At 38.4% G+C, this 144,179-nt stretch overlaps 1 pseudogene; it reads left to right on the forward strand.

The window, feature by feature from the left end:
- Window positions 1–127,054: 127,054 nt before the first annotated feature.
- Window positions 127,055–128,279, forward strand: LOC112320803 (E3 ubiquitin-protein ligase makorin-1 pseudogene; annotated as a pseudogene).
- Window positions 128,280–144,179: the final 15,900 nt, after the last annotated feature.

A 144,179-nucleotide genomic window follows, 5' to 3' on the forward strand; every position in this document is an offset into this window, starting at 1 on the left:
TTTTATAGAATGTCCTTAATGAATACATTCATATCAGACCGTGGGGAAAAAGCCCATCCTGAGAAGGATCCAATGAACCATACCAAACTGAAATAACTACATAGGCATTTTGCAAATGGACCATTAATTGGAAAAAGAACCAAAGTGAGAATATAATCCTATAGGATGGAACTTAAAATGGTGATCTATTTTAAGGCTTTAAAAGTTTGATTCACTTGATGGAGGAAAAAATGAATGTGAAAGGAGTCCTTTATCCCTCTGTCTAATGGAAAGCATTTCCACTGCATCATTTTTGTAACCTGATTTGGAGAAAGAAAGGAGTTTTGAGAATTTTGTTAACTTAATAAGAACTCTTGTCTTGATCCTAGACTTTTTCTTCATTTAGTTGTATAAGCAGATGGATGTTCCATCACATGAGTGGCTCTTCTCGCAGGCTGCTGGTGTTGCAGGGACTAGTGAAGCTGTGAGGCAGTGGTCTCAGGAGAAACAAGTGCATCAGAACAGATCTACAAGAATCAGGGCCTTGTCTGGATGAACAGATAACTTATCCTCACAGGCACAAGGGACAGGACAGGGCTGGAGGAGGAGTTAAATTGGCTATGGTGTCACCATTTGCCACCAGCCTCCTCTAGCCCTGGGAGAAGTAACCTGGGCCACAGAACAGCCACCTCTTTGCCACCAACCCTATGTGTGTCCACACTGCCCCCCTGGTGTTTCCACTCAGCCATGCAGCTTTTGTCTTCCATCCCCAGCGGGCTTGCTGGTTGCCTTGCTCAGGGCAGTTCTCAACAAACAGATTACCCAAGCTGGGGCCACTGTAGGTCTCCCCTTGTGATGCATTCCAAATTACCATGACCTCTTCCTGCTTTGTAAAAGCAAAAACACTGGATGCATATGTGAATGAAAAAGAATACCATTAATACCTACAGCTGGACCATAGGCACAAACCTGGTCTGTCCTGGACACTCAGATCCATTGTTCTATTGGTCAGTGTTCTTTATAGGATAAATATGTGTGTGTGTAAACCTCTCTCTCTATATAAAGAGATTTATTATAATGCCTTGGCTCATGTGATTATGGAGACTGGCAAATCCAATATCTGTAGAACCCATGTTCCCATTCCAGTCCCAAGTCTGGAGCTGCTGTAGAACCTGCAAGAGCTGATGTCCTGGTTTGGTCATCAAGCATGAGAATTCTCTCCCATTACAGGAGGGTCAGCCTTTGGTTCCATTTTGACCTTCAACTGATTAGATGAGGCCCACCCACATTTTGGAGGGCAACCTACTTTACTAGGTCTACCAATTTAAATGTTAATCTTATCTAAGATACCCTCCCCAAAACACCCAGAATAATATATGACCAAATATCCAAGCACCCTGTGGCCCAATACATTTGGAACATAAAGTTAATAATTGCAATGGCCATCCAACTTATTTCACAGTGGCAAACTTGCTGTCTCATGATGAGCCTCTGTCCACAGTGATTCACACAGTGTCTTTTTTTTAAAAAAAGATTGTATTTATTTATTTTTAGAGAGAGGGAACAGCAGGGAGAAAGACAAAGAGGGGATGAGGAATATCAGTGTGAGAGAGAATGTCAATTGGTTACCTCTCATATGCACCCCAGCCAGTGACCAAACCCAAAACACAGGTATGTGCCCTGACTGAGAACAAACCCATGACCTTTTGCTTTGTAGGACAACACCCAACCAACTGAGCCACATTGGTCAGTGCACACAGTGTCTTCTTTACCTTTACTCGAATGAATCTAGTCTCTGCTTGTCTATACTTGGTCTCAGCTTGGGTCAGACCTTCCCTGGCTCTACTCTGTCATATTTATTTACCTCTCTCTTCTGTGTCTTTTCATCCTGTCATTTTAAATAGTGCTTTACAAACTGCAGATGTTTTGTTTTTTTCTTTCCAGCAAGCTTTGATGTAAGGACAGAGTAGGCTAAAATAAATTTGAAAATCACTACATATTTTCCTTAATGATATCATGATTTTGCATCACACAATACAGAAAATGCTGAAATTGTATGTGATAATTTGTTTCTTCATATAGATGTTCTCCTGAGGAGAAGGCACACAAATTTCTCATTTATTTAAAGAGGTTCATAACTCATATCCAATTATTCACCATAAGCCAACTGTTATGCATGATGTCTTGTGTTTTCGAAAGGAGATATGATTTAGAAATGACATACAAAGACATTGAGAGTATTCATGTCTAATAAATCATCTATGTTTCTATTGGATCACTAACAGAATGATACTGAAATGAAGCAAGGATTAAACAGCAACAGAAAACAACACAGAAAAAAATGTAATTTCTATCTAGACTTAGCCACAGACATTCCTGCTTTCTTGGTAGGGTGGCATATTTGGTATATGGAGAGTTAAATATCTTCCTGCTTAACAGCCTCCACAGAAACCTGGCTAAATAGATCAAGTTTAAACAGAAAACTTTTCAGTTTTATGTTGTTGCATAGCAAACATTTCCAACATTTAGTGCCTTAAAATAAGAGTACTTCTTATTTCTCATGATTCTGTTGGTTGACTGGGAGGTTCATTACTCCATGTAGCATCAACTGCTTTAAGCTGGGTGCTTGTCCAGGCCATTTTGGTTCTCCAAGTGCTGTTTTAACCTCAAAAGTATTTCCACATGTCCTCTCCCTTCAGGAGAATAGCCTGAAATTCCTTAGAATGTGGAGAAGATTGAGTTCCAGAAGTCTAAGTCCCAGTGTTCAAGTACTTACCAAACCTGTGTTCACATCATGCATGCTGGTGAAAGGCTGCAGCGAATCTGCTGTCTAACCCAGAATTAATGTGGGAGAACTGCACAGGCCTACACACTGGAAGCATGGCACTCTGGGAGCCACCAGTGTAATGGCTGACACACAGGCACCTGAGAAACTCGTTTCCACTAAGCAGGCTGGTAGATCAGGGTCAGAAATTAAATCTGTGTTTAGAAATGAAAATAGTGTCATCTGGAACACTCAAGTTTAGGAGATCATTCATATAATAGAAAAATTCATACCTTAAAAACTTTCACTATTAAAGCAGGAAAAAGAAAACAAAATAATTGAGTTCTATTCAAAAATTTATCTAAAATTCCAGATAATAAAAATTAAGCAGGATATAATAGTGCAAAGGAAAGAATTTAATAATTTGAAATGATAGATTAATATCAGAAATTGCTTCCTTGAAAAGTCTAATGATATAGACAAAGCTTTTATAATTAATAATCAAGTAAAACAGAGAAAGCCTATACACAAAATGAAGAATGCAAATTGGCATTAGAAAAATATGATTAATTCTAGGCCAACTAATATGTACTTCTTTATAGTATTCTGGAATCCATTATGAAACTATAAAAAACACAAATTTGTAATAAAAACATACAAAAGGATGGCATAAATTATTATTTGTAGATAATGTGATTTACTATCCAGATGAATTGGAATTATTAAGATTATTAAGATAAAGAAGAAATCAGATACCTATAGAATGTAGACACAAAAATCCTCAACAAAATATTGGCAAACCAGAGCCAGCAATACATTAAAAAGATCATACACCATGATCAAGTGGGATTCATCCCAGGGATGCAAGGATAGTACAATATTTGCAAATCAATAAATGTAATACATCACAAAAGCAAAAGGAAAGACAAAAATCACATAATCATATCAATAGATGTGGATAAAGCATTTGATAAGAAATAAAACCCATTTATGATAAAAAACACTCAGCAAAGTGGGAGTAGAGGGGGCATTCCTCAACCTAATAAAGTGCATATGGGAGAAAACTACAGCCAACATCATACTCAATGGGCAAAAACTAAAAGCTTCCTCCTAAGATCAGGAACAAGACAAGGGTGTCCACTTTCACCACAGTATTCAACATAGTATTGGAAGTCCTAGTTACAGTGATCACACAAGAAGAAATAAAAGGCATCCAAATTGGAAAGAAGGAAGTAAAACTGTCACTGTTTGCAGCTGACATTATAGTGTACACAGAAAAACCTATATACTCCACCAAAAAACTACTCGACCTAATAAGTGACTTTGGCAAAACAGTGGTATAAAAACTCAATATTCAGAAATCAAAGGCATTATAATACCTGATATCAAACTATATTAGAAGACCACTATAATCAAAACAGTGTGGTACTGGCATAAGAACAAACTCATAGATCAATGGAAGAGAATAGGGAGCCCAGATATAAACCCATGTCTCTATGGGCAATTAATATTCAACAAATGGGACAGGAGCATAAAATGGAGTAAAAATAGGCTCTTCAATAAATTGTGTTGGGAGATGTGGACAGCTACATGCAAAAAAAAAAAGAAACTCGATCACCAACTTATACTATACACAAAAATAAACTCAAGGTGGATAAAAGACTGAAATATAAGTTGTGACACCATAAAAGTCCTAGAGGAGAACATAGGCAAGAAAGTCTCAGATATTCCACGCAGTAATATTTTCACCAACATGTCCCTTAGAACAAGGGACCTAAAGGAAAGAATAAACAACTGGGACTTCATCAAAATGTAAACCTTCTGTGCAGCTAAAGAAAACGCCAGCAAAATGAAATGGGAACCAATGGTATGGGAAAATACATTTGCCAATTGTACCTCAGAAAAGGGTTTGATCTCCAAAGTACACAAAGAACTTACAGGACTCTACTACAGGAAGGCAAACAGTCCAATTAAAAAATGAGCAAAGAACCCAAACAGACACTTCTCCAAGGAGGACATACGGAGGGCCCAGAAACATATGAAAGGATGCTTAGCATCACTAGACATCAGAGAGGTGAAAATTAAAACCACAGTGAGATATGAGATACCACCTCACACTGGTCAGAATGGCCATCATAAAAAAATCAACAAACACTATTCGAAAAAATCCAAACTGATGGAAGACTCCCAAACTCTTTTTATGAAGCCAGCATCATCCTAATCCCAAAACCAGATAAAGATACAACGAAGAAAGAAAACTTCAGGCCAATATCGCTGATGAACATAGATGCCAAAATTCTCAAAAAAATATTGGCAAACCGCATCCAGCAATACATTAAAAAGATCATACACCATGACCCAGTGGGATTCATCCCAGGTATTGAAGGATGGTACAATATTCGCAAATCAATAAACATAATACATCACATCAACAACAGCAAAGACAAAAATCACATGATCACATCAATAGATGAGGAAAAAGCATTTGATAAGATATAGCACCCATTTCTGATAAAAACACTCAGCAAAGTAGGAATAGAGGGAGCATTCCTTAACATAATAAAGGCCATATGTGAGAGACCTATAGCCAACATCATACTCAATGGACAAAAACTTAGAGCTTTTCCACTAAGATCAGGAACAACACAAGGATGCCCTCTCTCACCACTCCTATTCGACATAGTATTGGAAGTCCTAGCCACAGCAATCAGACAAGAAAAAGAAATAAAAGACATCCTAATTGTAAAGGAGGAAACAAAACTGTCACTGTTTGCAGATGACATGATAGTATACACAGAAAATCCTATAGACTCCACCAAAAAACTACTTGACCTAATAAATGAATTTGGCAAAACAGCTGGATACAAAGTCAATACTCAGAAATCAAAGGCATTCCTCTATACGAACAACAAAACTGCAGAAACAGAAATCAGGAAACAAATCCCATTTGATATAGCAACAAGAAAAATAAAGTACCTAGGAATCAACCTAACCAAGGAGGTAAAAGACCTGTACTCAGAAAACTACACAACATTGAAGAAAGAAATGAAGGAAGACACAACCAAATGGAAGCATGTACCATGTTCATGGATTGGGAAAATTAACATCATCAAAATGTCCATACTACCCAAAGCAATTTATAGATTCAATGCAATCCCCATTAGAGTACCTATGACATATTTCACAGATATAGAACAAACATTTCAGAAATTCATATGGAACCATAAACAACTCCGAATAGCTGCAGCAATTTTGAGAAAGAAGAACAAAGCAGGAGAGATCACAATACCTGATATCAAACTGTATTACAAGGCCACTGTAATCAAAACAGCCTGGTAATGGCATAAAAACAGGCACAAAGACCAAAAGAACAGAACAGAGAGACCAGAAATAAACTCAAGTCTTTATGGTCAATTAAGATTTGACAAAGGAGGCAGGAGCATAAAATGGAGCAAAAGCAGCCTCTTCAACAGATGGTGTTGGGATATCTGGACACCTACATGCAAAAAAATGAAACTCAATCACCAACTTACGCCATACACAAAATTAAACTCAAGATGGATAAAAGACTTACATATAAGACATAACACCATAAATGTCCTAGAGGAAAACTAGGACATTGGCAGGAAAATCTCAGACATTCCACACAGCAACATCCTCATAGACATGTCCCCTAAAGCAAGGGACATAAAGGAAAGAATAAACAAATGGGACCTCATCAAAATAAAAAGCTTCTGCATGGCTAAAGAAAGCAGCACCAAATTACAAAGTGAACTGACAATATGAGAAAAGATATTTGCCAATGATATCTCAGACAAGGATTTAATCTCCAAAATACATAAAGAACTCACACGACTCCACTCCAGGAAGACAAACAACACAATTAAAAAATGGGCAAAGGACTTCAACAGACACTTCTCCAAGGAAGACATACAGAGGGCCCAGCGACATATGAAAAGATGCTCAGCATCACTAGACATCAGAGAGATGCAAATTAAAGCTACAATAAGGTACCATCTCACACCGGTCAGAGTAGCCAACATAAACAAATGCAGAAACAAATGTTGGAGAGGATGCGGAGAAAAGGGAACCCTAGTGCACTGTTGGTGGAATGCAGACTGGTGAGGCCACTATGGAAAACATTATGGAATTTCCTCAGAAAACTAAAAATGGAACTGCCCTTTGACCCATCAATTCCACTGCTGGGATTATACCCTAAGAACCCTGAAACACCAATCCAAAAGAACCTATGCACCCCAATATTCATAGCAACACAATTTACAATAGCCAAGTACTGGAAGCAACCTAAGTGCCCATCAGCAAGTGAGTGGATCCAAAAACTATGGTATATTTACACAATGGAATTCTATGCAGCAGAGAGAAAGAAGGAGCTTATGCCCTTTGGGACAGCATGGATGGAACTGGAGAGCATTATGCTAAGTGAAATAAGCCAGGCCATGAGGGACAAATACCATATGATCTCACCTTTAACTGGAACATAATCAACAAAAGAAAAAAGGAAACAAAATATAACCAGAGACATTGAAGTTAAGAACAATCTAACAATGGGCAGGGGGAGTGGGGAGGGGACAGTGAGGAGAGGGGATTACAGGAACTACTATAAAGGATACATGGACCAAATCAAGGGGGAGGGTAGAGGTGGGGGAGGGAGGGGGTTCAGCTGGGGTGGGGTGGAGGGATGGGGAGAAAAGGCACACAACTGTAATTGAATAACAATACAAAATAAAAATAAAATAAAATAAAATATTTAAAAAAATCAACAAACAACATATGCTAGAGAAGATGTGGAGAAAAGGGAACCCTAGTACACTGTTGATAGGAATGCAGATTGGTGCAGCCACTGTGGAAAACAGTATGGAATTTTCTCACAAAATTAAAAATGGAACTGCCTTTTGACCCAGCAATTCTACTGCTGGGATTATATCCTAAGAATCCTGAAACACCAATTCCAAAGAACCTATGAACCCCAATGTTCATAGCAGTGTTATTTACAATAGCCAAGTGCTGGAAACAACCTAAGAGCCCATCAAGAAATGAGTGGATCAAAAATCTGTGGTACATTTACACAATGAAATACTATGCCACAGAGAGAAAAAACGAGCTCTCTACCCTTTGGAACAGCATGGATGGAAGTGGAGAACATTCTGTTAAGTGAAATCAGCCAGGAGGTGAAAGGCAAATACCATATGATATCACCTATAAGTGGAATCCAGCCAACAAAAGAAACATGCAAGCAAATATAACCAGAGACATTGAAGTAAAGAAAAACTCAATGGTAACCAGAAGGGAGGGGGAAGGGGGAAATGAGAGACAGAAGGGAAAGGGTTGTCAAGGAACATGTATATAGGACTTACTGGACAAAGCCAGAGGGAGGATTGAGAGTGGGAGGCAGGGTGAGTGGAGTGAGGGAGGGTTGGGTGGTGGAAATGGAGACAATTGTGCTTGAACAACAATAAAAAAAAGAAACCAGATATTTATAAACTACATATAGAGAAATAAAATAATACATCATTTATCAGCAATGATCCCAAAACATTGTGGAAAAGAGTTTTTATTCATATTACTAGTAAAACTTTAGGAATAAATTGGCACAATGTGTAGTCTTTGTAAAGATCTCAAATTATATTTTCTGAGTTATCAGAACTAATAAAAATGAACAAGAGTATAGAACCTATATAAATAGATCAAATACATTTTACTTAAAATATAATGACAGCCTTGATTCAACAGATGCATTATGATGTTCCAGGTTGGGAAGTATGACCATTGTAAAAACATTATTTTGCCCTGGCTGGTGTGGCTCAGTGGATTGAACTCTGTCCTTCGAACCGGAGTTTCACCAGTTTGATTCCTATCAGGACATGTGCCTGAGTTGTGGGCCAGGTGCCCAGTAGGGGGTGTAGGAGAGGCAACCACACATTCATGTTTCTGTCTCTATTTCTCCCTTCCTCCCTTCTGTCTAAAAATAAATAAATAAATAAATAACCCAAAACATTAATTTTATTCTACTAATTTAAATATTTAATTCATTTCCATTATGTACCTACCGAGAATATTTTGGAACTCAAAGTCAGTCATACAAAAGTTTAATGGAAGAATAGAAAAGGTAAGACTGACATACATTTCTTTTTAAAAAAAGAGTAAGTAAAAGGGCACTCCCAAATATTTCATATTAAAACAGGGCCATGATAATCAAAACAGCATGTGATTGTACCAAATCCTCACAGTCAGATATATGGGACTGATTCAAAATATCAGGAACAGGATTTTAGTATAATCTGAATTTGATTTATGATGAAGTAAAATTTCACTCTGTTATGTAGAAAAATAACAGTCTATTTAATTAGGGATGCTGAGTCCATTATTATTTATAAACAAATAAGATCTCTACCTCAGATCATAATCCATAGCAATGAAAACTATGGTAATTGGCACATTTGCCTACATCAAAACTCAAAATCTTCATATGTCAACATATTAGGGATAAATGTTAAAAAATATAAGTTTCAGTTATGAAACTAAGTCATGAAAAATAAGTTCTAGGTATCTGCCGTGCAGCATGATGCCTATAATTAACAACACTGTCTTGGACACTTAAAATTTGTTAAAAAGGTAAATCTCATGTTAAATGTTCTTACTACAATAAAAAAACATTATAACATACTGTTTCAAATAGTGAATAGTCTCATTAAATAGAGCCTTAAAAACAATAATGAAAGAATGAGTAATAAGTACCTAAGTAACAAAATCATGATTAGATCATAAACAAAGTAATACAAAATGAGAAAAATAATAGGAATTGTTTAACCTCAAAATTGATTAAATAAAAATCTATACACTTTTTCATTGTTAAATATGAAAAATTGAGTAAGAATGATAGCCAATGTTGGCAACGGTTCAAGTAAATGGCACATATTTTGGAGGGGAGTTAACATGGCACAACAGTGTGTAGAAAAATTTGATAATATGTACCAAAACACTTTAAATTATAGTATCTTTGATCTAGTAATGTTTCCTCCCGAAACTTACCCTAAGGAAATAATTATGGATGTGAATTAGAGCATTAATATTTAATAGCAAACATAAAACAAAATATAAGTAACCCACATTTACAACCACAGATTATTACTGAGGGACCTTAAATCTATATGATGGGAATACCTGTAGGCATTAATCATGTATGCAAAAGAATATATGTTCCATGGCATGCAATAGTATCTAGGATGATTAATATTATGGGAATAAGTAGTTTATAAAATATTACACATAGTATAATCTCCAGAAAAATCTTTGAGAGATATATACTAAAGTATTAACAGTGATTATTTCTTGTTTGTGGCATTATGAGTGATTTTTTTATCATTTAAAAATTATTATTCTATTACAATTGTCTCAATTTTTCCCCCTTTGCCCTTGTCCTCCCATCCCACCCCGCACTGCCACAGTCAATTCCCACACTATTGTCCATATTCATGGGTCATTCACACATGTTCTTTGACTAGTCTCTTCCCCTTGTTTCCACCATTATCCTCCTCCCCTCTTCCCTCTAGTCACTTTCAGTGTGTTCCATGTTTCCATGCCTGTGGTTCTATTTTGATCATTAGTTTATTTTGTTCATTAGATTCCTCTTATAGGTGAGATTATATGGTATTCGTGTTTCACTGATTGGCTTATTTCACTTAGCTTAATAGTTTCCAGGTCCATCCATGCTGTCAAAAAAAGGTAGGAGTTCCTTCTTTCTTTCTGCTATGTAGTATTCCATTGTGTAAATCTACCACAGGCAGCCGGGTAGATTTATCAGAAAGGTGCAAAGCAAGGGGATTTCTTGGCCCCAGCCTGGCAGGATGAAGGCTGTGAAGAGTGGAGAGTGTGGACCTCTGTCTGCTGCAAGGGCAGTGGGCTGGGAACTGGAAGTGCATGAGCTGAGCACCTGAGATTATTTAAAACCAGACAGAGTCCCCTTCCATGGCAGAGATGGAAGAGAATGTTGCATTGCACCCCCACCTCCTGCAGGAGTGGGAAAGTTCTACTAAACAGGCAGGTCAGGCTCAAGAACACTATAGGGTACATTTCCATAAAAGAAAGACTGCAAGAGGAATGCCTGAAGGGCCCATTTTGAACTTCTCTCAGGGAAACAAAATACAGTGGTTCCTAGGGCCCTATTTCACTGAGGCCAGCAAAGCAGGGAGATCAGAAATTGGTGCAGCAAGGGGGAGTGAGAGACCTGCTAGGCCTCAGCTCCCACACACAGCTGCAGTCAACACCAAGCAGGAGAGAGCTGACCCTCTTACACAAATTGTCTCCCTACCACACTGACAGCTAATCCATCAGAAACTATACATCATTGGAAATAAGCTGGGACAGACCAAGATTGGTGATGCAGGGGCAGGGGGAACACACACACAATTTTCCCAGAAGACTAAACAATGCCTCTCTGTAGAGACCTATGGCTTGCACTCTCCTGATCACAACAGAATCTCCTTCTAGAGGCAGGTGAAGATGGTACAGGCAGTGTTGCCAGAGGTTGGATGACCCATCCCCAGGACCTTGAGCTGATAAAAAACCAGAGATGGATCCAGAAAGAGAAGTCAGCAGGCAAACACCAAACTGCTGAGATGAGTGCTTTTTTAATTGTGATTTTCTGTATTTTCCAAAATTTCTTAATTATTGCTTTATTTTTGTAATCAGAAGAAGGTAGCCAAAGTTACTAAATATTGAACAGAAAGGTGATAAAATGAGACCCATCCTTCTGCTTGCATACACATATGTGAGACTATATTTACACACACATGCTTGCCTGCACACACATACCCCCTCCCAGAGTACAGAACTCATTTTTTTGTAGCATCAGCTCATAGCATCTGTGAATTAATAGGCTTCAGAGCTGTTGTATTTGTGATACATGTGGAATATTTGAACAATGCTCAACATAAATTCCCCAGTCACATGGGCGTTGCAGACCCTTGCCACTTGGTGAAGAGGTTTGGTCTGCCATGGACAAATCTGCTATCTGAGGAGTTTTCTTCAGGCCCAGACCTGACCATTCCCAAATACTCAGAATACTACAGGCCTAGAGGATATTTATTTTTTCCACTTTTCCTTCAGTTACTCCCTGAGGAGTTCTCTGTTGATAACTGATAGAAGATTTACTATTTTATGGGAGTCAAGAAGCAACATTGCTATGCCTGTTTAATATTTACTTTTTCGTCCTCCTTCCCTGCTTTTGTTCCTTCCTTCCTCTCTCTCTCCCACCCCTCTCTCTGTCTCTCCATTCTTTTGTTTTCTCCTTCCTTGCTCTCTCTTCCCTCTCAGGTACCTCCTATACAGCAGGTATAATGCTTAGCATTGACCAGTCAGGAGCAAACCTGCCTAATTGCTTTCAGTAAGCTCAGTTACTTAGGGGGATATCTAGTGCTTAAAGTGAAATTTGCCACTGAAGTGTTATGTGCTTTCAGAAAATTTATGAATTCATACTTTGCGAGGGCTAAATCTAATAATTCTCACAAGGGTTTGGTGACAAAGCTGGCAAGAAGCTTAAATGTTTTGACAGAATAGCAGAAGTCAGGCCACTTGCCTCACTCTTCAACAACTCTATTACTGTGGAATAAAATGTAATGTAATGACCAGTTTACACACCCTATCCTAGCAAATTGGATCTCTATTCCAGTATGCTGCTATGGGCTGAATGTCTGTGCCCCCTCCAATTCCAAATCTCCAATGTGATTGTAGTAGGAGGTGGGGACCTTTTGGGAGGTGATTAGGTTATGAGGGCACAGATCTCATGAATGGTTTTGTCCCCTTATGAGAGAGACTCCAGAAAGAGCCCTGGCTCCTTCCCTCATGTGAGGTCACAATGATAAAGGCAGCCCTCTGTGAGGATGCAGTCCCTCACCAGACAACAAATCTGCTAGCCCCCTGACTTTGGACTTTTCACCTCCAGAACTCTGAAGAGCAAAATGTCTGTTGTTTATAAGCCACCCAGTCTGTGGTTCTCTGTTGTAGCAGTTCAAAGGGACTAAGATATCCTGAAAATGTTTTCAAGCTTACCCTAACCAGTAATAAACTTTTCTTCTCTCCTTCACTATTAACTATATTATACACAGGAGTATCTCCCAGCCCCAGCCCCCAACACCTGCAAATTGTCATTTCAGTCTCACTGTTTTTAAATGTCATTCTTCTTCACAGAACATTGGGTTTTTCTAGGGTGGTTAGAAAAGTAGACCTGACATTTGTCCTCTTTTCCTCTGCTTTCCACCATTAATCTCTTTTACCTCCTTTTAATTTGTAAAGGCTCTGGATGTGAATACATCAACTTGGGAGTTGGGATTAAAAAGGTGAAACAAGATTTTAATTTGGGTATGGGAATTTTCTCGTAGAGATTAAAAGAAGAGTCAAGGCCATGTTACTGTTCAAAGTTCAGACAGTATATACATTCATGAATTAAAGATAACATAGTATTGCTAGACAGGATTCAGATAGAAGAATGTTCTGATTTATTAAACTTGTCTTTATAAGTAAGATAAAGCAGTTGAGCTAATAGACAATCTGGGTCTCTTTTCCCTGAATCTCAGAAGGAAATATTTCTGCTGTTAAGAGTCTTGGGAGAGGGAGAAGTATAAAAATGTGTTTTACTCCAATGGGCAGAGATTGGGAGAGGGGCTATATAATTTGTACATTGAGGCTAATTCACATAGTGTTAATTGCATCCTTCTCCTAGTCAGGTGCTGCCCTGAGACTCTACATACTCCGCTGAGTCACCCCTTGGAATTGTTAAAAGCTGAACAGTGGTTTAGAAGAAACCATGATCTTGGCTTCCACTGTGCACTGCAGCCATACGAGCATGTGGGAGGCCATCTCCATCATGGGGAGGTGGAGAAGGACAGGCACTAGGACCATTTCTGTTACTTTTTGTCAATGCTTCCTATAAATTAACTTTGCTGTTATGGCAGTTTAATTAATTTAAGTGTGTGGAGGGGCAACCAGAGAGTTGACATGGGATCTAGGACAATGTTAATAGCTTATGTTTTTCCTGTGATTCCCATTTTGACCTTGGGAGTCTTCCTTTATTCTAGTCCACCTAGGCGTCTGTGAATCCAGAAAGACATGTCAGGTTCTGAAATCCAAAGGAAGGTTTTGCATCTGTACTTGGCCTTGCTAAACAGGATTAATGGTTTAAAGTTTATTTCTTTTTTCATCATGGGAAAAAATCTTGTTTGGCAGGCTAGATCACTCAGTTTTAGAAAGGGAGTATTTTGATAGGTCGAAGAGGAAGAAGAAAGGAAGAAAGACCCTTTTTCCAGTTTCAAGGGGTTGTGGGAGGTGACAAAGATGAAAGTGACAAAGTAGTGTGTGAAATGGGTCTTAATGTCTATTCTTCAGACATCAACCTAGAGTGGTAGTTTGTCAGTAAATAAGAGTATCACCAAGTACAGAGGGGCAGGAATTCTCTATTCCTTGTTTGCGATTCTGGGAGGACGTTAGCGCTTTGCACACTGATCACAGCATATCACTTAAAACGTGCTTGGGAGAACTCTATGGAAAGACCTGGCTAAGTGACATGGCCTTTTATCCATGGTCATAGGAGAGATGGTTTTTGCCAAGAAGTATTAGAATCAAAGTTAGACCTTAGAACTATCTTTAGCACCAGCAGGAGATAGGATGAGGTATTCTGTGGCTGTGAAACCTGAGCAGATATATGAGTCCAAGCAAGGAAGAATGGGCCAAAATTTTACCAGGGCCTATTTCTTTACTGGAGACCAGACGAGCCAGACCAGAGGTTTCTGCATTCAGGAACCATAAACTGTTCCCCTCTGCCTCTTGTCTACAGAGGGGAGCAAAACACCTCTATTCTCTTCAGCAGAGGAACAGCTGAACATGTCCAAGTCCCAAAGGGCTCTTTTTTGATATTAGACTAAACTTTAGATTAGATTGGGTATTTACTTACACAAACTGTGGAGGACACTGTAGGAGGAATAAATTAGTTACAGACAAAATAACAAACTATATATTTAAAAGTTCTTATATAACAAATTTTACTTCTTTAGGTTACAATGTGAAAAAATATTGGCAACTGCTCTTCAAATGTTAGTAGTAAAAGCTAGCCCACAGATATCGTTCTGTAAAACTAATTTCCCTTTCAACTTAAACAATCTTGATTAAAGCTGAGACAGTTTGAGAAATTGAACTGTCTTCCTCTTTGTTTCTCCTATTTTCTCACACTGCAAGCACCCCAACTCCCATCTTCAGTTTCTAAGGTTTTTAGCACTGAAACATGGGAAACCAAGTTTTCTAGATCACAAAGGTTGTCTTGATGAAATTCCATTCAAAGAATATCACCTGTTGTGAACTTACGATGGTCATATCTTTTATACTTGTTAAAGCATTGGTGCAGCTGTTTGCATTGACATTTCTGCATCTGGATCTTGAATTCACTGTTTTTTCTTTTTAAAAATCTTAAGTTTTTAAAAGACAAGTGGTAAGAAATGATACTGCCTACTCCTGTCTGAACTTGTGAAGACTCGCCTTGTTTTCAAATTTGTTTGAACTCTCCTGGTTTTTAAAATTTGTTTAACAAATATAATTAAAGGACACAAGGTTTATCACATAGATACTCTGCATCTAGATTTTGCTTCCTTTTTATGTATCGAACTCTGCATGGTTCTTGGCTTTTCTTGTCTTTCTCGGTCACGTTTTCTTTTTTTGTTGTTTGTTTTTTAAATTTTATTTTTCATTTACAATTTACATTCAATATTTTCTTATTCTGAGGTATGCATGTGCTTCACGGACTTGGTGAACCCACTAAAGTTGCTTGTGTATGCTATATGAATACACATTTTTTTCTACTGAAGGTCCATCTTTTTCATAACATTTTCAATGAGGAATGAGACTGAATAAATTTGAGTATTTTCATTGTATCTTTATATGTCAGCCTTATTTTTGTCCCATTAATTCTTCATTTTCTCCTGTCTCTTTATTCCCCTCTTCCTCCTTCTGTAATATGGGTAGGAAATATGTCTTTATCAACACAGAAAAACTTTGCTTTCTGATTATAATATAAAGAGGGAAGAATGAGAAAATTTTATATATTTATTTAAAAGTTGTTAGGTGTTCTTCAGTTTATTACTTAACTATAGTTAATTAGTTATTTTAAAGCAAACAAAAAATCAAAATAAAATCCATAATAATAGCAACAAAGCACCCTTTGGGATTCTTTTGATTTTGAAAAGAAGTATAAAAAAAGGAGTATAAAAAAAGGAGTATAAAAAAATATAAAAAAAGAAGTATAAAAAAAGTCTTCCAAACATGGAAGACTTGTCAAGTGGAGAGCAGCATTTGCAAAGGGCAGGAATATATGAGCAGGTCCCAATGGGAAGTTGTCCCTAGTCTGGTACTACTGGAGTGTGGAGTTCTGAGAATGGTGAGGAAGAAAGGCATAAAAGAAGGTGGAATGGAGTGTTAGAAACAGAGTGAGTAGCCCTGGCTGGTGTGGCTCAGTAGATTGAATGCCAGCCTGTGAACCAAAGGGTCACTGGTTCGATTCCCAGTCAGGGCACATGCCTGGGTTGTGAGCCAGGCCCCCAATTGGGGGTGCACAGGAGGAAACCCACATTGATGTTTATCTCCCTTTCTTTCTCCCTCACTTTCTCTAAACATAAATAAATACAGATAGTTACCAGAGAGAAGGGGAAAGGAGGGTAATGGGGGAGAGAAGGGGAAGGGTCATCAAGGAACATGTATAAAGGATCCATGGAGAAAGCCAAAGGAGGTAGGATTGAGGGTGGGAGGTGGGGGTGTGTGGGGTAGGGGAAAGTGGTGGCGGGAAAATGGAGACAACTGTACTTGAACAACAATAAAATTAAAAAAAAAAATCATCAACCCCCCCTCCCCAGTGAATAGTATAGTAGTACTACTGGTGGCATGAGTTGAAAATTGCTTTTTATTTTTTAGTGATGCAATTAACATGATTGACGGGGAGAAGTTATAGAGGGAGAGACTAAGGATCTTGGAAAACCATTAAATTATCTTATGGATTTTGGTATGTTTGCTGCTCTTTCTGTGTCATTGCTCTTTACATTTTAAATATTTCCTTTTGAAAGTCAGTGTGATAAATGGTCATGGTCTATATTTAGGATGTGGTTTGCAAAGAGAAGATGTGGTTCTCTCCTTTCCATTGCATTCACTCTGTGTGCATGAACAGGCCCTACCAGGTGTTATGTCTTCCTGACTGACCATTCTTTGTGATCCTGTTGATTGTTCACTGCCAGAAGGTGACAATGTGAAGGCTGAGACTGGTGAAAATACTAGGTTTCTTTTCATTAAAAATAGAACATTGCTCATAACAAAGAAGTCAATTGGCATGCAACAGCAAGTTATTGATGTTATAGCTAACCCATTTGCAAGTTTTATCTAAAGGTGTCATTTTTCCTATGAAGTTCTGCATAAAATTTATTGCATTTCAGGTTAATGCTATTGACCACCAGGGAAGGCAGTAAAAATATAGTGTGTGTCACTTAATCTTCCCTTATAGTAGAATCAACACTGTCTTCATTTGACCTTGAATTTCCTGGACATTATGGGCCGTGGTATACTGGAACAGTGTGCAATACCCTGGACCTTTTGAGTCTTAGCATCTGCTGGAAACTTAATGACTCACATCACTTTGGCAACTGTGCTTTGGGCTTATAGCTGTAATGCAGGCTCATGTGGATAATGGAACCAGTTTCCTGTCTCTGTCGTAGTAAATGGTCTTAAATGAACTTTGTTCAAAAAACTTTCCGTTATAGAACCATTCACACTGTTTTTGACCTTGTCAAAACTCATTGTCTGCTGCAAAAATGGTCATTGTTGGTTAGAGGAATAAAATTACATAACTATCATGTATTACTGACATAACCTGAACCATGAAAATTGAAGAAAAGGGATTTTTTAAAAAAGACTTTCTATCCTTGCTGTGTAGTATTACTGATTTCTCTATTTTTATTCTTGAGACTGGCTTTTGGGGGATTTATATTACCCAAGTAATTGGATTTCTAATTTCCTTTGGGAATTATTAAACTGCCTAATAGACTAAATGGTTTAGTGTCATTTTTATCTGTTTGACTTTTAGTTATGTAGAATTCTAATGAAGGATTTCTGTTGTCCCAATCACCCTGAAAATTAGTAAAACTATTCTAAGTTTGAATTTTAAGAAATTCTTATCTAAACAGATATTATAAGAAGCATAAAGCTTTACTTTTATGTTTATAAAGTTAATTTATTTGTTAAATGCAAGTATGTGCATGTTTGTGTGTATTTGCATTTAACTAAGGCTATGATAGTGATATACATGAAATATTGCAGGAAAAAAACCAGAGTTTGGAGGAAACATTTGAATATAAGGTGAATTTCAGTTTGTGAAAAACCTTAGTTAAAACCAAGCAAACTATGAACTCATTGAAAATATAAAATCAGAAGAAAAGTCACTAAAAAGATCATTTTAAAGATCTAAAAGTATTGCTGGTATATTGTTTAGATATAGTTACCTTTTATTCCCCAATTTTAATGTCTCTGGTTATATTTTGCTTTCTTGTTTGTTTTGTTGAGTAAGTTCCCTTTATAGGTGAGATCACATGATATTTGTCTTTCACTGCCTGGCTTATTTCACTTAGCATAATGGTCTCAAGTTCCATCCATGCTAACGTGCAAAGGGTAGGAGCTCCTTCTTTTTTTAAAAGGTAAAGATATACCTTTCATATGAGGAAAATATTTAGATTTCTATGCACTCAGACCTTCTCTTTCAAGATCTATTAAAAATTAACATAAATGGGAGAATGCATTTCGGTTATTGCATACTTCTCATTTTGCAAAGTGCCTTGGTGGATATTCTGAGTAATATTTAATATTTTATTTCTCAAATATATATTGAGTACTTCCTGTTGTGAGTCACTGGAAGCTTTTAGTAGGATAAAAATGAAGTTTTGTGAGGGAGATCTGTGGAAATTGTGGTGATTGATGGGTAATGAAATAAAACTGAACCCAGGATTTGGAGGTAATTCAATAGCCAAAGAATGGAGTACAAAGGACCTAGACTAACCAAGGTGGTGGCAATGGGAATGAAAGTAAAGGAAGGGGTTGAGGAATATTTTTTAAAAAACTGAGTTGAGTGTGTATAGGTGAGATAGGTAAAAGAAAGAAGGAAATGAAAGAAGATTCAAGGAACAATGGAACTGCTAGAAACAAGAAATCCAGAAAGGCAGGTGGTTGGTAGAGAAAGACCAAGGATTAGGAGGTTGATGATAGACTTCCAACTGAAGTTGTTAATTGGCATCTGGGGCTCTGCAGAAAAATGAGTAGATTAATGTAGTGGCTAGGGGATTATCTAGTTGGATGCAGGAAGGTACAACTCAGGAAAATTGAAGTTCTACCAAGTTCCTGTTGTTGAGATTGATATAAATAAGTGAATTGTGAGTAAAACATCCTATAATCAGAACTACTATATTGTAACTATTGTTACATTGTGGAAAATACCTGGGAACTTAGGTGAACAAGTTTAGTACTTTCTACAGTCACAAATGTGCATGTCCAAATAATCTTGTGGGTTGGGCATCAATGAAGAACTTTTCATGTTTTCTGTGTTTTATTTGATACAATTGCAGGTATGAAGTGAAGTTTTTCCTAACTAGTAGGCAAACTTTGTGCCCATCCCAGAGTTTAGACTGAGCACTTCCCCTTTCTGAGCTCCTCAAGCTTACCTACTAAAAATGGATACATAGAAGAATTAAAAAAGGCAACTCTACAGTGCTTCTTTTACTCTTTTTGAGAGTGGAGCAAATGGAATCGTCTAAGCATAGACTAAGTAAGTTCCTAGAGAGATTGGGAGGACTTGGAAAAGAATGAGTTTTCATATTAATTTCTCCAGAGGTGGGGAGGAGAACTTAGCCAAGAGTAGAGAGGTGAGACCTCATGCTTTGAGTAATTTTTTACAGACTTGGGAGCTGCAAGTGTGAAATTACCTGGAGGCAGAAGAAGACCTGCCTCATCATGTCTCTTGATTGAATTCTCAGCATCATGTCATCTCAACTGTGTTCAGTTTGGTCACCATCTCACCCAGACTCAGCACCTGGAGCCCCATCCTCATTCTGGTAATGATCTTACTGGGTTCATCATGTCCCTGGGCCCCCCAGCCAAATCAAAGAGTATACTTCCCTAATTTTCCTTTAACAAGATGTAATGGTAATGATAAAATCTGGGTGAATAATTGAAACAGGAAATGGGAAAGGGAACAAAATGAGGAAGAGGCATAGTTCATTGGGAGGGAGGACGAGATTTGGAAATAAAACTCTGGCAAGAACAATATTCAGAAGTCCTTGTAACAAGCAGCAGACAAATCTGTCACTGTGTAAAAAGGTTTTTAAATTCTAAACTGGCACATAAGGAAAATATCCTTATCTTAGTAGGTGAGTAGTGTATGAAACAGATTATTGGATGAGGAATTTAGGAATGGCAACCAAGATACAAAGACAGAAGAAATAGGGACATGCAAGCTAAAATGATGCTTAGGAACAAGAGAGGAATACAGTTACCAGAACCTAGATGCTGTATTATGGTTATTCGAGGACACAGAAGATGCTGAATCCCAGATAATGAAGCTAGAACTAGTTTCTTGGCAGAGGTTTTGATCTCCGATATGAAAACCAGGAGGAATGTGGAAGCTGGGAACTAATCTGGATCTTTAAAACTCCCAAAGTGTTGTCACTTTTTAAACTTCAATTTCCAATTGTTATTGCTAGTATATAAAAAATAATGAAGTTTGTATATTGATCCTATAATTTGTGGCTTTATAAACTCACTGATTGTTCTAGGAAACCCCTCTTCCCTGCTTTTTAGTTTCTGTAAGGATTTTCTAAATAGATAATCATACAATTTATGCATAGTGATAGTTTTATTTTTTCCTTTCTAATTTATATGCATATCTCTTTTCCTTGCCTTATGGGTATGATGTTGAATAGGGGCAAGTGAACATCCTTACTTTTCCCCAGTTTGGGGGAAAACAGTCAATCTTTTACCATTAAATAAGATGTTTGTGGTATTTTTTTATCATTACTTGTCAGATTACTTGATGTTCCTGTTCATTTCTAGTTTGTTAAAAGGATTTTTTTTGCTTGTTTTACTATGAATGGATGTGGGGATTCATAAAATGCTTTTTATCAATCTTTTGAAAAGCTCCCTGTTTTTACTTTGTTGATATGATTAAGTATATTGGTTGATTTTTAAGTGTTGAATCAACTTTGCATTCCCAGGGTATATTCATATACCATTTAGTTGTGTTAGATTTTTTGTATCTTGTTGTATTTAATTTATTATGTTTTATTGGTAATTTTTCTTTGTTCATGAGGAATACAGGTCTGAAGTTTTCTTATGTCTTTGTCTTCTTTTGGTATTGATGTAATAATACTGGCCAAAAAAAAGTATAAAAGGAAAATATTCTATTCACTTATATTTTGAAGAAGATATTGTCTATAATTGGTATTATTTCCTTCCTAAGTGTTTGGAAGAATTCACTGTTGAAACAATCTTGGCCTGCATTTGTCTTCGTTAAAATGTCAGAATAGAGAACCAAGATGGCAGCGTAGGTAGACACACTGCGCCTTCTCGCACAACCAGAACTGACAGAAAATCGAACATCAAGAAAGTCTGACACCAAGTAGATAAAAAACAAACATACATCCAGACCGGTAGGAGGGGCGGAGACGGGCACTGGGGTGGAGAGGACTCCCATGGCCGTGGCGGGACTGAGACTGGCAGAGTATGGGACCAATAGGGCAGGCAGTCTGACCACTAGCAGACCCGGCGGCCCCACATTTGCACACAGATAAACTGGGACGAACGGTGGGGAGTGAAGCAGACCGAGTAACCCAGGGCTCCAGCGCGGGGAAATAAACCCTCAAACCTCTGATTAAAAACGCCCTTGGGGTTTGGGGCGGCAGCAGGAGAGACTCCCACCCTCACAGGAGAGGTCATTGGAGAGACCCACAGGGGCCTAGAGTGTGCACAAGCCCACCCACTCAGGAACCAGCACCAGAGGGGCCCAATTTGATTCTGGGTAGCACAGCGAGTGACTGAAACCCGGTGGAGAGTGTAGCGGGCACCATTACTCCCTCTCTGCCCCTCTCCCACGTACAGCGTCACAGCACAGCAACCAGCGTTACCCTGCCCTGGTGAACACCTAAGGCTCCACCCCTTTAAGTAACAGATGCGCCCAGACAAAAAAAAAAAACAATGGCCCAAATGATAGAACACTTCAAAGCTCCAGAAAAAATACAACTAAGCGACGAAGAGATAGCCAACCTATCAGGTGCAGAGTTCAAAGCACTGGTTATCAATATGCTCACAGACTTGGTTGAATCTGTTCGAAAGACAGATGAAAAAATGAAGCCTATGCTAAGAGAAACAAAGGAAAATGTACAGGGAACCAATAGTGATGCGAAGGAAACTGGGACTCAAATCAATGGTGTGGACCAGAAGGAAGAAAGAAACATCCAACCAGAAAAGAATGAAGAAACAAGAATTCAGAAAAATGAGGAGAGGCTTAGGAACCTCCAGGACATCTTGAAATGTTCCAACATCCGAATTATAGGGGTGCCAGAAGGAGAAGAGTAAGGACAAAAACTTGAAAACTTATTGGAACAAATAATGAAGGAGAACTTCCCCAGTCTGGCAAAGGAAATAGACTTCCAGGAAGTCTAGGAAGCTCAGAGAGTCCCAAAGAAGCTGGACCCAAAGAGGAACACACCAAGGCGCATCATAATTACATTAGCCAAGATTAAGCAGAAGGAGAGAATCTTAGAAGCAGCAAGAGAAAAGGACACAGTTACCTACAAAGGGGTTCCCATAAGACTGTCAGCTGATTTCTCCAAAGAGACCTTACAGGCAAGAAGGGACTGGCAAGAAGTATTCCAAGTCATGAAACGCAAGGGCCTACATCCAAGATTACTGTATCCAGCAAAGCTATCATTTAGAATGGAAGGGCAGATAAAGTGCTTCTCAGATAAGGTCAAGTTCAAGGAGTTCATCATCACCAAGCCCTTATTATATGAAATGTTAAAGGGAGTTACCTAAGAAAAAGAAGATCAAAAATAGGAACAGTGAAAATGACAGCAAACTCACAGTTATTAACGACCACACCTAAAACAAAAACAAAAGCAAACTAAGCAAACAACTAGAACAGGAAAGAATCACAGAAATGGAGATCACATGGAGGGTTATCAGCTGGGGAGTGGGAGGGGGAGAGCAGGGGGAAAGGTACAGAGAATAAGTAGCATAAATGATAGGTGGAAAATAGACAGGGGGAGGGTAAGAATAGTGCAGGAAATGTAGAAGCCAAAGAACTTATAAGTATGACCCATGGACATGAACTATAGGGGGGGAATGTGGGAGGGAGGGTGTGGGCAGGATGGAGTTGAGTGAAGGGGAGGAAATGGGACAACTGTAATAGCATAATCAATAAATATATCAAAAAATGTCAGAATAGTATTTGCAAAATGTGATTGAATATGTACTACGTATCTATATTTCTTGGTTATGTTCTCATATATTTTCTCAAAATCTATAACATATTTACAATCTCTACAGCAAGTGTTGACTTAGGTTAGCATAAGGTATTGATGGAAGGAAGGATCTATAAGTAGGTTTGATGCAATGTAGATACTGCTTTGTTAGTATTATTGATATTTCACTGAGAACTATGAAAATGTCTGGTAGAAAAGCTAGACTTGAAATTAAAGGTAAGGTAAACTTGGGACCTTAAGTTAAGTCATAGACTTCCTTGAGCCCAAGTTTCTTATCTAAAAAATAGTTATAACACATTATAAAATACATTTCATTAGACAAAGTCTTCTGAATTTATGCCTAATTTACAAATGATCCAATTGTTCTGATTTTCACTGAATATAAACATCCATTTTTCAAGGTAAAAAAGAACAAACATCAAAGGTTTAAGTTATGTATCTGTGAGAGAAGCACTAGTTGCTTATCAAAATAAGTATTTCCTTTGCTTTTTGGGTTTATATGGCCCTTGGAGGGATTTGTAGCTGAATTCCAGCCAGTTTACATGAGAGGTAGCGTTGCACGTCACTCCCAGTTCTGGTTCCTTAAGCTGTGTGTGGCCCTCCTTGTCTTTTTCCCCTTCAGTCTGGTGGAGGTGGAGACAATCAGTGATCTTAAACTTGGATACCTGCATTATTCCATGGATGAGACTTGCCCTGCCAGCACATTCTCCTCTCCAGTAATATGTGAAGAACACAACAACCTAAATTGTTTGGATCATTTGGGAATACATTTGTTAAAACAGCTACCATTAATTTCAATGTCTATTGTAGCAATAGCCACAGGAGAGTGGGGAGGGGATAGTGGGGAGAGGAGTCTATAGGAGCTACTATAAAGGACACAAAATCAAGGGGGAGGGTAGAGGTGGGGGAGGGAGGTGGGACTGGCTGGGGTGGGGTGGAGGGAAGGGGAGAAAATGCAGACAATTGTAACTGAATAAAAATAAATTAATTAATTTAAAAAAACAGCTACCATTACACTAATTTGTACAATTCAAGAGTTATCTTTTAATGGTGCCATAGCTTTCTATTAGGAATAATTATAAATGTTCAAATTTGAGCAATCCCAAGGTGAACAGAAGTATTCAATGTCAGATGGGACATTTTGTGATCCCCAAAATCTATGAATCAAAAGTAAGAGAAAAACAATTTTGAAGAGTTTGTCACTCAGGTGAAAGATTTTGGAGAAGGATATTTGTGTTTGGTTGTCTGTTTAAGGACAGGCATACCGTATTTTTTGGACCATAAGACACACGTAGGTTTTAGAGGAGGAAAATAGGAAAAAAATTTGAAGCAAAAAATGTGGTAAAATATTTAATAACATCCTTTAATGCAGAAATCCTTTTCTGCTTTGACATCTTTCCACAATTACGGTAGATTCAGCAGGAGACTATTGTACGCTATCGTATCTTTCTACAACAAAGTACAGTAATGACAGAACTATCAGCACTGTGTCCTTCATAGTTATGGGGACACTGTAGCTGAGAACATCAGTGGATGACGCACTGTTATGGGGAGATCTGCTCCTGGGGGGGCACGAGTTGTGTAACACTCTTGTATGGGGGCAGCAGTTGTGCACAACCTGCGTGGCTCTGCAGCTGTTGCCAAATTTCAGCTCCCATCATCCCGACCTGTCCAAGCATGATGGGAGTTGTAGTTTTGCAACAGCTGCAGGGCCACATTGACAAGTGACCCTGTAGTAGAATTTGCCTATGTTAATGTTAATGGGGGGACACACCAGTCACGTGATGGAGGCATGTTGGGGGCCCGCAGGCTTTCTACTAATGTACCTGCACTGCCCCTACCCTCCTCCCTAGCACTATAGTATGCTGCAGTGGGGACTCTGCTCCTGCCTCCCTTGCTCTGCACCTCTGGGATACCCCCTCCTCCCTGCCCAGGGCCCGCAGCATCGCCGGACTCCTGCAGCAGCTGGCTTCCTACAGCAGCGACCCTGCTCCTGCCTCCTGTGACCCAACTCCGCATCCCTCCGCACCCCCCCTTCCCCCCGCCATAGGGAGCCAGGTAAGCTACATTCGGACTATAAGACACACCCCATTTTCCTCCCAAATTTTTGGGGAAAGTGCATCTTATAGTCCAAAAAATACGGTAGTTATCCAAGTAACACTCCAGATCAGGGCATTCCACATGGTGATGTTTTGTGTTGCTAGAAACAGTACTCCCACCCATAACTGTGTGAGACACAGTGTGTAAGCAGTGTTGATTTAGGACTTGCTAAATGACTACTGGAGAAACGAAAAAATTTAGATGTGCTTAAGAGCAATAGGAGTTATCAGCTATTTACATGAACCATAATTCTACTTTAATGCTGAAAAGCATTTTCACACATTTAAACATGGTTCCACAGTACTTTAGAAATAACAAGTCAACAATTAAAATGCAGAGATAATAGATTCATGTGCCTTTTGTATGGCGGAGGTGCACTTGGTTTTCAAGGTGTATTCTGGCCTGCCAACAGTGGTGTTAATCATTGTCCCTCATTTCCTTTCACTGCTATGATTTCACAAGGATTTTCTTTTGTCTTGAAAAACTGCACATGGTGGAATGTTTCTTTGCCTTATTCCTGTAGTCATAACATACTCTACCATGTATATTGCTGTTTATTCTGTATTCTGGTATATTTTTTGAAAAATGGTTTTCATATCACAGATTTGATTCCTGTCTTGGTATTGAAAGATCATAAACAAATATATTTTTATGTTATTTTCTTTTAGTAAGCTTTATGATTTTATCCTCAACAACTGAACTAATTCAATAAGCAGCAGACCATAAGGCAGTAAATGGGTATGCTATTAATTTTTATTGCTAAAGTTTCTTTTATGTACTATTTGATCTAAAGATGTTACTCATATTTTTATGGTGAAATTGGCAGACCTGAAGAATTCTGTCTCTATAATGCTTATTGATGAAGCCAGGATGTTTTTAACTCAATAGCAGCCCCAGAAATGGCAGGCAGCATTTTGAATCTCACAAGCAGACCATTAAGTGAAAAGTCTTGAGTCAGAAAGGAATGGCCAAGTAGGTGATGGCAGTTTAGTTGTTTGATCAATAAGACACAATTTGGATGGTTTTATGACAGTATTAATATCAGTACTACAAGAACTTACTGGCTGATTTATTCTTTTCTTTGTTTACCTTCAATGTGAGAAGTATAGGCCTAAATTGCCTCAAGAATGCACTTAAAATTGCTTTGATTCTGTGGTTGCACAACATTGGAGCAGAAGCAGTTGACCGATAAAGTGGGATGGTCAAATTAAAAAAAAACACATGGAAGGAAACAAAATATTCCTTATGTCCAGATGGACAGGCATGCAGCAGTCCCATACCTCCCGGACTATCTTGCCGCTAACTTTGACATCATACTAATTGGCAAGTACACAAAATCTACCCTCCCAGGTTCACACCAGTTAAACCAGTACCCTCAATTCATATTCCTCCACCTTTGAATATAATATGCCTTAAATGGGACCTGAAGAATGCTGATACCATGTAAAACACTGGGAGATAATGATTGTACAAGCCTTTAAAGGACTCTATACCATCAATATTTAGTGAAGACTTATGTAAAAACTTCATGGAAATACAAATAAATGCAGTCCATGCCCACAAGAGCTTAATTAGTGAAAAATATTCCGACATTAAAGATTCATAAAGTGTAATTGATAATCATGCAAAAATTTAAAATCTGCTCAGGGCTACATGCTAAGTGACTAGTGTGAGTAGTTAAAGGTGAAGTAGCCCATTCTATACTGGGATGGTCTGGGGAGTTTTATGGACATTCAGTTTATCATTTGGAGATTGTTTAATTTAAGCAATATAGAACACAAAAGCTTATTATCTTTAAATCCATGAGGCAGACAATCAGTGCCAAAGGCACTCAAAATGAAAGACAATATTCAAGGCTAGTGCTCAGAAAATGCTTTATGGCAGATGAAGGATAGGAATTGTGTATCTCCCAAAATTTATGGCAAACATAAAACTTCATGAAGTGTTAGAAACTTTCCCTTAAAAGGAGGAATGAGACAAATATGACCATTATAATTATTTCTCTTTAACATTAGGCTAGTGATACTCATAAACATATTAAAATAACAAAAAGCAATAAAGGAATGAGAACTTGAAAACAATATACAAAACAGCCAGACAGGTTGCTAGACACAACTATACAGTGGCACTTGTTGAAATAACTCCAGTGAGATATAATTTACATATCATTAAATACAATGTTATTGTGGCCTTCAGAGACATGATTTATCTGCATGAAGAAGTTTCCTTCTCTTCTTAGTTTGTTGAATTTTTTTTATCATGAAAGAGTATTAGATTCTGTGAAATCCTGAGTCTATTCAGACAATCATGTGTTTTTTTTCCTTTTTTCTATTGATGTGATTTATTACACTAACAGATTTTTAGATGTTGAACCAACCTTGGATTTCTAGGATAAATCTCACTTGGTCATGATGTATAATCCTTTTCATATACAGTTTTTATAAGCTGGATTCAGTTTGTTAGTAACTTGTTTAGGATGTTTGTGTATACATGAGAAGTATTGGTTTTTACTTTTCTTATGGTATCTTTATTTTTGCTATCAGGCTAATACTACCCCATACAATAAATTAGGAACTGTTCCCTCTTATTCTATCTTTTTATTGTAAAATATTTGAAGAATTTCAATTAAGTCTTATTTCAGTATCTGGTACAATTCACTGGTAAAGCATCAGGGCATGGTTTTTAGAATTAACTATGGGACATTTACAGAATGGAATACTACTCAGCCATAAGAAAGAAGAAAATTTTACCCTTTGTGACAATATGGATGGACCTGGAGAACATTATACTAAGGTAAATAATCCAATCAGAGAAAGGCAAATACCACATGATTTCACTCATGTGGAATCCAATGACCAAACGAAGCTAAGAAGCAAAACAGAGACAGGCTCATAGATAGAGAACGGGATGAAAATTAAGGGGCGTGGCTCAGGAGTGAGGGGACTGAGCAAAAAGGAAAAAGGACTCATAGACGTGAACAACAGTGGGGTGATTGCAGGGAGAGAGGGTATAAAGGGACTAAATGGTAATTGAAAAAATATAATAATACATTAAAATTATCAGAAGTTTTTGATTATTCCAACTCTTTAGTTGTTACAGTATATTCTAATTTTCTATTTTTTCTTAAGTCAGGTTTTGTAGTATGTTTTCTAGTAATTTGTCCTTCTCATGAGACTTATCTGATTTCATCAGCCTACAGATGATGGAATTGTACAGTTTCATTGTATCTACCTACAATCTTTTTTTATTCAGGTAAGTTCATTAATGTTGCCCCCTCTAGGGGCATTTCAGTCATAATCAGTCATTTCATTACTGATTATAATTTGGGCCTTCTCTCTCTCTCTTTTTTTTGGTCAGTTTACTTGAAGTTTTCTCACTTTTGTTAAAAGAACCAATCTTTTAAAAGGACCAGTTTTTGGCTTTATGATATTCTCTATTGCTTTTTCATTCTCTATTACTTTAAATATTGTGACAAAGTATTAGCATATGTAATACATCATTTAAACAAGTTTCACTTTAATAATCCTCTCTTTGGCCTTTTAATGTAGGTACTATAGTTATCTACAAGTTAAATATGAGGAAATTGAAGAAAAGAGATGTTGAGTGACATGCTCAAGGTCACACAGCTAGTTCCTGTCCCCACCAAGGGTTTACATCCTGGGAGTTTGGACTTAGAGTTCATGGTCTCAACCATTTACTATACTGTATAAAATTATTTGTAACAGTGCTGTTTCTAGTAATGAATCACAATGATTAAATTGAGTTTAATAAAATTATGTGTACTTGACATGATATGCATAAATGAACATGCATCTGCAAAAGTGCATGTTGTATATGTCAATGTAAGTGATGAGGAAAATAAAGCAACTTAGTAGAGGATATCATTAATGTAGTCTTTGTATCAAACAAAATAAATCCCTTAATTTCTAATTGCATAGACAAAGCACTAAAATGATACTTAATGGAAATTTTAATAAAGATTTTTCTTACTCTTTGGTGATGTGATTATAGAAAATAGTCACTATTTACATTTATCTATTAGAGAATATTTTGAAAGAGATGTGTTATTCTTTATAATGAGAAGTATAAAGATATGTATCTAGATTGATTTCCTTGAAAAGTAACTGAAATAAGAAAAATGACACTTAATAATTAAAGCAATGTAGAATACTTGTTACTACATTAAGATATTTTTAAAGTTTTTGCTATCCTCATGGCAGTGGCTAGTGGAGATGACTCTGAGGTAAATATATCCAAATTGTGGTTGATAAATGATAGAAGAGAATTGTGTGAATAATTAAATCAGTCATCACATGTATCTTTTTTTAATGTTCACTTGAGAATATGCTTATTGATAATTTTTAGAAAGAGAGGAGGGTAGAAAGAAGAGAGATAGATAGAAGAGAGAGAAATAAACATCGATGGGAGAGAGAAACATTGATCAGTTGCCTCCCATACGTGCCAACTAGGGATTGAACCTGCAACCTTTTGGTATATGGGATGACACTCCAACCAACTGAGTCAGCTGGCTAGGGACACATATATCTTTCTATTTTCATAAGATTAAAAATTTTTAAGAATTGTCATTAGAAAATGTGTGGATTCATGTAAACAGAGAAAGTTATGAAAGCTGGATCAGGGGAAAAATCAGCTTCTGACAATAAGGGCTTGGAGGACAAAGTGAGGTGGTGTTACAGGCAAGAACTAAGAACCAGTGGTTGCTGCAGAAGAGACTTGTAGGCTGAAAGGGGATGGCTCAAGAGTTATGATTAGATGACTCCATAGAATGGGAAGAATTGCCTTTCGTTGGATAATTTAAGTCAAATGTATTTGACATACATTAATTATTTGTTTACTACATGCTGGGGACCCCATTAGGTACTGTGACAGTACAAAGGTTACCTGGTCATGATACACACCCTTTAGTAGTTAACAGTGCTTAGTCCACTATCTTTGTGCAGTCTCACATATGTCTATTTTAATTAATCAATTAAATAATTAATAGCCATTTAGTAAGCATCTACTCTGACAGGACAAAAAAACTACCATTAACTTAAAAAGCAAAATATTGGAGATTCAAGATGGCAGAGGAATAAGTGGAAGCTATACTATCTACCTTTCAGGGCCAATCTGAAATTATGACTAAATTATAGAGAAATCATCATGAATAACCAACTAAACCCTTGCTGGAGAGGGGTAAGCCTTATAACCATGGTCAGACAGAAGAAATCAATTCACCACAATGAGACTGGTAGGGAGTGTGGAGATGGTGGAAGAGGTCTGGCTGGGCTCCCATGGGTGTCAGCTGCAGTTCTGGAGGGCTATTTCAGTGGCTGGAAGGTTCTCCTGAGAGGTGTTGGGTCTAAACCCCAAGCTGGGCTCCCCAGCCTACAGCAGCAGAGCCAGAAAGGAACCCAAATAACATCCAGCTCTGAAAAGCAACAAGGTTTCTGTCTGTGAGGTAGAAAAGATTGGAGACTTAGAGAGCCTCCTAAAAAGCCAACCCACAAAATTTTGTTTGCAGCCACTTACCCGGGGCTCCAACAGAGAGTGGGCAGAGTGGACTAGAGATGCTTCAGAACAGTCTGGGCCTGGTGGCTCTGGGGTTAGAACTGAAGGAACAGCTGCCAGTATCCCTGTACTGTCATTCCCCATACTACAGAAGCCATCTTTCTCAGGCAGAGCCCTCCTGGCCAGGGCCACATATATATTTCTGTTTTTATAAGACTTATGAATGGAAGCAATAGCCCGTTCCACAGGAATTACTCTGCCCCATCCTGTGGAGCTTAAGCTGGGCAGCTGATTACAATTTGAGAGTATATCACAAATTAGTTTAACAACCAAGACAGATCTCTGGGAACTCTATGAGACTTCAACTGACACTGTCCCTTGACCATTGCTGGTAAAACCAAGCCTTGGTGCACAACCTGGTCCTTTCTGCACACAAACACACCCAGCAGAGGTGCAGAAACCACTAGCTGCAGATCACTGATAGCTTCAAACAGGTTGCCCAGGGCCAGTCACAAGCAATGTCTGACAAAGGTCTGGTATAGACCTTTGTAGATCTTCCTACTACATAGAAAAAATACAAAGAAGAAGCCTAAAAGGGAAGATAAACAAACAGATCCCAAATGAAAGAACAAGAGAATTCTCCAGAAGTACAGCTAAAGGAAATGTATGAAAGCATTTTATCAGATAGAGAATTTAGAACAATGATTATAACAGCATGAAAAAAGACATCGAAACCATAAAAAGTCAGAAATAAATAATACACTGGAAGGAATAGACAATAGGTTAGATGAAGCAGAAGATTGAATCAGTGATTTGGAAGACAGTAAAAAACACCAAGGCAGAGCAGCAAAAAAAAAAAAAGAAAAGAAAAAGACTTAAAAAATGAGGAGAACCTAAGAAACATTTTGGACAACATGAAACATAACAATATTTGCATCATGGGAATACCGGGAGAAGAGAATGAGCAAGGGCTCAAGTACCTAGTTGAAGAAATAATGATTGAAAACTTCCCTAATCTGTTGAAGGAGAAAGATATGCAATCCCAGGAAGCTCAGAGAGTCACAAACAAGTTGGACCCAAAGAGGCCTACACTGACACACATCATAATTAAAATGACAAGGCTTAAGACAAGGAGAAAATCCTAGAAGCTGCAGGACAAAAGCAGGTAGTTACATACAAGGGAGTACCAATTAGTCTGTCATCTGATTTCTCAACAGAAACATTTCAGGTCAGAAATGAGTGGCATGAAATATTCAAGATGATGAAAAGCAAGGATCTACACTGAAGGCTACTTTACCTAGTAAGGTTATCATTTAAAATCAAAGGAGAAATAAGGAGCTTCCCAGACAAGAAAAAGCTAAGGAGTTTGTTAAGACAGAACCAATACTATAACAAATGTTAAAGGGCTTGCTTTAAGAAGGAGAAGAAACAGAAGAGAAAGAAAAATAAAATAGAGGAAAATAGTGTAACAACAAAATGGCACTAAATATGTATCTATCAATAACCACGTTAAATGTAAATGGCTTAAATACTCCAAGCAAAAGACATAGGGTACCTGAATGCATAAGGAATATATATATATATATGGTTGGGCCTCCAAGAGACCCACCTCAGATTAAAAGATACAGATTAAAAGTAAAGGGATGGAAAAAGATATTTCATGCAAATGGAAAGAAAAAAAGCTGGAGAAGCAGTACTTATATTTGACAAAATAGACTTTAAAATCAAGGTTATAGTAAAAGACGAAGAAGGATGCTACATAATGATAAATGTAAAAATACAACAAGAGGATAGAACCCTAGTAAACATTTATGCACCCAACGTGGGAGCACCTAAATCTGTAAAACAAATATTGATGGACATAAAGGGAGAGATTGACAGAAATAGAGTCATAGTTGAGTATTTTAAAACACCATTGATTTCAGTGGATACATTTTCCAGGCAGAAAATCAACAAGGAAACAGCAGCTTAAAATGAGACTCTAGAAGGTCTAATGGGTTTTATTGATAAATTCAGAGCATTTCACTCCAAAGCAGTAGAATATACATACTTTTGAAATACACATGGAACATTTTCTAGACTAGATCACATACGAGGGCACATACCAAGTCTCAATAAATTTGAGAAGATTGAAAGGCATACAACTGTAATTGAATAACAATAAAAAAAAATCAAAAAAAAAAAGAAATTATTCCAAGCATCTTCTTTGACCATAATGCTTTGAAACTAGAAATCAATCACAAGAAAAACACTGAAAAACAGACCAAGACATAGAAGCTGAATAACATGTTATAAACAGTGAATGGCTCAACCAGAGGATCAGGGAAGAAATCAAAAGATACCTTGAAGCAAGTGAAAATGAGGACAATTAAAAATCTATGGGACACTAGGAAAGCAATCCTAAGAGGGAAGTTCATAGCATTGCAGGCCTATATCAAAAACAAGAACAAAACAAAACCAAAAAAACCCCAAAACAAAACAAGAAAGAGATCAAATAAACAATCTAACTTTACACTTAAAGAAACGTGAAAAAACAACAAAGCCCAAACTGAGTAGAAAGAAGGAAATAAAACAGACTAGAGCAGAAATGAACTAAAAAAAGTCTAAGAAAACAATACAGAGTTCCAGCCAAGATGGAAGCATAGGTAAAAACCCTTTGCTTCCTCGCACAACCAAAATGAAGATAACAACCAATCTAAAAACAATAAACAACCAGAAGTGCCAGAAAATCAAACTGCATAGAACTCCGACATCCAAGGAATTAAAGAAACAGTCAACCAGTACAACCAGATCATTAAGACAGGTCGACAGAGAAAACCCACGGCAAGGCAGCAGACCTCGAAGGTGGCACTGGCTGAATGGGAAACTGAGACTCAGAGCTGACTGTGAACTATGGCAGGGATTGCCGCAGTGGGAGAAACTCCCAGTTTCACACAAGCATTCATTGGAAAGTGGGCTAGAGCCCAGCAGGAGAGCTGCATTGTTCCCTCTCTGGCCCCTCCCACACAGACAGCACTGCAGGGCAGCAAGGAGGGTTGTCCTGCCCCGGTGAATACCTAAAGCTCCACCCCCTTACAACTTTATAGGTGTACCAAGACAAAGAAATATGGCCCAAATGAAAGAACAGAGCAAAACTCCAGAAAGAGAGCTAAGCGATGAGGAGATAGCCAACCTATCTGATGGAGAGTTCAAAGCCCCGGTAATCAAAATGCTCACAGAACTGATTGATCGAGCTTGGCTGCAAAATGAAAGAGCAAATGAAAGATAGCCAAAGAGAAATAAAGCAAAATATATTCAAGGAACCAACAGTGACAGAAAAGAACCCAGGACTCAAATCAACATTTTGGAACAAAAGGAAGAAATAATCATCCAACTGTAACAGAATGAAGAAACAATTAAAAAAATGGAGAGAAACCTAGGAACCTCTGGGACAACTTTAAATGTTCCAATATCTGAATTATAGGGGTGTCAGAAGGAGAAGAACAAGAACAAGAAATTGAAAACGTATTTGAACAAATAATGAGGGAAAACTTCCCCAATCTGGCAAAGGAAATAGACTTCCAGGAAGTCCAGGAAGTCCAGAGAGTCCCAAAGAAACTGGACCCAAGGAGGAACACCCCAAGGGACATCATAAGTAAGTTACCCAAAATTAAAGATAAGGAGAGAATCTTAAAAGCAAGAAGAGGAAAGGAGAGAGTTACCTACTAAGGAGAGACCATAAGGCTATCAGCTGATTTCTCAAAAGAAACCTTATAGGCAAGAAGGGGCTGGAAAGAAGTATTTGAAGTCATGAAAGGCAAGGACTTACATCCAAGATTACTGTATCCAGCAAAGCTATCATTTAGAATGGAAGGGCAGATAAATTGCTTCCCATATAAGGTCAAGTTAAAGGAGTTCATCATCACCAAGCCATTATATAAAATGTTAAAGGGACTTGTCTAAGAAAAAAGAAGATATAAAATATGAACAACAAAATGGAAACAAACTCACAAGTATCAACAACTGAACCTAAGAAACAAAAACAAATACTAAGCAAACAACTAGAACAGGAACAGAATCAGAGAAATGGACATCATATGGAGGGCTTTCTGTGGGGAGGGGAAGGAGAAGAATAGGGGGGAAAGGTACAGGGAATAAGCAGCATAATTGGTAGGCATAAAATAGATGGGGAGAGGTTAAGAATGATATAGGAAAGAGAAGTCGAAGAACTTATATGTACAACCCAAGAATATGAACTTAGGGGGGGGGGGAATGCTGGAGGGTTGGGAGGTGCAGGGCAGGGGGGACTAAAGGGGGAAAAATTGGGAAAATTGTAATAATATAATCAATAAAATATACTTGAAAAATGAAAACAATAAAAAGATAATGAATCCGAGAGCTGGTTTTTAAAAGAGAAACAACACTGACAAACCTTTAACCAGACTTATCAAGAAAAAAGGAAAGAGGACCCAATTAAAATCAGGAATGAAAGAGGAGAAATAACAGCTGACAATAGAAGTTTCCCTTAGTGAACCCCTGGTTTGTCCAGTGTCTCCAGAATCTTGGATTACAGTTATGTGGTTTATGTCTGCATGCATGTAAGACGAGACCTGACCTTTCACTGATATTTTTTCTTAGGCCAAGTTCTCCAATAATTTACTTTTTAAATGCAACTAAAAATAACCATATTTACATATTATATTTCAAAGTACTCTGAGATCATCAACAAAACAAACAAGCAAGCAAAATATAAAAAGAGACATTGAAATAAAGAACAGACTGATGGTAACCAGAGGGGAGGAGGAAGGGGGATAACAAGGGAAAGAAGGGGAAGTGTCATCAAGAAACATGTGTAAAGGACCCATGGATGAAGCCAAAGGCGGGGTGGGATTAAGGATGGGAGGTGGGAGTGGGTGAGTCAGGGGGGAAGGGATGGGGGAAAATGGAGACAGCTGTACTTGAAAAACAATAAAAATAAATTTTATAAAATACATGGCAATTTTGTTGAAAGGTCCAGCATTTCATAATATTAACAATATTTTATTTTTTCAGGAAGAAGCTAGCCAGCAATTTGTCTTTGAAATGCTTTCCTTCTATAACTCTTCTTTTTATATTCTTTTCAGAAAAGATGACCTTTCATGTCCCAAGTTATATGAGTACACCTACTGTTCTGTTCAAAACAGCTTACCTCATTTGTCACGACTGAAATTTTTTCATTGGTTCTTAATTTGAATTTCTGCGGACTGTGTCATGACCATGCCCTTTTTTGTCTTCCTTTATTCAGTAAGCCATTAGTTCTGACATGTTTGTTGTATTTTTTAAGTCAGTCTTCTTTTTTTATTCCAAAATTTTTGGTCTCTTGATAGTTTTCTATCAGCATGATTTTGAGTTATCTTAGGATGAGAGTTTCTCCTTCCCCGTGAGGCTACAGGACACAGGGAAAAGCAGCATGGTCTGAGAAAATCAGGAGGGTTTGGTGGCCAAACAGATCTATTTTTGAATCCATGTTTCACCTGATAAGGTGTTGAGAAGGGTACATGTACCAATATGTATATGCAAAGATTCTGGCACAGTGTGATGTCCAACAAGTGTTATTTCCTTTCCTTTTTTTTCTGGACACCATTTATTCTGTAACATTTTATTACATACATTTCTGGTGTTAATTAGCAAGTAAAATATTTGGCAGAGGTTCTATCATGTAGCATCACTCAATACATATTAGTCATTGTTAAAATTATTACCCTTGTATCTCCACCTCACCTTTTCCTTACTCAATTTCCCATGGAGTTCTTTGTGCTCTCAATGGAAAATATATTTATTGTTCTTCTCTAAATGTATGCTGAGAATGTATTGGCTTTTTGTCATCCTTCTCAGGAGGCTGAGTTCCTAAAGAAGGAAACAGAAAAGGGTAAATGGGAGAAAACTGTAGCATTAAATAACAAGAAGATGCTGGAAAAGAAAAATAATAAAGCTGTATTTGTCTAACTTGAATCATATTTAAGAAAGGCAGTTTTTGAAGAGGACTATGTACTCACTAATGAATTGTCAAGATATTAATATTTCTAGATTCACTATTTGGACTTATGAATGACCTACTGGATTAATAGTGCATACTGGTGTTCAACCAAGTTAACAAGTAATTGAATATAACATGATGCATGGAGTCCCTTGTGTGAGTTCCTGGTACCATCAAGAAACAATTTTATTTCTTGAATTATGTGAAATTATTTGAAACTGGAACTTAAGATTTCACTTTGAGATAAAGTTTGTATCATGTTTCACTACAGATGGACACATATATTGTTCAAATACATTTTGAAGAATTGGAATTAGCCATAGCCACTTGTGTGTTCATTAAATTATATGAAGTTAACCGCGTGGTATTTTCCTTGAAAATACATCTTTGTTATCAACATTCTTTAATACCTGCTCTAAGTAATACTAGTTGTAATAAATTTTTATATCTTTGTATCAGTGCTTGCTTTTCCCTTCTTTATTTAATTCTTTCTTAGATGAGCTGTTGCTGCAAATTTTTGGCATTGGGTTCTAGTGTACTATAAACTCTCTCACTACCAGTGATGTTGTGTTGAAGATGGAAAGCAGATACATAAAGTGCCTTATTGACCCTTCTACATATTTTTAAAATTCAGTCAATTTACTATGTAAGGCAGTTATGTGAGTGCTCTCACTAGAAGGAATCTCATTCTCTCCAAGGGCTACAACTGCAGTGTTCCAAATATTTTGCCTACAGACAACCAACCCAGGTCCTTCTCCTTAATTCCATGCCTGCTTTATGAACTGCCTACTGTTTATTGCTGCAGACATTTGAACTACAGTTTTGCAGAACTGAACTAATTAATTTTCCTCCACACAAATCGTAATGAGAAGACCACAACACATATAGTTGCTTATTTTCTGAGAAGACGGCGTATCACCCAAATGTTTTCATTAAAAAAATATTTTATTTATTTTATTTTTAGGCAGAGGAGAAGGGAGGGAGAAAGAGAGGGAGAGAAATATCAATGCGTGGTTGCCTCTCACTTGCCCTGTTCGGAGGACCTGGCCCACAACCCAGGCATGTGCCCTGACTGGGAATTGAGCCCACTTCCCTGTGGTTTGGAGGCTGGTGCTCAATCCACTGAGCCATATCAGCCAGGGCCCAAATGCTTTCTCTTCCATAAACAGACCTGGCCTCCAGTCAATCACTGCATCTTCTCAGTTCTGCCCCCTTACAATGGAATCAAGTTCCTTCTTTCCATCCCCACAACCCTACCATCCTTGAGGCCATCAGCGCATCATTTCCCCAGTTTATTGCAGATTACCATTTAGCCTGCTTCTTGTATAGATACAAATGCAGACACAGTTATTTCTATCATGCCACACCTAGCTTAAAACATGTGAATGGCTCCCCACTGACTTACAGTTAAAGGTAAAGCTCCTTAATGTGGGATACAGTTTCCATTATCATCTTGTTCCAGCTGCTTCTCTAGCTTCATCTCCGTTCTTCATCTTTAGCATTCCCTGGTCCAGCTCCATGGAATGTCTTCCAGAACCTGGACTCAAGATTTTACTTACTATCTTGCTTTAGAGATTTTTCCTGCCATTTTCTTAGCCTGAGACACTTCTCTTCCTATTCCATTTTATTATTTACCCTTTGTATTAAGGTTTCCCAGAGAAACAGAAATAGAATGCCAAGATCTTCAGTGGGTAAGCTGGAGATCCAGGAGAGCTGATGGTGTAAATTCCAGTATGAGTACAAAGGAAGGAGAAGACAGGTGTCCCAGGCAAAGGCCATCACTCAGAGAGAGTGAATTCTCCTTTACTCTGCCTTATTGTTCTATTCAGGCCTTCAATGGATTGGATGAGGCCCACCTACACTGGGGAGGACAATCGGCTTGGTTCAGTCTACCATTTCAACTGTTAATCTCATCCAGAAACAGCCTTATAGACATATCCAGAATAATGTTTAGCCCAATATCGTGGCCCCCATAGCCCAGTTAACTCGTCAAAATTAAACGTCACACACTTCTGGTCTCATTATGGGTGACTTTTGCTCAAGAAAAATTTTCATGGCCCAGGTCCTGATGAAATTGCATTCTAACATTTTTATCTGCTTCCACAACACCCTGTTTTCCTCCATCAGAGCACCTCTAGCACTATATTCTCATTGCCTGATTGCTGCTACCCCACAGAGATTCATCCATACCTCTTGCTCATCCTTACCTCGGTAATTCCTAATTTTGGAATTAAGAATTACACTTTGGTACTTAGGACATATTCAATGAATATTTGTTGAATACATGCACTATTACATTAACCTTTTACTTGAATCCTTACCAGCATTAAAACAATATATTATCTAGTTTGATTGCTCATATAAAACCAACATTTACTCCTGGCCAATTATGGCTGAATATATATATGTGTGTATGTGTGTGTGTGTATAAGAATATTCAACATTCTTGTTTCATTAACTTTCCTCTGGGATTTATGTTCTAAAGGCTCTCAATCTGTGGTTTAGATATTTTATACTGATTTAAACTAGTTTACCTTGTTAGAATTCTTTTTGTTGCTCACCACTAGGGAAAAGGGCATTCAATTTAGCTATTTCCAATTAGAAACTAACATAGGAAAGGTACTGAGGCTTTGGAATAAAACAAGGCCCTGTTAGAAGACTTGTGCTCATTTGCAGCCTTCATTATGTCTTAGTTATTGACTTCTGTATATTGAGCACCTGGAAGAAGGCTACTGACACAAAATTGGTTCTAAAAACTGCTATCATGGGTGTCAAACGCATTTTCACCGGGGGCCACATCAGCCTCATGGTTGGCTTCAGATGGCTGAAATAATTTTAGGGCTGTATAAATGTAACCACTCCTTAACTGTTAGGGAGTTGAAATTATATTTGTCCCTTTTAATGCAATTTGGAGGCTGATGTAGCCCCCAGTGAAAATGAGTTTGACACCTCTGTGCTAGATGATTTAATGTTGATAAGTCAAAAAATAACTTTAGTCACAAGTTTCTGAGTAAGTACAACTATCATATTTACTTCACAAAGGTTTTGGGGACTATAGATGAGTTAATATACTCAAATTGTGTAGAGAGTTGACGCTAAATGAAAGTCTCTTGTATTTTTTATTGATAGAGTATCAGAATATCAGCGAATGCATTTACCAGTGAAAATATTTGTTCCGTCCTGGAGCCCCCAATTACTCAATCCCCCACCCCTTTGTAGGCAGTTACTACATGCCAGGCACTATCCTAAGTGCTTGACATGCTTCATTTTATTTTAATAAGGCACAGCTCTTCTCTATTGACAAGGAAAATCTTGTCTAGTACAAATTCAATAACTTGCCCAAGTTCTCGCAGCTATATGGTTTCAAAGCCTACACTGGTATCTGGGTTTATGGGATATCAAGATTCAGTGGTTCTGTTTAATATTCAAATACCTGAAATAAAGTTGGTGTCCATTAAAAGTTAATTTTTTCCCTGCTGTTGTCCACGGGATCAATGTCCTACTGTTCTATGTGTTTTAGGATTTGCACAAGCACAGAGGTTATGATGTTTAGGGATACTTAGCAGAGATGATGATTACCCTTCCATTCTGTTAACTGTATCTTTTTCTTCACTTTTATTATTGCCCTTATTTTTCCTTTATGTCTTCAGGAATATTTTTTCTCAATATAATAAAAATAACAACAAACATCCTGACTTGATTCTGATTTGTCTTTCTTTTTAAAAGTATATTTTATTGATTATGTTATTACAGTTTTCCCAATTTTCTCTTCCCTTTATCCCCCCCTCCCCCCTGCACCCCCCACCCTCCAGCATTCTCCACCCCTCCTTAGTTCACATCCATGCATTATACATATAAGTTCTTTGGATTCTCTATTTCTTATACTGTTCTTAACCTCTCTCAGTCTATTTGTACCTACCAATTATACTTCTTATTCCCTGTACCTTTTCCCCCATTACCCCCTTCCCTGCTGATAACCCTCCATGTGATCCCCATTTCTGTTATTCTGTTCCTGTTCTACTTGTTTGCTTAGTTTATTTTTGTTTTTTAGGTTCAGTTGCTGATAGTTGTGAGTTTGTTGTCATTTTACTATTCATAGTTTTTGATCTTCTATTTCTTAGATAAGTCCCTTTAACATTTCGTATAATAAGGGCTTGGTGATGATGAACTCCTTTAACTTGACCTTATCTGGGAAGCAATTTATCTGCCCTTCCATCTAAACGAAAGCTTTGCTGGGTGGAGTAATCTTGGATGTAGGTCCTTCCCTTTCATGACTTCGAATACCTTCATCTAGTCCTTTCTTGCCTGTAAGATTAAGGTTTCTTTGGAGAAATCAGCTGATAGCCTTATGGGCTCTCCTTTGTACGTAACTCTCTCCTTTCCTCTTGCTGCTTTTAAGATTCTCTCTTTATCTTTAATCTTGTGTAACTTAATTATGATATCGCTTGGGGGTGATCCTCTTTGGGTCCAATTTCTTTGGGACTCTCTGGGCTTCCTAGACTTTCTAGAAGTGCATTTTCTTCACCAGATTGGGGATGTTCCCCTTCATTATTTGTTCAAATAAGTTTTCAATTTCTTGCTCTTGTTCTTCTCCTTCTGGCACCCCTATGATTCAGATGTTGGAGCACTTAAAGTTGTCCCAGAGGTTCCTAAGACTCTCCTCAATTTTTGAATTCTTGTTTCTTCATTCTGTTCTGATTGGACGTTTATTTCTTCCTTTTGTTCCAAAATTTTGATTTGAGTCCTGGTTTCCTCCCTTCACTGTTGGTTCCCTGTAGATTTTTCTTTATTTCACTTTGTGTAGCCTCATTTCTTCCTTCATTTTGTGACACAGCTCAATCAATTCTATGAGCATCCTGATTACCAGTGTTTTGAACTCTGCATCACATAGGCTGTCTACCTCCTTGTTGCTTAGCTCTTTTCCTGGAGTTTTGATCTGTTCTTTCATTCAGGCCACATTTCTTTGTCTCAGTACACCTGTTATGTTGTAAGGAGCTGGAGCCTTCGGTATTCACTACGGCAGGGCAAACCACTTTGCTGCATTGTGGCACTGTCTGTGGGGGAGGGGTCAGAGAGGGTCTGCTCTAGCTCCACTTTCTAACAGACTTTCCTATGAGACTGGGAGTTTCTCCCATCTTCAAAATCCCCCACAATATTTTACAGCTAGAGGTTATGAATCTTTAGTATCCTGGTCAGCCAGCTTCTCCTCACTCCAATGGTCCGCTGCCTTGCTGCAGGTCCTCTCCATATGGCTGCCCATCTCCACCCCTCCTGCCTGTCTGAATGAATGTTTATTTAACTCCTTGATTGTTGGAGTTCCATACAGTTTGATTTTATGGCACTACTGGTAGTTTATTGTTATTAAATTGGTTGTTACCCTTCTATTGTTTGTGCAAGGAAGCGAAGCATTTCTACCTATGCCTCCATCTTGGCCAGAACTCCCCCATTTTTCTTTTAATTACCATCCTTTTTATATTTGATACAAATCTCTTAGAACATATACAACCGTATTATATTTTTTCTCCCATTACTTTTTCAGTTCTACCATTTAAACTTTGTTAAAATATCTCTAGTAAAATATTTCATTGAGTTAGAAACCATCAATTGAATAACATTTACAATTTTATAAATTAACTGAATGACACACATTGATTTCATTGTTTTAAAACTGATACTTATATATTCAATAAGCAATATAATAAACTGTACTGTCTTTTATTCCTGGTGAATCAAAATTTTTCTCTGAAGTTATTAGGGGTCTTCTTTCTTTCTTTTTTTTGATATATTTATTGATTATGCTATTACAGTTGTCCCATTTCTGCCCCTTCGCTCAACTCCATCTTGCCCACCCCCTCCCTCCCACATTCCCCCCCTATAGTTCATGTCCATGGGTCATACTTATAAGTTCTTTGACTTCTACATTTCCTACACTATTCTTACGCTCCCCCTGTCTATTTTCCACCTATCATTTATGCTATTTATTCTCTGTACATTTCCCCCCCTCTCTTCCCCTCCCACTCCCCTACTGACAACCCTCCATGTGATCTCCATCTCTATGGTTCTGTTCCTGTTCTAGTTGTTTGCCTAGTTTGCTCTTGTTTTTGTTTTAGGTGTGGTCGTTAATAACTGTGAGTTTGCTGTCATTTTCACTGTTCCTATTTTTGATCTTCTTTTTCTTAGGTAACTCCCTTTAACATTTCATATAATAAGGGCTTGGTGATGATGAACTCCTTGAACTTGACCTTATCTGAGAAGCACTTTATCTGCCCTTCCATTCTAAATGATAGCTTTGCTGGATACAGTAATCTTGGATGTAGGCCCTTGCGTTTCATGACTTGGAATACTTCTTGCCAGTCCCTTCTTGCCTGTAAGGTCTCTTTGAAGAAATCATCTGACAGTCTTATGGTAACCCCTTTGTAGGTAACTGTGTCCTTTTCTCTTGCTGCTTCTAAGATTCTCTCCTTCTGCTTAATCTTGGCTAATGTAATTATGATGTGCCTTGGTGTGTTCCTCCTTGGGTCCAGCTTCTTTGGGACTCTCTGAGCTTCCTGGACTTCCTGGAAGTCTATTTCCTTTGCCAGACTGGGGAAGTTCTCCTTCATTATTTGTTCCAATAAGTTTTCAATTTTTTGTTCTTCCTCTTCTCCTTCTGGCACCCCTATAATTCGATGTTGGAACGTTTAAAGATGTCCTGGAGGTTCCTAAGCCTCTCCTCATTTTTCTGAATTCTTGTTTCTTCATTCTTTTCTGGTTGGATGTTTCTTTCTTCCTTCTGGTCCACACCATTGATTTGAGTCCCAGTTTCCTTCACATCACTATTGGTTCCCTGTACATTTTCCTTTGTTTCTCTTGGCATAGGCTTCATTTTTTCATCTAGTTTTCGAACAAATTCAACCCATTCTGTGAGTGTCTTAATAACCAGTGTTTTGAACTGTGCATCTGATAGGTTGGCTATCTCTTCCTCGCTTAGTTGTATTTTTTCTGGAGCTTTGAAGTGTTCTATCATTTGGGCCATTGTTTTTTTTTTTTTGTCTTGGCGCGTCTGTTACTTAAAGGGGTGGAGCCTTAGGTGTTCACCAGGGCAGGGTAACGCTGGTTGCTGTGCTGTGACGCTCTAGGTGGGAGAGGGGCTGAGAGGGAGTAATGGTGCCCGCTACACTCTCCACCGGGTTTCAGTCACTCGCTGTGCTACCCAGAATCAAATTGGGCCCCTCTGGTGCTGGTTCCCGAGTGGGTGGGCTTGTGCACACTCTAGGCCCCTGTGGGTCTCTCCAATGACCTCTCCTGTGAGGCTGGAAGTCTCTCCTGCTGCCGCCCCAAACCCCATGGGTGTTTTCAATCAGAGGTTTGAGGGTTTATTTCCCCGCACTGGAGCCCTGGGTTACTCGGTCTGCTTCACTCTCCACCGTTCATCCCAGTTTATCTGTGCGCGAGCGTCAGGTTGCGGGGTCTGCTACCTGCTGCTCTGCCTGCCCCATTTTCTGTCACTCTGAGTCTGGCCCTCTGGGTTTATCTGTGCGCGAATGTGGGGCGGCAGGGTCTGCTAGTGATCAGACTGCCTGCCCCGCTTGTCCCACACTCCGCCAGTCTTGGTCCCGCCACGGCCAAGTGAGTCCTCTCCACCCCGGTGCCCATCTCCTCCCCTCCTACCGGTCTGGATATTTGTTTCGGACTTCCTTGCCGTTCGATTTTCTGTCAGTTCTGATTGTGCGAGGAGGCACAGTGTGTCTACCTATGCCGCCCTCTTGGTTCTCCCGGGGTTTTCTTTCAATATTGCAAACATTTAGCCCATTTAGAAATGAGTCTCCTTTTTCACTCAAGGTTTAATAAATTGATTTTTGTAGTAAATTTATTCAACTGTTGTAAGAAGACATTCTTAATAATAAATGTTTACAATCAAAAGAATTAAATGTGAGCACCCAGTTAGTTTTGGTTTTGTTTTTAATTAGTATGCATATAGACACACACACACACACACACACACTTCAACCCATATAAAATTTAATAGTTGCACTAATATGATTAAAATTATTCTACTTCTAATTACTTAAGTTTGTTGCAAACAGTTGGTTTCTACAAGTGGATATTAACATTTTAAAGATACAGCATAGTCAGAGAGTTCAGCAAGGCATTTGATTCTTTTTTAGCCTCAAGAAGTGGGGAAATTATACTTATTTAAATGTCACTGTTTTGCAAATATTTTAAAAGTCTCTTTCTTCATCTTTTTTCCTTCATTTGAAAGTGCTTACAGAATATGTCCAGTAATTGCACTTATTAAAGTATAACTATTTTTAACAAAGGCAAACATTAATCTTATTGCTCCGTATTTACATTAGAGATTAATATGTTTGCTTGACTTCTTGGCAGATTAACATCTCTTTATTCAGCCTTATGGGTTTGTTTTAAGCACTGATGAAGTCTGCCATTCACACACTGAGCTCATGTCAGTGATCTTATTTTTCAGAATTTTTTTGTTACATTACAATTTTGGAAAAATGTGCATAAATATCTATTGGATGATAAAAATAGAAACTGAAGCTTCAATTACAAGAGTTACTCAGTGTACTTTTTTTTAAAGCCTACCAGATGAGAAAACACAAGTTATATTTTTAAAAAATAATTTATTGTTATTATAAAACTCTTCATTGTTTTTTCCAATTCTTTAATTCCTGTAATAATAAAATCAATTAAATTGTTAATGGTTAAAATTAAATTCCATAATATTTATTTTTTAACTAGGAACCCTAAGAGTCTGTAAATGTTTAATTAACTCAGTTGTGTAAGGGTTAACAGTGAGAAATATATCCAGGTCACCTAAGTCTAAGGATTGCCAGATGGTTGCTAGGCAACAGAAATCAGGTTTGGCTGATGCAAGTTTCCAGGCAAAGCTTATAGTGTGAAAAGAAAAACAAATTACATGACACCTGCATTTCTGTTGTTATGCTTTCTGAAAATAAAGTTGTATTTGGAGGAAAAAAATGCCTTGACATTTCTTAGGCATGTTGTCTTTCTTCTAAATGTCAGAAGTATATCATTTGATAGTTAATTGATAAAGGACAATAAATTAAAATGACAGATGACATTTTCTTTCTTAGGTAGTTTTAGAAATGTGCCTTTTGCCTAATCCTATTTTTGTATCTTGTCATCAATATAATTAATTTTCTAAATTCATTAGGATTGAAAAGAAGCTGCAGATCAGAATTAATGAAATATAATTAATTTAAAATATAAACATTTCCATGCTACTAAGGACAAGAAATGATTCTAGCACAATGCCAAAATATGTCACCAGTGGTGAAAATGATGTTGAGAGAGAGACCATATGTTAGAAATCTAGAGTTTTAGAATCTCTAAGTCTGTGCAAATTACATAAAACTATTGTCATTACATATTAGTTAATTTTTATTTTCTGTGATATATATTGGTAAAGCATTAAGTATGATAAGAAATATAAGGTGTCTAGAATAATACCCACATCCTAACATAAACTCCAATAATGTTCTGTCCCTCTTTTTACTCTTTTTAAAAGTGTACATGAGAATTTTTATTTTGGTCAAACATGGTTTAAAGTCAACAGGTCTAAGAGGAAGCAACCAAAATTATCTATTAGACAAATAGTAAAAAAAATATTTGTTTGTCTCTGGTTATGTATTTCGCTTGCTTGTTTGTTTTGTTTGATTAGGTTACACTTAAAGGTGAAATCATACGGTATTTGTCTTTCACCGCCTGGCTTATTTCACTTAACATAATGGTCTCCAGTTCCATTCATGCTGTCGTGCAAAGGGTAGGAGCTCCTTCTTTCTTTCTACTGCATAGTATTCCATTGTAAGAACAAACTGACAGTAACCAGAGGGGAGGTGGGAGGGCATAATGGGGGGAAGAGGAGGAAGGGTTTTCAGGAACAACTATAAAGGACACATGGACAAAACCAAGCCAGGGGAGGATCAGGGGAGAGAGATGGGGATGGCTGGGGTGGGGGGCACTGGTTGAGGGAAAATACAGAAAACTGTACTTGAACAAGAATAAAATAAAAAATATATATATTTGTTTGCTTTTTAGTTTTTAAACAGGACTTTTTATTATTTATTTATTTTTATTAAATTTTTAAATTGTTATTCTATTACTGTTGTCTCAATTTTTCCCCTTTTACCCTCCTTCGCCCATCCCACTCCTCAATCTCCTAGTCAATTCCTACACTGTTGTCCATGTCTGTGGGTCATTCATACATGTTCTTTGTCCAGTCCCTTCCCTTTCTTTACACAATTATCCCATCTGGTCACTTTCAGTCTCTTCTATGTTTCCTTGCCTGTGGTTCTGTTTTGTTCATTAGTTTATTTTGTTCTTTAGATTTCTCTTGTAGGTGAGATCATATGGTACATATTTTTCACCAACTGGCTTATTTCACTTAGCATAATACTCTCCAGTTCCATCTATGTTGTCTCAAATGGTAGGAGTTCCTTCTTTCTTTCTGTTGCATAGTATTCCATTGTGTGAATGCACCAAGTATTTTGATCCACTCATTTATTTATGGGCACTTAGGCTGTTTCCAGCCCTTGGCTATTGTAAATAATGCCACTATAAACATAGGGCCGCATAGGTTCTTTTGAATCGGTGTTTCAAGATTCATAGAGTATAATCTCAGCAGCAGAATTGCTGGGTCAAAAGGCAGTTCCATTTTTAATTTTGTGAGGGAAGTCCACACTGTTTTCCATGGTGGCTGCATCAGTCTGCATTCCCACCAACAGTTCACTAGGGTTCCTTATTCTTTGCATCCTTACTAGCACTTGTTGCTTGTTGATTTATTGTTAAAGCATAAATTTCAGAGATTTGATATTTACTCCTTAAATGAGTTGTGGCAAAAATTAAGTAATTTACTTTTGCTTAGGCTCACTTTTCACTGAGAAAATTTAACCCAAAATTTAGCAAAATCAGTATTTTTTGTGGGTAAATAGATGCAGTCTTTCACAAATTAAGAGATTTTCAAGTAAATTTTCAGTTTTTGGTGTTAGATAAAGACATAGGAGACATGTATTGAAATTCATCATTTTTACAAAATAGAATTTTGTCAAACTCTTATCTAGAATTATGATTCCAGTGCTTCTTTCTGATTTCTAATGTGGGATAATAGAATGTAGGAGAATTCAATTAAAATAAAGTATATCAGGTGGATGAATCAGGTTGAGGTGTACAGTGATAAAGTAATGATTTAACAAGTCAACAAAAAATACCATGTTGGTTTTCTAATTCAAACCAAACTTTTTGTTTACATACCATGTTTTTTGGACTATAAGACGCACCAGACCATAAGATGTACCTAGGTTTTAGAGGAGGAAAATAGGAAAAAACCCCTGTTCCACCGCTGCCCCCCTCCCCTCAGGGAACCTGGTAAACTGCATTCGGACTATAAGATGCACCCTCCATTTTCCTCCCAAATCTAGGGGGAAGAAAGTGCGTCTTATAGTCTGAAAAATACAGTACCTGAATCATGTATTTAGTTCACATAGCAGACACCTGCTCAGTTATTATAGGCTTAAGAAAACTGAGACCAGAATTTATTTTATCTCTTGGGAAAACCATACAAAGAATATCTCTTTATATTCTTCATGTATAAAGTGAGGATTCTAGAACCCATGTGAGTTGTTGGTGAAAACATATAACAAAAATTAAAATAAATTTAAATCATAAAGCATTAAGTTACAAGTACCTCTAACATAAAGAGAAATTATGGTTATGCTTGTTCTGTATACTTTATACAGCAGCTTTAAAATATGTGTCCATTTAAGTGCAAACTGCCTAACACTTCTAAAATAAATAATATATTCAAATAAATATTGTTACCAGGTTTTAGAAATGTTTCAGCATTTTATGAAATAACTACATTGAGAAAATCAAGGTTATTACAAATTGAGGACTAGATTGCTCAAAGGTAATGCTGTTTATAAAGTTATGTCTCTTTAAACCATTATGCTGCTTGCTTTTTCTTTAAAGATTTTATTTTATTTCATTTTTTAGAGAGAGGAGAAGGGAGGGAGAAAGAGAGGGAGAGAAATGTCTATGTGTGGTTGCCTCCTGCCCACCCTCTACTGGGGACCTGGTCTGTAATCCAGGAATATTCCCTGACTGGGAATCATACCAGTGACCCTTTGGTTCACAGGCTGGTATACAATCCACTGAGCCACACCAGCCCAGGTGCTTTTTTTTGACATCCAGAAACAGAGGCATGTATGGATAAAAAAGTTTTATTTAAAAGGCAATAAAAAATTTAAAGAATTAGTATAGTTGGTTCTTGCTTTAATATGAGCTTTCGGAGATATTTGGGAACTTGTTGTGGTTAATTCATTTATGTTCATCTCTTCTAGATGTCTTCCACATTGGGGAACATGTGAAATCAATGGAACCAGAGGCACAGAGGAGAATCATGCTGTATAAATCCCATCTTTCATAAATGCTAAGTATAGCCAGGTATGCTTAAATAATGAGACATTTGTTAGTATTGGAAATGCTTCTAGTCTTACAAATTTCATTGAGTTGTTAAATACTGAATTACTGTCTTCCCATTTCATTTCTTTGATAGATTATCTGTATAGAATTTCATGGACATTATAAGAAATGATGGTGGTAGACTTTATAGTCCTTGATTGAGGTGGAGTAAAAATAGTACATTTGTGTTAGGTCAGTCATATCATATTTACTTTAGTTACTTCATAAAGCACATTTTGGTGGAGCCATAATAGAATATTCCTTTTGAGACATATTTTATTTTCCCACAACCTATGGGCATAATCTGCTAGATGCTGATAGTGTACCCATATAGAGTAGGAAACAGTTCCATTTATAGGGAGGAGATTCCAGATTTCCAAACTTGACTTAGAATGTTTAAGTGTGAATCTTGGAATTACTTAGAGACTGGTCCAAAAAAGTGGACTGCTCAGCTATGAGTAGGAAAATAGAAGACAGTTTGAAGAAGATGGAAAAATTAAGTAAAGCTTTATGATGCCATTGGTTTGGCTTATATTGTGCTTGAGTTGAGTTTGATTACATTATAATTGCATTAAAATATAAAGTATGAGCTAGGATCATCTATTTTATGTTAGAAAAGCCTTTGTCAGGAGACCAACCCAGAAGAAGGAAGGAAATGGAGACGAGGAATGCAATCGGCATCTGTTAAATGCCCAGCACTTGATAGACACTATTCTAAGTGCATGTTCTCTATTTAATATATATAACCCAGTATGTCAGGGAGTCTCATCTCCAACTGATAGATGAGGAAGACAAAGGAAATTCTAGGAGTTATGTAACTTGCAAAAAGTTTTAAGTCAGTAGCCAACAGAGGAGTCTTTGGAACTCAGGCAGGCCTGCACCCTAGGCCCATGTTTATTTTGCTGAACCAGAATTTCATAGAGGTAGCAGTAACTGTAGCAAAAGATCCATCATTACATTCCTTATATGGCTTTCTGGTTGATGCTGAAAAAAGAAACCCTTAGTGATGTAAGCCCAACTTTAGAAAATAATCTATTATTTAATGGAGGTTATGTTTTGACAGATTGTTTAATGGAGGTAAAGTCTTAGCTTACTTTATTTCCTACATCTTATATAAGACAAATACATCTATTACAGATACACAAGATAAGAGCCTGAGTGTGTTCATTTTACTAACAGATAAATGCTGGTGTTATGAAAACACATAAATGGTGATCACTTAGAACAGTGGTTTTCAAGTTTGTGCTTTCAAACTTATTTTTGAATGTGACTCACAGTAAGAAAAATATACTTTCTTTTACAACCCTCCCTCACATACACTTGCACACAAATTTATAAAAAAAAGTACTTAGCTTTAACTGCATGTACTATATTACATGTCCCATCTTATCTCAATCCATGCCATGGCATAATGTTCTACAACTTTACAAAAATTACTGGTAAGAGACACACTATACTATGATTTATAGTTTGGAAATTACTGATTTAAAGGTATTAGGTAAAGCTTCCTGGAGAATATAAACTTTGTAAGTTTAGACTAAGAAAATGAGTATTAGGGAGTCAGGCAAAAAGCAGGAGATGGGAGGCAGTGTACGATTAATTTTTCTTAAAAAGATTTTAAAAAATTCCTCACCTGAGGATATTTTTACTGATTTTAGAGCGAGAAGAATGGAAAGAGAGAGAGAAATATCCACTGGTTGCCACCCTGTGGTGTCCCACCACCCTGTGGTGTCTCACTTACCCTGTACATGCCCTGACCAGGATCAAACCCACAAACTTTTGGTGTTCAGGATGATACTCCAACCAACTGCCTCTAATTTTGTTCTAGGCAGAGAAATAGAAGGTGTGGAGGCCCAGTATTGGAAAGGAATTTGGTGAGAGTTGCCCCTGAGAGAAGGGACAGTGTACCTGGGATATATTGGCAGAGTGGGAGAGTGATATGAGTGGAGGTATACACATATGACTCAAAGTTATGCAGATCATTTAATCATGAATACTGTGAAGGATACTGTTGGAGGAGGGAGTGGTGTTGACTTTGTCAGATTGGCTTCATGAAGCAGTCAACCTGAAAGCAAGGAGGGGAAACATCTGAAGAGGGGGAGAGTGAATATCAGAATAGTTTGGGACCTTTTATAGAGGTCTGGGTGAGAGATGTCCAGGTTTAGAATAGGTCAGTTCAGAAAGGTTGGATGAAAGTAGATGATATAAAAATATATTTAGGAAATGAAAATGACAGGATTTGATGAGGGATTTGTTATGGAAAGGCACTGAAGGATGAGTTAAAGGCAATAGTTATAATAATTGCTAACATTTTGTAATAGTTACTATGTAACAGATACTTTCTAAGTAATATATCTGTTAAATTTGGCTTTCAAACATTTTTTTTCTGAATACAACTCACATTAAGAAATCTGTTTTATGTTATTATAGACAAACATGTATTTATAAAACTCTCCCTCTTGGATTTCTGGCTTAACAATTAGGTAAAGGCTAGTGCTATGAGCTGAAGTAAAGAATAGTGGAGAATATTTTTTTTCGAGGAGAAATGAGGGGGATGATGTGTTTGATATTGTATGTCATGAAATTTAGCTGTTTCCCTGTGGATCTGAACTCAGAAATATTATTTGGGTCATAGGTAAAACATTTGGTAGTGATCAATGCATAGATAAAAATTAAAGCCAAGACACTTGAGTGAGATCATCTGAACAGGAAAAAAGAGAGTAAACAGAAAGTGAGGTTTAGTTTGGAGCTTTGTTCAAATCAACTATCAATAGTCAAATTGAGGAGGCAGTGCTGAGAAAGGAGCATCCAGAAAAGTTGCGTCAGGCAGAGGAGAAAATCAGGGGAGAGGGTGGTGCCATGGTCATGGAATTGAGGTGTTTTGTTTTGTTTGCTTATAAAATGATGAGTATATAATCATAAGCAATAAACTGTATCAAATACATCTGTAAACTCAAGTAAACTAAAAATAATAAGTTTCTTAGATACATACTTGTTAGTGGTGTCCTCAGAGATGACCTCTGAGGTAGAATGTCTAAGGGTTGGAAGTGTATGACTTAAACAAATTGTACTTAATCTATGATCTGGTAAAATTCTAACATGTTTTCAAGGAAACATTCTCAGTTAGGTTTTGTTAAAGGCCTAGCCCAAACTACAGCTTTTTCACTAAATTTGAGGTTGCAACTCTGTAAAATGTGAAGACTCGTTCTTCCATACTACCACACTGGTGAGAATATGGAAGTGAGAAGAAATTGAACACAATGAAGACAACAGTCAAGGTGGGAAACCTTTGTAGATGACAATGTCCATAGTATGCCCCGATGAGTTGTTAGATGAGGTAAAAGGGTAAACTTGGAGACAGGTGATAATAAAGACTGCTGTGTGGTTTGGGTCATCAACATTGACTTGGAGTCATCAAAGACAAGCCTAAAACTTGGATGGAGACTGAGACCACGATGCAAAATATTCAGTTAATGAGGCAAGTGTTCCACATGGCAGTGGCAAATGCATTTTATTTATTTTTATTATTTTATCTTTTTATTGTCCAATTACAGTTGTTCCCGTTCAGCCCCCATTACTTTCCTCTGCCTCACTCAAGCCCCACCTCCCACATCCAGTCCTTTCCCCTGCCCATTGTCATTGTCTGTGGGTCCTTTATTACATGTTCCTTGATTAGCCCCTTCCGATCCTTTTTCCAGGTACCCCACTACACCTCCTCTCTGGTCACTGTCAGTTTGTTCTTTATTTCAGTGTCTGGTTCTATTTTATTCACTTGTTTGTTTTGTTGATTAGGTTCCACTAAAAGGTGAGATCATATGGTTTTTGTCTTTTACTGCCTGGATTATTTCACTTAGCAAAATACTCTCCAGTTTCAATCATGCTGTCACAAAGGGTATAAGCCCCTTCTTTCTGCATAGTATTCCATTGTGTAATTGTACCACAGTTTATTGATCCACTGATTTACTGATGGGCACTTTCCAGCACTTGGCTATTGTAAATTGTGCTGCTATGAACATTGGGGTGCAGAGGTTCTTTTGAATTGATGTTTCAGAATTCTTAGGGTAAAATCCCAGCAGTGGAATTCCTGGATCAAAGGCAGTTCCATTTTTGATTATCTGAGGAAATTCCACACTGTATTCCACAGTGGTTTCATCAGTCTTCATTCCTGCCAATGGTGTACTAGGGTTCTCTTTTCTCCACAACCTCATCAGCATTTCTTGTTTGTTGATTTGTTTATGATGACTATTCTAACTGGTATGAAGTGGTATCTCATTCTGGCTTTAATTTGCATCTCTCTGATGGCTAGTGATGCTGAGCATCCTTTCATATATCTTTGGGCCCTCTGTAAGTCCTACCTGGAGAAGTGTCTGTTCAGATCCTTTGCCCGTGGTTTTAATTTTATTGTTTTTCTTCCTGGAGTGGAGTCCTGTGAGTTCTTTATATATTCAACAGATCAAACCCTTGTGTGAGGTATCATTGGCAAATACATTTTCTCATACAGTTGGTTCCCTTTCATTTTGCTGATGTTTTCCTTAGCTGTGCAGATTTTATTTTGATGCAATCCCATTTGTTTATTCTTTCCTTCATATTCCTTGCTCTAGGGGACATATCAGAGAAAATATTGCTCTGTGGGATATCTGAGATTTTCCTGCCTATGTTCTCCTCTAAGACATATGGTGTCACAACTTATGTTTAAGTCTTTTATCATCTTGAGTTTATTTTTGTGCATGGTATAAGTTGGTGATCAAGTTTCATTTTTTTGCACGTAGGTGTCCAGATCTTCCAACACCATTTATTGAAGAGGTTAGTTTTACTCCATTTTATGCTCCTCCCTCCTTTGTTGAATATTAATTGACCCAAGAGACTTGGGTTTATTTCTGGGCAATCTATTCTGTTCCACTGATTTATGTGTCTGTTCTTATGTCAGACCACACTGTTTTGATTACAGTGGCCTTATATTATAGTTTGATATCAGGCATGTGATTCCTCCTACTTCATTCTTTCTCAGAATTGCTGCAACTATTAAGGGTTGTTCATCATTCCATAAAAATTTTTGAATAGTTTGTTCTAAATCTGTGATATATGTCATTGGTATTTTAATAGTGATTGTGTTAAATGCATAGATTGCTTTGGGTAGTATGGACATTTTGATGATGTGAATTCCTACAATCCATGAACACGGTATATGCTCCCATTTATTTGTGTCTTCCTTAATTTCTTTCTTCAGTATTGTATAGATTTCTGAGTACAGGTCTTTTACCTCCTTGGTTAGGTTAATTCCTGGGTACTTTATTTTTCTTGTTACCATATCAAATGGGATTTTCCCCCTGATTTCTGTTTCTGATCTTTTATTGTTGGTGAATAAAAATGCCTTTAATTTCTGAATATTGACTTTGAATCCTGCTGTTTTGCCAAATTCACTTATTAGGTCAAGTAGTTTTTAGTGGAGTCTATAGGGTTTTCTATGTACACTATCATATCCTCTGCAAATATTGACAGTTTTACTTCCTTGTTTCCAATTTCGATGCCTCTTGTTTCTTTTCCTTGTCTGATCACAGTGTCTAGGACTTCCAATACTATGTTGAATAGAAGTGGTGAAAGCAGACACAGTTGTCTTCTTTCTGATCTTAGGGGGAAAGCTTTTAGTTTTTGCCCATTGAGTATGATGCTGTTTGTAGGTTTCTCATACATAGCCTTTATTCTGTTGAGGAATGCTTCTTCTACTCCCACTTTGCTGAGTGTTTTTATAATAAATTGGTGCTGTACCTTATCAAATGATTTTCTGCATCTGTTGATATGATCATGTGGTTTTTGTCTTTGTTTTATGTGATGTATTACATTTATTGATTTGCAAATATTGTACCATCCTTGCATTCCAGGATGAATTCCACTTGATCATGGTGTGTGATCTTTTTAATGTATTGCTGGATGCGGTTTGCCAATATTTTGTGGAGGATTTTAGCGTCTTTGTTTATCAGCAATATTGGCCCAAAGTTTTCTTTTTTTGTTGTGTCTTTATCTGTTTGTGGGATTAGGATGATACTGGCTTCATAAAAAAGAGTTTGGAGTCTTGCATCTTCTTGGATTTTTTGGAATAATCTGTGAAGGATAGGTGTTAGCTCTTCCTTAAATGCTTTGTAAAATTCTCCCGTGAAACCATCTGGTCCAGGGCTTTTGTGTGGTGGGAGTTTTTTGATTACTGCTTCAATTTTGTCAGCTGTTATTGGTGTGTTCAGGCTTTCTGATTCTTCTTCATTCATTTTGGAAGTTTTTATTTTTCTAGAAATTTGTCCGTTTTTCCCAGGTTTTCAGATTTTTGGCATATAGTTCTTTGTAGTAATTTCTTACAATTCTTTGCATTTCTGTGGTATCAGTTGTAATCTCTTCTCTTTCACTTCTTTTTGTGTTTATTTGGGTCCTCTCTCTTTTTTTCTTGATTAGTCTACTTAAAGGCTTGTCTATTTTATCTATCTTTTCAGAGAACTTGCTCCTGGATATATTGATCCTTAGAATTGTGCTTTTAGTCTCTATGTCATTTAATTCTGCTCTGATCTTGGTTATTTCTTTCCTTCTACTTGCTATGGACTGTCTTTGTTGTTGTTCCTCCACTTCTTGTAGGTGTAAGGTTAATTTGTTTATTTGAACTGTTTCTATCTTTTTTTAGGTAGGCTTGAATTTCTATGAACTTCTCTCTCAGCACTGCCTTTTGCTGTGTCCCATAAGTTTCGGGTTGTTGTGCATTCATTTTCATTTGTTTCCAGAAACTTTTTGATTTCTTCCTTAATCTCATTCTTGATCCACTCATTGTTTAATAGAATGCTATTCAATCTCCATGATTTTGAGTGTTTTAAGTTTTTTCCTTGAGGTCAGTTTCTAGATTCAGGCCCTTGTGGTCAGAGAAAATGCTTGATGTGATTTCAATTTTCTTGAATTTGTTGAGGCTTATTTTGTGTCCTATCGTGTGCTCTATCTTTGAAAATGTTACATGTGCATTTGAAAAGAATATGTATTTTGCTTTTGGGGGATGAAAGTCTGTATATATATCAGTTAAGTCCATTTGATCCAGGACATTGTTTAATGCCGCAATATCCTTGTTGATATTTTGTGTGGAAGATCTATCCATTTTTGACAGTGGGGTGTTGAAATCCCGTACTATAATTGTGTTGCTGTCAATATCTTTCTCAAAGTCCTCCAAGATTTTCCTTATGTATTTGGGTGGTCCTCTGTTGGGTGCATATATGTTTATAATGTTTATGTCTTCTTGATGGATTCTTCCCTTGAGTATTATGAAGTGAGCTTCTGGGCCTCTTTTTATGGCCCTCTTTTTGAAGTCTGTTTTGTCTGATATGGGTATTGCAACCCTGGCTTTTTTTTTCCTGTCTGTTTGCTTGGAATATTTGTTTCCAGCCCTTCACTTTCAGTCTCTGTAGGTCTTTTGTTCTGGGGTAGGTCTCTTGTAGGCAGCATATGTGTGGGTCATGACTTCTTATCCATTGAGCTTTTCTGTGTCTTTTGATTGGAGTCTTTAATCTGTTTATGTTTAAGGTTATTATTGATAGGTACTTATTCATTGACTTTTTTTTGTACCTTTGTTCCTCTCTCTCTCACTCTTTCCTTTCTCTTCTTATGGTAGTCCCTTTTGTAAATTTTGTAGGGCTGGTTTGGTGGAGATCTATTCTTTCAGCCTTCCTTTGTCTGGGAAAATCTTTATTTTGCCTTCCATTTTAGTTGAGAGCCTTGCTGGGTAGAGTAATCTTGGTTGCAGGCCTTAATTTTTCATTACTTGGTATATCTCTTGCCATTCTCTCCTGGATTGGAGTGTTTCTGTTGAGAAGGCAGCTGCTAGCCTTATTGGAGCCCCCTTGTATGTTACTTCTTGTTCCTCCCTTGCTGCTTTTAAGTTCTCTCTTTGTCTTTAATACATGGCATTTTATTTATGATATGTCTTATAATTGACCCCTTTGGTTTCTTCTTGATTGGGACTCTCTGTGCTTCCTGCAGTTGCATGTTTTTTTCCCTCTTCAGGTTTGGACAGTTTTCTGTCATTATTTTTTCAAACAGGGTTTCTATCCTCTGTTTTTTTTCTTCTTTTTCTGGTAATCCTATCATTCAAATGTTGTTGCATTTCATGTTATATTGGAGTTCCCTTAAGCTATCCTCATATTTTTTTAGTCTTTTTTTCATGTAGCTGCTCTACTTGGGTGTTTCTTTCCCCCTTGTCTTACAGCTCGCTAATTCAGTCCTGTACTTCATCCAGCTTGTAATTCCTTCTAGTGTGTTTTTTATTTCCGAGATTTTATTGTTCATTTCTTGCTGGTTTTTGTGTATAGTTTCTATTTCCTTTTTCATACTGTTGTAGTTCTCACTCAGTTCCTGGTAGCTGTCTTTGAGTTCCTTGAGCATCTTTAAAACCATTGTTTTGAATTCTATAACTGATGGTTTGCTTGCCTCCATTTCATTTATCTTTTTTATTGGGGAGTCTCCCATTCATTTTGATTGCATGTTCTTTTTTTTGGCTCACCATTTTAGGTAACTCTTTTTGTTTGTTTCTGCACTTCCTGAAGTTTTGCTTTGCTGGCTGTCTTTGTAGGGTGAACTTCTATGGTAGGAAATCTGTGGTATTCAGTGGTGTGGTGTCTTTGATCTCCTTGTCTGGACACTCTAGGTTTGCCCTTTCTTCTGTTTGTGTGGGCTCTCCCGTTGTACTTAGGTTTTTTCCTTTTGGTGGTTCTTTTGTTGGTGGTTTGTCTCCTCCAGCAAGTATACTGATGTTCGCAGCTCTCACCTATTCTTGTATGTGATCTGTGGCAGGGGGTAGGCAAAATGGATTGAGACATCAGGATAGTATTCTGTGGGATTTAAAGTACCAAGAAGTAGAGAAGAATGGGAGATTCTTTGGATAAGTATAGTGTTAACTGTGATATTTCACCAAACTAGCCACTTTTTATAAAAGGTGAAAGAGAGGTAAGACTCTTGTTAGAGGGGAGGAGGATTGTGACCTGAATCCATAAAACAGAGTACTTGTGCAAGGTTAGATAATGATATATAGTTAGAATAAAGAATAGAAAGTAGGCATAGTATACAAGAGAATAGAGTTAACCACAACAACAAGAATAATACTCAGGAATAAAGTGAAGTGGGTAAGATCATGGAGGGTTGCTATGTAGTATTTACAATTGTATGGAACAACAATTACTTACAATACTACTGGAACAAAAATATGACAAGAAATATATGATTTGGATAGCAAGAATAGAAAGTACACGATCAAGAATAGTGTGTTATTGGAACACGAGTGAAGTGAAATAAGGAAAATTAAGATACAATAAAGAGAGAATAAGGAAAACCAGTCAAACAATGCAATTAAGCAGATAAATAAAATGAAGAAAACTAAACAAAAAGAAATTTAAAAAATACTAAAAAATAAAAGAAGTAAAAATAATGAAAAATAATAATAATACAAATAAACAATAAAATGCCAGTTCTATGGGATAGCAAAGTGAAATTTGTCTCAATTTCTCAGTTTTGGGGGTTATCCTTGTGCTCTCCATTTGGATCTGTCTCTGGACCTTTCACAACTCCATGACTTATTGTCTCACTTGGGGGAAGAAACAAAAAAAGAGAGAGAGGAAGGAAACAATAAGCCTCCTGCTGACTTTAAACCCACTGCGTGAGTTCTGTTGGTCTTCCTGGATGCCACAGGAAGAGGGGATCTGGGCTTCGCCTTTCTCCCTTCCTGTGACTTTGCGAGGATGGGGCCAGGTCTGGGTGGCAATAATCACAGTTGCCCAGCTTCGTGGCCAGGTCCTCCATGAACTGCTGGGCCCCCACTCTCCATCTGCACCAGCCCTGGGCCTTTAATTCACCAGTTGTGCGACGTCTGTGCGGTGTGCATCCTCCTTTTGAGCCCACCATGGCCAGAGCACACTGCTGGAGAAGCAGCGCTAGTTAGCCTCCCGTCACACAGTGCCACTCAGCCTCTGGGTGAGTAGTGCAAGTCAAGCTCAGGTGCAGGGCTCAAATCAGCCTCAGGGCAAGTGGTGCAGTGAGCAGCCAGAATCAGCCACAGGGTGAGTGTTGCCAGTCAGCCTTCAGGTGAGTGGTGAGACTCAGCTCCCGGGCTAGTGGTCTGAGTACAGCGCAGGCAAGCAGCTTGAATCAGCCTCTGGGCCAGCAGGGTGAATCAGCTGCCTGGCAAGCTGCCCAAGTCAAGAGTGGCCATGTGGTTGGAATCCACAGCTGGGTGAGTGTCTGAGCCAAGTGCCAGCAAGCAGCTCAAATCACCCTTGGGGTAAGCCAGCCACTTCGAGAGAGTTCCTTACAAAGCAGCTGTGAGCCTGTTTTTTTTTTTTTTTTTTTTTTAAATAAAAGCCTCTTGTTTAAGCCAACAGTTCTTAACAAGTGCCCAGCTTTTCACTCAGCCCAACTTTGTAACCAGACTGGAGACTTTCTGGGTCAGGGTCCATCACGGCCCAACTCTTCTCCCTTCTCCAGGTGTCGCCCGGCTCCCCGGTTTCTCTGGTAATGACCTAGCCAGTGTCCATAGTCCCAGTGGGTGTATACTGCACTGCCTCTGTATCCCTCCCACTTTGTCTCTATTCCCCTCAGCGACTTCAAGCATTCACGTCCCTCCTGGTGCTGGGCTGCCCACCCTGCTCTTGTAGGGGAGTGAGCTGGTGATCTAACTCTCCTCCCAGTATTCTGTTGCAGGCGCTGTGCTGGGGGGAGGGGGCTGCATAGCAGCCTAGATCCCTGAGCAGATCCCAGGGATCTTACCCTCCCAACAAAATCTCCTCACCATCTGTTTTTCAATATCTTCTACAATTTTTGGCTTCCAAACTTCATATATGCCGGGATTCCATTGGCTTTTCACTCTGTTCCTCAGAAGATCAGCTAGGTTTTCCAGCTGGGTACAGGGAGAACTAGGCTCTGAGCCTACCTACCTCACCGCCATCTTCACCAGAAGTATATTCTTTTAGTTTTCTTTTGTCTGGGAAACTCCTAATTTCACTTTTCATTTTAAATGAGAACTTTGTTGGGTAGAGTCTTCTTTGTTGCAAGCCTTTGCTTTTCATTACTTGGAATATTTTTTGCCATTCCCTTCTGGTTTGTTGTATTTGTTTTGAGAAGTCTGCTGCTAGCCTTATCAGAGCTCCCTTTTATGTTATTTCCTGTTTCTCCTGTGCTGCCTTTATGATTCCCTCTTTGTCTTTGAATTTTGCCACTTAATTATGATGTGTCTTGGAGTGGGCCTCTTTGGGTTCATCTTGATTGGGACCCTCTGTTCTTCCTGGACTTATGTGATTTTTCTCTTATCAAATCAGGGAAGTTTTCTATCATTACTTTTTCAAACTGATTTTTTATCGTTTGCTCTTGTTCTTTTTCTCCTTTTGTATCCCTGATGTATGGATATTATTATGTTTCATGTTGTCCTGAAGTTCCCATAACCCCTCTTCATTCTTTTTGCATCTTTTTCCTTTTCTTGCTCTTCTGGGAATTTTTTTCTACCTTTCTCCAGCTTGCTGATTTGATCGTGTGCTTCATTTAGGCTACTTTTGATTTCTTCTACTGTGTTCTTCAATTCAGAAATTGTAGTCTTCATTTCCTTCTGGCTCTTATTGACTGTTTCTGTGTCCTTTTTCATGCTGTTGTAGTTCACAGTAAGTTCCTTGTAGCTTCTTTGTGGATTTGGTAATTCTCACTGTGCTCATTGAGCTTCCTTATAACCATTATTTTGAACTCAGTATCTGATAGTATACTTTCCTCTATTTCATTTAATACTCTTTCTTGGGATTCCTCCTTTCTCTTGTTTGGGAGTTGTCTCTTTGTCTTCCCATTTTAGGGGAGACTCTTCTTGTTTGCTTCTGCTTCTTAAATTGATGTGCTTTGACTCCACGTCTTTGTGCTGTCAACTTCTATTGTAGGAGACCTGTGTGGTTCATTGGTGTAGTCTCCTTGATCTCCTGATCTTGATGCTCCTAGGATGCCCTTTATGCTATTTATTATGGCTCTCTGGATGTAATTGGGTTTTGGTTGTTGTTGGGTCTTCTTTGGTGGCTCCTTCCCTCCAGCTGGTTGACTAAGGGTCACTCCACCCACCACATCTTGTAAGATGTTGTGTATGTGCTACCAGAAGAAAATCACAAAGCCCAGGAAGCAAATCCGCACCTGCAAAAATAACTCTCACTTGCAATCCCACTATCAACAGCAAATGAACCAGTGTTAATAAGGGTGTAAAGAGATTAAGACTACTATAGAAAGGAGAGAAATAAACTATGGTATAAATTGTAGTGACTTAATATGCCCAAACTTGCTGGACAGAAATGAATGTCTCAATTAGCTACTTAAATATCCCTCAGGCATTTCAGCTGCTGCCTGTGGGTGCCCAGCTAGGCCCTTCATATCTCCACCGCACTCCTTACCAATCAGATTGTGCTGAAGCTGATTCTTCTGTTTGTCTGTGGTTATAAGGTTTCTCTCTCATTATTGTTCAGTTGTTTGTTCCAGCTGATTTCTCCACAATTTAGTTGTAATTCCAGATTGGTCCTGGGAGGAGATTAGTGTGGCTTCCACTCACTCCACCATCATCTTGGATCCCCCTCCCAGTTTAAATATCATTTTTATTACAGACTCTCTGATCACCATAAAATTGAAGGGACAAAATATAGTATACATGCTTTTTTTAGAGGTAACTTGCAAGGGGGAATTAGAAAATGATCAAAAAGAACAATGTTAGAATTCTTATGCTAAGACTTTCTATAAAAATACAATTTCTTATGTGTTGGGAACCGCCCTGCCTGGTTTCAGAGGCTGTAACCCCCCCATGGTTAAGGCTGAGTCAGACTTGGGACCATAAGCCACAAAGGAGACAAAGCTTATCTCCCTGGGAGGTGTGCCACCTCTGCCCACTTCACCCTGCTTGGCCCTGAGCTTGACCAGTTAGCCAATGACGGGTAAGAATCCTCAAGGGAGGAACAACCTAAGACAGGCATGGTCACGGAATAAGCCCACAGGGAAGGACTCGGGGGGCTATAGAAAACGGGGGTGATGGACGCTCGCCCCTCGGCTTTGGAATAGCCTGAGTCCTCATTCTGTCTGCAAGAAGTCTCCTAATCTCTTGGCTGCCTTACTTCCCTTGCCTGACTTAAGCCTGAAGCAGTAACAGAGGGCAGTGCAGTCCTGTGCTGGGAGGGGCAGATTCCCTGGGGAATCAGGCCTAACAAAAATACATACATTCCTGTGAAACCTACTTAATTTGTACCCTCAGCTTAAAAGATAAGGGTCCAGACCTGAGATGAGTCTGGTGCCTAAAGTTTTATGGCCCTCTAACTAATTGGCTGTAACTCAGAATAAGGCCTCAAAGTTCTCTGTAAATCATGTATTGTTTAACCCTCACTGCCTAACAATGATTGATGAGCTTTATCTGTATTCCTGTGCTAATGAACCTAATAAAAGCCCATGGAGGGAAAGGCTCTGGGCCCTTCTCCTTTGAGAGATTGGCCACGTCTCCTCCCCAAGCAGATCATGTCTTGGTAGACTTATTCTTCATCTGTGGCGGACGGGCGTGCTGCGTTAAAGCTCCCTGACACTTATGCATTCTGGAAGTTTTATAATTGGCCTCTAAATGTAACTGTGACATAGAGTAAATGTTTTCTTTACTTCTAATTAGAGAAGAGGTAGAAAGAGCATAGGTGAACAGTTGGGTGGAAAGCAGCAAGATGCTCTTCCCCTTTGCCCTTTCACCTATAATTTGGTAGCAACATTTGAAGTCACCACTGTTACTGCCAATAGCTGTGTCTGTTCTTTGTTGACATTTTATAGAATTTGTGAGTTATGAATAGCAGTCACTGTTATTTTCTTGTATTTTGATCAAAAAGACAAATTGAAATATCCTTGGACAAGTGGACCTTGCCTTAAATGGTTTCTGGGTATCTCACCTTGCTGACTTGGATGTGAAAGACAGGAAATCATGAAGTGTTTGAGGGGATGAAAGAGAGAGTCCTAGCATTTTCTGAATAAATGTCAACTGGTGAGGCTTCGAAATTTACTGTTTAATTGTGATTAACTAGTTAAGCACTTGATTTAATTAGTAGTTGCTTAAATTAAAGTAGAATTTGATGGGTAATTTTTTAATTTGTAAGGCTTCATTTAGTGGGTAGATTTTATCTATTGTAAAATACATTTGCATGTAAGTGGAATTCTTCCATTGCTTTTTCATAAAGAATTCTGGAATTGACACTTTGAATAAAGTTCCATATTATGCAAAGCAATCTTTTAAAAAATATATAAACCAAACTGTTCTCATGAACTCATGGAGTTATCATGTGGTTTCTTTATTTTCAGTCATTAGAATTTATGCTGTTCTCAGAACTTCTATCTTATTACATGGTTTATTTTTTTAATGCTAGAGGTGTTATGTAATTACACTATAATTAAATGTAATTTATCAAATAGAAATAAAGACAAAACCAGTAATCAGAGACTCTTCCTCCATTTATAGATATTCAGTGGAGCTGTATCATGTAATTAATTTACCAATGTTTACACCAGAACAAGTAGAATAAAATTGTCATCATTTTTCCTTTCATCATCTGACACCACACTTGGAATTCATTTGCATAGCTATACAATAGAAGTCATTACCCTCATCAAAGATGTACTGTTATCTAACCAGCAAGGAAAAAGTGAAGTTTATGAAGAAGGTAGAGATAAGAAAATTGATTTATTGTGGAAGAAAGAGTTCAAAGTTTCTTTTCTTTTTTTAGGGGGGCAATTAATGTTAACAGAACTGTTGGATCTCGTATATGGACTCATCTCCAAGAAGACTGTCTCTGTTTACCTTCACCTGCAAGAAAGTGAGAAAGACATCAGAGACATGACTTACAAAAGAGATGGGCTGAAGATCCTGGAACTTTGTTCTCTCATCCACCCAAGTCAGTGAAGGAATGAAAGTTGGAGAAGCTTGGCAGTGGGAGATAGAATCTTTTTTCAGATTTAGTGTGCCCTTTGTTACACCCCTTCCCCAAGGTAGAGAAGTATGTATGTTTGTATGTGTGTGTGTATATAGTGGGATAGCAGATTATTTTTTTCTATTCTCAAATCTATTAGGAGTCATTGCTTGAAAACCTCATGAACATCCAGATGTATGTATCTGTTGTTTGGAGAACACAGAAGCTGAGGCAGGACCTACCTACTACCAACTAACTGAAAAGGATGCACCTCCATTCACACCAGTGACTGTCAGGGCATACTTGTTCTGTCATACTCTCCACTAAGAAGGTTCCATTCATCTGTACCATGCACATATAATGTATTAGAGGATTTGCTTCCATGTTGGCAACTATCTCACTGGTTTGAGTTCACAACAGGGAAGCATCACTCCCCTACCTCCCTGTCTCCGCACCTCGGTCCCTTCTCCCCTCCTGGCATTCTGGATTAATGGTTTCTCTTAATCTCTTTGCAGTGGCTAAAAGCATGGGCACTGTGGTCATACATACTTGGAGGAGAGTTTTGACCCCATCATTTACTGACACATGAGAAGCACAGTTTACTGAACTTGTTAGGATTTTATTTTGTCATCTGTAAAAAAGGATAACTGCAATGCCTACACTATAGATTTACTGTGAAAAGTCAATGAATGTAAGGTAATTAGCTCAGTGCCTTGCACATACAGCCAAACAGAGGTCAACTGTCATGAAATATATATTAAAATGGGTGTCCACTTAGAGTGTCTTAGTGTGACCAATACTATCCCAAAATACAGAGTCAGTAGTTTCTTCTTTGAACTCAGTTGGGAGTCTTGTGATCTAAGAGCCTGCAGTGTTGCTGGGAAATGTCTGCATTGAGTAGCTGAATGATTCAGATCAGAAGTCTCCATCATAAAGTAATAGCCAGATGACAGAAGAGGCTTTGGCATAAAGCCAAGGAAACATTTCTATTGATGAAATGAGTTGGCAGAAATATCTCTATGTGGCTACCAAGTGTCCTCACTTAAATGATTCACACATGACCAGCTGCATCACTTCTTGGGAAGCATGTGAACAGTGTCCCTTAAGAGTTTCTTCCAGAGTCTCTCACTGCAGCATTGTCTGGTTGGTCACCATGCTCCAATATCCCTTTCAGGAATGGCTTTCTAGATTCTGCATCCTGGCATCTTTTTAACTCCCTTCTTAACCCCATCTTAGTCAAAGCTCAATGTCTTCTTTTTCCTTCTTCATTCTCCTTCTTCTTTCCTTCTTCTTTTGTTTTTCTATAATGGAATGTAATGAGTCTTTGAGAAATACCAGATGTGAGCAAGAAAAAAATATATGTATCTTCCTGGAGGACAAAGTGAGCGCATTTGGTAGGCCATGGATTTTAAAACCAAAACTTGCATATAGTTCAAGGGGAAAAGGAAATACTTTCACGCAATACCTTTCTCTTTATGGATCAGATGGGTTCAGCTTCATCTGTTGCAGAAGAGAAGTGAGGGAAGAAGAGAGTAGGGTAGAGAGAATCCTATTACTGCTTATTATGTCTATAGATTACATCTATATATACACACAGACATTTATAAATGCACATATGTGTTATATACATACAGACTGGGCTGCTGTCAGTCACTGGGTGCTACATGCTATGCTAAGTCTATTTTTCCTCAGTTAATCTTTCCTGTGATCCTAAAAGAATAGGGTCATGATCTCTGGTACATACCAGGAAATTATGGTTCAGAGAAGTTAAACACCTTGCTGAACTCTGTAGAACTAAGGGGGAGAAACTGTCTCACTCCAAAGCCCATGCTCTTGGCACCATACTGCAATACCTCTGATTACCCAAGGTCAGGTACTTTTAATTCCTTAAGTATAGATAATCAAAAAATAGTAATTCTGTGGAAAAAGTAACAAAATAATTCCAGGTTCTCATGGCTTGTCCTGAAATGAATTTTCCAAAAGAAAAGAGGAAGATATATTTAAAACCTACAAAGAGCCTAGCTGGTATGGCTCGGTTGGAGCATTGTCTCATAGATGGAAAGGTTGAAAGTTTGATTTCCTGTGAGAGCAAATGCCCAGGTTGAGGTTTGATTGATGGTCCAGGTGCATAAGAGAAAGCAACCAGTAGATGTTTCTCTCTCACATTGATATTTCTCTCTTTCCCCCTCCTTCCCTTCCTCTTTTTTTGAAAGCAATGAGAATATGTCCTTGAGTGAGGATAAAAAAACAACTAGAAAGATATAAATTTGGTTCACTTCATGTTATATGAGGTTACATTGGTACATGTATTAAGTATTTAAGCATATGGAGTACAGTAGTAGTAGATACAGGAACCCCAATATTCCCACACTCAGAAATTAAACATAAATTTATCTTCTATCATTAATCTGCTAGGTTATATGATATCAGACAGATATTTTATCTAATATAAAATAAAACAGTTCACCCAATTAAGTCTTTTAAATTGTTAATGCCCAATCAGTTATTGTTTTTGTTAGTTTTTCTAACAAAATACTATGCCTCAAATTACCATGTAATAAATTTTTCAAAATTTCATTTTAGGGAAATTATTCTTGTATCATTAAATATAATTCATTTCTTTTTTTCCCCACCTCCCTCTTCTGCTTTCAGCCCCCACCTCCTTGTTATTGTCCATATGTCCTTTATAATTGTTCCTGTGAACTCTTCACCCTTTTCCCCCATTATACTCTCCCCTCTCCCTTCTGGTCACTGTCAGCCTGTTCTCAATTTCAATGTCTTTGGCTATGCTTTGTTTGCTTGTTTCTTTTGTTGATTAGGTTCCTGCTAATGGTGAAATCATATGGTATTTGTCATTCACTGCCTGATTTATTTCAGTTAGCATAATGCTCTCCAGTTCTATCTATGCTGTCACAAATTGTAGGAGTTCCTTCTTTATTTCTGCTGCGTAGTATCCTATTGTGTAAATGTACCATAGTTTTGTCATCCAATCATTTACAGATGGGCACTTACATTGCTTCCAGCACCTGGCTCTTGTACATTGTGCTGCGATGAACATTGGGGTGCATAGGTTCTTTTGGATTGGTGTATTAGGGCTCTTAGGGTATAATCCCAGCAGAAGAATTACTGGGTCAAAAGGCAGTTCCACTTTTAGCTTCCTGAGGAAATTCCATACTGTTTTCCACAGTGGCTGCACCAATCTGCATTCTCACCAACAGTGCACTAGTGTTGCCTTTTTTCTACAACCTCTCTACTTGTTGTTTGTTGCTTTGTTTATGATGGATATTCTGACTAGTGTGAAGTGGTATCTCATTGTGGTTTTTCTCTCTGATGACCAGCGATACTGAGCTTTTTTTCATATGTCTCTGAACCCTCTGTATGTCCTCCATGGAGAAGTGTCTGTTGAAGTCCTTTGCCCATTTTTAAATTGGGTTTTTTGTCTTCCTAGAATGGAGTCATGTGCATTCTTTATATGTTTTGGAGATCAAACCCTTGCTGAAATGTATGTTTCCCCATACATTTCATTCTCTTTTCGTTTTAATGCTATTTTCTTTAGCCATGCAGAAGCTATTTATATTTATCATATCCCATTTGTCTATTCTTTCCTTTATGTCCCTTGCTCTGGGGGACATATCAGAGAAAATATTGCTGCATGGAATATCTGAGAATTTCCTGCCTATGTTCTCCTCTAGGACTTTAATCGTGACATGAGTTATATTTAAGTCTTTTATCCACCTTGAATTTATTTTTGTGTATGGTGTAAGTCGGTGCTCGAGTTTCATTTTTTTGCATGTAGCTGTCCAGATCTCCCAACACCATTTTTTGAAGAGGCTATTTTTGCTCCATTTTATGCTGCTACCCCCCTTGTCAAATTTTAATTGACTATAGAGACTTGCGCTATTTCTGGGCTCTCTATTCTGTTCCATTGGTCCATGTGTTTGTACTTATGCCAGTACCAGGCTGTTTTGATTACAGTGGCTATGTAATACAGTTTGATGTCAGGTATTGTGATCCCTCTTACTTTGCTCTTCTTTCTCAAAATTGCTGCAGGTGTTGAGGGTCATTTATGGTTCCATATGAATTTTTGAAGTGTTTGTTCTATATCTGTGAAATATGCCATTGGTACTTTCATAGGTATTGCATTGAATCTATAAATTGCTTTCGGTAGTATGGACATTTTGACGATGTTAATTCTTCTGATCCATGAACACGGTATATGTTTCTATTTGTTTGTGTCTTCCTTAATTTCTTTCTTCAGTGTTGTGTAGCTTTCTGAGAGGATGGTACAATATTTGCAAATCAATAAACATAATACATCACATAAACAAAAGCAAAGACAAAAATCACACTATCATATCAATAGATGTGGAAAAAGCATTTGATAAGTCATTTCTTACTACCACATCATTCAACACTGTTGTGTAAGTTTTGAGCAGAAGTTTCAGATGCTGAGGCATATTCAAGTGACATTTAAAAATCAAGCAGGTGATAAACGTTACACTGGTTTATGCTCATGGCAGAAAAATTAACATTTTTTACCTGTCATTATCATGTTTTTTCCCCAAAAGGAACATGAATTAATGGATTCTTATCCTACTTTTCAAAACTACAACTCAGAAAATACTTATTGGAGCCTTAGGTGTTCACCTGGGTGGGGTAACGCTGGTTGCTGTGCTGTGACACTGTACGTGGGGGAGGGGCCTAGAGGGAGCAGTGGCGCCGGCTTCACTCTCCCCCCGGATTCCAATCTTTCACTCCGCTACCCACAATCAAACTGGGCCCCTCTGGTGCTGGTTGCCGAGAGGGTGGGCTTGTGCAACTCTAGACCCCTGTGGGTCTCTCCAACGACCTCTCCTGTGAGGCTGAGAGTCTCTTCTGCTGCTGCCCCAACCCCCACGGGCATTTTCAATCAGAGGTTTGAGGCTTTATTTTTCCGTGCTGGAGCCCTGGGTTGCATGGTCTGCTTCACTCCCCGCCGTTTTTCTGGTTTATCTGTGCGCGAATGTGGGGCTGTGGGGTGCTACCCACGGCTCTGCCTGCCCTATTCTCCACCACTCTGAGTCTGGCCCTCTCGGTTTATCTGTGTGCGAATGTGGGTCTGCAGGGTCTGCTAGTGGTCAGACTGCCTGCCCCATTCATCCCACACTCCGCCAGTCTCGGTCCCGCCACAGCAAAATGAGGAGAGGCTTAGGAACCACCAGGACATCTTGAAACATTCCAACATCCGAATTATAGGGGTGCCAGAAGGAGAAGAGGAAGAACAAAATATTGAAAACTTATTGGAACAAATAATGAAGGAGAACTTTCCCAATCTGGCAAAGGAAATAGACTTCCAGGAAGTCCAGGAAGCTCAGAGAGTCCCAAAGAAGCTGGACCCAAGGAGGAACACACCAAGGCACATCATAATTACATTACCCAAGATTAAACGCAAGGACCTACATCCAAGATTACTGTATCCAGCAAAGCTATCATTTAGAATGGAAGGGCAGATAAAGTGCTTCTCAGATAAGGTCAAGGTAAAGAAGTTCAGCATCACCAAGCCCTTATTATATGAAATGTTAAAGGGAGTTACCTAAGAAAAAGAAGATAAAAGATAAGAACAGTAAAAATGACAGCAAAGTCACAGTTATTAACAACCACACCTAAAACCAAAACAAGAGCAAACTAGGCAAACAACTAGAACAGGAACAGAACCATAGAGATGGAGATCACATGGAGGATTGTCAATAGGGGAGTGGGAGTGGGGGAAAGGTTCAGAGAATAAGTAGCATAGATGATAGGTAGAAGATAGACAGGGGGAGGGTAAGAATAGTGTAGGAAATGTAGAAGCCAAAGAACTTATAAGTAGGACCCATGGTCATGAACTATAGGGGGGAAATGTGAGAGGGAGGAGGTGGGCAGGATTGAGTGGAGTGAGGGGGGGGAATGGGACAATTGTAATAGCATAATCAATAAATATATTTAAAAAAAAGAAAATACTTATTGGGCTTGAGGATTGGCTTTTCTCTGTACTATTCCACTTCCTCCCAAGGGGGTTATCAATTGACTATACTTTTTTTGTGGTGAGAGAATTAAGTTTTTTTTTAGTTTATATTATACAGTATAAAAATGTAATGAAAACATGTATATATAAATTACCTTATATCAAGTGTTATTTCTAATATGTATTTTTTCTTCTACCTGAATTACGTAGACATTTAAAAGTGGTCCAATGTGAAAGACTGTAGAATAAATTCAGAGTAAAATCTAGGTAATCCACCCTTTATTTTTATAAAATTATTTTATTGTTCAATTACAGTTGTCTGCACTTATCCCCCACCATTCTCCCCATACCACCCCAGCCATCCCCACCTCCTTCCCTTGCTTCCACCCACCCTTGGGTTTTGTCCATGTGTCCTTTATAGTTGTTCCTGAAAACCCTTCCCCCATAATCCCCTCCTACCTCCTCTCTGGTTACTTTCAGATTGTTCTTAATTTCAATTTCTCTGGTTATATTTTCCTTGCTTGTTGGTTTTGTTGATTAGGTTCCACTTAAATGTGAGATCATATGGTATTTGTCCCTCACTGCTTGGCTTACTTCACTTAGCATAATTCTCTGCATGCTGTTGTGAAGGGTAGGAGCTCCTTCTTTCTTTCTGCTGCGTAGTATTCCATTGTCTAAATGTACCATAGGTTAACTTTATTTTCTCACACACTAAGCCAAGTGTCTAACTGTTATTATCACTATTTCTCCTCCATCTAACCTCACATAAATGCTGTGCTTTCTAAAGTCACCTCATATTCCTTTTCCCTTATTATTAGAGTCTTAATTCTTTCTCGCCTTTTATAAAAAGTGGCTGGTTGAGTGAAATATCACAGTTATTGCTGTGCTTCTCCAAAGGATCTCCTATTTTCATTACTTGTTAGTACTTTAAATCCCATAGTATACTCTCCCACTCTCTTACTCCATTTTACCTTTGCCCTACCCCTGATCAGTTGAGCAAGAAATTTTATCTCATTGTTTCCTCTCTACCTTTTTTTTCCTCTTTCTTCTTTGTTCTCTCTCTTTCTTTTTTTCCTTTCTCTCAGCCTGGGCTTTATTCCTTATTCTTATTAGTTAGCTTCCCTCATTCTCTAAAAGTCACTTTTCTCAACTGTAGATATCTCATATTCTCTTTTCAATTTTCTACAATATTCTTATTCATGTTCCACTTCATTAAATTTCATTCCACTGTTGATGAGACCGACCCTGCTATGGGTTTTCTGCAATTTTGCTCCCATTGGTCCAGTACCTTTTCAATTGCACTTCAGACCTCATAGTATACTCTTCCCTCTTCCTACCCACTGTTCTCATAGCGCTTTTATGTTATACTTACATTGTAAATTTTGCTCTCTCCCTTTCTTTATCTCAGCTTTATCTGAACTCATCAATTCTCTTCCCTCTTACCACAGAACAATATGTCCCCCTCTTATAGTCATCTCATATTCCCTTTCTACAATCCTTCTTCACATTTATTAATCTTAGTTCTATCATTGTTGAGTGTGCTGATGTGGGGAGGGGTGGTTCTTTTGGCAAGCATAGGTTTGACAGTTTGGTAATATGGCTTTGTTAACCAACACCTGTCCGACAGCAAAAAGACAAGGTGTGAGTTGCGAATAGCAGTAAATCCGCTGGAGGGGAGGGCCCACCAACAAAGGAGCCACCAACAGGTAAAGCCCAAGTACAACAAGAGAACCAACAGAAATGGAAGAAAGGGTAAACCTAGAGCATTCAGACAAGGAGATCAAGGAGACCACACCACTGAATCCCACAGAGCTCCTACCACAGAAGTTCACCGACAAAGACAGCTGCCAAAGCAGAGCATCTGGAATTGTAGAAACAAATAAAAAGAGTCACCTAAATTGGGAAGACAAAGAAAGAGCACACAATCAAAAGCAATGGAAGATTCCCAGGTAAAAGAGCTCAATGAAACGGAGGCAAGAAAATGATCAGACATAGAATTCAAAAGAATCTTTGTAAGGAAGCTCAAGGAACTCACTGACCACTACAGGAAACTGAGTGACAGTGACAAGAGGACAAAAAAGGAAATAGAAACTAAAAACAAGAACGAGGAAGAAATGAAGGATGCAATTTCTGAAATAAAAAAACATACTAGAATGAATTACAATCAAGCAGGATGAAACAGAGGACTGCCTTAGTGAATTGGAGGACAAGGTATAAGGAAACACACAGGTAGAGCAGCTGCACAAAAAAAAGACTAAAACAATATGAATACAGTTAAGAAAACTGTAAAACAATATGAAATGCAACCACATTCGAATCATAGGAATACCAGAAGAAGAAGAAAAGGTTCAAGGGATACAAACTGTGTTTCAAAAATATGACAAAAAATTTCCTGAAACTGGAGAGGAGAAAAACCATGCAGGTTCAGGAAGCACAGAGGGTCCCAATCAAGATGAACCCAAAGAGGCCTACAGGAAGATACATCATAATTAAAATGCCAAGTTTTAAAGACAAAAAGAGATTCTTAAAGGCAGCAAGGGATAAATAGGAAGTAACATACAAGGGAGCGCCAAAGAGACTAGCAGCTGATTTCTCAATGGAAACACTACAACCTACAGGAATGGCAAGAAATATTCCAGTAATGAAAACCAAAGGCATGTAACCAAGACTACTTCAAATTAAAATGGAAAGCAAAATAAGGAGTTTCCCATACAAAAGCAGGATGAAAGAATAGAGCTCCACCAAATGAGCTATGCAACAAATACTAAAGGGACTTCTTAAAGAGGAGAAAGAAGAAGAACAAAGTAGAGGAACACAGGTACAAAGGGGGAAAATGAATAAGTATCTACAATAATAACCTTAAATATTAATGGATTAAATACTTCAATCAAAAGACATAGGGTAGCTGAATGGATAAGAAAACATGACCTGAACATATGCTGCCTAAAAGAGACCAACCTCAGAAAAAAAAACAAAACAAAAAAACCCCAAACCTATACAGAGTGAAAGTGAAAGGTTGGGGAAAAAATGTATTCCAAGCAAATGGATGGGAAATAAAAGCCAGGGTAGCAATACTTATATCAGACAAAATAGACTTCAAAACAAAGGCCATAAAAGACACACAGAAGTACACTTAATGATACTCAAGGGAAGACATACATTACAAACATATATGCACCCACATTGGGGCACACAAATATATGAGGAAAATGTTGCAGGACTTCGAGAAAGATACGGACAGCAACACTATTATAGTAATGGATGTTAACATCCCACTGACAAAAATGGATAGATCTTTCAAACAAAATATCAACAAGGGTATAGTGGCATTGAAAACTGCCCAAGATCAAATGGACTTAACTGATATACATATACATAACCTATCAACCCAAAGCAAAATACATATTCTTTTCAATGCACATGGAACATTTTCAAAGACAGACCACATGATAGGACACAAAACAAGCCTTAACAAATTCAAGAATATTGAAATCATAGCAAGTATTTTCTCAGACCACAAGGGCCTGAATCTAGAATCCAACCTGAAGGAAAAAAATCAAAAACACTCCAATTCATGCATACTAGATAGCATGCTGTTAAAAAATGACTAGGTTAATAATGACATCAGGGAAGAAATAAAAAAGTTTCTGGAAATGAATGACAATGAAAACACAAAAGTACAAAACTTATGGGACACAGCAAAGGCAGTGCTGAGAGAGAAGTTCATAGCAACACAGGCCTACCTAAAAAAAATAGAAACATTTCAAATAAACCACCTAACCCTACAACTACAAGAACTGGAAGAACAACAAGGACAGCCCACAGCAAGTAGAAAGAAGGAAACAACCAAGGTCGGAGCAGAATTAAACGACATAGAGACTAAAAGCACAATTATAAGGATCAATGAATCCCGGAGCTGGTTCTTTGAAAACATAAACAAAATTGACAAGCCTTTAATCAGACTCGTGAAGAAAAAAAGTGGGAGGACACAAATATATAAAATCAGAAATGGAAGAGGAGAGATTATGATGATACCACAGAAATACAAAGGATTGTAAGAAATTACTATGAAGAACTATGTGCCAAGAAATTTGAAAACCTAGGTGAAATGGATAAATATCAATAAAAAAATAATCTTCCAAAACTGAATGAAGAAGCAGCAGAAAGCCTGGACATACCAATAATAGCTGATGAAATTGCAGCAGTAATCACAAAACTCCTGACACACAAAAGCCCTGGACTGGAGGTTTCACAGGAAAATTTCACGAAGTATTTAAGGAAGAGCTAACCCCTATCCTTCACAGACTATTACAAAAAATCAAAGAAGATGGAAGGCTACAAAACTCTTTTTATGAAGCCAGTATCATCCTAATCCCACAACCAGATAAAGACACAACAAAGAAAAAAAGAAAATTTCAGGCCAATATTGCTGATTAACAAAGACGCTAAAATCTTCCACAAAATATTGGCAAACTGCATCCAGCAATACATTAAAAAGACCACACACCATGATCAAGTGGAATTCATCCCAGGTATGCAAGAATGGTACAATATTTGCAAATCAATAAACATAATACATCAAATAGACAAAAGCAAAGACAAAAATCTCATGATCATATCAACAGATGTGGAAAAAGCATATGATAAGGTACAGCAACCATTTATGATTAAACCATTCAACAAAGTGTGAATAGAGGAAGCATTCCTCAACCTAATAAAGGCCATATATGAGAGACCTACAGCCAACACCATACTCAATGGACAAAAACTTAGAGCTTTCCCACTAAGATCAGGAACAAGACAAGGTTGTCCACTTTCACCACTCCTATTCAACATAGTATTGGAAGTCCTAGCCACAGCAATTAGACAAGAAAAAGCAATAAAAGGCATCCAAATTGGAAAGGAGGAAATGAAACTGTCACTGTTTGCAGACGACATGATAGTGTACATAGAAAACCCTATAGACTCCACTCAAAAAGCTACTTGATCTAATAAATGAATTTGGCAAAACAGCTGGATACAAAGTCAATACTCAGAAATCAGAAGCATACATTCTTACACAAACAATGAAATATCAAAAACAGAAATCAGGAAAAAATCTCATTTGGTATAAGAACAAGATAAATAAAGCACCTAGGAATAAACCTAACCAAGGAGGTAAAAGACCCGTACTCAGAAAACTATAGAACACTGAAGAAAGAAATTAAGGAAGACACAAACAAGTGGAAGCATATACTGTGTTCATGGATTAGAAGAACTAACATCATCCAAATATCCATGCTACCCAAAGCAATTTATAGATTCAGTGAAATACTTATTAAAGTACCAATGGCATATTTCACAGATATAGAACAAACACTTCAAAAATTCATATGGAGGAAGATGGCGGCAACATAGGTGGGAGCGGAATCCACTTCCCCTCAGCGCCAGGGAAATACCTAGCTGATCTGAGGAGCAGAGCGAACAGCCAACAGTACTCCAGCATATACGAAGATTAGAGACCAAAGATAGAGGACATTGAAAGATCTGATGGTAAGAAGAGTGCTCAAGGACAATAAGGTCCCCGGGACCCGGGAACGCGCGGTACAAGGGTGGCAGAAGCGCCAGCCCTGGCGCAGGGGCGGCTGCAGGAGTCTTGGGAGAGGGCCAGGCTGAGCTGTGAGCAGCCAGGTGCTTGATTGGACCAGGGGAGCTTGAAAAGGAGGAATTTCTCAAAAAGAAAAAGAAAATAGAGACACTCAGGGGCTAGTTAGAGAACTCTCCGTAGTAACGGAGGCCACTGGCGCCCCTCCCCCCTCCACCCCTGGACTGCGAGGGGGGGGGGTGGGGATAAACAGTACAAAAAGTGACGGCGCTCACCCGAGGTCCAGTCAGGCACACGCGCGCACCCCGGAGGGGCGCCCACACCTGAAACCTCCGAGATCATTTGCAGCTGAGGCTAGCTGCTCCACCCACAGGCCCAAAACCTCGGAACCAAGTGCCCTGTGATTCAGTCCCAGGGCGGCCCCGCCCGCTCGAGAGACTCAAGCCCAGGGCGGCTGGATCTGGCCCCCAAGCATAGAACCTCAGGCGCCGCGGATTGCGCGCACCAAGCGCAGGGCCGGCTGGGTGCGCGTTTTCCAAAAACAAAGCTGCTGGCGAGTGTACTAACTCCAGAGTCCCAAGCCCGGGCGGCTGGATCGGTCGGCTGGCGGCGCACTCTGGGCACAAAATACGTCACAAACACAAAACAGCTGGATTCCCCTGCTGCGCGCACAAGTGTACCAAGCCAAAGCTGCTGCAGCCGCCGCTTGCGTGTCCCAAGAACAAAGCTGCTGGAGTGGCTGATCAATGGCCTGATTGACTGCCAGGGACCACACCTGCAAAACAGCAAAGAGTGTGACCCAGGAAGGGAGAAAAGTGAAACCAATCCTTCCAACCACCCCCTCCCGTTGCACAGACAGGACACCAGCAGATATAACATGACCGGTTCAAAGCCAACAGAAGATTTTTTTTCTTATATTTTTTCTTATCTTTTTTCTTTTCTTTCCTTTCCCCCTGAATTCCTTCTTCCTCTCTCCTTTTTTTCTTTTTTTTTCATTCCTTCTTCCTCCCATCCTTTACCATTTTTATGTCTTCTTCCTGCCTTCTTTTATCTATTTCTATGTTTTAATTTTTGTTAAAATTCCTTCTTATCTTGCCTACGATCTTTCTTTATTCCTTCTTCCCTCCTTCCTTCCTTTCCTCCTTTCCTAGTTCCTTTTTCCCTCCTTCCCATCTTTGTTTTGGTTTTTTGGGGGTGGTTTTTTTTTTTGTGGGTTATTTTTTTGTGTGTGTGTGTGTTTTCCTTTCTCCCCCCCTTTCTCTTTTTCCCACAGGTGAGACAACAAAACCTGGAGGGCTGAAAAGACTAGAGTTAGACCGTGTTAAACACATAAACGTCACCTCAAGACCAGTGAGCACAGGAGAGTAAGGAGACAGCACCACCGAATCCCATTGGCATTCTACCATAGAAGTTCATATCATAAATCCAGGGAGTCAGAACAAAGCAATTTAAGAAGCAGAGGCCAACAAGAAGAGCCTCACTAACAATGGGAAGACAAAGAAACAATTCCCAAATGAAAGGAAAGGAGCAAGTCTCAGAAAGAATACTAACCGAAAAAGAGGCAACTCAACTATCAGATACTGAGTTCAAAGCAATGGTCATCAGGAAGCTCACTGAGCTCTCTGACCTCAAAGAGAACTACCAGAAACTACAAGGAAACTACAATGAACTCACTGCAAACTATATCAACATGAAAAAGGAAATAGAAAATATCAACAAGAGCCAAGAGGAAATGAAGAATACAATTTCTGAATTGAAGAACACAGTAGAAGGAATGAAAAGCAGACTTGATGAAGCAGAGGATCGGCTCAGCGAGCTGGAGGATAAAGTAGAAAAAAACACCCAGAAGGAGCAAGAAAAGGAAAAGAGGCTCAGAAAGAATGAAGAGGCAATAAGGGAAATGCAGGACAACATGAAACGTAACAATATCCGTATAATAGGAATACCAGAAGGAGAAGAAGAAGAGCAAGGCATAGAAAACCTGTTTGAAAAAGTAATGATGGAAAATTTCCCTAATCTGAGGAGAGAAAAAATCACCCAAATCCAGGAATCACAGAGAGTCCCAAGCAAAAGGAACCCAAAGAGACCCACTGCAAGACACATCATAATTAAAATGGCAAATTTCTAAGACAAAGAGAGGATCTTAAAGGCAGCAAGGGAGAAAAAGGAAGTAACATACAAGGGAGCCCCAATAAGGTTAGCAACTGACTTCTCAATGGAAACGCTCCAAGCCAGAAGAGAATGGCAAAAAATATTCCAAGTAATGAGAACCAGAGGCCTGCAACCAAGACTACTTTACCCAGCAAGGCTCTCAATTAAGATAGAAGACCAAATAAAGTGTTTCCCTGATAAAAGAAGTCTAAAAGAATACAGCTCCACCAAACCAGTTCTGCAAGAGATGCTAAAGGGACTGCTTTAAGGAAAGGAAGGAAAAGAAAAAGACAGAGGAACACAGATAGGAAATAATGGCAATGAATAACTACCTATCGATAATAACCTTAAACGTAAATGGATTAAATGCTCCAATCAAAAGACATAGAAGAGCTGAATGGATAAGAAAACATGACCCACACATATGCTGCCTACAAGAAACCCATCTCAGGACAAAAGACTTACACAGACTGAAAGTGAAGGGCTGGAAACAAATTTTCCAAGCAAACGGACAGGAAAAAAAAGCAGGGGTAGCAATACTCATATCAGACAAAATAGACTTCCAAAGAAGGGCCATAAAGGGAGATCCAGAAGGTCACTTCATAATACTCAAAGGAAGAATCCACCAAGAAGACATAAACATTGTAAATATATATGCACCCAACATACGAGCACCCAAATACATAAAGAAAATCTTGGAAGACTTCAAGAAAGATATTGACTGCAACACAATTATAGGAGGGGATTTTAACACCCCACTATCAAAAATGGACAGGTCTTCCAAACAAAAGATCAACAAAGATATTGTGTCACTTAACAATACCCTAGAGGAAATGGACTTAACTGATATATACAGAGCTTTTCATCCCAAAGAAGCAAAATACACATTCTTTTCAAGTGTTTATGGAACTTTTTCAAAGATAGACCACATGATAGGACACAAAGCAAGCCTCAACAAATTCAAGAAAATTGAAATCATATCAAGCATCTTCTCTGACCACAAGGGTATGAAACTAGAAACCAACCCCAAGGGTAAAAACCTAAAACACTCAAAAACATGGAGACTGAATAGCATGCTATTAAACAATGAATGGGTCAAGAACGAGATTAGGGAATAAATCAAGAACTTCCTGGAAACAAATGAAAACGAACTCACAACAACCCAAAACCTATGGGACACAGCAAAGGCAGTCCTGAGAGGGAAGTTCATAGCAATACAGGCCTACCTTAAGAAGTTAGAAACAGTTCAAACAAACAACCTAACCCTATGCCTACAAGAACTGGAGGAACAACAACAAAGACAGCCCAGAGCAAGCAGAAGGAAGGAAATAACCAAGATCAGAGCAGAACTAAATGACATAGAGACTAAAAGCACAATTGTAAGGATCAATGAATCCAGGAGCTGGTTCTTTGAAAAGATAAACAAAATCGACAAGCCTTTAAGTAGGCTCATCAAGAAAAAAAGAGAGAGGATCCAAATAAAGAGAATTAGAAATGAAAGTGGAGAGATTACAACTGATACCACAGAAATTCAAAGGATCGTAAGAAATTACTATGAAGACCTGTATGCTAAGAAATTTGAAAACCTAGATGAAATGGACACATTTCTAGAAAAATATAATCTTCCAAAACTGAATGAAGAAGAAGCAGAAAACCTGAACAGACCAATATCAGCAAAGGAAATTGAAGCAGTCATCAAGAAACTCCCATCACACAAAAGCCCTGGACCAGATGGTTACACAGGAGAATTCTACAAAGCATTTAAGGAAGAGCTAAGCCCTATCCTTCACAGACTATTCGAAAAAATCCAAACTGATGGAAGACTCCCAAACTCTTTTTATGAAGCCAAAATCATCCTAATCCCAAAACCAGATAAAGACACAACGAAGAAAGAAAACTTCAGGCCAATATCGCTGATGAACATAGACGCTAAAATTCTCAACAAAATATTAGCAAACCGCATCCAGCAATATATTAAAAAGATCATCCACCATGACCAAGTGGGATTCATCCCAGGGATGCAAGGATGGTACAATATTCGCAAATCAATAAACATAATACATCACATCAACAACAGCAAAGACAAAAATCACATGATCATATCAATAGATGTGGAAAAAGCGTTCGATAAGATACTGCACCCATTTGTGATAAAAACACTCAGCAAAGTGGGAACAAAGGGAGCCGTCCTCAACATAATAAAAGCCATATATGAGAGACCTACAGCCAACATCACACTCAATGGACAAAAACTTAGAGCTTTCCCACTAAGATCAGGAACAAGACAAGGATGCCCTCTCTCACCACTCCTATTCAACAAAGTATTGGAAGTCCTAGCCACAGCAATTAGACAAGAAAAAGCAATAAAAGGCATCCAAATTGGAAAGGAGGAAATGAAACTGTCACTGTTTGCAGACAACATGATAGTGTACATGGAAAACCCTATAGACTCCACTCAAAAAACTACTTGACCTAATAAATGAATTTGGCAAAACAGCTGGATACAGAGTCAATACCCAGAAATCAAAGGCATTCCTGTACACCAGCAACGAAACTGCAGAAACAGAAATCAGGAAAAAAATCCCATTCGATAAAGCAACAAGAAAAATAAAGTACCTAGGAATAAACCTAACCAAGGAGGTAAAAGACCTGTACTCAGAAAACTACACAACACTGAAGAAAGAAATTAAGGAAGATACAAACAAATGGAAGCATGTACCATGTTCATGGATTGGAAGAATTAACATCAACAAAATGGCCATACTACCCAAAGCAATTTATAAATTCAATGCAATCCCTATTAGAATACCCATAACATATTTCACAGATATAGAACAAACATTGCAGAAATTCATATGGAACCATAAACGACCCCGAATAGCTGCAGCAATTTTGAGAAAGAAGAACAAAGCAGGAGGGATCACAATACCTGATATCAAACTGTATTACAAGGCCACTGTAATCAAAACAGCCTGGTACTGGCATAAAAACAGGCACATAGAACAATGGAACAGAATAGAGAGCCCAGAAATAAACTCAAGTCTATACGATCAATTAATATTTGACAAAGGAGGCAGGAGCATAAAATGGAGCAAAAACAGCCTCTTCAACAGATGGTGTTGGGAGATCTGGACAGCTACGTGCAAAAAAATGAAACTCGATCACCAACTTACACCATACACGAAAATAAACTCAAGATGGATAAAAGACTTAAATATAAGCCGTAACACCATAAAAGTCCTTGAGGAAAACATTGGCAGGAAAATCTCAGACATTCCACGCAGCAACATCCTCACAGACACATCCCCTAAAGCAAGGGACATAAAGGAAAGAATAAACAAATGGGACCTCATCAAAATAAAAAGCTTATGCAGGGCTAAAGAAAAGAGCACCAAATTACAAAGAGAACCAACAGTATGGGAAAACATATTTGCCAATGATACCTCAGACAAGGGCCTGATCTCCAACATATATAAAGAACTCACACGACTCCACTCCAGGAAGACAAGCAACCCAATTAAAAAATGGGCAAAGGACTTGAACAGACACTTCTCCAAGGAAGACATACAGAGGGCCCAGAGACATATGAAAAGATGCTCAGCATCACTAGCCATCAGAGAGATGCAAATTAAAACCACAATGAGGTATCATCTCACACCAGTCAGAATGGCCAACATAAACAAATCCACAAACAAATGTTGGAGAGGATGCAGAGAAAAGGGAACCCTCGTGCACTGTTGGTGGGAATGCAGACTGGTGAGGCCACTGTGGAAAACAGTATGGAATTTCCTCAGAAAACTAAAAATGGAACTGCCCTTTGACCCAGTAATTCCGCTGCTGGGATTATACCCTAAGAACACTGAAACACCAATCCAAAAGAATCTGTGCACCCCAATGTTCATAGCAGCACAATTTACAATAGCCAAGTACTGGAAGCAACCGAAGTGCCCATCAGCAAACGAGTGGATCCAAAAACTATGGTATATTTACACAATGGAATTCTATGCAGCAGAGAGAAAGAAGGAGCTTATACCCTTTGCAACAGCATGGATGAAACTGGAGAGCATTATGCTAAGTGAACCAAGCCAGGAAGTGAGGGACAAATACCATATGATCTCACCTTTAACTGGAACATAAGCAATAGAAGGAAAAAGCAAACAAAATATAACCAGAGTCATTGATGTTAAGAACAATCTAACAATAGCCAGGGTGGGGGTGGGGGGTGGGGGCGGGGACAGTGGGTAGAGGGGATTACAGGAAGTACTATAAAGGACACATGGACAAAACCAAGGGGGAGGGTGGAGAGGGGGGAGGGAGGTGGGTTCAGCTGGGGTGGGGTGGAGGGATGGGGAGAAAAGGCATACAACTGTAATTTAATAACAATAAAAAAAATATGCATATCTACCCACTTAAAAAAAAATTCATATGGAACCATAAATGACCCTGAATACCTGCAGCAATTGTGAGAAAGAACTGCAAAATAGGAGGGATCACAACACCTGATATCAAACTGTATTACATTGCCACTGTAATTAAGACAGCATAGTACTGGCATAAGTACAGACACATGGAACGGATTAGAGAGCCCAGAAATAAGCGCAAGTCTCTATCTTCAATTAAGGTTTGACAAACAGGCCAGCAGCATAGAATGGAGCAAAAATATCCCCTTCAACACAGGGTATTGGGAGAGCTAGACAGCTACATGCAAAAAATGAAACTCGAGCACCAACTTACACCATACACAAAAATAAATTCGAGGTGGATAAAAGACTTAAATATAACTTGTGACACCTTAAAAGTCCTTCAGGTGTACATAGGCAGGAAATTCTCAGGTATTCCATGCACCGATGTATATATTTTTTTATTGTTATTCAATTACAGTTGTATGCCTTTTCTCACCATCCCTCCACCCACCCCAGGTGAACCCACCTCCCTCCCCCACCTCCACCCTCCCCCTTGGTTTTGTCCATGTGTCCTTTATAGTACTTCCTGTAATCCCCTCTACCCACTGTCCCCGCCCCCACCCCCACCCCCACCCTGGCTATGGTTAGATTGTTCTTAACTTCAATGTCTCTGGTTATATTTTGTTTGCTTTTTTCTTCTATTGCTTATGTTCCAGTTAAAGGTGAGATCATATGGTATTTGTCCCTCACCTCCTGGCTTATTTCACTTAGCATAATGCTCTCCAGTTTCATCCATGCTGTTGCAAAGGGTATAAGCTCCTTCTTTCTCTCTGCTGCATAGAATTCCATTGTGTAAATATACCATAGTTTTTGGATCCACTCGTTTGCTGATGGGCACTTCGGTTGCTTCCAGTACTTGGCTATTGTAAATTGTGCTGCTATGAACATTGGGGTGCACAGATTCTTTTGGATTGGTGTTTCAGTGTTCTTAGGGTATAATCCCAGCAGCGGAATTACTGGGTCAAAGGGCAGTTCCATTTTTAGTTTTCTGAGGAAATTCCATACTGTTTTCCACAGTGGCCTCACCAGTCTGCATTCCCACCAACAGTGCACGAGGGTTCCCTTTTCTCTGCATCCTCTCCAACATTTGTTTGTGGATTTGTTTATGTTGGCCATTCTGACTGGTGTGAGATGATACCTCATTGTGGTTTTAATTTGCATCTCTCTGATGGCTAGTGATGCTGAGCATCTTTTCATATGTCTCTGGGCCCTCTGTATGTCTTCCTTGGAGAAGTGTCTGTTCAAGTCCTTTGCCCATTTTTTAATTGGGTTGCTTGTCTTCCTGGAGTGGAGTCGTGTGAGTTCTTTATATATGTTGGAGATCAGGCCCTTGTCTGAGGTATCATTGGCAAATATGTTTTCCCATACTGTTGGTTCTCTTTGTAATTTGGTGCTCTTTTCTTTAGCCCTGCATAAGCTTTTTATTTTGATGAGGTCCCATTTGTTTATTCTTTCCTTTATGTCCCTTGCTTTAGGGGATGTGTCTGTGAGGATGTTGCTGCGTGGAATGTCTGAGATTTTCCTGCCAATGATTTCCTCAAGGACTTTTATAGTGTTACAACTTATATTTAAGTCTTTTATCCATCTTGAGTTTATTTTTGTGTATGGCGTAAGTTGGTGATCGAGTTTCATTTTTTTGCACGTAGCTGTCCAGATCTCCCAACACCATCTGTTGAAGAGGCTGTTTTTGCTCCATTTTATGCTCCTGCCTCCTTTGTCAAATATTAATTGATCGTATAGACTTGAGTTTATTTCTGGGCTCTCTATTCTGTTCCATTGGTCTATGTGCCTGTTTTTATGTCAGTACCAGGCTGTTTTGATTACAGTGGCCTTGTAATACAGTTTGATATCAGGTATTGTGATCCCTCCTGCTTTGTTCTTCTTTCTCAAAATTGCTGCAGCTATTCGGGGTCGTTTATGGTTCCATATGAATTTCTGCAATGTTTGTTCTATGTCTGTGAAATATGTCATGGGTACTCTAATAAGGATTGCATTGAATCTATAAATTGCTTTGGGTAGTATGGCCATTTTGATGATGTTAATTCTTCCAATCCATGAACATGGTACATGCTTCCATTTGTTTGTATCTTCCTTAATTTCTTTCTTCAGTATTGTGTAGTTTTCTGAGTACAGGTCTTTTACCTCCTTGGTTAGGTTTATTCCTAGGTACTTTATTTTTCTTGTTGCTTTATCGAATGGGATTTTTTTCCTGATTTCTGTTTCTGCAGTTTCGTTGCTGGTGTACAGGAATGCCTTTGATTTCTGGGTATTGACTCTGTATCCAGCTGTTTTGCCAAATTCATTTATTAGGTCAAGTACTTTTTTGTTGGAGTCTATAGGGTTTTCCATGTACACTATCATGTTGTCTGCAAACAGTGACAGTTTCATTTCCTCCTTTCCAATTTGGATGCCTTTTATTGCTTTTTCTTGTCTAATTGCTGTGGCTAGGACTTCCAATACTTTGTTGAATAGGAGTGGTGAGAGAGGGCATCCTTGTCTTGTTCCTGATCTTAGTGGGAAAGCTCTAAGTTTTTGTCCATTGAGTGTGATGTTGGCTGTAGGTCTCTCATATATGGCTTTTATTATGTTGAGGACGGCTCCCTTTGTTCCCACTTTGCTGAGTGTTTTTATCACAAATGGGTGCAGTATCTTATCGAACGCTTTTTCCACATCTATTGATATGATCATGTGATTTTTGTCTTTGCTGTTGTTGATGTGATGTATTATGTTTATTGATTTGCGAATATTGTACCATCCTTGCATCCCTGGGATGAATCCCACTTGGTCATGGTGGATGATCTTTTTAATATATTGCTGGATGCGGTTTGCTAATATTTTGTTGAGAATTTTAGCGTCTATGTTCATCAGCGATATTGGCCTGAAGTTTTCTTTCTTCGTTGTGTCTTTATCTGGTTTTGGGATTAGGATGATTTTGGCTTCATAAAAAGAGTTTGGGAGTCTTCCATCAGTTTGGATTTTTTCGAATAGTCTGTGAAGGATAGGGCTTAGCTCTTCCTTAAATGCTTTGTAGAATTCTCCTGTGAAACCATCTGGTCCAGGGCTTTTGTGTGATGGGAGTTTTTTGATGACTGCTTCAATATCCTTTGCTGATATTGGTCTGTTCAGGTTTTCTGCTTCTTCTTCATTCAGTTTTGGAAGATTATATTTTTCTAGAAATGTGTCCATTTCATCTAGGTTTTCAAATTTCTTAGCATACAGGTCTTCATAGTAATTTCTTACGATCCTTTGAATTTCTGTGGTATCAGTTGTAATCTCTCCACTTTCATTTCTAATTCTCTTTATTTGGATCCTCTCTCTTTTTTTCTTGATGAGCCTTCTTAAAGGCTTGTCGATTTTGTTTATCTTTTCAGAGAACCAGCTCCTGGATTCATTGATCCTTACAATTGTGCTTTTAGTCTCTATGTCATTTAGTTCTGCTCTGATCTTGGTTATTTCCTTCCTTCTGCTTGCTCTGGGCTGTCTTTGTTGTTGTTCCTCCAGTTCTTGTAGGCATAGGGTTAGGTTGTTTGTTTGAACTGTTTCTAACTTCTTAAGGTAGGCCTGTATTGCTATGAACTTCCCTCTCAGGACTGCCTTTGCTGTGTCCCATAGGTTTTGGGTTGTTGTGAGTTCGTTTTCATTTGTTTCCAGGAAGTTCTTGATTTATTCCCTAATCTCGTTCTTGACCCATTCATTGTTTAATAGCATGCTATTCAGTCTCCATGATTTTGAGTGTTTTAGGTTTTTACCCTTGGGGTTGGTTTCTAGTTTCATACCCTTGTGGTCAGAGAAGATGCTTGGTATGATTTCAATTTTCTTGAATTTGTTGAGGCTTGCTTTGTGTCCTATCATGTGGTCTATCTTTGAAAAAGTTCCATGAACACTTGAAAAGAATGTGTATTTTGCTTCTTTGGGATGAAAAGCTCTGTATATATCAGTTAAGTCCATTTCCTCTAGGGTATTGTTAAGTGACACAATATCTGTGTTGATATTTTGTTTGGAAGACCTGTCCATTTTTAATAGGGGGTGTTAAAGTCCCCTACTATAATTGTGTTGCTGTCAATATCTTTCTTGAAATCCTCCAAGATTTTCTTTACGTATTTGGGTGCTCCTAAGTTGGGTGCATATATATTTACAATGTTTATGTCTTCTTGGTGGATTCTTCCTTTGAGTATTATGAAGTGACCTTCTGGGTCTCTCTTTATGGCCCTTGTTTGGAAGTCTGTTTTGTTTGATATGAGTATTGCTACCCCTGCTTTTTTTTCCTGTCTGTTTGCTTGGAAAATTTGTTTCCAGCCATTCTCTTTCAGTCTGTGTAGGTCTTTTGTCCTGAGATGGGTCTCTTGTAGGCAGCATATGTGTGGGTCATGTTTTCTTATCCATTCAGCTATTCTATGTCTTTTGATTGGAGCATTTAATCCATTTACGTTTAAGGTTATTATCGATAGGTAGTTATTCATTGCCATTATTTCCTACCTGTGTTCCTCTGTCTTTCTCTTTTCCTTCCTTTCCTTAAAGCAGTCTCTTTAGCATCTCTTGCAGAGCTGGTTTGGTGGAGCTGTATTCTTTTAGACTTCTTTTGTCTGGGAAACTCTTTATTTGGCCTTCTATCTTGATTGAGAGCCTTGCTGGGTAAAGTAGTCTTGGTTGCAGGCCTCTGGTTCTCATTACTTGGAATATTTTTTGCCATTCTCTTCTGGCTTGGAGCGTTTCCATTGAGAAGTCAGTTGCTAACCTTATTGGGGCTCCCTTGTATGTTACTTCCTTTTTCTCCCTTGCTGCCTTTAAGATCCTCTCTTTGTCTTGGAAAGTTGCCATTTTAATTATGATGTGTCTTGCAGTGGGTCTCCTGGGTTCCTCTTACTTGGGACTCTCTGTGATTCCTGGATTTGGGTGACTTTTTCTCTCCTCAGATTAGGGAAATTTTCCATCATTACTTTTTCAAACAGGTTTTCTATGCCTTGCTCTTCTTCTTCTCCTTCTGGTATTCCTATTATACGGATATTGTTACGTTTCATGTTGTCCTGCATTTCCCTTATTGCCTCTTCATTCTTTCTGAGCCTCTTTTCCTTTTCTTGCTCCTTCTGGGTGTGTTTTTCTACTTTGTCCTCCAGCTCGCTGATTCGATACTCTGCTTCATCAAGTCTGCTTTTTATTCCTTCTACTGTGTTCTTTAATTCAGAAATTGTATTCTTCATTTCCTCTTGGCTCTTGATATTTTATATTACCTTTTTCATGTTGATATAGTTTGCAGTGAGTTCATTGTAGTTTCCTTGTAGTTTCTGGTAGTTCTCTTTGAGCTCAGAGAGCTCAGTGAGCTTCCTGATGACCATTGCTTTGAACTCAGTATCTGATAGTTGACTTGCCTGTTTTTCAGTTAGCATTCTTTCTGAGACCTCCTCCTTTCCTTTCATTTGGGAATTGTTTCTTTGTCTTCCCATTGTTTGTGAGGCTCTTCTTGTTGGCCTCTGCTTCTTAAATTGCTCTATTCTGACTCCCTGGGTTTATGATATGAACTTCTATGGTAGAATGCCAATGGGATTCGGTGGTGCTCTCTCCTTAATCTCCTGTGCTCACTGGTCTTGAGCTGATGTTTATGGGTTTAACACGGTCTAACTCTAGTCTTTTCAGCACTCCAGGTTTTGTTGTCTCACCTGTGGGAAAAAGAGAAAGGGTGGAAGAAAGAAAAAAAAAACACAACAAAGATGGGAAGGAAGGAAAAAGGAAATAGAAAAGGAGGAAAGAAAGGAAGGAGGGAAGAAAGAATAAAGAAAGATCGTAGGCAAGATAAGAAGGAATTTTAACAAAAATTAAAACATAGAAATAGATAAAAGAAGGCAGGAAGAAGACATAAAAATGGTAAAGGATGGGAGGAAGAAGGAATGAAGAAACTAAAAAAGAGAGAGGAAGAAGGAATTCAGTGGGAAAGGATGAAAGGAAAAAAAAAAATCTTCTGCTGGCTTTAAACCGGTCAGGTTAGTTCTGCTGGTGTCCTGTCTGTGCAACGGGAGGGGGTGGTTGGAAGGATTGGTTTCACTTTTCTCCCTTCCTGGGCCACACTCTTTGCTGTTGTTCAGCCTGCAGACTCTCCTCTCACTGCAGCTCCCCTCTGTTGGGTGTTCTACCTTAGTCCTAGAGAGCTAGTAGGCCCTGCCGGGTGCGCAAGTGTTAGGTAGGAGTTGTAGGTGTGGTCCCTGGCAGGTAATCAGGCCGTTGATCAGCCAATCCAGCAGCTTTGTTCTTGGGATGCGCAAGGGGCGGCTCAGCTGCTTAGGCTTGGGAAGCGTGTGTGCAGCAGGGGGATCCAGCTGCTTTTAGGTTTGGGACGCTCTCTAGCGGCTTTGTGCTTGGAGCGCGCACCTGGCCGATCCAGCCGCCCTGGGCTTGGGACGTGAGTGCAGGCAGCGGATTCAGCCGCCTTGGGTTTAGGAAGTGGCTTTGTGCTTGGAAAACGAGCAGCCAGCCGGCCCTGCGCTTGGGAGGCCAATCCAGCCGCCCTGGGTTTGAGTCTCTCGGGTGGGCAGGGCCGCCCTGGGACTGAATCACGCAGCACTGGGTTCGGAGGTTTTGGGCCTGTGGGTGGAGCAGCTAGCCTCTGCTCCAGATGCTCTCGAGGTTTCAGGTGTGGGAGCCCCTCCAGGGTTTCAGGTATGGGCCCCCCCCGCCCCCCCGTTCGCTAATCTGTGGGCTCGCAACCGGGCCTCAGGTGAGCTCCGGGGCTCCGGTGCTGCTTATCTGGAGCTCACAGTCCAGAGGCGGAGGGGGGAGGGGCGCCAGGGTCCTCAGCTGCTGCCGAGAGTTCTCTAACTAGCCCCTGAGTGTCTCTATTTTCTTTTTCTTTTTGAGAAATTCCTCCTTTTCAAACCCCCCGGTCCAATCAAGCACCTGGCTGCTCACAGCTCAGCCTGGCCCTCTCCCAAGACTCCTGCAGCCGCCCCTGCGCCAGGGCTGGCGCTTCTGCCGCCCTTGTACCGCGCGTTCCCGGGTCCCGGGGACCTTATTGTCCTTGAGCACTCTTCTTACCGTCAGATCTTTCAATGTCCTCTATCTTTGGTCTCTGATCTTCATATATGCTGGGGTGGCTGTTCGCTCTGCTCCTCAGATCAGCTAGGTATTTCCCTGGCGTTGAGGGGAAGTGGATTCCGCTCCCACCTATGTTGCCGCCATCTTCCACCCATGCAGCAATATTTTCACTGATATGTCCCCCAGAGCAGGGAACATAAAGGAAAGAATAAACAAATGGGATATGATAAAAATAAATAGCTTCTGCATGGCTAAAGAAAATTGCATTAAAATGAAAAGAGCACCAAACATATGAGAAAACATATTTGCCAATGATACCTCAGACAAGGGTTTGATCTCCAAAATATATAACAATGTCACATCAGTCCATTCCAGGAAGACAAACAACTCAAATAAAAAATGGAAAAAAGACCTGAACAGACACTTCTCCAAGTAGGAGAACATACAGAGGGTCCAGAGACATATGAAAAGATGCTCAGCATCACTAGCTATCAGAGAGATGCAACTTGAAACCACAATGAGATACCACTTCACACTAGTCAGAATATCCGTCATAAACAAATCAACAAACAAGAAGTATTGGACAGGATTTGGAGAAAAGGGAACCCTAGTGCACTGTTGTTGGGGTGGCAGACTGGTGTAGCCACTATGGAAAACAGAGTGGAATTTCCTCAGAAAAGTAAAAATGGAACTGCCTTTTGACATGGTAATTCCACTGCTGGGATTATATCCTAAGAATCCTGAAACACCAGTCCAAAAGAACCTATGCACCCCAATGTTCATAGCAGCACAATGTACAATATCCAAGTGCTGGAAGCAACCTAAGTGCTCATTAGTAAATGAATGGATCAAAAACAATGGTACATTTAGACAATGGGATACTACGCAGCAGAAAGAAAGAAGAAACTCCTACCATTTGTGACAGCATGGATGGAACTGGAGATCACTATGCTAACTGAATTAAATCAGGTAGTGAAAGACAAATACCATAAAATCTCACTTTTAGTGAAACCTAAACAACAAAAGAAACAAGCAAGCAAAATATTAAGATATTGAAATTAAGAACAAATGGACAGTAACTAGATGGGAGATGGGTGGGGATGTTGGGGAGGAAGGGGTGAATGGTTTTTAGGAACAACTATAAAGAACACATGGACAAAACCAAGGGGCAGATAGACTCAGGGGAGGGAGGTAGGGGTGGCTGATATGGGTGGAAGTAGTGGGGAGAAAAAGCAGAAAACTGTACTTGAACAATAATAAAATAAAATAAAAAGGAATATGGCACAAATAAAAGAACAGATCAACACTCTGGAAAAAAAACTAAGCAACAATGAGATAGATAACCTGTGAGATGCAGAGTTCAAAACAGTGGTAATGAGGATGCTCACAGAACTGATTCAGTTCAGCTGCAAAATGAAGGAAGAAGTGAAGGCTGTACAAAGTGTCATAAAGGAAAATATACAGGGAACCAACAGTGAAGGGAAGGAAATGAGGGCTCCGATCAATGATTTGGAACAAAAGGAAGAAAAAAACATCCAACCATAACAGAATGAAGTACTAAGAATTCAAAAAAATTGGGGAGAGGCTTAGGAACCTGTGGGATATGTGTAAGGGCTCAAACATCTGAATCATAGAGGTGCCAGAAGGAGAAGAGAAAGACGGAGAAGTTGAAAACTTATTTGAACAAATAACGAAGGAAAAATTCCCCAATCTGGCAAAGGAAATAGACTTCCAGAAAGTCCAGGAAGACCTGAGAGTCCCAAAGAAACTGGACCCAAGGAGGAACCCCCCAAGGGACATCATAATTAAGTTACCAAAAATTAAAGATAAGGAGAGAATCTTAAAAGCAAGAGGAGGAAAGGAGAGAGTTACCTACAAAGGAGCCCATAGGCTATCAGCTGATTTCTCAAAAGAAACTTTATAGGCAAGAAAGGGCTGGAAAGAAGTGTTCAAAGTCATGAAAGGCAAGGACTTACATCCAAGATTACTCTATCCAGCAAAGCTATCATTTAGAATGGAAGGGCAGATAAAGTGCTTCCCATATAAGCTCAAGTTAAGGAGTTCATCATCACCAAGCCATTATTATATGAAATGTTAAAGGGACTTGTCTAGGAAAAAAGAAGATATAAAATATGAACAGTAAAATGGCAACAAATACAACTATCAACAACTGAACCTAAGAAACAAAAACAAATACTAAGCAAACAACTAGAACAGGAAACAAATCATAGAAATGGAGATCACATGGTGGGTTATCAGTGGGGAGGGGGAGGAGGGAGAATGGGGGGAGTGGTACAGGGAATAAGAAGCATAATTTATAGGACAAAATAGACTGGGGGAGGTTAAGAATAGTACAGGAAATGTAGAAGCCAAAGAGCTTATATATATATGTCCCATGGACATGAACTAAGGGGTGAGATGCTGGAGGGTGGAGGAGGGTGCAGGGCAGAGGTGGCATAAAGGAGAGAAAAAAATTAGGATACCTGTGTTAGCATGATCAATAACATATACTTTAAAAATAAAAAAAATAAATGGGCAAAGGTCCTGAACAGACACTTCTCCACAGAGGACATACAGAGGATCCAGAGAGATATGAAAGGGTGCTTAGCATCACTAGTTATCAGAGAGATGCAGATTAGAACCACAATGAGCCCTGGTGTGGCTCAGTGGATTGAGGGTCAGACTGGGAAACAAAAGGTTGCCAGTTGCAGTCTCAGTCAAGGCACATGCCTGGGTTGCAGGCCAGGTCGCCAGTATGGGTCATGTGAGAGGCAAGCACACATTGCCCCCTCTTTTCCTCCTTCCCTTGCCCTCTCTCTAAAAATAAATAAATAAAATCTTTAAAAAATAAAATAAAAAATAAAACCACATGGCCATCATACGGTCATCATAAATCAACAAACAACAAGTGCTGTAGAGGTTGTGGAGACAAGGGAACCCTAGTACATTGTTGCTGGGAATGCAGACTGGTGCAGCCACTGTGGATAAAAGTATGGAATTTCCTCAGAAAACTAAAAATGTAACTGCCTTTTGACCCAGCAATTCCAATGCTGGGATTATACCCTAAGAACCCGGAAACACCAATCCAAAAGAGTCTATGCATCTCAATGTTCATAGCAGCACAATTTACAACAGCCAAGTGCTGGAAACACCCTAAGTGCCCAGCTGGAAGTGAGTGCATCAAAAACTATGGTACATTTACATGATGGAATACTACACATCATAAAGAAAGAAGGAGCTCCTACCCTTCACTACAGCATGGATGGATCTGGAGAGTATTATGCTAAGTGAAATAAGCTGAGTTGAAAGACAGATACCATATGATCTCACCTATAAGAGGAATCTAATCAACAAAACAACCAAGGAAGCAAAATAGAACCAAAGACACTGAAATAAAGAACAAACTGACAGTAGTCAGAGGGGAGAGGTGGGAGTATAATGGGAAAAAGGGGAAGGGTCATCAAGGAACATGTATAAAGAATACAATGAGAAAGCAAAAGGGGGGTAGGGTTGAGAGTAGGAGTGTGGGATAGGTGGGGAGAGGGGGAGTTGTGGGTGCAAAATGGACGCAATTGTTCTTGAACAACAATATAAAATAAAAATAAATTAAAAAATAACTTGGTAAGGTAAAAAATAATTTGTTTTCATTTATTTCATTAAGACTAAAGAACTCACCCCTTTTCAAGTCAATAGGAGTGATTAAAAACAAAAACTTGCAGACTTCAATCTCAAACCAGCTGTACCATTTACTAGCTATACTCCCTTAAACAATACTTAGCCAGTTACCTCAATGCTACTACACTTGAAACTGTTAATTGAGATAACATATAACTGACACTTAGCATAGAGTATATCTGATGTTAAAGATTTTGTAAACAGAAATTCCTAGTTTTCTTAGGTAACAGTAATAACCAGACGCCGAGAGTGACCAAAAATATGAATTATTTGGTTTATATTGTTGGGGTAACCATTATCATTATCAAATATTGATTGAAGCCTAGGGTGTCATCGGCAGTGAGAAAACAAAGATCTAGTGAGAAGATTGTTTTTCTAGAAATATAATTAAAAATAGTTGTTGCATATATCATGCATGTAGCATTTTTATGTTATGAGGGAGATAAGATTTTCCTTTGAGGAAATATTTCCAATTTTATAAGGTCTAATAAAATGTTTTATTAACATAAATTGTTTCAATCAGATATTCTGAAGTTTTATGTTTCTTTTCTATGAGTAAGGAATATATTTCTTATTTATGTAGTGTATTTAAAGGAAACACTACTGAACATATATATCTGAAATATAAAAGTTTTCAGCTTATATAATTCTCTTTTAGTATATATATAAAATATTGTAATATGCAAATGTATTCCAATATATATTACATATTTTAAAATATAGAGTATATAATATGTAATATAATTAGGATTATCTAATGATATATATATATATCATTATATGATATATATGATATATATATATAGATATACTAAACAAAGTGCCTTGTTAGTCATCATATTTCTGCCCCCTCATTCTGTCAAAAATTAATTCTATTTAATAGCATAACAGGGTGCTGAGTGATTATTGGCTTGGAGGGTAGAAGAATCTTGCTTCACTTTGAAGTTTTAAGTTATTTGTCATTAGATACTTGGGTCAACTCTAAGATTCTGACATTAAATGAAAAGACCTGAAATACAACTAAATGTGTTCTGATTATTGAAAAAGAGATGTGTGTGTGATTGCCTGTTCATCCATTCATTTTCTCTATTCAAGATAAGCTATGTTAGAGACTAAAAGCACAATTGTAAGGATCAATGAATCCAGGAGCTGGTTCTTTGAAAAGATAAACAAAATCGACAAGCCTTTAAGTAGGCTCATCAAGAAGAAAAGAGAGAGGATCCAAATAAACAGAATTAGAAATGAAAGTGGAGAGATTACAACTGATACCACAGAAATACAAAGGATCATAAGAAATTACTATGAAGAACTGTATGCTAAGAAATTTGAAAACCTAGATGAAATGGACACATTTCTAGAAAAATATAATCTTCCAAAACTGAATGAAGAAGAAGCAGAAAACCTGAACAGACCAATATCAGCAAAGGAAATTGAAGCAGTCATCAAAAAACTCCCATCACACAAAAGCCCTGGACCAGATGGTTTCACAGGAGAATTCTACAAAGCATTTAAGGAAGAGCTAACCCCTATCCTACACAGACTATTCGAAAAAATCCAAACTGATGGAAGACTCCCAAACTCTTTTTATGAAGCCAACATCATCCTAATCCCAAAACCAGATAAAGACACAACGAAGAAAGAAAACTTCAGGCCAATATCGCTGATGAACATAGACGCTAAAATTCTCAACAAAATATTAGCAAACCGCATCCAGCAATATATTAAAAAGATCATCCACCATGACCAAGTGGGATTCATCCCAGGGATGCAAGGATGGTACAATATTCGCAAATCAATAAACATAATACATCACATCAACAACAGCAAAGACAAAAATCACATGATCATATCAATAGATGCGGAAAAAGCGTTCGATAAGATACTGCACCCATTTCTGATAAAAACACTCAGCAAAGTGGGAATAAAGGGAGCAGTCCTCAACATAATTAAGGCCATATATGAGAGACCTACAGCCAACATCACACTCAATGGACAAAAACTTAGAGCTTTCCCACTAAGATCAGGAACAAGACAAGGATGCCCTCTCTCACCACTCCTATTCAACAAAGTATTGGAAGTCCTAGCCACAGCAATTAGACAAGAAAAAGCAATAAAAGGCATCCAAATTGGAAAGGAGGAAATGAAACTGTCACTGTTTGCAGACAACATGATAGTGTACATGGAAAACCCTATAGACTCCACTCAAAAAACTACTTGACCTAATAAATGAATTTGGCAAAACAGCTGGATACAGAGTCAATACCCAGAAATCAAAGGCATTCCTGTACACCAGCAACGAAACTGCAGAAACAGAAATCAGGAAAAAAATCCCATTCGATAAAGCAACAAGAAAAATAAAGTACCTAGGAATAAACCTAACCAAGGAGGTAAAAGACCTGTACTCAGAAAACTACACAACACTGAAGAAAGAAATTAAGGAAGATACAAACAAATGGAAGCATGTACCATGTTCATGGATTGGAAGAATTAACATCATCAAAATGGCCATACTACCCAAAGCAATTTATAAATTCAATGCAATCCCTATTAGAGTACCCATGACATATTTCACAGACATAGAACAAACATTGCAGAAATTCATATGGAACCATAAACGACCCCGAATAGCTGCAGCAATTTTGAGAAAGAAGAACAAAGCAGGAGGGATCACAATTCCTGATATCAAACTGTATTACAAGGCCACTGTAATCAAAACAGCCTGGTACTGGCATAAAAACAGGCACATAGACCAATGGAACAGAACAGAGAGCCCAGAAATAAACTCAAGTCTATACGATCAATTAATATTTGACAAAGGAGGCAGGAGCATAAAATGGAGCAAAAACAGCCTCTTCAACAGATGGTGTTGGGAGATCTGGACAGCTACGTGCAAAAAAATGAAACTCGATCACCAACTTACGCCATACACGAAAATAAACTCAAGATGGATAAAAGACTTAAATATAAGCCGTAACACCATAAAAGTCCTTGAGGAAAACATTGGCAGGAAAATCTCAGACATTCCACGCAGCAACATCCTCACAGACACATCCCCTAAAGCAAGGGACATAAAGGAAAGAATAAACAAATGGGACCTCATCAAAATAAAAAGCTTCTGCATGGCTAAAGAAAACAGAACCAAATTACAAAGAGAACCAACAGTATGGGAAAACATATTTGCCAATGATACCTCAGACAAGGGCCTGATCTCCAAAATATATAAAGAACTCACACAACTCCACTCCAGGAAGACAAAAAACCCAGTTAAAAAGTGGGCAAAGGACTTGAACAGTCACTTCTCCAAGGAAGACATACAGAGGGCCCAGAGACATATGAAAAGATGCTCAGCATCACAAGACATCAGAGAGATGCAAATTAAAACCACAATGAGGTACCATCTCACACCAGTCAGAGTGGCCAACATAAACAAGTCCACAAACAAATGTTGGAGAGGATGCAGAGAAAAGGGAACCCTAGTGCACTGTTGGTGGGAATGCAGACTGGTGTGGCCACTGTGGAAAACAGTATGGAATTTCCTCAGAAAACTAAAAATGGAACTGCCCTTTGACCCAGTAATTCCGCTGCTGGGATTATACACTAAGAACACTGAAACACCAATCCAAAAGAATCTGTGCACCCCAATGTTCATAGCAGCACAATTTACAATAGCCAAGTACTGGAAGCAACCGAAGTGCCCATCAGCAAACGAGTGGATCCAAAAACTATGGTATATTTACACAATGGAATTCTATGCAGCAGAGAGAAAGAAGGAGCTTATACCCTTTGCAACAGCATGGATGAAACTGGAGAGCATTATGCTAAGTGAAATAAGCCAGGAGGTGAGGGACAAATACCATATGATCTCACTTTTAACTGGAACATAAGCAATAGAAGTAAAAAGCAAACAAAATATAACCAGAGACATTGAAGTTAAGAACAATCTAACAATAGCCAGGGCGGGGGTGGGGGGGTGGGGGCGGGGACAGTGGGTAGAGGGGATTACAGGAAGTACTATAAAGGACACATGGACAAAACCAAGGGGGAGGGTGGAGGTGGGGGAGGGAGGTGGGTTCACCTGGGGTGGGGTGGAGGGATGGTGAGAAAAGGCATACAACTGTAATTGAATAACAATAAAAAAAAAAAAAGAATACGTGCACCCCTGTGTTCAGGACAGCATTCTTTAAAAAAAAAAAAAAAGATAAGGTATGTTATTATCTCAACGTGCTAGAGCTCTGACTCTATTATGATCTATAATGATGTCTGTGGTAGACATGAAAACACTTTGTGTTTAATGCTACTGACTTTTAGAAATTTTAGTTTTCATATGGAAAGAATGAATATTTTTACATGATTTATCAATTGCTACAAATAAAATATTACATGAATTTACAAACTGGAAACTTCACATTTTTCTTTTTCTCTTTGAGATTTGGCGACATTTTGACATTTTTATAGAACTTTTTTGAACTTCCAATTTTGGTTCTTTAATCTTTTTTTATTGTCTTTATTGCTAGATCTTCTAATGTGTTCTGATTAACTTGTTTTGTGGAGAAAAATTTACAATAATCATTTAGCTACAAACACTACAAAACAGTAATAATGACTACACTGGATATCCTGTCCAGATCTATTTTCTAAACTTATGTCTCTCTATTTCTATATACCATCTCTTTCTCTTTCTCTCTCTCTCTCCCCCCAGATATTTTACCAGACAGTCTGCCTGAGTATCCTGGGGCATATCTAAAACTCACTATGTTATGAACCAAGCTTATTTATAGCTTTTTCTATACAGAAACACTCCCTACAATATGCACATTACATTCAACAATCCCTAAATCTACTATTTTGGTCAATTAATAGCAGTAGCAAAAAACCAGTCTCTCAACTGGTGAATTCAGTCTTCTCAGGGGCTGGGTGAGACGATGACAGGATTAAGCAAAGAAAAAAAAGAAAGACTCATGTGCACAGACAACTATATGGTGATTACTGAGGGAAAGGAGAGTGGAAGAAGGTAGGAGAGGTTAAAGGTAAAGATAAATGTTGCTGGGAGGAGACTTGACTTGGGGTGGTAAACACACAATACAGTATTCAGATGATGTATTATACAAATGTGTACCTGAAACACTTAATTTTATTAACCAATGTTATCCCAATAAACTCAATAAAAATAAAATAATATTTCAAAACTATCCTAACTTGCTTTTTTTCAAATTTAATTTATCCTCAAATCATATTGATTTTGTATTGAAAGTATTTCTTGAATGTCTTCTTATTCTATTTCTTTCCAAATTTCAAATTTTGGCTCTTTTATGTACTTATTATTTTTTCATTCTTTATTGCATTTCTTCTTATCTATTTGCTTATTCTGAAAGTGATTACAGAGAGCCAGTTGTGACCCAGTCCCTGTGTGAACTTACTTCAGACAGTCCTCAGGGTCCCTCTCACACGGTGGCAGTTCAGGCTGATGGAATGGGGACAAAGAGCAGGAGCCAGACTAGGCTCACAACTCCTCTCCTTCTAATGCTACTTCCCATCTTTCATCCCCCAGAATAACTTCACATTAACTCTTTTCCAGTACCACAGAAGTCCTGAAACACAAACTCTACTAAAGACTCCAATTCGCTAAGGTGTGAAATCCAGATTCCTTCAAAGCACATACTTTTGCCTCCTTTGCCAGCATGGCTTCTTTGCTACTTTTTTTCTGTATTACAAAGGACAAAGCATTTGTGTTCTCCAATAAACTCTGAGTAGCACAACACAGAAAAAAAATTGTATGCTAGTGATTGCTGTCTTTGTGTATGCCTGAAATGCCCACCTTCTCTTCTTGTCTGCCTAACCTATCATTCAACACTCAAGTTAAACCTCCTCAATGAGAGAATTAGATTCTTTTCCAAGCTCCCACATTACCTCAGCTTCTAGAAAAAGACTTCTATTATATTAGCTGTCACATTAAAATTCAATCATCTTTTACATGTTTGTTTGCTCAACTAGATTGAGCTTATTCAAGTCAAAGGCTGTGATATTCATTTCTGCTATTTCTGGTACCTAGTTCAGTGCCCGTTATATTAGATATTTAATACAAGTTTGATGAGTGGATAGATGAATGATGGGGAGATGAATGACAAAAATGTGCTTTTTTTTAAAAATCATAGCTTTGAATATACCATTAGTCTTGCTTTCATTTCAGTGCCAACAGTTTAAAGAAGTTTCAATGACATAATTTTCTGACCCTGGAAATACATTCCTATATTTTACAACTCCAATACAAAGAACTAAAAATTACCTCTCAACTTGTACATTAGATTCTTTTACATTTTTAAGATATGAGGCATGTAGGGGAGAACCTAACGGAAATTCAAAATGGGTTTGAAGGATATCTCAGTAGTTGCTTGTAAATAAGACCATTCTGTTTATTTTCTTCTTGTTTACCAAGAAAAAAACTAACAATACCAGGAAAAAATAGATCCTGCATTTTAAGTCACACCAGACACAACTAATGAACAGAAAACTACAGACCTGACAGCTGGAAGGAAAAAGCATCAGTTTTATAAACAATTCACTCAAGTGTCAACAGTCAGTCTGACAGGGAAATAAAGTGAACAGTATTTTTTAAGATGTATTTATTTTGCTGAATAAATATTGAGCAAAATTTTTGTGTCAGCTGTATTGATGGTGAGTAAAGGCCATGCAAATATGAAGAGGCCATATTTCCAACATTAAATAATTTTTTTGTTGAGATACATTTCCTTTGAAATCTGAAAATTATTGAAGTGTTATGAATATTAACCCCTTTTCTACAACAGAACATCTGAATAAGATTACAAAAGATTCTTCTCTTTCTAATGATGGAAAGAGTCAGGTACAGTCATTGAAATTGTAAGATATATATAATTATCTTCATATTAGCAGCACCATTCTGGTGATAACAGAAGGAAGTCACTGAAAACATAAGAATTAGTGATTTGCAGACCAACTGATGTGATTATCCACTCAACTTATCAAGAACGCTTTGAATTTATTACAAAGGTGATCAGATTAAAAATTTAATGGAATAGCATCCTTGTCACAGTTTGGGCTCTCCCAAAGTAAATCCTTAGATTTTGCAGCAGACACTGGTAGTGAATTTTGAGGGTAATCCAAGAATGCTGGAATGACGTAGTATGGAGAGTAACACAGGGTTGGAGGGAAAGCCATTGAAAATTGGGATCTTGATCTGGTTATTTTTCTAGGCAACTGAACCCAAACTTGCTGAGGAGTCTTGAGAAACCATGTAGAATGAACCTCAGAATTGCACCTCCAAATAACGTGGGGCTGGGACATCCACTCATTGACACCCATTTCTCATTGACTAAAGGTTGCTCTAGGAGACACATGCCTACTGCACTGATGGACTGACCTTTATAGACTAATATGCCCTGGGAGCTTGAGGATGGTCAGAGCCTCCAGTTTGTGTAAGAACCATCCAGAATAGCTGCAGCTGAAGTAGATACAGCTGGCTCTGAGGTGTGGTGTGGGGCTTCAATGGTGTCCATATCCATGAGCATTTGCATTTCATTTATAATTTCTCCAGCAACTACTTTAAATATAAAGATGTATATTTTTGTGATTTATTTGTACCAAGAAATAGGAAATAACCTGGAAAAAATAAACAACTATTAACAAATTTGGAAGGGTCATAATGTGCTAATCATGATACATATGTACCATGATACATTCTATTTTCTACTGTTGTTGCTGTTAGAAACAGTTTGGAGATAATCCTGCTTTGTGTCTTTGTGAAGACAAAATTTAATAAGGATCTCTTCTAGTTATTTTTCAAGACTTTTCTTTGAGTGGATCATGGAAATGAAATAGAAAAAATTTCTGACAACTACATGAGGAACTTTGCAAACCATCCTTTTTTTATATATAGATAGAGCAGACTTCCTCTTGGCCAGTAACTAATTTTTCTTCTCTTTTTGCTAATAAGGTATGTCTCAAATTCTCTATAAATTCAATTATCAAACTTACAATAGTTATAACATTTTTCAACAATAATCTCTTTCTGAGTAAATTTTGAGGAAAATATATGTAAGCAGAAGATGCTTACCATGTTCCAGGCACTGTTCTAAGGAAATTATCTGAATAAACATATCTAACCTTGATTAAAACACCATGAAGGAAAAGTACTATTTTATTTATTTTATAGGTAGTGAAACTGAGGTACAGTGAAGTTATGTAGCTTCCTAAAGGTCAGAGATATGGGAAGTATTAATCTAGATTTCAGATCCAGGTAGCCTGACCCTAGACTCTGTGTTGGTAACAAAGAAGTAATTGGCCATATCAGGATATGAGTCAGGGCATGACTTAAACCAGGATCAGTCTGATTCTAAAACCTGTGCTATAGGGTTTATTCTGAATAAACCCTAGCTATCTCTCTCTCTGTCTCCCACCTCTGACCTGCTCTCTCTAAGAAATACTTTATATTTTGGAATGATGGCACATTGATTCTCACCATCAGTGAGTTGGGGGGAAGTGGGATACAAGCCTTTGGCTGTCTCATTAGAGCTTGAACAGAAGCTTTTATCAACTTACTATGTTATCTCTTTTAATACATGATATTGAATAAAGAATGAACCCATGGAGACTGAAGCAAAGATAATTGATGAGTAAGATCTTAGGCAGCATTTGTTAAGTAACACACAGGGTTGGAAGCCATACTTTACTCAAGTTTTATATTTCTAATTTGTTGTTGCTTGGTTTCTGACAGATAATGCTTTCTACTTTTTAAAAGATGAATTTCTCTTGTGAACATTCATAAAATATAGAATTGATTGAAAAATTACATATTGGATTTCATTCAGATGGCAAATATATCAAGGAATCTAGACAATCATCTACACTTAAGTATGACCCAAGTGGGAGCAATTGTCCTCCCTTCTTTTTTTCCATTGTTCATGAGCCATTATATCATAGTCCCACAACTATATCACATTTTGAAGGGGGGAGAAGATACACTAACTCCTCTAGAAAAATTATATTTAAATTTTAAAATCTTTACTCCACAACATAACAAAATTTTATTCTGTAGTACACAAAATACAGAATATTATTTGATTCAATCATTCCTCAACAAGCAATCTGTGCGGGCATTGCTTACCACACTAGGGTTCGGATCGTAGGATTTGACTGGTAGACTTTGAGGATCTCAGTGTGGTGAAGACAGATACCGTGTAACTGCTGTTAAAAGAACAAGGGGAAGGGATGTTTTTTCCTTTTAGGGATCACAGTCATGAAATGTTCAAGATATAAAGAGAAGTAAAATTATTTCATTCAGAAGAAGCAAAACAAAAATAAAGTTGAAGAATATATGATTTGTGTGAGAAACAATAGGAAAGGCTGAGTGGCTAGAAAGTAAAGGAGTGGGTCCCTGGGGAGCAGAGTGAATTGATTTGGGGTTAAATGTCATGTGGTCAGTGACAAAATGATGAAGGATGACTACGGGCAGGAGAGATTGAAGTAGGTTGACACCTGTCAATACTCTAACCAGAATATGTACAGCTCTGGCAAGAGAGAGAGAAGAGGAAAGTGTGAGGTTTGTTAAAAAGGAAAGAATCCATTTCTTGTATGTGTTGAAGGCACTGAGGATTTCAGGTACACCCACCATTGTTGGCTCCTGTGCTCTTTGAACATCTTGGTCATTTTTGACTTAAAGCTAAAAGGTCAATCTTTTTCATTGTTGACACAGTCCTTTTATTCATTTTTCTTAAAATGCATATCTTACAAGAATATATAATACTGTTAAAATATCTAAAAATGGTCATACCTAAGGTAAGATGTGATAATTTTACCTGTATCGGTAGTTATAGTGAAATAGTTACTCTGGAAAAAATAAATGTCCTTTGTGACTTTCAGGTATTAAGTAAAAGTCACTAATAGTTAATAATGTTTTATGCCCTTTTCTTTGTCATAACAAATGGAAAACAAAACTCTATATGTTTTTAGAAATATTAATATAAATTCAATTTGCACTGCAACACAATTCTTGGCCAATATGGTAATTTCAATTGGACAAGATCAATTGTTTAATATATATAGCTACCTAGGCAGGTAGATAGGCAGTTACTTAGAACCTGTGCTATCTGCAGAAGAGCAGCTGACTTGGAGTCAGGATCTGAGTTCTTGTCCTGCTTCTGCTAGAAATAATTATGAAAACTCAGGCAAGTTACCTGTGTAGCCTAAGTTGTAGATAACCTACTTTAATGTATATACAAACACCCTAGAGAATGTAAGGAGGTAAGTTTTAGGTGAAGGAACGAAATGAAAATTTAAATAAAAAGGTCTTGGGATAAAGAATCCTGGGCTATACTTTTGGAATTGTCAATGATTCATTACCTAGAGTAACTAGTTTATCTAAACACTACAAAGAAGCTGTGGAAATGCATGAAGTCTAAAATTATATGATTCCAGAACATTTTATTCATTTAAGTAACTGTACTTGATCAAAACATAATAACTGTTATCTCATGTGCTCACGAACAATCTGTGGCAGATTATGACTACTGTGTTTTAGGGAAAATGAAATAAGTGTCAGGGAGACATGCAACATGAAACCATAAATGGTGGGGCTAACGGTCACAAATGTCTCGTGGTCCCATACCCACACACATGCACAAACACACTGGGCAGTTTGCAGTGCTTAAAGCAGAATGTTGTAACATTGTCTGATGGATTTTAAGTGTTTTGATAATTATTTGATGCCTAAATAATATTAGCTGGAAGTACATTAAATGATATGAATATTAATAAGCAGTACTGTTCATGGAATTATTGGTTAATGTCTAGGACTCTTGATAGACAGAGTAAATTTGGTTATTATATGAGACAAAAATCAGTCAACTTCCCTGGCCCAGGATGATGGTGGATGGGACAGTCCAGAGTTGAAGGGAAAAAAAAAAAAGATATTATTCTTCCTACCACCCATTCTCCTGGGGAAAAGAACAATTTAGCAATTTACTTTGTGATAACATAGGTCATAGCTTTCTTAGAACTCTTGTTATCCAAAGAGCTCTGGAACTTTTAAATGTTTGTTTGAAGCAAAACTGAATAGTCTCATGTCTTGTTATAAGTTGTTCCTACTGTTAAGTGTCTTTTATTTTAAAGTATTTTTCTCTTTTGGGGATTTCCCTTATCAGATTTCTTTCTTTTTTTTCCAGACATTTTAAGGAAGTTGCTAGAATGTTAATCCTACTTTTACTAACTGGCTACCTGCTGTCTGTTTTGGAACTAGAAATAGTTTCCTTGGTATGCATACATCCTTCAAAGATGTTATTTTTTTTTTGTGCATTGATGAATCTCTCTTAAATTTATCTCATATGAATAACAGTATTACTGTGGTACAGATTATACTATTTCCTTCTGGATTCTTTTGAATTTTTTCTCAAAAATCATTTTTTAAACTGGGTCTAGTGTCTGGAATACATTTTATCTTGTTTTTGCATTTAAGTGATGTTTAAACGGACATTAAAATTTTGGGTTGACATGTTCCTTCCTTTAGCACTTTGACAGCATTGCCCCATCATAATCTTGTATCCAGAGTTAACTTCTGTTCCTTTAGAGACAATTGTCTTCCTTTGATGTCTTTGCAGTCTCTATGTTTCTGAACTTCTTAAAAATCTCATTCTTATCCTAATTATTTTATGATGAAAATTTTCATTCTGTAGACTTATCTTTTATAAATTATTGGTCAGTCTTAACCATGATTTTCTCCCCCTCTCTTTAAGTTTTTTCTTTCCATGAGCTTCCAGCACATCTATACCTTTCTGGTTTTATATCTTTAATACTTTTTTCCTTGAAAATGTTCCTGCTTTTGCTCCTCAGATATCTTATTTTCCCCTACATGCATATTTTCTAGAAGTATCAAGGTAATACAGAACTCTATATATTTTGTATCTGTATTAATTTATGGCCAGGTGCATACATTATTTTTATATTCATTTATAGTAATAATGGTAGTTACTTTGTTGATGAGATTATAAGCCATTTTATTGTCTTCAGATAGAGCTGTATGTTTTTTAATCTCCCAAATTTTTATTAAGGAATAGTTTCCTTTGGGTAATTCAACTGGAGTGAATAAAAAGACTTAACTTTACAGGTTTTATCATTTGAATTTTGTTTATTTTAGCTTATCACTTTTTTCAGGTATTTATGCTAATAAAATAACAGGCACTGGTGCTAAAAGAGAAAAACCTGTCCTGTTGTTAATAAAACATTTTATACCCAAGAGAAGTAAAATGTCTGAACTTTTAAATATGGTAGAAGAGTTTATTTCCCAAAATCATGGATACAAAAAAAAGAGAAAAAGTGTTATAGAATGAATCTGGTGAGTCACAGGAAAATGACTGATGAAATGATTGATCCAATTGAAACTGTTTTCTGGAAGGTAACTACAGATGTGAAGGAGAGAGACACATCCTTGAGACATACTGGAGATCAAGGAACAAGTCTGGCAAGTAAAGCTCAGAGTTACAATGTCAGAGTACAGACAGGAGCTGGAAATGAGGTAAGTTGCCTCATCCTTCTGATATCTGATATAGGACAGCCTAGACATCAATGAGAAGAGGATGTGAGTACCTCATTTACCTACACTGCCATGTTGACCAGAAACCCTGAATTGTTTTTTAAGGTTATATGTTATACAAACTGGAAGACAATGGCCAAATAGGTGGAAGCTGAGCCTCCTTGCTTGTGCCCCTAACATGGATTTTCAGCTGACCTTCTAACAAGTGTCCTGAATAATCAATGGAATCTCAGCTGATAGAATTTTTGAAGCCAAGGAGTATAGAGGAAGCTTTGTATCATCTGCTAAAATATTTTATAAGTTGAAGGGGAAATACCCTGTGTAAGGCACCTGCAGCAAAGGAGAGACCAAACAGAAAATGCAGCTTAGTTTCTCCCTCCCTTCACAGAGTGGGGAGCCCAGGTCTTCACAGGGAACCCCCTACTCTAATTGGGAGAGACTTGGGAGGATATATGGAATTTGGAAGACTCAGGCTGCACACACACAGTAGGCAGTTTGTCCATAGCTACAGTGCCAACTGAGAATGTTCCAGAGAGAAATTCTATCTCCTACAACTGTCAGAGGCATTGGCAGGCTTCAGCCAGCCCTGACAGAGAGAGACTTTGCTTTTTGGGGTGGTGGAGTGTGACAGAACTGGTTAGTGACTTGGTACTGCAGTGTGGGTGCCACATAGAGACTTTTGAAAAGGGGAGCTGAAGCATGGCAGGACAGGAAGCTGTTTGTGTGTGCAGCTGTTCTGCTAGCAAAGAAACCAGACTGAATGGGCAGTTCATTCCAAATGAATCCAGGTGGGCAGGAAAATAACAAAGCTATACAGTGAAGGGATTCTGGGGCCTCCACCTAGCATGGCTGTGAAGAGTGGGGGGCTGTACAGAATGGAGAGTTTGGGTCTGGGTCTCCTGTGAGAGCAGTGGGAGCTAGACAGGAAAGAGCTGAGAACCTTACATTCTTTGCAGCCAGGCAGATTCTTTCACACCATGGAGTACAAACCTCCAGGATGAAGGCTTGCCCAATCCCCGTCTGCAGGATTGCAAACTCCATAGAACAGTAAGGGTGGGCTCAAAAGCCCCCTGCTGGGAAAGAAAGAGAATCTCCAAAAGTGCTCTTTCTGAAATTTTATCAGATACTGACAAGCTACATGGGTTCCTTGGGCTCTACACTGAAACCAGCAGAGCAGAGAGATTAGCAATTGGTGCAACAAGGGGTATTCAGGGTCGCAGCCAGTCTTGGCACTTATAAAGAGCTGCCATCAGCTCCAAGCAAGAAAGAGTTGACCCTGTTACACAGAGTGGCCCCTCATGTGACGTGGACAACTAATTCATCAGAAACTATAGTTTGATGCAAATAATCTGGGACAAACCAAGATGTGTGGTGCAGGGGTGGGGGAATACACCTACCATCTTCCCTGAGACTGAACAGTACCTCCTGAGGGGATACCCAGGGATCACAGCCTCTTGATTGCACCAGAAGCCCTCTCTAGACAGGAGGAAGTGGTACATGTGGTGTTGTCGGACATTAGATGAACCACCCTTGTGCCTTGTGCTGATGAAAAACCAGCAGGGCAGAACAGTAAGGACCAACCAAGGCTGAAGGAGACAGCCACACACTGTGGATCTCTTGGAGCTTTGAACAAGCTGCCTAAAGTAGCCTGAGATACCACCTGACATTATCAGAGATGGATCCAAAAGGAAAAGACAGTAGGCACTCAACTCTGCTGAGATGAGTTCCACCTCATTCTTTTTAATTATTTGCGTTATTTTTCTACTGCATAGCTCTTTGATATATTTTTTAATTTTCTTCAATTTTGTTCATATTATATCACTATTTTTAATTTATTTTAGTTTTATTTCAAATCTCATATTTCAAGAGATTTATTTCGAATCTCTTACTCTTCCCTTCTCTTAATCCATTTCCCTTCTTCCTTCCTTTTCTTATTTTCATTTTAAATTTTATTCTTTCCATTTCTACACGTTTCTATTTCTTACTTTTTCTATTTCTCCTCCCTCCATCCTCTCACAACCAATTTTCTTTCATTAGTCATCTCACATTCTTTCTCCCTTTCTTATAATGCCCTTATTCTCTCTCCACTTTTATTAATCTTTGCTCATTTTGTGTTGATATTATGATTATTGTTGCATTTCTTCAATTCTGTTCCTATTTTTCACTATTTTTAATTTTATTTCAAACCTCATGTAATAGTCTTCCTTTTCCTTACCCCATCTTGTCTTATTCCTTCTCTTTTTATTTACATTGTAAATGTTATTTTCACCCTTTTAACCTTGTTTCTATTCTCTTTTTATTTCTCCTCCCTCTATCCCTCAAAATAATTTTTCTTTTTGTTACTCATCTCATACTTTTTCCTTTCAAATAATATTCTCAATCACTTCCCACCTTAATTAAGCTTTACTTATTTGTTGTTGATATTGCTGTTATGGTTGTGGAGTATTTTTGTTGGTGTGTGTTTTGTTTGCTGGGTTGTTTTGTTCTGGCAGCACCTGTACAATAGCATATAAGATATGGTAGGAGTTGTGACTCTCAGTTAGCCAGCTGGAGAGAAGAACCCACCAATGAAGGAGTCTACAACAACCAAAACCCAATTACAATTAGAGAGCACACATACATTGCATGAAGGGCATCCTTAGAGCATCTAGGTATGGAGATCAAGGAGACTGAACCACTGAGTCCCATAGTTCTCCTACCACAGACGACCATCTAATGAAGATAGGGAGTCAAAGAAGATCAATCTAATATGCAGAAAGAAACAAACAGAGCCACCTAAAATGGGTAGACAAAGAAACAACCCCCAATTGAAAGGAAAGGAGGAATCCCTAGAAAAAGTGCTAAATGAAATTGAGGCAAGCAATTTATCAGACATAGAGTTCAAAGTAATGGTTATAAGGATGCTAAAGGAACTCAGTGAGAACTATGAGAAACTTTACGGAAACTACAAGGAACTTAGTGGGAACCACATTAGCATGAAAAAGTACGTAGAAACTATGAATAAGATCCAGGAGGAAATGAAGAATACAATATCTAAAATGAAGAATATGCTAGAAAACATTAGAAGCAGGCTAGATGAAACAGAGGTTTGAATCAGCAAGTTGGAGGACAAGGTAGGAAAAAACACCAAATCAGAACAACAAAATGAAAAATACTTAAAAAGAATTAAGATAAAGTGAGCTGCAGAATATGAAATGTAACAACATTCTCATCAGAGGGTTATGAAAAAGAGAGGAAAAAGAGCAAGGGATAGAAAACCTGTTTGAAAAAATAATGACAGAAAACTTCCCTAACTGGGTGAGGGAAAAAGTCATGCAAGTTCAGGAAGCACAGTGGGTCCCAATTGTGATGAACCCAAAGAGGCCCACTCCAAGACATATCATGATTAAATGGCAAAATTTAAAGACAAAGAGAAAATCTTAAATTCATCAAGGGAGAAACAACTAGTAACATATAAGGGAGCTCTGGTAAGGATATCAGCTGATTTCTCAACAGGATCACTACAAGCCAGAAAGGAATGGCATAAAATAGTCCAAGTAATGAAAAGCAAAGACCTTCAACCAAGACAACTCTACTCAACAAGGCTGTTATTTAAATGAAAGGTGAAATGAGGAGCTTCCAAGATGAAAAAAGACTAAAGGTCACATCACCACCAAAGCAGCATTGCAAGAGATGTTAAAGGAGCTGCTTTAAGAGAAAGGAGAGAGAGGGGGAGAAAGAGAGAGAGCAAAAGAGAAAGAGAAGGGAACATAGGTACAAAGAATGGCAATCAATAAATACCAATCAATAATAATCTTACAAACAAATGGAAAAAATACATCAAAAGACATAGGGTAGCTAAATGGATAAGAAAATATGACCCACATTTATGTTGTCTACAAGACACACATCAGAAAAAAGATCTATATAGGCTGAAAGTGAAGCAATGGAAAACATATTCCAAGCAAATGGACATGAAAAAAAAGCAGGGGTAGCAATAATTAGAGAAAATAGAGTTCAAAACAAAGACCATAACAAGATACAAAGAAGGTCACTACAAAATATTAAGGGAGCAGTGCAACAAGATGATATAACCCTTGTAAAAATACACACACCCCATATAAGAGCACCAGAATGTAAGGAAAAACTTGGAGGACTTTAAAATCAGATCAAGAGCAATACAGTTATTGTAGAAGATTTTAACACCCTATGGTTAATAATTAATGGATCATCCAACAAAAAAAATCAACAAGGATATTGTGGCATTGAACAACACTGTAGATTCATGGACTTAATTGATGTTTAGAGCATTTTACCCCAATGAAGAAAAAATATTCTTTTCAAATTTACATTGATCATTTTCAAAGATAAACCACATGGTAGTATGCAAAACAAGCCTCCACAAGTTCAAGGAAATTGAGATCATATCAAGCATCTTCGTAGATCACAATAGCTTGAAGCTAGAGACCAACATCAAGGAAAAAGCTCAAAAATAGTAAAATATATGGAAACTGAATAACACGCTATTAAATAATGAATGGCTTAACATGAGGTCAAAGAGGAAATCAAACACTTTCTGGAAATAAATGAAAATGGACATACAACATCCCAAAATCTATGGGACACAGTGAAGGCAGTCCTGACAGGGAATTTCATAGCAATATATGCCTACCTAAAGAAGATAGAAAAATCTCAAATAAACAACCTAACCCTACATCTACAATAACTGGAGGGCCAACAACAAACAAAGCCCAGAATGAGTAGAAGGAAGGAACTAATCAAGACCAGAGAAGAAATAAATAACAGAGAGACTAAAAAAATTCAAAGTATCTATGAATCCAGGATCTGGTTCTGTGGAAAGATAAACAACATTGACAAACCTCTAACCAGACTCATCAAGAAAAAAAGAGAGAGGACCCAAATAAACAAAATGAGAAAAGTAAAAGGAGAAAAAAACAACTGATACCACAGAAATACAAAGGATTGTAAGAAATTACTATGAACAACTATATGCCAAGAGATTGGATAAACTGGGTGAAATGGATAAATTCCTAGAATTGTACAATCTTCCAAAACAGAATCAAGAAGAGTCAGAAAGCCTGAATAATCTGATAACAATTAGTGAAACTGAAGCAGTAATAAAAAAATTCCTGACACACAAAATCCATGGACCAGATGGCTTCACTGGTGAATTTTACCAAACATTCAAAGAATAGCTAACTTTGGTCCTTCACAAACAATTCCAAAATTCAAGAAGAGGAGAGACTCCCGAACTTTTTTTATGAGTCCAGTATTATCCTAATTCCAAAACCAGGTAAAGACACAACAAAGAAAAAAAATCACAGGCCAATATCTCTGATGAATACAGATGCTAAAATCCTCAGCAAAATATTGCCCGTCTGGATCTAGCAATACATTGAAAAAATCATATACAATGGAGAAGTGCAACTTATCCCAGGTACAATATTCACAAATCAATACACCACATAAATAAAATGAAGGACAAAAATCACATGATCATATCAATAGAGGCTGAAAAAGCATTTGCTAAAATTCAGGACCCATTTAAGATGAAAAAAACACTCAGCAAAGTGGGTATAGATGGAGCACACCTCAACATAATAAAGGTCATATATGAGAAACCTACTGCCAACATAATAATCAATGAGCAAAACCTGAAAGCTTTTCCCTTAAAATCAAGAACAAGTAAAGGGTATCCACTTTCACCACTCTTATTCAACATGGTACTGTGAATTCTAGTCATAGCAAGCAGACAAGAAAAAGAAATAAAAGGCATCCAAATTGGAAAGGAGGAAGTAATACTATCTGTCCATATTTTCAGATGACATGATAGAGTACATGGAAAACACTATAATCTCCACAAAAAAGTACTCAACCTAATACATCAATATTGCAAAATAGTGGGATACAAAGCCAATAGTCAGAAATCAATGGCATTTTGTACACCAACAATGAACCATCAGAAGAGAAACTAAAATAATCCCATTTACAAAAGCAACAAGAAAAATAAAGTATCTAGAAATAAATCTAACTAAGGAGGTTAAAGACCTGTACTTGGAAAACTACAGAACACTGAAGAAAGAAATTGAGGAAGATACAAATAAATGGAAGCATATATCATGTTCATGGATTGGGATAATTAACATCATTACATTGTACATATTACCAAAGCAATCTGTAGTTTCAATACATTCCTATTAAAATATCAATGGCATATTTAATGGATCTAGAACAAATATTGCAAAAATTTATGGAATGAAAAAAGGACCTGAATAGCCTCAGCAATCTTGAGGAAGAAGAACATAGTTGGAGGGATCATGATACCTGATATAAAAGTAAATTACAAGGCCACTGTATTCAAAACAGTCTGATACTGGCATAAAAACAGAAACACAAGTTAATGAAACAGAACAGAGAGCCCAGAAATGAACCCATGTCTCTGTGGTCAATTAATATTTGACAAAGGGGACATGAGCACACAGTGGAGTAAAGATAGTCTCTTCAATAAATGGTGTAGGGAGAACTGGACTGTACATGCAGAAAAACTGAAACTAGACCACCAACTTACATCACACACCAGAATAAACTCAAGATGGATAAAATACCTAAATATAAGTCATGACCATAAAAGTCCTAGCAGAAAACATAGGCAGTAAAATTTCAGATATCCCATGTAGCAATATTTTTTCCAATATATCTCGTAGGGCAAGGGATATAAAGGAAAATTAAACAAATGGGAGTACATTCAATTAAGGAGCTCCTGCACCGCTAAAGAAACCATCATCAAAATGAAAGGGGAACTGACTATGAGAGAACATATTTGCCAATGACACATCAGAAAATGATTTGATCTCCAAAATATATAATGAACTCGTATGACTCAACACCAGGAAGACAAACAATCCAATTAAAAAATGGGCAAAGGACCTGAAAGGACACTTTTCCAAGAAGGACATACAGATGACCCATAGACATATGAGAAGATGCTCAGCATCACTAGCCATCAGAGAGATGCAAATTAAAAGCACATTGAGATATCACTTCACACTTGTCAGAATGGCCAACATTAATAAATCAATAAACAATTGCTGGTGAGGTTGTGCAGAAAAGGGAACACTTTTGCACTGTTTGTAAGAATGCAGACTGGTGAAGCCATTGTGGAAAACAGTGTGGGATTTTTCTCAAAAAAGTAAAAATAGCACTGCCTTTTAACCCAGAGATTCCACTGCTGGGAATATACCCTAAGTGTCTGGCAACACCAATTCAAAAGGACTTACGCACCCCAATGTTCATAGCAGCAAAATTGACAATAGTCAAGTCCTGGAAATAGCCTAAGTGCCCATTAATAGATGAGAGCATTAAAAAACTTTGGTACATTTACAAAATGGAATACTCTGCAGCAGAAACAAAGAATGAATTTTTATCTTTTGTGACAGCATAGTTGGGACTGGAGAGTATTATGTTAAGTGAAATAAACCAGTGGGTGAAAAACAAATACCATGTGATCTCACCTTTAAGACAAATCTAACAAACAAAATAAACTAATGTTCAAAAAATAACTTGAGACATGGGAACATGGAACAGGCTGACAGCTTCCAGGAGGGAATGTTGGAAAGAAGGGGAAGGGACTAGTCAAAGAACATGTATGAATGAGTCATGGACATGAACACCGGTGTGAGGATTGACTGTGGGAGCCAGGGGTGGGCTCAGTGGAGGAGGGCAAGGGGAAATAGTGGGACAATTGTAATGGGATAAACAATAATAAAAAATAAAGACATACAAAAAGTATCAAAAAGAAATAAAGCTGTTTTCTGGGTAAGTTTGGTAAATTGTTTATTAGAAAAATTTAGCATTAATAAGAATTGGTTTCCAGTGAAATGGTTTTTGAAAATTAAAGCCCAGTATTTCTGCTAATGGGAAAATTTCTTTGACCACTTGACCAAAGTCACCCCATCTTGCAGTAAATAGAGGGGTAGAGAGCCCAGAAAGGCTTGAGATGTTGTTTTTGATACAGAGAAATCTGATTAGACCATTGGGGAGGGGACAATGGTGAACAGTCTAACAGGACTGGCTGAGAAGCTGAATGCCTGCAGAGTGCATGGTATTATGGGTGAGAAGGTCTGAAATAAAAGAAGCGTTCTTGGGCTCTCAGGTCTCTTCTTTCTTGAGGGTGACTGGATGATCATGCTGTAGCTCAATCATGCCTGCATTTCCCAGAAATGGTATTTGTGGGAAGAAACTCTGGGCGCAGACTAAGGTTGGGCTGGTCTGGCAGAGGGTGGCAGGGTTATTCTTCTTTGGGTATTCTAGAGCTAATGACCTATGAGGCAGAAGCCTTCCATTCTTCCAAAATTGTGTAGCCTTTGTATCTTATATTGTTTTAGTTTGTAAACTAACTCTATTGAAATAAGATAACTAAAACCTAACAGGGGGAATAATAGGAGAACTCTTAATTGATAGGTTTAAGTGATTAAAGCTGTAAAGAGTTAAAGAGCTTAGTCTTAATTGATAGGCTTAAGTGACTAATGGTGTGGAAAGCTGTTATTCCAAAATTGTGAAGTTTTGAATAAAGGCTCCTTTCCTTTATCACCAAACCTTTGCCTCTGGAATCTTGCCTAGATGGTGGAGGCGGGCAGCAGGACCCCAATTGCTGTTTTGGTAGGGAGGAGATCCACCAAGCTCCTCTCCCTATTCTTTCAGAAACCCCACTTATTCTTACTCTCATTTCTTCCATTTCCCCCCCTCTAGCTTTTCTACTTTTACTTCAGTAGCTCCAAGTTTTCCCCAAACTGTGTAGAGATCGGCTGGCTTCTTACCACTAGGTCAGGGTATATTTCTTTTCCACAACTTTTCTGTGTTAACTATTGATGGACACTCTTAGGTAACCAGTCTTCTAATTTTCCAGAATTCCACATGAAAATAATTATTCCTAGTGCTAAACAAAACCACTGGACATTCACATATCTCTAAAATTCATTGTTTTGAATATCTTTCATGCCTTTGTGGTTTGTTTTTTGTTGTTGTTGTTGTTCTGCTTTTGCACCCTTATACTTGCCTCAAAGTATTCTACTTAGAATATGTTTCTAGATGACAGAAACCAGATCTATGTCTTTCTGTTGGTGCAATGGTTTGTACAGCGTTATCAAATAAAATTAGTGTTAAATGCCTAAATTAGATTATGACTATGTTTAAGCTAAAATGGAGTAAGGGTATTGTAAAGAATCTCTCCACTAAAAGAAATGGCCTCAAGAAAGAGGTCCAGTAGCTAACAGCTCATCATGAAGTAAAAGTTCAATCACAACAATCACGCATTTACCATAGATTTACTGAATATTTATCATGGGAACAATAATTGCTTTGCCTTTTTCACAATACTATGGTTATTTTTAAATAATAATGACTATGAATTTATTTTATAACTATTAAAATGGGTAGATGTAAAATTTTGACTCCAATTACAATATGAATAGGGGTTTTCTACACCACCATGGAATTCTTAGACACTAGCTGGGTGTCCTACAATTCAACTCAAATCTGACACCATCTACCTGGAGATAGTGTCAGATCCTACAGCTCAAGGTCTCACTCAGCCCTATAAGACTGCTCCCATCCCAAGACTTCAGATACCAATCACAAGTCCAGAACTCAGAGAAACATTTTACTTACTAGATTGCCAGTTTATTACAACCAGATAGAAGAGATGCATAGAGAAGGGTATAGGGAAAGAACACTCAGCTCTCATGCTTCTGGGTATGTCATGTTCAGTAACTCTGAAGCTCTTGGAACCGCCTACTTTTGGGGTTTTTAATTATTTATTTATTATTATTTTTTAATTAAACATTTTCTTTTTTGTTAATATATTTATTGATTATATAAATCAATAAATCAGTTGTCCCATTTCCCCCCAGTCCACTCCATCCTGCCCACCCCCCTCCCTCCCACATTCCCCCACCCCCCATAGTTCATGTCCATGGGTCCTACTTATAAGTTCTTTGGCTTCTACATTTCCTACACTATTTTTACCCTCCCCCTGTCTATTTTCCACCTATCATCTATGCTACTTATTCTCTGTATGTTTACCCCCCTCTCCCCCTCCCACTCCCTTATTGACAACCATCATGTTCTAGTTGTTTGCCTAGTTTGCTCTTGTTTTTGTTTTATGTGTGGTCGTTAATAACTGTGAGTTTGCTGTCATTTTTACTGTTCCTATTTTTGATCTTCTTTTTCTTAGGTAACTCCCTTTAACATTTCATATAATAAGGGCTTGGTGATGATGAGCTTCTTTAACTTGACCTTATCTGAGAAGCACTTTATCTTCCCTTCCATTCTAAATGATAGCTTTGCTGGATACAGAAATCTTGGATGTAAGTCCTTGCATTTAATCTTGGGTAATGTAATTATGATGTGCCTTGGTGTGTTCCTCCTTGGGTCCAGCTTCTTTGAGACTCTCTGAGCTTCCTGGACTTCCCGGAAGTCTATTTCCTTTGCCAGATTAGGGAAGTTCTCCTTCATTATTTGTTCAAATAACTTTTCAATTTTTTGTTCTTCCCCTTTTCCTCTGGCACCCCTATAATTCGGATCTTGGAACGTTTCAAGGTGTCCTGGAGGTTCCTAATAAGCCTCCCCTCATTTTTCCAAGTTCTTGTTTCTTCATTCTTTTCTGGTTGGATGTTTGTTTCTTCCTTCTGGTCCACACCATTGATTTGAGTCCCAGTTTCCTTCTCATCACTATTGGTTCCCTGTACATTTTCCTTTGTTTCTCTTAGCATAGGCTTCATTTTTTCATCTGTTTTTCGAACAGATTCAACCAAGTCTGTGAGCATATTGATAACCAGTGCTTTGAACTGTGCATCCGATAGGTTGGCTATCTCTTCCTCGCTTAGTTGTATTTTTTCTGGAGCTTTGAAGTGTTCTGTCATTTGGGCCATTTTTTTTTGTTTGTTTGTTTGTTTGTCTTGGCGTGTCTGTTACTTTAAGGGGCGGAGCCTTAGGTGTTCACCCGGGTGGGGTAATGCTGGTCACTGCGCTGTGATGTTGTACGTGGGGGAGGGGCCGAGTGGGAGCAATGGCGCCCGCCTCACTCTCCTCTGGATTTCAATCTTTCACTCCAATACCCACAATCAAACTGGGCCTCTCTGGTGCTGGTTCCTAAGTAAGTGGGCCTGTGCACACTCTAGGCCCCTGTGGGTCTCTCCAACAACCTCTCCTGTGAGGCTGGGAGTCTCTCCTGCTGCCACCCGAACCCCCAGGGGCGCTTACAATCAGAGGTTTGAGGCTTTATTTCCCCCGAGCTGGAGCCCTGGGTTGCGCAGTCTGTTTCGCTCCCCTCCGTTTGTCCAGTTTATCTGTGGGCGAATGTGGTGCCGCAGGGTGCTACCCGCTGCTCTGCCTGCCCCATTCTCTGTCACTCTGAGTCCGGCCCTCTCGGTTTATCTGTGTAAATGTGGGGCCGCAGGGTCTGCTAGTGCTCGGACTGCCTGCGCCATTTGTCCCACACTCTGCCAGTCTCAGTCCTGCCACAGCCACTCGAGTCCTCTCCACCCTGGTGCCCGTCTCCGCCCCTCCTACCAGTCTGGATGAATGTTTATTTTCTATTTCCTTGGTGTCGGTCCCCCTTGCTGTTCGATTCTCTGTCAGTTCTGGTTGTGCTAGGAGGCGCAGTGTGTCTACCTACGCCGCCATCTTGGTTCTCCCCTAAACATTTTCTTTATTGTTGTTCAATTACAGTTGTCTACATTTTCTCCCCACCCCTCCACCCCATCCCAGCCAAACCTCCCTCCCTCCCCCTCCTTCACCCTCCCTCTTGGTTTTGTCTATGTGTCCTTTATAGTAGTTCCTGAAAACTCCTCTCCCCAATATCCCCTCCCCATTCCCCTCTGGTTATTGTTAGATTGCTCTTAACTTCAATGTCTCTGGTTATATTTTGTTTGCTTTGTTCTTTTGTTGATTATGTTCCAGTTAAAGGTGAGATCATATGGTATTTGTCCCTCACCGCCTGGCTTATTCCACTTAGCATAATGCTCTCCAGTTCCATCCATGCTGTTGCAAAGGGTATAAGCTCCTTCTTTCTCTCTGCTGCATAGAATTCCATTGTGTAAATATACCATAGTTTTTGGATCCACTCGTTTGCTGATGGGCACTTAGGTTGCTGCCAGAACTTGGCTATTGTAAATTGTGCTGCTATGAACATTGGGGTGCACAGGTTCTTTTGGATTGGTGTTTCAGGGTTCTTACGGTATAATCCCAGCAGCGGAATTGCTGGGTCAAAGGGCAGTTCCATCTTCAGTTTTTTGAGGAAATTCCATACTGTTTTCCACAGTGGCCTCACCAGTCTGCATTCCACCAACAGTGCACTAGGATTCCCTTTTCTCTGCATCCTCTCCAACATTTGTTTGTGGATTTGTTTATGTTGGCCACTCTGACTGGTGTGAGATGGTATCTCATTGTGATTTTAATTTGCATTTCGCTGATGGCTAGTGATGCTGAGCATCTTTTCTTATATCTCCGGGTCCTCTGTATGTTTCCCTTGGAGAAGTGTCTGTTCAAATCCTTTGCCCATTTTGTAATTGGGTTGTTTGTTTTCCTGGAGTGGATTGTGTGAGTTCTTTATATATTTTGGAGATCAGACCCTTTTCTCAGGTATCATTTGCAATGTGTTTTCCCATACTGTTGGTTCTCTTTTCATTTTAATGTTGTTTCTTTAGCCATGCAGAAGCTTTTTATTTTGATGAGGTCCCATTTGTTTATTCTTTCCTTTATGTCCCTTGCTTACCTTTTGGGTTTTAATAGAGGCTTCATTACATAGGCAATATTGATTAAATAATTGGCCATTGGTGATTGAATTCAATCTCCAGCCCCCCCCCCCAAGAGGTATTTGTAGAACTAGAAGTTACAACCCTGTAATCACAAAGTTGGCTCCATTGGCAACCAGCCTCCATATTTAGGCAGGGCCCAAAAGTCATGGATTAATATAACAAATATATCTCAATCATTCTCTTCAATTAGGAAATTTCAAAAATTTTAGTAGCTCTGTGCCAAAATTTGGGAGAAGTACCAAATATATTTTTCTTCTTATAAATCAATGTATTGTATGGTATATAAGGTTATATGATTCATCACATTTGTTTCAACAATATAAAGTTCTCATGGTAACAATCAAAATTATTATTTTCTGCTGCAATCTGTTTATTACCATTACATGCCACTTGAATTATAAAGAAAGTCAAATTCTTAGAGACTGTCTTAGATTGTAGAGTCTTAGAAAGTGTACAATCAAAACTCACTACATATGGAGCTTGGCAAGATGGTGGAGGAATGAGTGGAAGCCACACTAACCTCCTCCTAGGACCAATCTGGAATTACAACTAAATTGTGGAGAGATCACCCAGAACAAACAACTGAACAACAGCGAGAGAGAAGCCTTATAACCTTGGACAGACAAAAGAACTAGCTTCAGCACAACCTGTCTGTTAAGGAGTGTGGTGGAGGCTCCAGAGGGCTGCCTGGGTGCCCACAGGTAGCGGTGCTGGAGAGATAATTAAGCTGCAGGTTGGATCCCTCTGAGAGAATTGGGGTCTAAACCCTAAGCTGGAATCATCAGTCTAGAACACCAGAGCCCAAAAAGTACACAGATAACTGGTGGCAAAAAGTGGCAGGGCTGTTCTCTGCCAGAGACTGATAGCTGGAGAGCTATCAAAGAGCTGTTTAAAGAGCTATTGCATAAATTTTCTTTGCTGCCACTCACCCCAGGTTCTGGCAAAAGCAGAAGCAGAGTGGGCTTGAGACACCTGAGGAAAGACTGGGGAGGAAAGCTTTGGGGAGAGAGCAGAGAAAGTGACCACAGGGATCCCAGTGCTGAGTCATCCCCCAAATGGTGGCAGCCATCTTGCTCAGGCAGACCACTCCCCTCTGAGCAGCAGTAGCCTGAGGGGAAAACAGCGTTGTCCCCAAGAGAGACTCTGCCTAGGCTCTGTGGTGCTTAAGCCTGACTGCTGAGTGCAGAATGACCTGATTAATAACTGAAGGAAACAGCCACAGGTGTAGATCCCTGGCCAAGGTAGGAGGGGCAGGGTGGACTAGAGCCACTTGAGGAGAGACTGGGGATGGAGGCTTGGGGGAGAGAACTAAGAGAACTGCCGCTGGGATCCTGGTGCTGAGTCATTACTCATACTGCAGCAGCCAGCCTACTCAGGCAGACCACTCCCCTCCAAGCAGCAGAAGCCTGAGGGAAAACAATAGCCCCAACCCCAGGAGGAAATTTGCCCCACACTATGGGGCATAAGGCCTGACTGCTAAGTCCAGAGTGACCAGAGTAACAACTGAAGGAGACAACTATACACAGCAGATCTCTGGGAGTCTCAGAGCAGGCTGCCTAAGGTCAGACGGGGTTAACATCTGACACCACCAGAGGTTGGACCCAGAAAGAAAAACCAGTGGCAAATATTAAAGGCTACTGAGACAAAATCCACTGTGGTCTCTCCATGATTAGTGGTATTTTATTTCCTCCATAGCTTTTTAACATTCATTTCTTGTCCAGCAAGTTTGTACATATTAAGTCACTAGAATTTACACTATAGTTTATATCTCTCCTTTCTTATAACAGTCTTAATCTCCTTACACTCTTTTTAATACTGGTTCATTTGCTGTTGATACTGAGATTACAGAGGGGAGATATTTTTGTGGATGTGAATTTCTTCCCTGGGTTTTGTGTTTTCTTCTGGCAGGACCTGCACAACAGCACACAGACATGGTGGGAGGAGTGACTCTCAGTCAACCAGATGGAGGAAAGGTTCTAGCAAACAATGAGCCAACACCAATCAAAACCCAAATACATCCAGAGAGCCAACATCAATGGCATCCCAAGCAACAGAATTATAGTAGGGGATTTTAACACCCCACTGTCAAAAAATGGATAGATCTTCCAAACAAAATATCAACAAGGATATTGCGGCATTGAACAATGCCCTAGATCAAATTGACTTAACTGATATATATATATAGAGAGAGAGAGAGCCTTTCATCACAAAGAGATGCAAAATACACATTCTTTTCAAGTGCACATAGAATATTTTCAAAGATAGACCACATGATAGGACACAAAAGAAGCCTCAACAAATTCAAGAAAATTGAAATCATATCAAGGATTCTCTCCAACCACAAGGAACTGAAACTAGAAACCAACCTCAAGGAAAAGATCTCAAAACACTCAAACTCATGGAGATTGAATACCATGCTATTAAACAATGAATGGGTCCAGAATGAGATCAAGGAAGAAATCAAAAAGCTTATGGAAACAAATGAAAATGAATGCACAATAATCCAAAACTTATGGGACACAGTGAAGGCACTCCTGAGAGGGAAGTTCATAGTGATACAGGCCTACCTAAAAAAGATGGAAACACTTCAAATAAACGACCTCACCCTACACCTACAAGAACTCAAAGAACAACAACAAAGACAGCCCAGAGCAAGTACAAGGACGGAAATAACCAAGATCAGAACAGAATTAAATAGAGAATAAAAGCACAATTCAAAGGATCAATAAATCCAGGAGCTGGTTCTTTGAAAACATAAACCCAAATAAACATAACCATAAGTGAAAGAGGAGATATTACAACTGATACCACAGAAATATAAAGGATTGTAAGAAATTACTACGAAGAACTGTATGTCAAGAAATTTGAAAACCTAGGTGAAATGGACAAAATTCTATAAAAATATAATCTTCCAAAACTGAATGAAGAAGAAGCAGAAAACCTGAACAGACCAATAACAGCAGATGAAATTGAAGCAGTAGTCAAAAAACTCCCAACACACAAAAGCCCTGGACCAGATGGTTTCACAGGAGAATTCTACAAAGCATTTAAGGAAAAGCTAACCCCTATCCTTCACAAACTATTTGAAAAAATCCTAAATGATGGAAGACTCCCAAACTCTTTTTATGAAGCCAGCATCATCCTAATCCCAAAACCAGATAATGACATAACAAAGAAAGAAAACTCCAGGCCAATATCGCTGATAAACATAGACGCTACAATCCTCAACAAAATATCGGCAAACCGCATCCAGCAATATATTAAAAAGATCATCCACCATGACCAAGTGGGATTCATCCCAGGGATGCAAGGATGGTACAATATTTGCAAATCAATAAACATAATACATCAAATAAACAAAAGGAAAGACAAAAATCACATGAGCATATCAATAGATGCAGAAAAAAGCATTTGATAAAGTTCAGCACCCATTCATGATAAAAACACTCAGCAAAGTGAGAATAGAGGGATCATTCCTCAACATAATAAAGACCATAGACAAGAGATCTGCAGCAAACATCATACTCAATGGACAAAAACTTAGAACTTTCCCACTAAGAGGAGGAACAAGACAAGGTTGTTCACTTTCACCACTTCTATTCAACATCATATTGGATATCCTAGCCACAGCAATCAGACAAGAGGAAGAACTAAATGGCATCCAAATTGGAAGGGAGGAAGTAAAACTGTCATTGCTTGCAGAGGATATGATAGTGTACATAGAAACCCTGTAGACTCCACTAAAAACTACTTGACCTGATAAGTGAATTTGGCAAAACAGCAGGATACAAAGTCAGTATTCAGAAATCCAAGGCATTTTTGTACAAGAACAATGTAATATCAGAAACAGAAATTGGGAAAAAAATCCCATTTGATATAGCAACAAGAAAAATAAAGTACCTAGGACTAAACCTAACCAAGGAGGTAAAAGACCTGTACTCAGAAAACTACAAAATGCTGAGGAAAGAAATTAAGGAAGACACAAATGCCATGACCAGGGCCGCTGGATCGATCAGGTCCTGAGGGAACGCAACAGGAGATTAAGAAATAAAGAGGAAGAGTCAAAGCGGGGTCAGGTGGAGTCCCTTCTCTAGGATGTGGAGGAGGGAACTGTTTATTGGTAAAGTCAGGCTGTATTTATTGAGCAAGCTTTGAAGCAGAGTGTGAGAAAGACAAACTGCAAGGCTAGGTAACTTTTATTTTTCTAAGAACATTTCTTGCTCCTTCTTAGTAGGGTGATCTAGCAAGTGGCCAAGCCATTCTTTTCTTGCAACAATCAATCTTATGTGGCCTAGGGCAGCTGTGCTGAACCTAAGGTCTGCATTCTGACTCCCTTGGCACACATTATCCATCCTTCTTGGCTCTCCACACATAAATAGAAGCATGTACCATGTTCATGGATTTGAAGAATTAACATCATCAAAATGGCCATACTACCCAAAGCAATTTATAGATTCAACACAATCCCTAATAAAGTACCAGTGACATATTTCACAGATATAGGACATACATTTCAAAAATTTATATGGAACCATGAACTACCCCAAATAGCTACAGCAACTTTGAGAAACAAGAACAAAGTAGGAGGATCACAATACCTGATATCAAACTGTGTTACAAGGCCACTGTAACAAAACAGCCTGGTACTGGCATAAGAACAGACACATAGACCAATGGAACAGATTAGAGAGCCCAGAAATAAGTCATGTCTCTATGGTCAATTAATATTTGACAAAGGGGGAAGAGGCATAAAATGGACTAAAAATAGCCTCTTCAACAAATGGTGTTGGGAGATCTGGACAGCTACATGCAAACAAATGAAACTGGACCACTAACTTATACCATACACAAAAATAAATTCAAGTTGGATAAAAGACTTAAATATAAGTTGTGACACCATAAAAGTCTTTGAGGGGAACATAGGCAGGAAAATCTCAGGTATTCCATGCAGCAATATTTTCACCAATATGTCCCCTAAAGGAAGGGACATAAAGTAAAGAATAAACAATGGGACCTCATCCAAATAAAAAGCTTCTGCATGGCTAAGGAAAACAGCATTAAAATGAAAAGAGCACCAACAGTATGGGAAAACATATTGCAAATGATAACTCAGGCAAGGGTTTGAACTCCAAAATATATAAAGAACTCACACAACTCCACTCCAGGAAAACAAACAACCCAATTAAAAAATGGGCAAAGGACCTGAACAAATATTTCTCCAAGGAAAAGATACAGAAGACCCAGAGACATATGAAAAGATGCTCAGCATCACTAGCCATCAGAGAGATGCAAATTAAAACCACAATGAGGTACCATCTCACACCAGTCAGAGTGGCCAACATAAACAAATCCACAAACAAGTGTTGGAGAGGATGCAGAGAAAAGGGAACCCTAGTGCACTGTTGGTGGGAATTCAGACTGGTGAGGCCACTGTGGAAAACAGTATGGAATTTCCTCAGAAAACTAAAAATGGAACTGCCCTTTGACCCAGCAATTCTGCTGCTGGGATTATACACTAAGAACCCTGAAACATCAATCCAAATGAACCTATGCACCCCAATGTTCATAGCAGCACAATTTACAATAGCCAAGTACTGGAAGCAACCAAAGTGCCCACCAGCAAGTGAGTGGATCTAAAAACTATGGTACATTTAGACAATGGAATTCTACACAGCAGAGAGAAAGAAGGAGCTCCTACCTTTCATGACAGCATGGTTGGAACTGGAGAGCATTATGCTAAGTGAAATAAACCAGGCAGTAAAATACAAGTAACATATGATCTCACCTATAAGTTGAACCTAATCAACAAAACAAACAAGCAAGCACGATATAAATAGACAAAGTGAAATTGAGAGTAAACCGAGAGTAACCAGAGAGGATGTGGGAGGGGATAATGGGGGGGGGAGGGTTTTCAGGAGCATGTATAAAGGACATATGGACAAAACCAAAGGGGAGTAAGGATCAAGGGTGGGAAGTAGGAATGGCTGGAGCGGTGGGGGGAGTGGTGTGGGGAAAATGTAGACAACTGTAATTGAACAAAAATATAAAGTTTAAAAAACAATTTACTACATATTAAACATTCCAGGCATGTTATGAAATATCCCTGTCCATTATTGATCAAATACTCTTTTTTCAAGACCATTATAATAGTATGTTAGGAAAGACACTCATTGTGGGTAGCTTCCCAAGTCAGAGTTTCACACACTGTGCCCTTGGATAAGTCATTTGTTTCAATCACTTCCTCTTCAGGCATGATAGCAACTGCCCAGTCTAGTTTACAGAATAGTTCTGAGGATCAAATGAAATTGGTGTGCAAAGTTACTGAAAAGTCAGAAGCAGTACACAAGTCCTAGGTGTTAGTTGCTAACAGAATATGTAAAGTGGAGTTATAAAATTTTCTGAGGAATGCTGCAAACTAAATATAAACTGTATTAGAAGCCAAAAAAAGTATTTCCTCATTCCTGAATGGATCACCTCTTGGCTCTGGGTGGTAATGAATAGAGAGTAAAGCTATTGGAAGACAGTTCTAATAAAACAATTGTGGGCATGAAAAGAGAAACCAGAAGCAGAGTACTTAGGGCCAGAGGCTGAAACACAACTGGAGCAGGTCCAGAGCCTCAGTGGGTCGGGATTTTGGCAGAGGATAGGAGGAGTTTGCTTTGTGTGTAGATTCCTGGTGGATACATGACATTTGTATTCATTACTGACTCCCTTGGTGGGTTTTATTACTGCTGTGGCCAGAGAGAATCTGAGGGAAAAAAAAGAAAATAGATGGACCCAAAGACCTTTGATATGTTGGCGTACAATAAATATCAGCAGAAAGTAAAGCTTTGTCTGAAGGGTATGTGAAAATAAGTAATTAGCACATGTCCTGACATGCCCATATGCTTCTTGAAGAATTTCACACTGGCATTTTCAGAAAGTCAGAGAGTTATTTTCCTGGTGCAATAAAATATTTTCACACTATTTTTCCCAAAGAAAAGTTAGATAATTAGGAGAGGTCATAGAAGTCACTAATATATAAGTAAAATTATAGTTATTAATGAATAATAGCTCAGAACTTTATGTTTATTTTCATTTAATCATTGTAATATTCCAGATATGTATTGTAATCTACATTTTAGAGTTGAAAGAGTTTATATGCCTCAATTAGGATCGCATAGTTAAAAGGTGTTGGACTAGAGTTAAGACCTAGATGATTTTAATTCTAGACATCACGTTCTTCACCAACTTTTTGGATTCTCAAGCACCAATCCTTGGACCATTGTGTCTTCATGTCGAAATTTTTACTGGTTTACTGAATAATTTTCAGAGGAATTCATGAGTATATGTTTGATAAATTCTGATGACAAAATTAAAAGATAGTCTATGGCTGTTCTAATTATATTGTGAATTTGAATCATGGAATTCAGACATCTTTACACCATATTGACTATATGACTAAATGAGTAAATGAATTTTAAATACTTATAAAATTGCCTCTTTGTATCGAGGGACAACTTTCACAAATTATGAAAACTAGACTCACGTGCCACACACCGACACCTCTGAGGAAGTATACTTTCCTTTCTCGCCAAGGGCACGTGGCACTGCCCAGGGTTCTTCCCATGAATTCTTCTTCATGTGGTTTCACTGCACCCTTCATCCAATTTGTAGCTGAAAATACTAAAGTGGTTGCTTAGAAACATCAAATTTGCAAATTTATGCATTTTCAGAAGGTTGCATTGAAATGTAGGAGTAGCATATGGTGAGCTGACATGTTTTGTCCTTTAGCCAAGGAGAAGTGTAGCCTTCTGTGATCTCTCTAATTATTTCATGGCACTTGAAGATGCCAAGCTGAATTTAGAAAACATCAAGCCTTCAGGGCTAAGGAAAAATAGAATGTACTTTTTGTTTTCAGTATTTAGGGCTAAAGTAATTGTTGTTCTTTTCAAAAATTAATTAGAATGGTTTTGGAAATCTAAAAGCAGAGGATAAGTTTTATGTAAAGGATAGAAAAGGGTTCATTTTTTTTGGCTGAAATACAAAGGAAGTAAGAATGTTTATTAATGTGGGAAAAAAAGGCAGCCCTGAAGTGAAGATATTTGATAAGAAAAAGTTATGATCCTAAGTACTTATCAAAATCTATTTAATAACTACTGAAAGAGAATACAAAAAAATAATTCAAGAGGATTGAAGAAATTAGAAGACAAAGTCAAAACACAAATAGAAATAATAAATTAAGGAATTGAAGCCCTGGTGATGTGTAGATGTTAATTTCTGTAATGATATAAGCTTGGTCTGGAGGGAAGCATCATGGAAATTTTAGCTAAATAAACTGAATAATTCATTCATTCTCCTGTTCTAAAAATGACCACCAATTCCTCTTGCCCCATCCAAAACCTTTTAGCAGCCTTCTACGTGGCATGGAGGATACCCATGTCATCTTGACTTCTTTCAAGACCAGCCTTGTATTTCATGAGTGGGGCTTGAAAGGAAGGAGATAACATTCTGCTACTCACATGACCTCTCTGACTGTTCATACAATGTAGAGTGCAAGGGCACTATATTTACAGAGATTGCTGCAGATATGAACATAACAAACCACTAAACAGGAAGAAGTGACTGCTACAGATCTAACTGCAAATTCATCCTAGCTGTTTCCTCAAGTCTCTCATCAGTAGTTGGACTGATTATTGAAATGAATACAGGTGAGGCTGAGTCAAGAAATTCAAACTTTGCAACTGTAGGAGCAGGTTCAGAAGACTGGGTGGATGCCATTTGTTGGTCCTGGGCAGCCCAACTGTGGCCGTACTTCCCCTTCTTGCACCAAGGCACCCCTGCAGGGCTCAGTGACCAAGGAAGACTTGGAGAAGGAGTATCCTGCAGTGAAAATAAAGCTGCAGTTGGAGAGTAACGCTATGGGGAGAACTGTGTGTATTTCCATGGACACTCCTGTGATCTGTGTCTTCCATCTGGTGGATACTGCCCAGAGATCACACCACATAAAATCTTTCACTAAGGCCCATGAGAAGGACATGGAGCCCTTGTTTTACATCCAGTGCCATAAGGACAAAGTGTGTGGGATTTGCATGGAGGTGGTCTATGAGAAAGTCAACCCCAGTGAGCGCTGCTTCGAGATTCTCTTCAACTGCGACAACACCTACTGTCTCAAGTGTATTCAGAAGTAGAAGAGTACTACGCAATTTGAGAGCAAGATCATAAAGTCCTGCCCAGAATGCCAGATCACATCTAACTTTGTCCTTCCAAGTGAGGACTGGGTGGAGGAGAAAGAAGAAAAGCAGAAACTCATTCAGAAATACAAGGAGGCAATGAGCAACAAGGTGTGTAGATATTTTGATAAAGGACCTGGAAGCTGCCCATTGGGAAGGAACTGTTTTTACAAGCATGTGTAATCCACATGGCCATAGAGAAGAGCCACAGAGACACAAAGTGGGATCATCAAGCAGATACTGCACCCAATGAAAGACCCACTTTTGGGAGCTCATTGAGGAAAGAATGAACAACAACCCCTTTGACTATGATGAAGAGGCTGCCACCTTTAAACTGGCTAAGATGTTGCTTATGCTTTTGGCTATAGGTAGACTCTGAAGATGAGTGGCACTTGTTTTCACATGAGCTGGAAGAATTTTATGACTCAGATCTATGGCAGCTGTGTGTGACCTGTGGGCCAGCCTGCTGAAATGTCAAACAGAAGCTGTCCCTCAAGTGGTAGGGCAGGGCCCATGGTTCTCTCTCAGGCAGGCCTAGCCACTACGGGTGCCATCACAATTTTTACCCAAGGCCTGTCTTCTCATTTTCTCACCTTTCCCTAAGGATTATGTTCTTTTCTCTGGTTAAAAGACAAAATTAAACCTTAAAGTTTGTTTTTTCGTAACACAAACTTAACTCTCAGACAGTAAGTGCAGGTTTGTTCCATCATCTGTTTTCAACCAGATTCACACAGTTGGAGGGTATTGTTTATGGACTTTCAGCAGTCATTTTGAGGACCCTGGGTTAAAAAGTAACACCATTGGCCCTACTTTGGTGCCCAAGAATAGGGTTGTTGGGTGCAGGATCTGGACTGTGGCAAGTAATCTCTGCTACAAGCTTAAGAGGTGGATACTTAAGGTTTCTGGTGAAATCTGAACCTCTATTTTTATCAGTTCCCTACCCTGCAGTCCCCACCCCATGCACTTGTTCTGTGGTTCTGGTCTCTTGTTTAATTGCACACAAGTAATAAACTACTGGGTAACCATAACTAAGAAAAGTGAAATAACTACCAAGAATCAACTGTTCCAGGGACCTTATTAGGACACAGGGGTTAAAAGAAGAGATAGATGCGGATTTTGCCCTTATAGGACCTATACTGTTTGAGACACAGGCACATAAGCCATTATGGAAGCCCATATGAAAAGCATAATGATACAAATATGCCATGGGCCTTCATGAATCTAGAGGAGCACTTAATGTAGTCATGGGAAATTAGGCAGATTTCAAGGCAGGCTGATTACTGTAACAATTCCAAAATATCAACGGATTTACACAGCAGGACTTCCTCTTGCTCATGTATTTCTATATATTTGATGTATTTCTCAGAGCTTCTTTCACCTAGTATTTCAGAAGCTCTGACATCTCTAGGGCCTCATAATCTACTTATGTACTCTGCGTCTGAGGCCGGCAGCTGGGGATGAGAAGCACTGCATGTTTTGTTTTGTTTTTTTAAGGGTGAGGCCTGAAATTTGGACATTATCTATTGACCACATTTAACTTCAAGGGGAACTGTGAACTAGGAGGAATAAAAATATGTTTGTTGACTGACTATTTCCAATAAGACATAGCTTATTGGAGGAGTTTTTATTTTACCTGAGCCTTAAAGATGGAACCTAGTATGCAGGTGAAGAAGATTGGGCAAGGGTATTCCTGAAAGAAGGAATACCATGATAAAAGACATGAATGTAAAAAAACATATGGGAAACTTTAAAGACTACAGTTGTTGGACTAGACATCACAGGTCATGATTAATGAGAGATGAAGCTCTACTTCTGATGGGTTTTCTTGATGTATGCTTTCCAATACACCCAGTTGCCTACGTGATATGTATCCTCTAATGACTCCAAGGTGTATCAGATTCAACCGATACAAAACCAACTCCAGGATTCTCTACTCCACTTCCTGGCCCTTGTCCAGGGAACCCTTCAAACCTAGTCTTTCTTTATTCTACCACAAATTAAAGAAAAGTTGAAAAGGATCCTTGACATCTTCTATCCATAATTTCATGAAGCTAATGTATCACCAAATCTTACATATGTGAAGTTCAAATTTTTTCTTGAATATGTTTATTTTACCTCATTTCCACTTTAGGACTCTCCCCCAATTAACATTATTTCTGCCAGATTTATCACAGAGGGCACCCAACTTCACTCTTTCTACCCATCCTTTTCTGCCTCTCTTCAGTCTGTTATACACAGGAATCCATCAGACACCAGGACCATTATCACTATGATCGTCTGCATTTATTGGGTGCTCATAAAGCATGATACATTAATCTTTACTGATTGCCTTGATTGCCTCATTAGTCCTCATATAGCCAAACATGGTAGGTGCTATTCCCATTTCAATGCATGAATGAGGAAACTGAGGCTTGGAGTTTCAATTTGCTTGCCCCATTTCACACAGCTATTAGGCAGAGTAATTTTTAAAAAAATCTAGGTGGTTTGCTTCCTGAGAACCATTTTCTAAATCATTATGCTAAATATTCTGTCAGTGTAGACATTAAAACATTTATTTATTGTTTGAATGAATACTGGAAGAAAAAGTGGCAAATTGACAAGTGCTCCATATAATGGAAGGTCATGTAAACACATTTTATTGTGTTCATGTGGTGGAAAGGAGCTGTTAAGAGATTTTAAGAAAGCAGTGACCTAGATCTAGAGATTGGAAAGATATCTTCATTATGTGCATGGAGTATGGCATGGAAGAGAAGGTTCAAAGCAGAGAGTGATTCCATCAGAGTGTCAAAGAAATTGTCAAGGGCACTAAGGGCAGATAAGTCAGAAGAGGTTTGAGGTTCTTTTAAGGTCTTGATGGCTTTCCTTCTTTGTTGCCTTCAGTTTCATTTCCTTCCCCGGTCAAAATGCAACATTCATTGCATCTTTCAAAGACAAGTTCAGTGTCAATGGATATATAATAGTGAATTAGACTATATATATGTAATACATATTTATATATAAAAGATACAAAATACATATCTGATATATATTATACACACACACGCATATGTATAGAGAGAAAGAGAGAGACAGAGAGACAGAGAAAGAGAGAAAGAGAGAATGAGAGCCCAAGAAAGTTCTTCAAGAAGAGGAAATTGTTACAACATCGCCGACTGTGAGGACAGCTGGGTCGCGGTGCAGGAGAAGAGGGTGGTCTCCTCAGCTCTCTCTTTGTAGACCTCCCATGATGACGTTGTGCAGGAGCTGCTCCACGATTCCTACTATATTATCTACTGGGACAGGGCGCAGGTGCTTCAGGCCAACACCAACGTCTGATGCTGGTCTCAGCTGAGTTCATCTTTAAATTGAAAGAAGCTGGCTTCCAGCCAAGATGGAGGCGTAGCTAGACATACTGTGCTGCCTCACACAAACAAAAGAAGGACAACGACAATTTAAAAAAAAACAAAAACATCCAGAACTGACAGAAAATTGAACTGCATGGAAGTCCAACAACCAAGGAGATGAAGAAACATTCATCCATACTGGTAGGAGGGGCAGGACTGGCAGCAGGGGTGGAGAGGACTTATGGCAAAGTGGGGCTGGCAGACCCAGTGAGGTGGTGAATTGTGGAGCGGGGCAGACCAGAATGCAATAGCAGACTCCACAGGGTGGTGGCTGGCAGACCCTGTGACCCCACATTCGCACATAGATAAACCGGGAGGAACGGCAGGGGGTGAAGCAGACCTGGCAACCCAGGGCACCAGCATGGGGAAATAAAGCCTCAAACCTCTGATTGAAAACACCCGTGGGGGTTGAGGTGGCAGCAGGAGAAACTCCCAGCCTCACAGGAGAGTTCACTGGAGAGACCCACAGGGGCCTAGAGCGTGAACAAGCCCACCCACTCAGGAATCAACACCAGAGGGGCCCAATTTGATTGTGGGTAGCGGAGGGAGTGACTGAAATCTGGCAGACAGTGGAGCAAGCGCCATTGCTCCCTCTCAGCCCCTCCCCCACATACATCATCACAGCCCAGCAACCAGCACTACCCACCCCCAGTGAACATCTAAGGCTCGGCCCCTTTACATAACAAGCACGCCACAACCAAAAAAAAAAAAAAAAAAAAAAAAAAAAAAGGCCAAAATGAAAGAACAGATCAAAGCTCCAGAAAAAATACAACTAAGCAGCGAACAGATAGCCAACCTATCAGATACACAGTTCAAAACACTGGTAATCAGGATGCTCACAGAATTGGTTGAATTTGGTCACAAATTAGATGAAAAAATGAAGGCTATGCTAAGAGAAACAAAGGAAAATGTACAGGGAACCAATAGTGATGGGAAGGAAACTTGGACTCAAATCAACGTGTGGACCAGAAGGAAGAAAGGAACATGCAACCAGAAAAGAATGAAGAAACAAGAATTCAGGAAAATGAGGAGAGGCTTAGGAACCTCCAGGACATCTTTAAATGTTCCAACATCTGAATTACAGGGGTACCAGAAGGAGAAGAGGAAGAACAAAAAATTGAAAACTTATTTGAACAAATAATGAAGGAGGACTTCCCTAATCTGGCAAAACAAATAGACTTCCAGGAAGTCTAGGAAGCTCAGAGAGTCCCAAAAAAGCTGGACCCAAGGAGGAACACACCAAGGCACATCATAATTACATTAGCCAAGATTAAGCAGAAGGAGAGAATCTTAGAAGCAGCAAGAGAAAAGGACACAGTTACCTACAAAGGAGTTCCCATAAGACTGTCAGCTGATTTCTCCAAAGAGACCTTACAGGCAAGAAGGGGCTGGCAAGAAATATTCAAAGTCATGAAAGGCAAGGACCCGCATCCAAGATTACTGTATCCAGCAAAGCTATCATTTAGAATGGAATGGCAGATAAAATGCTTCTCAGAGAAGGTCAAGTTAAAGGAGTTCATCATCACCAAGCCCTTATTACATGAAATGTAAAGGGACTTATCTAAGAAAAAGAAGATAAAAAATATGAACAGTAAAAATGACAGCAAACTGACAGTTATTAACAACCACACCTAAAACAAAAACAAAAGCAAACTAAGCAAACAACTAGAATAGGAACAGAACCACAGACATGGAGATCACATGGAGGGTTATCAACAGGGGAGCAGGAGGGGGAGAGGGGGGAAAGTTACAGAGAATAAGTAGCATAAATGATAGGTAGAAAATAAACAGGGGGAGGGTAAGAATAGTATAGGAAATGTAGAAGCCAAAGAACTTATATATATGACCCATGGACATGAACTATATGGGGGGAATGTGGGAGGGAGGGGGTGGGCAATATGGAGTGGAGTGAAGGGGGGGAAATGGGACAACTGTAATAGCATAATGAATAAATATATTTTAAAAAAAGAAAAGGAAATTATTTACTTCACATTCCATTTCCAAATGTCCTGATAATAGGAGAGAAAATGTGAATTACAAAGTCTTGAATTTAGGGGAATAAATACAGTCAAAAAAGTACTTAAAGATATGGATCAATACCCAAGCTTGATGAACTTTACTTTGGTGATTTTAGAAGATGGAGAAGAGTCAGTGAATGTGTGTTAATATTGCCTAAGTTTTGTTTATTCTGCTAAGTTCTGGTCAGAGATAATTATTATTTTTTCCTTTAAAAAAAGGTTTTTATTTTTTAAAAATTATTTTATTGTTCAATTACAGTTGTCTGTACTATCTCCCCACCCCTCTACTCCACCCCAGTCAAGCCGACCACCCTCCCAGGATTCCACCCTCCCCCTTGGTTTTGTATATGTGTCCTTTATAGTAGTTCCTAAAAACCCTTCTCCCCACTATCCCTTCCCCCCTTCCCTCTGGTATTGTTATTGTTCTTAACTTCAATGTCTCCGGTTATATACTGTTTCCTTTTTTCTCCTATTTATTATGTTCCAGTTAAATGTGAGATCATATGGTATTTGTCCCTCACCGCCTGGCTTATTTCACTTAGCATAATGCTCTCCAGTTCCATCCATGCTGTTGCAAAGGGTATAAGCTCTTTCTTTCTCTCTGCTGCATAGAATCACACTGTGTAAATGTACCATAGTTTTTGGATCCACTCGTTTGCTGATGGGCACTTCGGTTGCTTCCAGTACTTGGCTATTGTAAATTGTGCTGCTATGAACATTGGGGTGCACAGGTTCTTTTGGATTGGTGATTCAGGGCTCTTAGGGTATAATCCCAGCAGTGGAATTGCTGGGTCAAAGGGCAGTTCCATTTTTAGTTTTCTGAGGAAATTCCATACTGTTTCACACAGCTGACTCACCAGTCTGCATTCCCACCAACAGTGAACTAAGGTTCCCTTTTCTCCACAAGCTCTCCAACATTTGTTTGTTGATTTGTTTATGTTGGCCTCTCTCACTGGTGTGAGATGGTACCTCATTGTGGTTTTAATTTGCATCTGTCTGATGGCTAGTGATACTGAGCATCTTTTCCTATGTCTTTGGGCCCTTTGTATGTTTCCCTGGAGAAGTGTCAGTTCAAGTCCTTTGCCCATTTTTTTATTGGGTTGTTTGTCTTCTTGGAGTGGAGTTGTGTGAGTTCTTTATATACTTTAGAGATCAAGCCCTTGTCTGAGGTATCATTTGCAACATGTTTTCCCATACTGTTGGTTCTCTTTGTAATTTAGTGCTGTTTTCTTTATCCATGCAGAATTCTTTTATTTTAATGAGGTCCCATTTGTTTATTCTTTCCTTTATGTCCCTTGCTTTAGGGGACATGTCTGTGAGGATGTTGCTGTGTGGAATGTCTGAGATTTTACTGCCAATTTTTCCTTCTAGGACTTTTATGGTGTTATAACTCATATTTAAGTCTTTTATCCACCTTGAATTTATTTTTGTGTATGCTGTAAATTGGTGATCCAGTTTCATTTTTTGCACGTAGCTGTCCAGATCTCCCAACAGCATTTGTTGAAGAGGTTATTTTTGCTCCATTTTATGCTCCTGCCTTTTTTGTCAAGTATTAATTGACCGTAGAGACTTGTTTTTATTTCTGGGCTCTCTGTTCTGTTCCATTGGTCTATCTGTGTGTTTTTATGCCAGTAACAGGCTGTTTTGTTATAGTGGCCTTGTAATACAGTTTGATATCAGGTATTGTGACCCCTCCTGCTTTGTTCTTCTTTCTCAAAATTTCTGTGGCTATTTGGGGTCATTAATGGTCCCATATGAATTTCTGCAATGTTTGTTCTATATCTGTGAAATATGTCATGGGTACTCTAATAGGGATTGTATTGAATCTATAAATCCCTTTGCGTAGTATGGACATTTTGATGATGTTAATTCTTCCAATCCATGAACATGGTACATGCTTCCATTTGTTTGTGTCTTCCTTAATTTCTTTCTTCAGTGTTGTGTAGTTTTCTGAGTACAGGTCTTTTACCTCCTTGGTTAGGTTTATTCCTAGGTGCTTTATTCTCTTGTTGCTATATTAAATGGGACTTTTTTTTTTCCTGATTTCTGTTTCTGATGATTCATTGTCGGTGTGCAAGAATGTACGCCTCTGATTCCTGAGTATTGACTTTATATCCGGCTTTTTTACCAAATTCACTTATTTGGTCCAGTAGGTTTTTGGAGGAGTCTATGGGATTTTCCATGTACACTATCATGTCATCTGCAAACAATGACAGTTCCATTTCCTCCTTTCCAACTTGGATACCTTTTATTTCTTTTTCTTGTCTGATTGGTGTGGCTAGGACTTCCAATACTATGTTGAATAGGAGTGGTGAGAGAGGGTATCCTTGTCTTGTTCCTGATCTTAGTGGGAAAGCTCTAAGTTTTTGTTCATTGAGTATGATTTTGGCTGTAGGTCTCTCATATATGACCTTTATAATTTTGAGAATTGCACCCTCTATTCCCACTTTGCTGAGTGTTTTTATCAGAAATGGGTGCTGTACCTTATCAAATGCTTTTTCCACATCTATTGATATGATCATGTGATTTTTGTCTTTGCTGTTGTTGATGTGATGTATTATGTTTATTGATTTACGAATATTGTACCATCCTTGCATCTACGGGATGAATACCACTTGATCATGGTGTATGATCTCTTTAATGTATTGCTGGATGCGATTTGCCAATATTTTTTTGAGAATTTTAGTATCTATGTTCATCAGTGACATTGGCCTGAAGTTTTCTTTCTTTGTTTTGTCTTTATCTGGTTTTGGGATTAGGATGATGTTGGCTTCATAAAACGAGTTTGGGAGTCTTCCACATTATTGAATTTTTTGAAATAATCTGTGGAGGATGGGTGTTAGCTTTCCATGAAATGTCCTGTAGAATTCTCCTGTGAAAATATCTCGTCTGGGGCTTTTGTGTGTCACAGTTTTTTGATTCGTGTTTCAATTTCATCAGGTGTTAGTTGTCTGTTCAGGCTTTCTGCTTCTTCTTCATTGAGTTTTGGGAGGTTATATTTTTCTAGAAATATGTCCATTTCCTCTAGGTTTTTACATTTCTTGGCATATAGTTCTTCATAGTAATTTCTTACAATCCTTTGTATTTTGGTGGTATGAGTTGTAGTATCTCCTCTTTCATTCCTGATTATGTTTGTTTGGGTTGTCTCTCTTTTTTTCTTGATGAGCCTATTTAAGGGCTTATTGATTTTGTTTATCTTTTCAAAGAACAAGCTCCTGGATTCATTGATCCTTAAAAGTGTGCTGTTAGTCTCTATTTCACTTAATTCTTCTCTGATTTGGTTATTTCCTTCCTTGTACTTCCTCTGGGTTGTCTTTGTTGTTGTTCCTCGAGTTCTTGTAGGTATATAGTTAGGTTGTTTATTTCAAGTGTTTCTATTCTTTTTAAGGTAGGCCTCTATTGCTATGAACTTCCCTCTCAGGACTGCCTTTGCTGTGTCCCATAGGTTTTGTATTGTTTTGAGTTCATTTTCATTTGTTTCCAGAAACTTTTTGATTTCTTTCCTAATCTCATTCTTTACCCATTCATTGTTTAATAGCATGCTATTCAATCACTATGTTTTTGAGTGTTTTGGTTTTTTTTTTCCTTGAGATTTATTTCTAATTTCAGTCCCTTGTGGTCTGAGAAAAATGCTTGATATGATTTCAATTTTCTTGAATTTGTTGAGGCTTGCTTTGTGTCCTATCATGTGGTCTATCTTTGAAAATGTTCCATGTAAACTTGAAAAGAATGTGTATTTTGCTTCTTTGGGGTGAAAAGCTCTATATATATCAGTTAAGTCCATTTCCTCTAGGGTATTGTTAAGTGACACAATATCCTTGTTGATATTTTGTTTGGAAGACCTGTCCATTTTTGATAGTGCTGTGTTAAAGTCCCCTACTATAATTGTGTTGCTGTCAATATCTTTCTTGAAATCCTCCAAGATTTTCTTTATGTATTTGGGTGCTCCTATGTTGGGTGCATATATATTTACAATGTTTATGTCTTCTTGGTGGATTCTTCCTTTGAGTATTATGAAATGACCTTCTGGGTGTTCCTGCATGACCCCTTTTTGAAGTCTATTTTGTCAGATATGAGTATTGCTACCCCTACTTTTTTTTTTCCTGTCTGTTTGCTTGGAAAATTTGTTTCCAGCCCTTCACTTTCAGTTTGTGTAGGTCTTTTGTCCTGAGGTGGGTCTCCTGTAGGCAGCATATGTGTGGGTCACGCTTTCTTATCCACTCAGCTATTCTATGTCTTTTGATTGGAGCATTTAATCCATTTATGTTTAAGGTTATTATTGATAGGTACTTATTCATTGCTGATTTTTTGTACCTATGTTCCTCTCTCTCTCTCTCTTTTCCTTCCTTTCCTTAACGTAGTCTGTTTAGCATCTCATGCAGAGCTAGTTTGGTGGAAGTATATTCTTTTAGCCTTCTTTTGTCTTGGAATCTCCTTATTTGACCTTCTATTTTGATTTTAGAGCCTTGCTGGGTAATGTAGTCTTGGTTGCAGGCCTCTGGTTCTCATTACTTGGCATATTTTTTGTCATTCTCTTCTGGCTTGGAGCATTTCCATTGAGAAGTCAACTGCTAACCTTATTGGGACTCCATTGTATGGTACGTCCTGTTTCTCCCATGCTACCCTAAGATCCTCTCTTTGTCTTCGAATTTTGCCATTTCTTTTTAATTATGATGTGTCTTGCAGTGGGCCTCTTTGTGTTCCTCTTGCTTGGGACTCCCTGTGTTTCCTGGATTTGTGTGACTTTTTCTCTCATCAATTTAGGGAAATTTTCCATCATTACTTTTTCAAACAGATTTTCTATCCCTTGCTCTTCTTCTTCTCCTTCTGGTATCCCTATTATATGGATATTATTATGTTTCATAGTGTCCTGCATTTCCCTTAACCTCTCCTCATTCTTTGTGAGCCTCTTTTCCTTTTCTTGCTCATTCTGGGTATTTTTTCTACCTTGTCTTCCAACTTGCTGATCTGATCTTCTTCTTCAGCAAACCTGCTTTTGATTCCTTCTACTGTGTTCTTCAGTTCAGAAATTGTATTCTTCATTTCCTCTTGGCCCTAGAGATAATTATTTCAAATGATCCCAGATGAACTGTAAAATTTGGTTAAATATAAGCACATATGCAGTGGGAATAGAAGGGTGTTCAGTTTTCAACTATTGTTGCAAGTGATTTCAAAGAAATATAACATATAATATACAAAATACCTTTCTCTGTATGTGTGTGTATGCACACATGTACATAAATAATTAAAATGAATTTCTTAAACAGAACCCATCTTGGAGTATTTATTTCTGATTTTATGTGTATACACACACATATATAATTCAATATATGATAGTTAAATATCTAATGATAAAATGTTGGGATAAATGTCTAGTTTCTACTTAAAATGCCATAAATCTATACTTTTAAATAGGGTTTATGATAAGGTAGAAAGCCTAAAGTATAACAAACATATTCAAAATGTAATCACAAAATACTAAAGATACATGTTCTGCAAAATGCTATACAGTTTTGCTGAGTGTGCAAGACCTTCATTTTCTGTAAATGTGGAGTCCTTCTGTGCATTATTTAACTTTCAACAAAATGGATTGGGGACTACAGTTATACAATAAATTATTTATAGGACATAATCTGGGAATTGACTCAGAAGGAGTAGATGGCATATGGGAAGAAAAATTTCTTCTATATTTCTCTCTGTAAATATTTCCAGAGCAGGGAGAACCTTAGATGAATAACCTATAATGATCCTAGTAGCAGGAGGTTCACCAGACAAAAACAAATGAAAGCTTGCATTCACTGTTATAATTCTTTATCAGTATTTTGTATTGCCTTTTGATACTTGTATTTTTCTCTCTAGCTTTAGATGATTTATCCACTGTTCATAATGTATCAGTAATTCTTTTCTAAAACATATTTTTTATTTAATTTTAAATTTATTTTTAATTTTTGTTATTCAATTACAGTTGTCAGTATTTATATTTTATTGATTATGCTATTACAGTTGTCCCATTTCCCCCCCTTTATTTCCCTCAGCCCTGCACACCCCCTCCTACCCACATTCCCCCCCTATAGTTCATGTCCATGAGTCGTATATATAAGTTTTGTGGCTCCTACATTTCCTATACTATTGTTAACATCCCCTTGCCTATTTTCTACCTACCATTTATGCTACTTATTCTCTGTATCTTTTCCCCCCTCTCTCCCCCTCCCACTCCCCTGCTGATAACCCTCCATGTGATCTCTATTTCTGTGATTCTGTTCCTGTTGTAGTTGTTTGCTTAGTTTTTTAATTATTTTTCAGATTCGGTTGTTAATAGCTGTCAGTTTGTTGTCATTTTACCGGTCATGTTTTCGACCTTCCTTCCCTTAGATAAGTCCCATTTACATTTCTTATTTTTTTTCTGTTCCAATATTTGTGTTTTTATTTGGTTTTCTTCCTTCATTTCTTTTTTATTGTTTTTTAAATAATTTTAATTTTTATTGTTATTCAATTACAGTTGTGTGCCTTTTCTCCCTATCCCTCCACCCGACCCCAGTTGACACCCCCTCCCTCCCACACCTCCACCCTCTGCCTTGATTTTGTCCATGTGTCCCTTATAGTAGTTCCTCTAGGCCCCTTTTTTCAATGCCCCCACCCCACTCCCCCCTGCCCATTGTTAGATTGTTCTTAACTTCAATGTCTCTGGTTATATTTTGTTTCCTTTTTTCCCCTATTTATTATGTTACAGTTAAATGTGAGATCATATGGTATTTGTCCCTCACCGCCTGGCTTATTTCACTTAGCATAATGCTCTCCAGTTCCATCCATGCTGTTGCAAAAGGTATAAGCTCTTTCTTTCTCTCTGCTGTGTAGAATTCCACTGTGTAAATGTACCATAATTTTTGGATCCACTCATTTGCTGATGGGCACTTCGGTTGCATCCAGTACTTGGCTATTGTAAATTGTGCTGCTATGAACATTGGGGTGCATAGGTTCTTTTGGATTGGTGATTCAGGGCTCTTAGGGTATAATCCCAGCAGTGGAATTGCTGGGTCAAAGGGCAGTTCCATCTTCAGTTTTTTGAGGAAATTCCATACTGTTTTCCACAGTGGCCTCACCAGTCTGCATTCCCACCAACAGTGTACTAAGGTTCCCTTTTCTCCACATCCTCTCCAACATTTGTTTGTTGAATTGTTTATGTTGGCCTCTCTGGTGTGAGATGGTACCTCATGGTGGTTTTAATTTGCATCTCTCTGATGGCTAGTGATACTGAGCATCTTTTCCTATGTCTTTGGGCCCTCTGTATGTTTCCCTGGAGAAGTGTCTGTTCAAGTCCTTTGCCCATTTTTTAATTGGGTTGTTTGTCTTCCTGGAGTGGAGTCGTGTGAGTTCTTTATATATTTTGGAGATCAGGCCCTTGTCTCAGGTATCATTAGGAAATATGTTTTCCCATACTGTTGGTTCTCTTTGTAATTTGGTGCTGTTTTCTATAGCCATGCAGAAGCTTTTTATTTTGATGAGATCCCATTTGTTTATTCTTTCCTTTATGTCCCTTGCTTTAGGGGATGTGTCTGTGAGGATGTTGCTGCGTGAAATGTCTGAGATATTTCTGCCAATGTTTTCCTCTAGGACTTTTATGGTGTTATGACTTCTATTTAAGTCTTCTATCCATCTTGAGTTTAGTTTTGTGTATGGCGTTAAGTTGGTGATTGAGTTTCATTTTTTTTTGCACGTAGCTATCCAGATCTCCCAACACCATCTGTTGAAGAGGATGTTTTTGATCCATTTTATGCTCCTGCTTCCTTTGTCAAATATTAATTGACTGTAAAGACTTGAGTTTATTTCTGGACTCTCTGTTCTGTTCCATTGGTCTATGTGCCTGTTTTGATGCCAGTAACAGGCTGTTTTGAATACAGTGGCCTTGTAATACAGTTTGATATCAAGTGTTGTGATCCCTCCTGCTTTGTTCTTCTTTCTCAAAATTGCTGCAGCTATTCAGGGTCATTTATGGTTCCATATGAATTTCTGAAATATTTGTTCTATGTCTGTGAAATATGTCATGAGTACTATAATGGGGATTGCGTTGAATCTATAAATTGCTTTGGGTAGTATGGACATTTTGATGATGTTAATTCTTCCAATCCATGAGCATGGTACATGCTTCCATTTGTTTGTGTCTTCCTTAATTTCTTTCTTCAGTGTTGTGTAGTTTTCTGAGTACAGGTCTTTTACCTCCTTGGTTAGGTTTATTCCTAGGTACTTTATTTTTCTTGTTGCTATATCAAATGGGATATTTTTTCTGATTTCTGTTTCTGCAGTTTCGTTGTTGGTATACAGGAATGCCTTTGATTTCTGAGTATTGACTTTAGATCCAGCTGTTTTGCCCAATTCATTTATTAGGTCAGATAGTTTTTTGGTGGAGTCTATAGGATTTTCCATGTACACTCTCATTTCATTTTCAAACAGTGACAGTTTCATTTCCTCCTTTCCAACTTGGATGCCTTTTATTTCTTTTTCTTGTCTGATTGCTGTGGCTAGGTCTTCCAATACTATGTTGAATAGGAGTGGTGAGATAGGGCATCTTTGTCTTGTTCCTGATTTTAGTGGGAAAGCTCTAATTTTTTGTCCATTGAGTATGATGTTGGCTGTAGGTCTCTCATATATGGCCTTTATTATATTGAGGAATGCTCCCTTTATTCCCACTTTGCTGAGTGTTTTTATCAGAAATGGGTGCTGTATCTTATCAAATGCTTTTTCCGCATCTATTGATATGATCATGTGATTTTTGTCTTTGCTGTTGTTGATGTGATGTATTATGTTTATTGATTTGCAAATATTGTACCATCCTTGCATCTCTGGGATGAATCCCACTTGGTCATGGTGTATGATCTTTTTAATGTATTGCTGGGTGCGGTTTGCCAATATTTTGTTGAGAATTTTAGCGTCTATGTTCATCAGCGATATTGGCCTGAAGTTTTCTTTCTTCGTTGTGTCTTTATCTGGTTTTGGGATTAGGATAATGCTGGCTTCATAAAAAGAGTTAGGGAGTCTTCCATCAGTTTGGATTTTTTCGAATAGTCTGTGGAGGATAGGGGTTAGCTCTCCCTTAAATGCTTTGTAGAATTCTCCTGTGAAACCATCAGGTCCAGGGCTTTTGTGTGTTGGGAGTTTTTTGATGACTGCTTCAATTTCATCTGCTGTTATTGGTCTGTTCACGTTTTCTGCTTCGTCTTCATTCAGTTTTGAAGATTATATTTTTCTAGAAATGTGTCCATTTCACCTAGGTTTTCAATTTTCTTGGCATACAGTTCTTTGTAGTAATTTCTTACAATCCTTTGTATTTCTGTGGTATCAGTTGTAATCTCGTCTCTTTCATTTCTAATTCTGTTTATTTGGATCCTCTCTCTTTTTTTCTTGATGAGTCTACTTAAAGGCTTGAAAATTTTGCTTATGTTTTCAAAGAACCAGCTCCTGGATTCATTGATCCTTAGAATTGTGCTTTTAGTCTCTATGTCATTTAGTTCTGCTCTGATCTTGGTTATTTCCTTCCTTCTGCTTACTCTGGGATGTCTTTGCTGTTGTTCCTCGAGTTCTTGTAGGCATAGGGTTAAGTTGTTTATTTCAAGTGTTTCTATTCTTTTTAAGGTAGGCCTCTATTGATATGAACTTCCCTTCTCAGGACTGCCTTTGCTGTGTCCCATAGGTTTTGAGTTGTTTTGAGTCATTTTCATTTGTTTCCAGAAACTTTTTGATTTCTTCCCTAATCTCCTTCTTGACTCATTCATTGTTTGATAGCATGCAATCCAGTCTCCATGATTTTAAGTGTTTTGGGTTTTTTCCTTTGGGGTTGGTTTCTAGTTTCAGTCCCTTGTGGTCAGAGAAAATTCTTGATATGATTTCAGTTTTCTTGAATTTGTTGAGGCTTGCTTTGTGTCCTATCATGTGGTCTATCTTTGAAAATGTTCCATGTAAACTTGAAAAGAATGTGTATTTTGCTTCTTTGGGGTGAAAAGCTCTGTATATATCAGTTAAGTCCATTTCCTCTAGGGTATTGTTAAGTGACACAATATCCTTCTTGATATTTTGTTTGGAATATCTGTGTATTTTTGACAGCAGGATGTTAAAGTCCCCTACTATAATTGTGTTGCTGCCAATATCTTTCTTGAAGTCCTCCAAGATTTTCTTTATGTATTTGGGTGCTCCTATGTTGGGTGCATATATATTTACAATGTTTATGTCTTCTTGGTGGATTCTTCCTTTGAGTATTATGAAGTGACCTTCTGGGTCTCTCTTTATGGCCCTTCTTTGGAAGTCTATTTTGTCTGATATGAGTTTTGCTACCCCTGCTTTTTTTTTCTGTCTGTTTGCTTGGAAAATTTGTTTCCAGCCATTCACTTTCAGTCTGTGTAGATCTTTTGTCCTGAGATGGGTCTCTTGTAGGCAGCATATGTGTGGGTAATGTTTTCTTATCCATTCAGCTATTGTAAGTTTTTTGATTGGAGCATATAATCCATTTACATTTAAGGTTATTATCGATAGGCCGTTATTCATTGCCATTTTTTCCTATCTGTGTTCCTCTCTCTTTCTGTTTTCCTTCCTTTACTTAAAGCAGTCCCTTTATCATCTCTTGCAGAGCTGGTTTGGTGGAAGTGTATTCTTTTAGACTTCTTTTGTCTGGGAAACTCTTTATTTGGCCTTCTATCTTGATTGAGAGCCTTGCTGGGTAAAGTAGTCTTGGTTTCAGGCCTCTGGTTCTCATTACTTGGAATATATTTTGCCATTCTCTTCTATCTTGGAGCGTTTCCATTGAGAAATCAGTTGCAAACATTATTGGGGCCCCCTTGTATGTTACTTCCTATTTCTCCCTTGCTGCCTTTAAGATCCTCTCTTTGTCTTGGAATTTTGCCATTTTAATTATGATGTGTCTTGCAGTAGGCCTCTTTGGGTTCCTCTTGTTTGGGACTCTCTGTGTTTCCTGGCTGTGTGT

The sequence above is a fragment of the Desmodus rotundus genome, chromosome 8 (assembly GCF_022682495.2).
Source record: "Desmodus rotundus isolate HL8 chromosome 8, HLdesRot8A.1, whole genome shotgun sequence".
Lineage (NCBI taxonomy): Eukaryota > Metazoa > Chordata > Mammalia > Chiroptera > Phyllostomidae > Desmodus > Desmodus rotundus.